Source organism: Hippocampus zosterae, chromosome 9, assembly GCF_025434085.1.
Source record: "Hippocampus zosterae strain Florida chromosome 9, ASM2543408v3, whole genome shotgun sequence".
NCBI classification, from domain to species: domain Eukaryota; kingdom Metazoa; phylum Chordata; class Actinopteri; order Syngnathiformes; family Syngnathidae; genus Hippocampus; species Hippocampus zosterae.
In genome coordinates, this window is record NC_067459.1 from 10,064,265 (window position 1) to 10,186,160 (window position 121,896).

At 42.8% G+C, this 121,896-nt stretch overlaps 14 protein-coding genes across 27 annotated transcripts in view; 8 read left to right on the plus strand and 6 right to left on the minus strand.

The window, feature by feature from the left end:
* Positions 1–5,760, plus strand: part of tardbpb (TAR DNA binding protein b) — a 7,661-nt gene extending 1,901 nt beyond the window's left edge. The window contains exons 3-5 of one of the 4 annotated variants that reach the window (XR_007964198.1): positions 1–286; positions 2,700–4,148; positions 4,843–5,760. The exon at positions 1–286 is cut by the window's left edge and continues 128 nt beyond it. Coding sequence is in view for 3 of the 4 variants with exons in the window: in XM_052077126.1 (XP_051933086.1) it covers positions 1–286; positions 2,700–3,191 (778 nt within the window). In the remaining variant the exon portion in view is untranslated. Of the gene's footprint in view, positions 287–2,699 lie in introns of all 4 variants that reach the window. The other 3 variants (XM_052077127.1, XM_052077128.1, XM_052077126.1) reach the window with 3 other exon arrangements.
* Positions 4,218–7,517, minus strand: cenps (centromere protein S). The gene is made up of 5 exons (XM_052077143.1): positions 7,366–7,517; positions 7,171–7,294; positions 5,982–6,015; positions 5,833–5,899; positions 4,218–5,732 (listed from the first exon to the last, which is right to left on the minus strand). Exons 1-5 carry the CDS (start codon positions 7,393–7,395, stop codon positions 5,604–5,606), a joined length of 384 nt encoding a protein of 127 aa, XP_051933103.1. The 5' UTR covers positions 7,396–7,517; the 3' UTR covers positions 4,218–5,603.
* Positions 7,518–7,596: 79 nt separating this feature from the next.
* On the minus strand, positions 7,597–10,776 carry rbp7b (retinol binding protein 7b, cellular). The gene is made up of 4 exons (XM_052077142.1): positions 10,637–10,776; positions 10,188–10,366; positions 8,314–8,415; positions 7,597–7,896 (listed from the first exon to the last, which is right to left on the minus strand). The coding sequence occupies exons 1-4, from the start codon at positions 10,707–10,709 to the stop codon at positions 7,843–7,845; spliced, it is 408 nt and encodes a 135-aa protein (XP_051933102.1). The 5' UTR covers positions 10,710–10,776; the 3' UTR covers positions 7,597–7,842.
* A 244-nt stretch (positions 10,777–11,020) lies between these two features.
* Positions 11,021–16,469, plus strand: LOC127608186 (uncharacterized). The gene is made up of 6 exons (XM_052077141.1): positions 11,021–11,874; positions 11,966–12,028; positions 12,098–12,177; positions 14,353–14,483; positions 14,687–14,753; positions 16,134–16,469. Exons 1-6 carry the CDS (start codon positions 11,801–11,803, stop codon positions 16,184–16,186), a joined length of 468 nt encoding a protein of 155 aa, XP_051933101.1. The 5' UTR covers positions 11,021–11,800; the 3' UTR covers positions 16,187–16,469.
* A 1,152-nt stretch (positions 16,470–17,621) lies between these two features.
* Positions 17,622–33,894, minus strand: h6pd (hexose-6-phosphate dehydrogenase (glucose 1-dehydrogenase)). 3 transcript variants are annotated; one of them, XM_052077106.1, is made up of 5 exons: positions 33,672–33,894; positions 20,713–21,370; positions 20,513–20,630; positions 19,685–19,954; positions 17,622–19,600 (listed from the first exon to the last, which is right to left on the minus strand). In XM_052077106.1, the coding sequence occupies exons 2-5, from the start codon at positions 21,343–21,345 to the stop codon at positions 18,261–18,263; spliced, it is 2,361 nt and encodes a 786-aa protein (XP_051933066.1). In that variant the 5' UTR covers positions 21,346–21,370; positions 33,672–33,894; the 3' UTR covers positions 17,622–18,260. The 3 variants fall into 3 exon arrangements, with proteins under 3 accessions (XP_051933066.1, XP_051933065.1, XP_051933067.1); XM_052077105.1 differs by lacking the exon at positions 33,672–33,894 and adding an exon at positions 30,860–30,943; XM_052077107.1 differs by lacking the exon at positions 33,672–33,894 and adding an exon at positions 27,661–28,357.
* An 8,903-nt stretch (positions 33,895–42,797) lies between these two features.
* On the plus strand, positions 42,798–63,656 carry epha2a (eph receptor A2 a). 2 transcript variants are annotated; one of them, XM_052075374.1, is made up of 17 exons: positions 42,798–43,018; positions 45,316–45,383; positions 48,302–48,938; positions 55,030–55,185; positions 55,273–55,605; positions 56,767–56,894; positions 57,004–57,181; positions 58,357–58,459; positions 58,742–58,791; positions 58,877–59,002; positions 59,085–59,270; positions 59,355–59,416; positions 59,818–60,027; positions 60,392–60,541; positions 60,692–60,885; positions 61,896–62,051; positions 62,941–63,656. In XM_052075374.1, exons 1-17 carry the CDS (start codon positions 42,805–42,807, stop codon positions 63,047–63,049), a joined length of 3,060 nt encoding a protein of 1,019 aa, XP_051931334.1. In that variant the 5' UTR covers positions 42,798–42,804; the 3' UTR covers positions 63,050–63,656. The 2 variants fall into 2 exon arrangements, with proteins under 2 accessions (XP_051931334.1, XP_051931335.1); XM_052075375.1 differs by having other exon boundaries at positions 58,360–58,459.
* A 3,523-nt stretch (positions 63,657–67,179) lies between these two features.
* cplane2 (ciliogenesis and planar polarity effector 2) lies at positions 67,180–69,229 on the plus strand. 2 transcript variants are annotated; one of them, XM_052077357.1, is made up of 5 exons: positions 67,180–67,660; positions 67,758–67,910; positions 68,529–68,653; positions 68,750–68,889; positions 68,987–69,229. In XM_052077357.1, exons 1-5 carry the CDS (start codon positions 67,549–67,551, stop codon positions 69,177–69,179), a joined length of 723 nt encoding a protein of 240 aa, XP_051933317.1. In that variant the 5' UTR covers positions 67,180–67,548; the 3' UTR covers positions 69,180–69,229. The 2 variants fall into 2 exon arrangements, with proteins under 2 accessions (XP_051933317.1, XP_051933318.1); XM_052077358.1 differs by having other exon boundaries at positions 69,019–69,229.
* A 576-nt stretch (positions 69,230–69,805) lies between these two features.
* si:ch73-15b2.5 (rho guanine nucleotide exchange factor 19) lies at positions 69,806–76,013 on the minus strand. The gene is made up of 12 exons (XM_052077356.1): positions 75,756–76,013; positions 74,679–74,840; positions 74,532–74,611; positions 73,692–73,981; positions 73,080–73,240; positions 72,812–72,964; positions 72,614–72,743; positions 72,306–72,380; positions 72,134–72,226; positions 70,944–71,092; positions 70,655–70,828; positions 69,806–69,990 (listed from the first exon to the last, which is right to left on the minus strand). The coding sequence occupies exons 1-12, from the start codon at positions 75,977–75,979 to the stop codon at positions 69,945–69,947; spliced, it is 1,737 nt and encodes a 578-aa protein (XP_051933316.1). The 5' UTR covers positions 75,980–76,013; the 3' UTR covers positions 69,806–69,944.
* Positions 76,014–76,142: 129 nt separating this feature from the next.
* ddi2 (DNA-damage inducible protein 2) lies at positions 76,143–86,994 on the minus strand. 3 transcript variants are annotated; one of them, XM_052077355.1, is made up of 11 exons: positions 86,855–86,971; positions 86,522–86,661; positions 85,049–85,178; positions 83,972–84,322; positions 83,094–83,220; positions 82,862–82,989; positions 81,591–81,719; positions 81,393–81,496; positions 81,113–81,305; positions 79,834–79,882; positions 78,796–78,892 (listed from the first exon to the last, which is right to left on the minus strand). In XM_052077355.1, exons 1-10 carry the CDS (start codon positions 86,898–86,900, stop codon positions 79,872–79,874), a joined length of 1,359 nt encoding a protein of 452 aa, XP_051933315.1. In that variant the 5' UTR covers positions 86,901–86,971; the 3' UTR covers positions 78,796–78,892; positions 79,834–79,871. The 3 variants fall into 3 exon arrangements, with proteins under 3 accessions (XP_051933314.1, XP_051933313.1, XP_051933315.1); XM_052077354.1 differs by lacking the exon at positions 79,834–79,882 and having other exon boundaries at positions 76,143–78,892; positions 86,522–86,695; positions 86,855–86,994; XM_052077353.1 differs by lacking the exon at positions 79,834–79,882 and having other exon boundaries at positions 76,143–78,892; positions 86,855–86,972.
* A 1,682-nt stretch (positions 86,995–88,676) lies between these two features.
* Positions 88,677–101,738, plus strand: si:ch73-361p23.3 (tumor necrosis factor receptor superfamily member 4). Of its 2 annotated transcripts, XM_052075819.1 has the most exons (8): positions 88,677–88,982; positions 89,074–89,193; positions 89,333–89,467; positions 90,753–90,819; positions 90,927–91,189; positions 91,258–91,362; positions 92,240–92,320; positions 101,590–101,738. In XM_052075819.1, exons 1-7 carry the CDS (start codon positions 88,901–88,903, stop codon positions 92,314–92,316), a joined length of 849 nt encoding a protein of 282 aa, XP_051931779.1. In that variant the 5' UTR covers positions 88,677–88,900; the 3' UTR covers positions 92,317–92,320; positions 101,590–101,738. The 2 variants fall into 2 exon arrangements, with proteins under 2 accessions (XP_051931779.1, XP_051931778.1); XM_052075818.1 differs by lacking the exon at positions 101,590–101,738 and having other exon boundaries at positions 88,682–88,982; positions 92,240–92,878.
* Positions 93,380–101,738, plus strand: tnfrsf18 (tumor necrosis factor receptor superfamily, member 18). Of its 4 annotated transcripts, none has more exons than XM_052075820.1 (7): positions 93,380–93,578; positions 93,682–93,816; positions 93,956–94,086; positions 98,562–98,650; positions 98,728–98,798; positions 99,420–99,548; positions 101,509–101,738. In XM_052075820.1, exons 1-7 carry the CDS (start codon positions 93,443–93,445, stop codon positions 101,583–101,585), a joined length of 768 nt encoding a protein of 255 aa, XP_051931780.1. In that variant the 5' UTR covers positions 93,380–93,442; the 3' UTR covers positions 101,586–101,738. The 4 variants fall into 4 exon arrangements, with proteins under 4 accessions (XP_051931780.1, XP_051931782.1, XP_051931781.1 ...); XM_052075822.1 differs by having other exon boundaries at positions 93,381–93,578; positions 99,447–99,548; XM_052075821.1 differs by having other exon boundaries at positions 93,383–93,578; positions 93,956–94,087; positions 98,569–98,650.
* A 381-nt stretch (positions 101,739–102,119) lies between these two features.
* arl8ba (ADP-ribosylation factor-like 8Ba) lies at positions 102,120–107,552 on the plus strand. The gene is made up of 7 exons (XM_052075875.1): positions 102,120–102,353; positions 104,346–104,426; positions 104,523–104,596; positions 106,331–106,424; positions 106,507–106,574; positions 106,732–106,802; positions 106,881–107,552. The coding sequence occupies exons 1-7, from the start codon at positions 102,231–102,233 to the stop codon at positions 106,928–106,930; spliced, it is 561 nt and encodes a 186-aa protein (XP_051931835.1). The 5' UTR covers positions 102,120–102,230; the 3' UTR covers positions 106,931–107,552.
* Positions 107,553–109,194: 1,642 nt separating this feature from the next.
* Positions 109,195–114,810, plus strand: edem1 (ER degradation enhancer, mannosidase alpha-like 1). The gene is made up of 12 exons (XM_052075841.1): positions 109,195–109,793; positions 110,512–110,584; positions 110,703–110,806; positions 111,573–111,744; positions 111,824–112,007; positions 112,607–112,781; positions 112,861–112,981; positions 113,065–113,235; positions 113,418–113,491; positions 113,561–113,657; positions 113,736–113,918; positions 114,079–114,810. The coding sequence occupies exons 1-12, from the start codon at positions 109,351–109,353 to the stop codon at positions 114,166–114,168; spliced, it is 1,887 nt and encodes a 628-aa protein (XP_051931801.1). The 5' UTR covers positions 109,195–109,350; the 3' UTR covers positions 114,169–114,810.
* A 934-nt stretch (positions 114,811–115,744) lies between these two features.
* On the minus strand, positions 115,745–121,056 carry gnat1 (guanine nucleotide binding protein (G protein), alpha transducing activity polypeptide 1). Its single transcript, XM_052075859.1, has 9 exons — positions 120,881–121,056; positions 119,778–119,820; positions 119,175–119,316; positions 118,929–119,086; positions 118,711–118,839; positions 117,961–118,090; positions 116,905–117,058; positions 116,476–116,681; positions 115,745–116,256 (listed from the first exon to the last, which is right to left on the minus strand). The coding sequence occupies exons 1-8, from the start codon at positions 120,984–120,986 to the stop codon at positions 116,491–116,493; spliced, it is 1,053 nt and encodes a 350-aa protein (XP_051931819.1). The 5' UTR covers positions 120,987–121,056; the 3' UTR covers positions 115,745–116,256; positions 116,476–116,490.
* Positions 121,057–121,896: the final 840 nt, after the last annotated feature.

Here is a 121,896-nt window from a genome sequence, read left to right on the forward strand (position 1 = left end):
CCCCAATTCCAAGGTGAATATGGTAATATCCTCGCAAGAACAACACTCCATGGCAACACATTTAATGGTGTTGAGCACCAGTTTTTCTAAGATGGTACTAATGTTGTCTTCACAGCAAGGCCCAGACGAGCCGCTAAGGAGCCGTAAAGTGTTCGTGGGACGTTGCACGGAAGACATGACCACCGACGAACTGAGGCAGTTCTTCATGCAGTATGGAGAAGTCACAGACGTCTTCATCCCCAAGCCGTTCCGTGCATTTGCCTTTGTCACGTTTGCCGATGATCAGGTATTGTTTGGACAAGACTCTCTTAAGCTGAAAACCTTTTACAGTGCACTCCGCTTAATAGAACACCATTGGGCCGAAGCGCTTCTGTTCTACTAAGCGGGGTTTCTATTAACCGGAGACACTTTATTAGGTACACCTTCAGACACGTCGACGACCAAGTTATGCACGCAGAAAAACCCCTGCTGACGAGTTAGAAGAGATATTTCGACTGTGGACGTCTATATCTTTAATCAAACAACAAAACAACAACTTTAATCAACTTCAGTCAAACATCTCAAATCACGAGAAAAATTTCGTTACTTTTGTCTGGAAACAGGAGTCCGTAATTTTGCGGTTGACTTCCCTCTCAATGCGCTGGATAAGAGGGAAGTCCTGGAAACCGCGGGCGTACCTTCTGAGAATCCGGCAATGCATCGTATCGTCTGAGTATGTCCTTCTTATCCGCAGGTGATAGCCCTCGTCTCTTGAATGAAGTTGAAGCCATTGTGACGTGCGTGTGTCTATGTGTGGAGTGACGCGTGCTACCTGTAACTGTATACGGCTAGAACTACCGCGTTTTCTCGCGATAGTGGTACAGTATCGCGATAGCTACACTTCGTCTCTCTCTCGTCTCTTGAATGAAGTTGAAGCCATTGTGACGTGCGTGTGTCTATGTGTGGAGTGACGCGTGCTACCTGTTACTGTATACGGCTAGAACTACCGCGTTTTCTCGCGATAGTGGTACAGTATCGCGATAGCTACACTTCGAAAACCACTAGTTTACAATGTTCATTGCTTACGGCCTGTTCTATTAAGCGGAGATCTGTTCTACTAAGCGGAGTATCTTTATAGGAAATTGCATTAGGCAAATCCGTTCCAGAGCCTTTTGCTCTATTAAGCGGATTACTCTATTAACCGGTGTTCTATTAAGCGGAGTGCACTGTAGTAGGTTGTGAGATTGTTCTTTTCGCCTGCCTAAAAAAATTTTTTTTCCTTCATAAAATTAGATGTAGAGGAATTTTTTAAAAAGTATTTAGAGGTGTCAATTTATCACGTTCATTGCAAAGAATTAATTACAGTCCTATTTAGCGAGTTATGTTTTTTTAAACGCATTAATCTAAATTTTAATCTCTAACTTTGCTGTTTCTGTCAGTGGGTTGCCTTTTTCTAATAGCCCTTTTACATGTTGGCTTCCTGCGTTCGAGTTGTTGAAGGTGGGGAAACAACTGTCAGTCACAGCCTGAAGCAGACATTGATTGGCTGTCATTATGTTTGTGCGTGTTCAGCATAAGATGATTGGCTTCCATTGGAGTTGGGTGGGGTAAGTTTGCAGCGGTTGAGGAGAGGTGAAAATGGAGGAGCATGTGAGAGTTCTCAGCACAATGAATGGACAATTTACTTTTCAAAAACGCCCTTACGCCACTATTGATAAAAGTAGAGTGTTTTGCCTAATTTGTAAGGAGTTTTCTGACCACCAAAGCATCTCAAGTTTAGCCTCCCAAATTAATGCAAAGCTCCCAGTCGCGAGTACATCCACAGCTAACGTTAGCACCGAGAGCGTTTGCAATATAGCAAGCTAAAGCAAGGCTCTTCACCAAATTAACTCGAGGAGAACACCCCGCGTACGAGTCAGCGTAGCTGCTGTATCCTCAGTAGCCTACCAGAAGTGGTTGATGTTTATTTCAGCACTTTATTTCTCATGATGAGGTGCTCTTTCTGAAGTGCTAACTTGCAGCACTGTGCTTTAAGAGTCTGTTTTATTTATTATCTGAAGCAAGTTCCATGTTCAGTAAATGTATTGCTCAGAAAAGTGTTCTTACTGTTTTTGATATGTTAACCAAAGCACTTTTTTTGGACCTGATGTTCCATTTTTATTTTGTAATCATTTGGAGATTTACAAAAACAAACTAAACGGGTGATATTCACCCTGGTGGTCGAAACTAAAAGTTGCAGGTAGGACTTGGGACTAGTCTCAACTACCGCCGCAAGTGAATGGCTAGATCTGCATCTGTTCAAGTCTGTTTACAAACAATGAAAGACTTTATAATGCCACTTTTTTGTCTTTTGATCTGCCTGAATAATGTAATGAATTTAAAATGAAAATGGGTGTTTTCTCAGCACTTTTTAGATGAGATTAAAATATAGATTAATTAGATCAATTAATTACAGAGCATAACAGCACTATTTAGTCAAAATATGACTCATGCCGTGATTCAATACAGGCGGGGAACCACTTTTACCATTCTTCTAGATCAGGCCTGTTTTCCATCTCTCACTGCCGTAACACATCTGATAAAACAGGCAGGACAGCGGCCCTCGAGGACCGACTTTGGACACCCCTGTTCTAGATCATTGCCAGTTCAGCAAAATCAAAATATCTTTGCGAGCTGCTCCAAATTGACAGCGGTGTTGTTTTTCTGCCCGACCCTCCTAGGTTGCTCAATCTCTATGCGGTGAAGACTTGATCATCAAAGGCGTGAGTGTCCACATCTCAAACGCAGAGCCCAAACATGGCAACAGGCAGTTTGACCGCACCGGGCGTTTCGGAAACGGCTTCGGTGCCCAGGCATTCGGGGGCAGCCGTAGCGGCATGGGGAGCGGCGGCAACAGTAACATGGCCAATTTCGGTTCCTTCAACCTGAACCCGGCAATGATGGCGGCAGCGCAGGCGGCCCTGCAGAGCAGTTGGGGGATGATGGGCATGCTGGCCAGCCAACAGCAGTCATCCTCGTCGGGCAGTGGCACCAGCGGCACCAGCTCCAGTCGAGACCAGAGTCAGTCGTTCAGCGCCGGCAACAGCAACTACGGCGCCGGCTCGGCCAGCCTGGGCTGGGGTGCGGGCGCAAACTCCACCAGTGGCGGTAGTGGGTTTAGCTCAGGGTTTGGGTCCAGCATGGAGTCAAAGTCGTCTGGGTGGGGTATGTAAAAAAAGCAAAGCGTGTATGTGTGGTAAGTATTGTGAGAAAGAGTCTTTTAACACATTTATTTTGGGTGTCTGCGTATCGGAACAACACTTTGGAAGATGTTTTGTACGTTGGGAGAAAAGAAAGCGAATTTTATTCAGAGCAGGGGTGTCCAAACTGCTGTCCGTTGGTTTTTATTTATTTTTTGTGGGCTATGGTGTACACTAACATTAAGAATTGACACAAATAGTTTTTTGTTGTTGTTTTTTTTATACGAGTTTCTTCACTGGCTGTCAAGGCGTCAGGGAAAAAAATCTGTTCTCATCTCTTGTTTTCCACCAATCACACGTCATTAATATGTGCCTCAGAATGTCAGCTGGTTGCTCCGCTTTCTGGTCTGTGTCAATACTGGGGCGGATTTATTCTCGTGGACTTCAGGGCCACCGACCACTCAAAAGTCCTGGACGCTTTTATTCATCACCCATTGGCTCTTCCACCCTTCAATTTTTCTGCACAGCAACCCCTTGGAAGTTAAGTTTGGACACCCCTAATGTATCGATCCGTGCCGAAAATGACCCCCCCCCACCCCACCCATCTCCTTGATATCAATTTTAACTGGATTCTCTCATGCATTTATTGTGTAATGTAATGATTTGAGTTGAAGAAAGAAATATGCATGTTTGTTGCCATTATCTTGCTACGTTCTAATTTTGAGGCAATATTGCATTGAGGAGAATCTGGTTGAAAAGTTTACCTGTTGTTTTTTTTTGACAGTGCAACTTTTATTTGCAGTCAAAAATGGACAAAAGCCTTCATTGAAATCTCTTCTGCAGTTGACCTCTCTTCCGTTTTCCTGCAAGGAAGCTCCAATATGGCAGCATTGTCGCAGGGGCGATAAGTGCTATCACTCTCCCTCTTCCCGCCCGTGTAAATGCTTTGCCATCAAACAACGGCTTCACTCCGCATGTTCTCATGAGACGGTGGGTGTGTTTTCACTTTTTAAGAAAAGAAATCCACTTATGATTGGAGAGCGATCTGCGCAAGTGACGTTTTTGGATGCGGGGGGAATCTGATGAGTGCGGATGGCTTGTGGCGAAGAATGGAGCGGTTGGTGAGTGAGCGGACTGAGGACTGCTTGTGCGGTGAACGAGCCCCCCAAAATGTGACTGATTTTTCTATGAATGTGTGAGTGGAAGCAGCGGATGCTACAAGCGCCTCCCATCCCCTTGAACGTGGACATCTTTATGATGAGTGTGTCAAAAGATTGTTTTTTTTTTCTTTTTAATCTCTGCAAGATTTTCCATTTACTCTTAATGTGTCGACATGACAATGTAGTGTGGAGTGTTGTGCTCTTTGTAATGCTTCTATAATCTGATTTGAATGCCGTATGGTGTGTGTGCTGTTCCTTGTTCCTGAACTGATCTGTACGTGTGCAGTTGATGTGGATGACTCGGACTGATGAAACCCTGGTAGGGACACACGTGTGATGTGAGAAGATGGAGCGGTGTCCTATTGGTCGCCCCTCATCCTCCCTTTTTATTATAGACTATTGATGTTTGTCAGGTGTTTGGATAAATATTTTAAATGAAGGGAACTGTCTAATAAAGTTCATCTGAATAGATTTAGTTGATGTGACTTGCAGGGGAAAGAAACTAATTCAATTCACACATCTAGGGACCTTGGGCTCCGCTGGTCGAGGTCTCCATTTGAACCCCGACTGAAGGACGAAGACGGAAGTTCCAACAATTTGAGTGTGTGGCCTTCTCAGACACGGGGTAGTACCTGTCTTTTTTGCTCACTTTTTAGAGATTTTGATGAAAAGCTGTGAGTGTTTGGATAAAATGGTCTTTGCTTCCATACTCTTTTGGTGATTGAATGACTGACTGCCTGTCAGATGTCACATCTGTGAAACAGTCGCAGTGTTACTGCACTTTTGTAGAAAGCTTACAAAGTCGAGTATGGCTACTTGACTCGAGCTGGTACCAATGCAAGGCAAATGGGTTTACACTGCCAAGTTCACGTGCCCAGTTCCAATTAAATGCCCATATGCGTTTGTTGTGCATTTCAGGTAACACATAATATGGCTTTGTTTAGACTGATTGAACATGCAGGCCAAATCTGATTTCTTCAAGTCGTGACAACCCTCCCTATTGCTTTCAATTTGGGTAACCCTCCACACTGGCCGCTCTCTGTAATACCACTTGTTTAATTTGACACTCCTTATGTCGCATTTTGTGTATGCTTTTGTTATCCGTATTTCTGTAGGCATGACAATGATCTCAAAATAGGGAATTTCATTCGGAAAGCCTCCATTTACACTGCCAATTCTGCCACCCGACAGCGAAAACAAACATTGGAATTGTCTCACTTGAACTATGCAGTGCACATCCCGCGTTACAACCTCAATATGACTGAAGTGAATATTTGACGTTTATTTATATTTGTGGCAAGAGTGAGGAGTAAGGAGGCGCCTGTGCCTTATTCTCTGCTTTGTTCTTCCTCTTCTTTTTCAAAGACTTCTGTTCCTTTTCCACTTCTTCGCTTTTCCTCTGTATGTGCAGTGACTGAAATAAAGGGGAATCAAACAAGAAATTCTCTGTTGGAGAATGTTTGTCTTTTGGGGTGTGGCACATTGTTCAAAATATTTTATCCCAAAAAACTCACCAATGCAGTACTGCGACGGGCCAAAAGTTTTACATCTTCTGCTGACACGGTGCATCTTTTTGCATGTCTGTAATCAGAGTTCAGCGGGTATCGAGGTGAACCAACAAAACCCCAGCTCACCAATTATATGTTGAAAAAAAAATGCTTACTTTGCAAACGCTTCCAAGTCTTTAGCAAATATATCTGTAAGAGAACCAACAAAAAGCCTTTTGAGTCAATGTCGCTTTAAATATAAAAGATAATGTGCTTTTGGTACACATGCGCAAACTATTGCGATCCAGTTAAGGTTTTGCATCTGCAAACTATACCCTCAGTATTGGACAATTGTTCAATGATTCTAATTTTTGAATTGATGATTTTCAAAGGCAACTCAAAATGTTAAACATCCATATCATAATTTGCCCATTGGGAAGACGGTCAGTTTTTGTACGTTTTTTAAAAACTATACACCGGAAGCTATGATCTGTGATTTAGATGATTTTTTTTAAAAACATTCTAGTCACAGAACCATCCCCCTTCTCATTTTGCAAATTAAACTAAGAGATGAATGTCAATGTGTTTTTCTTTAACTAAGGAGGGTGTGACTTTGATCCTTGTAGGGGAAATTTACCACCATACAGCAAAGCAGCAGATTGTTTAAAACAAACAAAACTGAAATTATGTATTATGGAATTAGTCTTATTTTTAATCGTAGAAAAGACAAGATACTAAATAAACACATGGAAAGGAGATTTAGAGACTGGAGGATGAAGCAGAAATTATTCAGGAATTAATCCAAACTGCTATAAATGTATCAATGTAAATTGTACTGTACAGTATTTAATAAGACATTATTATATATTTACAATAAATATTTCCCAATAAATCTATCGGAGGTAGATTGTCTTACTTAGTTTCAAACATTGTCTGATTTTAAAAATTGGACATGCCATCTGCAGATAAGGGTGTGGTGGGGTTGGGGGGGTGTTGAAGTGCATGTAAAATACGTCATTTCAGTATTAGAACATGAATTGCCTTACTGTCACGATATCAAAGAGAAACCAACAATTTGCTGGCCATCGTTTTCGTGTAGATGCTAAGTATGAAAAAAATGTTTAATCAAAGTAACTCATTTGTTCATTCTTGTTTTTAAAAAAAAACATCCAAACATGACTTGAGCAACAATGAAGCGTGTGTTCAGAAATCAAAAACTGAGCATGGTATACCAAATCTCAATAGGTAAAAGTACTTTCCAAGTAATTTCCCTTTCATTAAACATCTTTCTAGCAGTGCCGTTTGCATAAAAGTAACCATCGAGAAAGTGGACGAACGGAACGTCAGGAATTAGTCTGCACCCACCACATTGTCTGTAGGCAGACTCGGTTATGGCTGCGACCACTTGTCGGCTAAACGCTCGACGGTGCTCCTCACCCACTTTGTGACACATTTGACCAACCGTGTAATGTAAGGCCGCCTTTAGTCGCTGGAATGGACAGTGCGTTATTAACACTTAACTTACATTATCCATAGGTGTCACCGTGTACGTTTACCTACCAGACGTGTTTCGTCCTCGCTCTCTGACATTTTTGTGTTGAATCTACTAATCTGAAAATAAAATATAGCTTAATTTGGCGCCCGAACGACACAAAGACGAAATGGTCATAAAGCAGCAACCAAGTGAGAGGCCATGTTGCTTGTGTGTTTTGTTTTGGGTTTTTTTTTAGGGTGACAGTAGTAGAAAGGAACTTCGCGGCAGAAATTCAAGACAAACCAATCAACGACACAGAAAGTGACTTTTCTTTTAATATTTTCAACAGCACCACCACGTGGTAGGGGTTTGTACTACATAAAAACTAATCGAGACCTGATGAAAGTGGAAGAATTGTTCGGATTGGGCCAATTACTATATTGTGTTTCCACATCCAGGTTACATGTTTATAGGTTTTAAATTCCCCTCTGAAAATTTGCATTTAAAAAAAAAATCATAATACATAAGTTGACATGGATACGGTGATTCCAAGGGTAAAACACTCAGAGGGTCCTTTTGTAAACTTGCTTGCACAGTTGATCCTCACAGGTAAGTTCCTGAAAAAGATTAAAACCACATCATATGCCGTAAAAAGTCAACATTTTACAATAATTGTCAGATATTTAAAAAATTTTAAATGCCTGTTTTTTAGATTCGTCATCCTATAAAAAAATAACATTTTATTGAAAAAAGTGTTGCGTGCTTTCATAACATGAGAAAAAGTTGTCTATTTTCTTGACAAACGGTTGTTTTCAACATCAAATATTGTATGTGGGTTTTTTTTTAGCAATAATACAGGAATGAAGCAACAGTGCTGTGAAATAGTATTTGCCCTCTTCCAGATTTCTGTGTTCTTTGGATATATATCTATCTATATATTTATAGAGTACACTTGCATCGCAGGATAAGTGCACTACTAATGCGCTGCAGTGCACAGTAAAGCTTGACTGGATGTTGTTATTTTGAAATCATACCAAATGAAGTTCATTTCCCTGAATCCAGTGAGTCCAGCCCCTGTTCCTTTTCTCCCCTCGCTGAACACACACAAGCTTGTCATTTTCCCAGTTGACCACACTCTTAAAAAAAGAAAGGGAACACATTGGACATTGTGAAAAAAAAGCACCCACACATTCTAATGTATGTAATGTTAAACCCTCATGTCACATAAACTAGAGATGAAATACTGTTGTGTTGATAGACAGTTAAAATAACTTCTGACCTTTAATTTTTTTGTCGCATGGGGACTTCAAATGTTGCTGCCTATGAAATGAAAACTAATTTCTCATCAAATCAGAGAAAACCTTGAGGACAAGTTTTGATTTGAAGGACCAGTCGAAATGGCCAAAATGACCCTAAAGTGGCCGTTTTGTGAATCTGTGATAGACATGCCGACCTAATTCATCCATCCATCCATTTTCTCATCCGATTAATCCTCAGAAGGGTCACTGAGCGTGCTAGAGCCTATCAGGGCTATCGTCGGGCAGTATCCGGGGAATACCCTTAACCGGTTGCCAACCAATCGCAGGGCACACAGAGACGAACAACCATCCACACCCACACTCACACCTAAGTACAATTTAGAGTGTTCAATCAGCCTGCCATGCATGTTGTTGTAGTGTGGGAGGAAACTGTAGTACCCGGAGAAAACCCACGCAAACTCCACAAAGGGAATTGAAATGGAATTGAACCTCTGCACTGTGAGGTTGACGCGCTAATCACTGGCCCACCGGGCCGCCCCCAACCTAATTCCACCTTTGGAAATGAAACTTCAGGGGCTGAATTCCGGAGGGCCAGTCTTGTATTTTATAGTAAGTTACTGAATTTTTCTTCCTGGCTTCGCCCACACCCCCTAACAAAAACTCAAATTCTATTCCATTTCGTGTCACCTATCTGTGTAGGATACATCGTTCAAATGACCTAAGTATTGCCTAAATCAGGCATGTCCAAAGTCCGGCGGCCCGCGGTCGAATTTCATCTGGCCCTCGGCCCCTGTCATAAAATCATTGCCGTCTGGCCCGCAGGTTGGGCGCAATGGAACACGTGGTGCATTGACTGAGGTCTCGTAGACTGGTGAGTGATGTTTCATAGAGTACTGCTTCCCTCTAGTGGCTAAATGAGTAATAGCGTTCACTAAATGAGTAATAGCATTTAGACACTAGAGGGCATCAGTCACGAGTTAACAAGACATCACTCCGTGTTTATATTGACTGATATGTCATATTTCAAATGATCCTTGCAGTTGTGGATATGTGTATTGCTTGTTCATTTCCCTGTTGTTCGAGTCAAAGGTTTTGTGACTATTGAAAAGTCATGGTGATACATTTTATGTTTCAAATCAATCAATTTGCACTCAGGAGACTTCTGTTTAAGAAAAAGTCAAGTGAATAAGCAGTTGCATGTGATATACCTGTTTCAAATGAACCAAAAGAAATTCTTAAGATTGTTGAAATTAAAATAAAAATGGAAATGTGAAACAGACTGGCTTACTAAAATTTGCCCGAAGACAGCTGGGATAGGCTCCAGCACCCCCCGCGACCCTAGTGAGGATCAAGCGGTACGGAAGATGAATGAATGAATGAATATTGTTGTTCAATGTAAAGAATGTCAGCCAAGGTCGGCCCCCGAACATTGGCTGACAGGGGTGTCCAAAAAGTTTGGACACCCCTGGCCTAAATGAACCTAACATGACAGCTTCAAACCAAAATGGCGGATTTCCTGTCTCATTCAGGAAATGGGTTCTTGAGACCTTTTTTGTACGTTTACTCATGATAGACATGCCTATCAATTATGTGAAACTGTCCGCAGGGGCTGAATTTTCAAATAATCAACACTGTGTACTGTATTCTACCTTGCAAATGCGGTTATCCATTCCCTTGGTCACCTCTTTGTACTCCTTCCCAACCTGAAACACAATTTCATAGTTCCTGAAGGATGTGAGGGTCCTGATGATGAATTGATCGCCATCTTGCTTGATTACTTTCTGAGGCTTCAGCAAGGCCGCCACTTTGCGGGTTGCAAAATCGATCCCTGCGAGAAACCGGGGGGATGTGGTCCATGTGATATTGCGTGGCACAGTTTTCGCTCGGAATCAGACGAAACTATTTGACACCAGAAATGTTTGCGGCTCAATGTGATCGATTATATATTTTAAAAAGTAATTTAAAAGAACATATAGCATCACCATTACCCACTATTGACTCAATATTTACTGCAATCACACACTCAGTATTAGTAATTGCTAATAACAGAACGTACAACAGCAGCATAACAGGATACGCAGCAGTTGCAAAGGCTTACCGAGAGCGATCATGTATCCCTCAAAGTTGACATTGCTGATCATATCCCACGTGCCAGTGTAGTTGACCGCCATCTCAGACGTTCTTGTGGCTCCACAATCACAAGTAAGTGAATTTGTTTCACATCTCTGGGGTGGATATGTAATGTTTCATTGTGTGTCAATATAGGCCAGGGGTGATAGCACCAGAGGGATGAAGCGGGACCTTTTACACATATTAGCCAACACAGCTCATCCTGTTGTGGGGAATGTCCTTGCGGAAAAAGTGGTCTTTACAGTGCGCTGCTATGTGTGGCTAAGGGTCAGCCGGGAGCGAACTTAGAGGCTCTGTCTTTAAAATAAAATCCGCTGAGCAAAACATGAGCTGCAGATACCATCTTTGTGGGGTTTAGATCCTTCCCTCTGTTGGCACTTGGAGAGACGGGCTTCAGGGGCTGAAATATGGAGTGGAGTTAGAAGAGTTTCGTATTTTATGGGCAGTCGTCAACCTTCGCTTCTGTGTTTCACCCACACACTATTAAATGTTTTTTTTTTAAATGAATATTTTTGTGGACACTTTGATTTGCTCCTCTTTCATCTATTACTGCTTCAAACAACAAAATGAATGGAGGAAAAGTGGTTAAGATGGCACGGCTGTCTTGTTTTATGTGTTGTGTTATTTTGTCATTTTATGTCAAGTATTCTTTTGATGGCGGTGCGGGCACCCGCAGTGGCTCCTCTTGTTGTCTGTTTAGGGAGGGAGGAAATTTAATATGTGCTGTATGCACATTTAACAATAAAGTTGTACTTGATACTTGATATTCTTTATAATTTAGCATCACACATTCAAATTGTTTTTTGTGTGTGTGTGTGTGTGTGTGTGATTGAAATTTGGTAGCAATTGGACATAATCTGAAGGACAGATGATGTCTTTGGAGGACTCTTGGAAATAGTCAAAATGGGACAAAATGGACTCGTTCAAACCAAAATGGAAGACTTTCTGGGCCTTTTCAGCTGTGGGTTCTTGAGATTATTTTTTTTTGTGGCTCTACTCATGATAGACAAACCTACCAAATTGCATGTTGCTAAGTGACGCCAGCGTCGGAAGGGATTGTATTGCTGAGTGCAACACAATCCGCCCCGTGTTCACATTTTAGGCAACTGCTGTGAAGCTCGCGTCTGACGCAATGTTTTTCTACCTGCTGATTCTGATAGCATACCGCAGTAGCAGATGGATACCCAGGAATCAGAGGCTTAAGTTGTATGTGCGCGTTTGCGCTCACCCGCCAAAAAAAAAAAAAAAAACATCAACTTGTCTGTTTTTGAATGTTTTTTTTTCTTTTCTCCGACAGCCAAATTGTCAACGCTGTGTTCACGGCACTCGTGGTGTTCCCTCAGGTGTACGTCATAGCAAGGTAGCTCAACAACCGAAAGACCTTTGCCAATGATTTTGATATTCAGATGATTTTTGCTTGATGTAAAAGGCCTGCGTCGGCAAGGTACTGCAAGCAGCCCTTACTGAACAGCCTGGCTGCTTCCATCGGCCTGTCCCTGGTGGCCTCAGGTAAACCACATTGAACCCCTATAGTCCAACGAAAAGCATTGACAGCCATGCATAAGAATAATAATCAGAATAAGAAAACCTTTATTCGTCTCACAATGGAGAAATTCCCAATTTACAGCTGCAATGTTATGAAAGGAAGAAAGTAGAAGAACAAAAAGTATAGGAGCTGCTGTAAAGGTAGCCACTCTCGCGGCGGCATGTCACATTTGATTAACAGGCATCGTTCATGTTCAGGAGAGCTTACTCATTGTGTTATAAAGCTAGAATACAGTAAAACTTCTCGTTTGAGAGGGAACCGGGACGGGTTTTGCTGAAAAACACTGTGGGACGTTTGAGGTATGGCCGGAATGAAAAGCCGTTTCTTAATCGACATTCTTAGGTCCTTGTGATTTTGTTAAGTATTATCACTTGCGGCTCAAGTCCTGTTTCAGTTGAAATGACTTGTGAAGAACTGGCTGTAAAAATATCCCAAGACGCATTTTATGCTGCTATCCAAGTGTGTAATACAAGCAAATTTACAGTTGTACGCCCCCCGCCCCCTCCCATAAGTTTATGTTTTCGGAATAGATGTATTTTAAACAAGCGGTCACCTGAAAACAAAGAACGAAATAATAGAATCCATGGATGGTTCAGTCTTCTTTGCAATTCCTTGTTAAATGTCAAAGCAAAACTTTTGAAGCAATAAAGCTCACCACAAGCTGATGACTGGTGTAATGAAATCTAGTCATGTGAATTAACGATGATCAATTACGAAAATATGTCAGAACCAGCAGGGAAGTTCACACAGCCATTCTAACTAGTAAATCATTTTCTCAATTTCAAAAAAGGCGGCCAGGTATCTAGTGGTTAGCATGTCGGCTTCACAGTGCAGAGGTACCGGGTTCGATTCCAGCTCCGGCCTCCCTGTGTGGAGTTTGCATTTCTCCCCAGGCCTGCGTGGGTTTTCTACGGGTGCTCCGGTTTCCTCCCACATTCCAAAAACATGCATGGCAGGCTGATTGAACACTCAAAATCGTCCCTAGGTGTGAGTTTGAGCATAGATGGTTGTTCGTCTCTGTGTGCCCTGTGATTGGCTGGCAACCGATTCAGCGTGTCCCCCGCCTACTCCCCGGAGACAGCTGGGATAGGCTCCAGCACCCCCCCGCGACCCTAGTGAGGATCAAGCGGTTCGGAAGATGAATGAAATGAATGACTGAATTTCAAAAAAACGCAGGGTCCGGTCTTCCTAAGAATGTACTAGAGAAAAAAGAACGTGTGTCTCTTTGTAATCGGAATGGGTTTGTGTTGAGTACGATGTATTCCACTGGCACTATTGTTTCATGTTTGGAACTATGTTATGTGGAACGATACCATGTTTTGGGTTCATGTAAATAAAAAGGGGTGGAGCTTCACTGCAGTTCGCTTCTGACAGTGACGGTACGCTGAGGCACGTCGAGCGTTCAGGAAGGCAGGGGTAGCGACCACACTGAAAAAAAAAACGTCTCCAGTCTTGTGCCTCGAACTAAGTGTAGTCCCACCAGGGTTTAGCCAGTGTATTTATAAAGAGACCAGAATCTCTTTATAGTCACCAGAAATGATGCCTACACAAGACCGGCGAGAGACTTCCGCGCAAGAAGGATCAACACTTTGTTGTGAACTTCCTAACTAACCCTGACAAATTTCCGAAAATGATAAAAAGCGGGTTTAAAAAAAATTCGCTCCTCATTCATTTTGATAGGAGCACGAAATGCACTTTGGGATCTATTCCCAGCGAAGTCTTCACAAGTCTCCAACCACTGCATCCTTGGCCTTGTCCTTTAAGCTAGCAGGCGAGGACAACGTCCGTGTAGACAACGCGTACTTTCAATTGAAACAGGACTTGGGCTGTGATTAATGACGTTTCAGGAGATGACTAGGACGTAAGAATGGACAGAAACGCAAATCGAGTAACAGATTCGTAGTTTTCTTTGTAAACACATTCGTTCAGACCGGGTTGACAAAAACCATATCCTGCAATCTTGATATTGCGAAACTGCTCACGTTTCACCTTTTCTCGTCACATTCATGTCTGTCAGTAGCCATTTTGCTATCAGGTACAGTACACCTGACGGTTAAACCTCCTCCATTTTCTATAAAACGTTTCCTTATTTGTGAGGAAAGCAGGATACTTGAAAGTACTCCCAACTCTCTCCGCAGGTTTTTCTGTGGTCTTTACGCTCATAGATCTAGTACCTCAGGGCTTGTGGGCGTCCTATCACATGTTCGGACTTCTGTCGTTTGGACACGGGCTGTGCTGCGCCATCTTGACGCTCACTGCAACCGCATGCGTAAGAAACTTAACTCTAACTTCATCTGTGGAGCATTCATCCATTCATATTCTACACCGCTCGTGGGTAAAATGGAGTCTAACCCAGTTGAATTTGGACAAAAAGAAACAGGCATCACCCTGGATTGGTTGACAGACAATCGCAGGGTACAAACAGACCAAGAACCAGGAACTATCCTAACATTCCTCTTTGTAATTCTGCAGGCCAGAACCACACCTGAGCTGTACCACATGTCCCTTTTCATCACAGTGGCATCCATTTTGAGCACAGGTAAAAAGCACATGATGTCATTTGAATATAATTGAGTTGAAATTGAGCAGTTTTGCTCTTTTCACAGTCAGCAAAGGCCTAACTATCAGGTCTCTCTCAAAGATTATCTGGAGCGATTATCCTTTGAAGTGGGGTGCGTCAAGAGTGTTTCCTTTTCCTCTAGCGGTAGCCTATCTTGGAAAACACTCGCAACCTAAAACTTGTGAATGGCAAATCTCTTAACTATTTCCTAAGGTAAATGCTTCTGTATGGTCAACATCGATGTCAAACGAGACTCAAACTCGTCACTGTAGAGCCAAGATCGGTCCTAAAAAAATCGAGCCCGACCCGAACCAGCCCGAGGGTATATAAGCCCCACCCGGCCCGAGCTTAGCTTGATTTGTAGGCATGAGCCCGAAGCAAACCCGACATTTCATATTTTATTTGTGAGGAGGAGGGGTGATTTCTGAGAACAAAGCCTGTATACTTTGGAACGAAATCTAAGTTAAACAAGACTGTATAAGCATTTACATCTATTATATTTCCGTTTCTGAAGAGGTTACATGAAACGACAATTTTCTAGCATTGACTGATTTTTTTTTTAAGAGTGGACGGGGAAAATTGGGCAAGAAGCCCGACCCGAACCCGAACCAATGATTGACATTTTAAGGCCCGACGATCTAACCTCTACATCACTGTGACATCAAGTTGAACAATAGCCCACTAAGCAAGGTACACGCAAAGATCACCGGCTGCAAGTTTAGCTTATTCTTCTCTTATGATCAAAATCAGGCCTTTGTTGATTTGCATGTCTCGAAAAGATAATCAATCATTTTAGGGCAGAGGTGTCAAACTCATTTTTGTCACAGGCCGCATTGAAGTGAGCACTTTCCTTGGAGGGCCTTCATGACTGTGAAAGCATGTAAAGAAGTCAAGAATAATGGTTGATTCAATGATTGTTTAAGTTACTGAAATCAGGGGTTTGGTAACAAGAAAATGCTTACAATATTTCTCTTATTACATAGTAGTTGAAATTTTGGTCCAGATTTCATGGGTGAAGTTGACATGTTTGATTTGCTTTCGCGGGCCACATAAAATGATGTGTCGGGCCAGATCTGGCCCCCGGGCCTTGAGTTTGACACCCGTGTGTTAAGGGGTGATTTTTTTTTTTGTGTGGAAAATTGTTGGGGCAGAGAACCATCAATGTTAACCCTCTGTGAAGATATTTATGTGTGCGTGTAGCATCTAAGAGCAGTAAACACACACAGTATTATTATTTTTTGCCTTGTCACGTGTGGGGTCACTCACATTTCCGAAATTGGGTGAAGACGTTAAACATGTGCATGCATTTACCCTGCTTAAGGTTTTATGTTCTTTTATAACACACACTTGTTTTTTTAGGTGCACTGGCAGTCAAAGGCAGACTGTGGCTGACAAAAAGGCCGCAACAATGAGCAATAAAAGCAGCCCAGCTGTCTCACGTCGACATCGGATAGCACTCATATCAACGATTCATGCGGTTTCCATGCCGCCGGCGAGCCGGTAACTCAAAACCATGGGAATGAAAGAAGAGAAAGCGAGTTAATCCAGCTCACGTTTTAATGCTTAGCTTCATACAAAGCAGGTGTTTCCTTTTGCAGATCCTTGACGTTTTGGTTCCCGTTGTAACCTGTTGAAAATGTAACACATATGATCCAAAAAGATTTAGAGGTGATACAGGCCAGCAGCTGTTAAAAATATATATATACATCTCACCAAGAAGCAGAAATGTGCCGCTGGAAATTTCCATATGAACCCCCCCCCCCCAAAGCTCAGAGGAAGTCATTCAATGTATAACTGCACATGTAATGGGACACAACTTTACACTTTGGGGAAATCCAGCAAATGGATCACAGCAAGGCTCAGTAAGAGATTCTTTTGACTTATTGTAAAGAGCAACTACAGATACAGGTTCAAGAAAAAAAAAAACAGCACAGAAATGTTCAGGATCCCCCCCCCCCCCCCCCCCATGTTAAAATTTACTCTTGCTTTAGTAAATTTACTATTGCTTTAGTTGGAATCGGTTTCTGTCTTTACCTGAGAACTGAAATTACCACAGTGGATACAATAAATAATTAAATCAAGGCAAAGGACATTTACAAACGATGTATAAGCACAGCGTTGCAACTACGGAGTTGTGAAGGATTGTCATTTCACCTTTCGAGCTTCAGAGCAGTCACAAAAAGAGGCAGGCATATTTGCATCACAACCGAAAGGCCAGAGTAACAAGAATCAGTTGTGTCTGGATTTCCACTGTGTGGTTCAAGTCACACAATTCCGATTTGTTCCCTCAACTTTCACAATTAGGATATGCGTCACGGCAGGGGAATGAGAAAATAATAAACAGAATTGAATGTCTTCAGATTAGACTCAGGCCACTTCCAAATGTGGATAAAAATCACTTTGGGCATCCGTACAGGTGGTGGTTTCATGTGATCGGATACGTGTCACTTGGAATGTAAATGGAAACTGACTGTCAAAAATAAAAAGGAAATACAGTCATTCAATTGGAATTGGGCACTTGGGACTGAAATGTCAATCTCGCCAGAAAGAATATTTACCGGTAAATAAAGGGAGGTAACACAATCCCATCCAGTTCTCACAAAAGGAAACGGTTCTGAAAGGAGACTTTTTTCACCAGTGTACGCTTCTGCTGAGACTAAAAATCAAGTATGAATGTTGGACGTACTATACATCATATTCAGTGAATCCTCAACCATTTGCCATTTGTGAACTCACCTATGCTTGAATATTTCTGAAAAACAACTTTTTCTTTAAAGACCCAAAGGATGTCATCCAAATGTTAGTGCAGTCGTAACTCACAATTTAGGTGCATTTAAAAAAGAAAAAAATCAAATAATGTCAAAAGCAATTATTTTAAAGGGTATGAATGTTATGATTTGGAAATGGGATCATCGTTTGGGGCGGCCTAGTGGTCCAGTGGTTAGCGCAGTGCAGAGGTAATGGGTTCAATTCCAGCTGCGGCCTCCCTGTATGGAGTTTGCAAGTTCTCCCAGGGCCTGCGTGGGTTTTCTCCGGGTACTCCGATTTCCTCCCACATTCCAAAAACATGCATGTCAGGCTGATTGGTCACTCTAAATTGTCCCTAGGTGTGAGTGTGAGCGTGGATGGTTGTTTGTCTCTGTGTGCCCTGCGATTGGTTGGCAACTGATTCAGGGTGTCCCCCGCCTACTGCCCGAAGACGGCTGGGATAGGCTCCAGCACCCCCCGCAACCCTAGTGAGGATCAAGCGGTACGGAAGATGAATGAATGAATGAATAATTTGCCGGGGCTTTGACATCATCTTAGAGCCTGACGGAAAGAGCACAAAAAATGCAAATAGCTGAATTTGTGACTATGGAACAGCAAATGGGCAGGGGTTCACTGTAAACTACTAATATAAGCAAATGTAATAATTTTTCACAGTACCTCAATTGTAGGTAGGCATAAGGAACTTATTATCTTCACATGTCGGGTTTATTGTGATCCCTAACCTAAGAGTGTGTCATAGTCCATGTACCAGGCGAGCGTGCCATCAGTGGGTTTCACTCCAGTGACGGGCCATTTGTTTGGCTCGTCCTTGACACGGCTCAGCTGAGTGACAAGCTCGTGTTTTCCCTTGCCCATCACCAGCAGCGCCACCCTGTGGGCTCGATTGATAGCGCTGAGCGTGAGGCTCATGCGGCGGTGCGGCTTAATGGGACTCTCGGTGAGGACCACCAGGCCGTTGTCACTATGGGCCGCTTTGGCGCCAGGGAAGAGGGAGGCCGTGTGTCCGTCATGGCCGACGCCGAGGAGTACAAAGTGGAACCTGGAGCCATTGACTAATCTGCTGATGTCTTCCTGATACAGCAGCGCTGCGGCATCGTCCTCCACGCACAGACGTTGCTTAAACTGCACCGGCATCGGGTGAATGTTGTAGTAGGGGATACGCACGTGCTGCAAAACGTGCTGCTGGATGTTGTGGAAGTTGGACTCCGGATCAGTCAATGGCACGCAGCGCTCGTCCACCATCCAAATATGGGTGTCGCTCCAGGGGAAGGAGAAATGGTGCAGGGCCAGCCTGTGGAAGAGCGCAATGGGTGTAGACCCGCCGGAGAGGGCCAGGTGGAAAACGCCGCCTTGAAGCACAGCCGCCTCCGCCGCTTCCTGGATGTCGGCGGCCAGACGCTCCACCAGCTCCTCAGGCCAGGCAGATACCATGTGAGCACCGCGGTACTTCCCTTGCATGACTAAGAAACTTTTTGCAGACTCAACTCCTAACTGGTCCGCCCCGAGAAGTACCACATCCCTTTTGTAAGCAATCTCCTTCCCTTTCAAATGGATATCCAGCAGGTCGCCGTTGTCGGCTCCTCCCGGGTAGACACGGGGAAACGAGCCGGCTAAACTCTCAAGCAACGGGGTCCACAGGTCCCAAGAGGCAAGGAGATTTTCGGTACTGATAAAACTATTTTTGTGTCCAGCAAAAATGTGAGAAATTAATTCCGCATAAGCTTCCCGCTGCACTGTTGGAGTTTGGACATAGTAGTCTGACAGAGGCGACCCTAGGACGTTAACATTTGTATGATCCGTCACTTCCTTCCACTCGCCCTCCGTCAGAGATGGCTTAAAAAGATTCTTGGAAACGAGAATGGCTGGGTATCGAAGGCTACCGTGTCCAAAGTAGAAGATTATCTCTTTGGGCTTGCAATAAAAGTCGTGCTGAAGACAGAACACGTCGTTCTTGAAAAGAACCCGTGCGTATCCCACTCGTTCGTCCAACATCTTCCCCGAGATCAGAAGGATGGGCACCCCGTCATACTGAGCCGAGTCCATGTGCGCCAACACAGCTGGAACAAAAAGTCAATTGAGAAAGTCAGCCCCCCAAAAAAAGCCACTTCAGTATTTCTCATAAAAAAATCTGCCATTCTGACCTGCAAATGTTGGCGTGATGCTGATGTAGTCTTTGGTCTTGTTGAGCTCCTGCTGAACCCCGGCTTGGTATGCTTGGTACTGGCCGACCACTGCCCGATTCTTGCCCAGGGGCAACAAAGAACTGAAGAGCCGCAGCTTGTTTTGGAGAAGTTCCTCGCCGTCAGTCACATTGGTAGGAAGCCGCATGGTTAGGAGAGCCATGACCTCTGTCAAGTGGTTCTGGATTACATCTCGGATCACGCCGTACTGGTCGTAGAAGTGAATACGACCTAGGAGGAAATAATGACAAGGACACATGCAGAATACAGCGGAGCATCCAAAGCGTGTAGCGTTTGCATGTTCTCTCCGCATGTAGACCATGGGACGTTGTTCATATTTTTCAAATGTGGACTTGTGGAGCCCTTTGAGACCCTTTTGAGATTTATTCAGGGCTATATAAATAAACCTGACTTGACTACATTCCCCGTGTCCCGTAATTGACTGCCGACCAGTACGTGGTGCACCCCATTTCTCTTATCAAAAGTCAGCTGGGACAGGCACGACAGAAAATAGATGTGCCATGTTATTCACTGACGACCAGTCCAGGATGGACTAAGAGGTGTAAATTGGAAGGTACAGTCAGGCAAACAAATATCTGTACACACCAATGGGAACCGTGCTTTTTGGCTGGGAGTGGAAGAGCGAGTCCCCGGAGAAAAGCCACACAAACATGGGGAGACCATGCAAACTACAAAGAGATGTGGATATTCAAACCCTGAACTCTTGACCATGATGCAGAGGCTCTCACCACTACCGCCCCCGTTGATTATGGTGCCAAGTTGGATTACCTTGTACATCCAGAGTCTCTTTCAGTACAATCTCTATTCTCTCAATGTGGTGCTTGTTCCAGATGGGATCCAGGAACTTCTTGTTTTCTACTCTGAATGGAAGGATCTTTGAGACCACCTGATGCACAACAAAAGCAGGAAAGCAACCAATCAATCAAACGCAGAAGACTAGCAAATGACATTTACACGGTTGTCCTCACCTGCTTTCCCAAGTAATGGTCAATTCTGTACATTTCTTCATCACGCAAGGCCTCCCCGAGCTGAGCCGCAAGTGCCTGAGCGCTCCTCAGGTCGTGTCCGAAAGGTTTCTCCAGAACCACTCGGAACCAAGCCGCCCCGTCAACAGGCCTGCAGTTGGTGTTGATTTTATCCGCGATATCCGCGTACGCAAATGCCGGCACGGCGAGGTAGAAGAGTCGTCCGGCCTCGGTTAGCCCTTCCTCCTGAGCCTGCTGCTCAATTTGCTGGGCCAAATCCCGGTAATCATCATGGCTCTTGAGTTGCCGATACTGCGCTAGCCGCAAGAACTGCTCCTTGAGCAAAGCGCAGCGTTCATCAGAGACATCCTTGGGGCACGGCACCGCCTTCAGGATACCAAAGAATATCGGCATGGCCTTGTCCGCGGACAACAGTCCACCAGCATAGAAAGAGAAAGTGTTCCTGCTGACTTGATTCGAGTACAACTGGAAAAAGCCCTGCCAGAGGTACTTCTTTGCCAAGTCCCCTGTGCCCCCAACTACCACCACGGAAACATGGCCGCGACTTTGTTTCTCTTCGCCACGTCCTCTGTTGGCACACAGAGCGAGCAGAAGCAGAAATGTAGTTGCATACATGCTGCGGTGTTAAAGTGTCCAAACCCTGGATAGAAACAGAGACGTATCATCATTTAGACCCTGTCATAAGTTGTACAATTCTTGAGGTATTTTGCACAAATTACTAGCTGGAATACTGGTTTAAGATTAAAAAAAAAAAAAAAAAAAGAATACATTCTGTAAATCAGACGTGCTTGGTGACAAAAGAAACAATAGTTACCTGTTTGAAAACCCACAAAATCATCTGACACATTGACAGTAGGAATGTAAAGAGTTGTGAGTGCAACATCTGTTCGCCAGTGACACAACATCCCTCTCCTTTATTGTTAATCCTGCTATTTGTTTTTTAGCAAATGTCCGTTCTGTAATTTGCATAAACATGTTTTTAGTTGGGGAAAGGAAGTTGGCTATTTATTTCGGTCAATGAGAAAAACTGTCCTCTGACGCTAATTGGAAAGTTGTGGCTTCGTGGAAGTGTAACGTGTAAGCTTGGTGGTCGCTGACTGGAGTTTTGCAGACCACAGGAAACTTTAATACTTATTGGAAGATGCAGCGTTATGATTTTATGCAGCGTTTCCCGAGAAAATGAGTTGACCTTCATTGCTAAATTGGCTTCAGGATCTTTTGTGCTGTGCAACATAACAGTTGGTTCCCTGAGGCTTCATCGGATGATCAGCTGCTTTCCATCCGGGCTTCAAGTGAGCTGTCGACTCGGAGGACTTTCAAGTCCCGGGGATGTTTCTCTCCCGTCAAACAGTCCCCCGCACTGAAACTCCGACGAGGATACGCTTGTACATACTCACAACGAGGGGGAGAACCAGCTGGCGAGGTACCGGGCGACGGCGAATCGGCGAGGGAGAGCACCAGCTAGCGAGCCAGCGAACGACGGCGAACGGCGAGAGAGAGCACGAACCAACTCGCTCAACGGTGGAAGCCAAACGACCTATTGCTCGCCAAACGATCTGCTGCTAGCCAAACCACCCGCTGCTAGCCAACCCCCCCCACCCCACCCGCTGCTAGCTAAACCACCCGCTGCTATCCAGACCACCCACTGCTAGCTAAAACACCAGTCGACCTACACCATACTCTACACATGCCTCCTCTTGCCTCTCCGTCCGGCTGCAGCAGCTGCATCCGCCTTGCCGAAAAGATTGCTGAACTGGAGCAGAGAATCTCCACACTTCACCATATCCGAGATGCTGAGCTGCAGATAGACACAATCATCTTCGGTCCTGGACAACCAGCGTTGCCATCTTTCACCGACACAGCTGCTGCCGCCAAACCTACTTCTCCCACAGTTGACAAGACCACCACTCCTGATCCCGCACCTGAAGACTCCCTGCTACTCGTCGATCCAGATGACACCTGGGCACGACTGGGTGCCAAGCCCAGGTTCATGTCCAGCTCCACCCCCCTCGAACCTGTGTCAGAAAATCCTGTCCACCCTTTCTCCTCCATTGCTCACCGCCGTTCTATCCCTCAGTTCACTCCGGCCCCGCAGCGCACTGTCCCTGGTCTGCTCCCGCGCACTTCCCCCTCCACAGACTGAACCTGCGCCAGATCCACTCTCCCTTCACCCACCCCTGCCTGTCCATTTCGCCCACTTTTTCCTCCGACCACCCCGATTGTTGGTGACTCCATAACCCGAAACCTCAGATTCTTCAACGCAACAACACACTGCTTCCCCGGAGCCACTGTTCCCATCATCCTTGCAAAACTCCCCAGCCTGCTTCATCCACTCCCACCATCTGTCCATCGAATTATTGTACAAGTAGGCTGCGTTGATGCATCCCACCGGCAGTCAGAAATCACCAAAGGTCACTTCAACAATCTTCTTCAGTTCCTTAACTCGACCGGGAAATCAATTTTTATTAGCGGCCCACTCTCTCCGCACCGTGGCATGGGCATTTTCAGCCGCATTCTTAGCCTCCACACCTGGCTGCAAACTGCCTGCAGGACACATAATGTGGGCTTCATTGACAATTTTGATATATTTTGGCACCGTCCATCCCTTTTAAAGGCGGACGGTTTTCACCCCAACAAATTAAGATAAGATATCCTTTATTCGTCCCACACTGGGGAAATTTAAGCAACAGAATACTGGCAGCAAATGTCCAGCATGCTGTCCACCACTCCACAAGCTGACTAATCACAAATCACACACCTACACCTTCCCCCTCCTCCACTTTACCAACACCCGGCACTTCAGCTTGCCATAGTCCCCCTTACAGGCCCCAGTTGGCACTGTCTCATCCTGATCCTGTTGCCATCTACCCCATTCAATCCATCATCACAGCCAGACACCCTCACTACTATGATAACAAGAGAAAATATTTTAAAATATCAAATACCAACCTCCGCCCACTCCCCAATCCTCACTGTCACCCACAAACCACAAAATCCTCAAACTGGCTCTATTTAACGCCCGCTCACTCAACAACAAAGCACTCGTCTTACACAAATTCATAACTGACAATAACTTGGATTTCCTCTTTATCACCGAAACCTGGCACCAACACCTGGACTACTTCTCACTCAACCAAGCCGACCCACCTGGTTACACCTACATTGACAAGCCCCGCCTCACCGGCCGAGGTGGTGGGGTGGCATCAGTCCATAAAATAGAGTTTTAAATCAGAACTATATCCACCTCAACCACTGAGTCCTTTGAACACATCACCTTCAAATTCCCTGGTCCGTCCCCCAAAATTCAACCCATCATTTTTATCAGACTTCTCCGATTTTGTCACACAGTTTTCACCTATCTCACCTTTCACTCTGCTCCTTGGCGACTTTAACTTCCACATCGACAACACCAACTGCAAACATGCCTCTGAATTTCTTGACCTTTTGGACTGCCTTAACTTCACTCAACATGTCAACTTCCCCACCCACACCCACGGTCACACTCTGGACTTGGTCTATTCCACCGGTCTCACCATTGAAAAACTCTCTAGCACCAACCTCAACAGTTCCAATCACCTGGCTATCACTCTGGACCTCCACCTCCCTAACCCCATTCCCAAGGTAAAGCGCACCATATCATTCAGAAACCTCAAATCCGTTTCCCCAACTGACTTCTCTACCTCCGTCCTCAACCACTTGTCCATACTACCTCCTCCACTGTCCCATGACCCCACTGTTCTCACCAACTACTACAACAGCACTCTCTCCTCCTGTCTTAACCAACTCACCCCCATCAAAACCAAATCTGTCTCCGGCTGGTACACCCCAGAACTCCGCAAACTTAAAACCCGAAAACGCCAGCTAGAAAGACTCTATAAAAAATCTGGTTTAACTGTTCATCTCCTCGCCTACACTGATCACCTTCAGTTATACAAGACCACACTCAACTCCAGCCATTCCACCTACTACTCCAACTTTATCCACACCGACTCCAACAACCAAAAGGCTCTCTTCTCCACCGTCAACAAACTCCTCAAACCCAGCGACAATATTTCAACCTCTTTCACCGTTAACAAATGCAATTCATTCCTATCCCACTTTCAATCCAAAATCGACATCCTCTACAGTACACTCACCACCTCACCTGTCCCCCCTCTCCCTTCCTACCAGCATCCATCACTCCAACTACTTCACCTCTCTCTGAATTCACACCTGTCTCCATAGCCGTACTCACCAATATCATTTCAACAATGAGTTCCTCCACCTGCACACTGGATCCCATCCAATCTTCCTTCATCAAGCACTGCTTTCCCACCATCTCCCACCTCGTCATGAACATTGTCAACTCCTCCCTCAACTTTGCCTATGTCCCCTCCTCACTCAAACTGGCTGTCGTAACCCCCATCATCAAAAAACCCGGACTCAACCCTGACATCATGAGCAACTTTCGACCCATCTCCAACCTCCCCTTTCTGTCCAAAGTCGTCATCTCAAATTAAAACCTACCTAAACAACAACCAACTTTTTGAACAATTTCAATCTGGATTCCGCACACAATACAGCACTGAAACAGCCCTCCTTAAAATCACCAATGACCTCCTCTTCGCCTCTGACTCCGGCCTACTCTCCATCCTCATCCTTCTTGACCTTACAGCTGCCTTTGACACCATCAACCATTCCATCCTACTCTCTCGCCTACAATCCCTAAACATCACCGACAAAGTCCTTACCTGGCTACACTCATATCTCACAGACAGGAAACAATTCATACACATAAACAACTGCTCTTCCTACACTGCCCCACTGTACCAAGGTGTCCCCCAGGGTTCTGTGCTTGGTCCTCTTCTCTTCATTCTCTACCTTTTACCCCTCGGCCAAATCATGCGTCATCATGGTCTCCAGTTCCACTGCTACGCTGATGATGTCCAATTGTACAAATCCACCAAATCATTTACCCCAACAACCCACTCCACCCTGTCTAACTGTCTTTCAGATGTCAAATCCTGGTTGCAAACAAACTTTCTCACTCTTAACTGTATTAAATCTCAACTGCTTATAATCGGTCCTCGGTCCCTCACCCAAACAACCACCAACTTTACCCTCACTATAGATAACTTCACCCTGTCCCCCTCCTCTCACTGTCGCAACCTCTGTGTCCTTTTTGATAATAACCTCTCTTTCGATCAACACATCACCCAAACCACCAAAACTGCTTTCTTCCACCCCAAAAACATTTCTCGTCTCCGCCCATCACTTTCTTTCAACACTGCTCAAACCCTCATCCACGCCTTCATCACCTCCCGCCTTGACTACTGCAATAGTATTCTCTATGGTACAACCTCCAAACTCCTCAATAAACTACAGTACATCCAGAATGCCACCGCCCACCTACTCACTCACACCCGCACTCGTGATCACATCACCCCCGTCCTTAAAAACCTCCACTGGCTCCCCGTTCCCCAGCGTATTCAATTTAAACTGCTCCTACTCACCTATAAAGCCCTTCACAATCAGGCCCCCTGCAATCATTCCGACCTTCTTTACCAATACACTCCTTCCCGCAATCACCACTCCTCAAACACAAACCTCCTCGCCATCCCCGTGACCAAGCTCAAAACCTGGGGGAAACGAGCCTTCTCTGTCGCCGCCCCCACCCTCTGGAACGCTCTACCACAACACATCCGCAACTGTACTGAACTCCAATCCTTCAAATCATCCCTTAAAACTCACCTGTTCCGCAATGCTTTTCATACCTTTTAATCTCTTTTACACATTTTTCTTTTGTTCATCTAAATATGCTTTTTTATCCTGTGTTTTAAGCTCTTGTAAAGTGTCTTTGAGTGTGATGAGAAGCGCTTTCAAATAACATGTATTATTATTATTATTATTATTATTATTAAACTTTCAGGAGTCGCTTCCAACTATTTGCAATTGCACCCCGTCAACAGCACAGAAGAACATCACAACTGCAGTTACAAATAACCCAACTAAAGTAGTGCAATCGAGCAGTTTTCATGAGATCCGAAATCAGACATCATAAAACAGGAATCCAATAATCAATGAAAAGGCTGTTTAGATTTAATTTATTTTTTTTAAATGCTTCGCTGATGTTGATAGGGCGGCTTGGTAGTTGAGTGGTGAGCACGTTGACTACACAGTGCAGAGATACTGGGTTCAATTCCAGCTCCGGCCTTCCTGTGTGGAGTTGGCATGTGCTTGCGTGGGTTTTCTCCGGGTCCTCCAGTTTCCTCTCACATTCCAAAAACATGCATGGCAGGCTGATTGAACACTCAAAATCGTCCCTAGGTGTGAGTGTGAGCGCGAATGGTTATTCGTTTCTGTGTGCCCTGCAATTGGCTGGCAACCGGTTCAGGATGTGCCCCACCTGCTGCCCAAAGACGACTGAGATAGGCTCCAGCACCCGCCGCGACCCTAGTCAGGATCAAGTGGTTCGGAAAATGAATGAATGAGTGATGTTGATAGTGGCAGCATGGTGGGGCTTTGTGGTCATGCGTGCCTCACATATCTAAAATTTGGGGTCCCAAGCTTTCCTGTGCGGAGTCTGTTTGTTTTCCCCATTTTCGCTTGTTTGTATGTGCCCCCCCCCCCCCACACACACACACAAACACACGAGTCTTGGCTTCTTTCTTTCTCAGAGGACATTTTCCTGGTCTTAGCCCTGCTCTAACATGCAAAGTGTCTTGAGATAATGGGTGATGTGATTTGGCGACATAAATAAGATTGACTCCATAGCACACTGTATATACAAAGTGACTTGCGCAAAGCACATTGAAAAGTATCTGAAAACATCAAGGGGGCTACACTTACACATGCCCCGTATCGACTAGACGCTGAAAAAATACATTCGATGTCACTAATCAACGTAAATCTAAATTCAATAAGGATATTAAGAAATGAAATCAAACCTACCCAAAATTCCGACGCGGTGGTAAAATGAAGACTGAAATGCTCCGCTGCAATTTGGGAAAGTCAAATCAAGAGCTACCAATTCCTGTGTTGCGTTGTCATGAGTGTAGTGATACTGGGACACCAGCCAGTGGGATTTGTACTGGTGGGAACTTTGTACTTTGCTCAGGGGCACTGAGCTTCTCTTGGTACAATAGTACCGCTGTCCATAATAGGCGAGAAAAGTTCAATGACCCTGCTGATTTCCGAGAAGATGAAGATGAAGATAAATACGATTATATGTTTAACGATTAAATTAACAGCATTTGTTGTGCATCACATTTGGAAATAGCGAGAATTAAAGCTGAATGGGCCCTCAATCACTTTTTTTCACAGTGAATCCAAAAAATAATCATCAAATGTTAATGTCATGCTCCATCCATGGTGTACCTAAAAAGTCTTTGTCAATTTAGCATCACCCATTTGTCAAGGACACCTTCCAAACTGGGGCTCATTTGCGCAAATTCCATGGTAGGACTTTGTGCCTTTGAGCCTTGGAAGTCGTCTAAAATGGCCGACTTCCTGTTAAATTTTAGGTATGGTTCCTTCAGATTTTTTTAGGCGTCACATTATGGTAAATTTCATGTAGAATAGTGAAACTGATTCCATAAATATATATATATTTTTTGTAGCTTTCCAGGATGAGCTTCAAAGGGACTTTTGAAGGGTCTGCTTTGGCAACCCTATAATGCACACAGTACATTTTACCAGTATACACGCACCCGACTATTAGAAGTGAAAGAACTAATCAGCAAGCTAATGCATTACTTCTCAACAAGCAAAGTTACACCGTTGTCAGCACAGACGGCAAGCTGGAGCTTGCATTTTATTGGACATATTACACAGGGCATTGTGGGAGTCTGGATGCCTCATATGCAGTTTACAGTGATAAAAACAAATGGCAAAAGGCCAGCTCAACAGCTTCTTATTTGAAGCTCTGATTCACCAGTGATATTGAAAGGGCTGCTTTACAAATATTTAACGATAATGACATAACTGGCAAACTGTTCTGCTCATGCAGAAATTGCAACCCAAATTTGCATGCTTCGCCACCTCAAGGACAGAACTCAGATAGCGGTCGCTTGCAGTGCCTTTCAAACACTGTGTCGCTTGTACTCATGGATTTACAAATGAGTTGATTTGCACACATTAATCAGCAAACTGATATACTTTCATTGAAAGACACTGCGCTCATTCAGGGCCTCACAAGAGCTTCTACGAAGGCATGTGATGCCGCAATGGCGAGGCCAGCCATTCCGACGCTGTATTGTCTAGCACTGGCATTTGTTATTTGAACGCAGATTTTGGCATGAGTCTTTACATTAATACGATGGCACAAAAATACTGTTACCCCCCCCCCCCCCCCATAATGCTATATTGCAGTGGTCCCCAAACTTTTTCCTGTGAGGGGCACATAACTTTTCGCTTCTCTGATGGGGGGCCGGGGTCAGTCTGTAACAGCAAAAGTGTGACTGCAAGAGTACCTGGACGTAAAAATGTATTGTTTCCCAGAAACCCACACAAAATCAAATAACTTTTTTTGATACACTTGCGGTATTAAAGACATCTTTCTTCTCAGGACACACCACATCCGCGACAGCATTCATGCATTTCTTGACAAGCTCTCTTTACCGCTGCTTGCTATCAGTTGAGCAAACCGAAAGCTAGCCCGAACAGATGGCTGGTTCAGCTGAGCTTGGCGTACAAATGTATTTTTCTGAGCTAACGTTCCTCTTTTTAGCGTTGACATTTTGCTCTCATTTGCCCATGCAAAAAAATCGTACTTGTTGTTGTGACGGGATTCATAGTGTCTCCGCAGATTGTATTCTTTAAATACCGCCACCGACAGATGAGACAGACAATCTTTTCTTTGCATTGAAAATAAATTGTTTCTCCATTTTGGGTTAAATTCCCTGTATTCTGAATAATTTTTTTTCTCTTTCTTCACCTTTTCGCCATGATTACATTCTTTTTGAGAGGGACGTGTTTAGGATTTTTTTTCTGGGGTTGCCAGATAACGGCACAGACCGAAGAAGGATGGAACAAATGTCACGTTATATGTGTTTATGAAATTGTTATTAGCCAATCGTTAATCATGAAAATAGTTCATAACTAAGGAATATTTGATTGCAAAAGCCACATTTTATGATAAAATACAAATATACATAAATGAAAAATAAATCAAAAGACTCTCTGGTATTGTTCAGGGGGGCCAGACCAAATGCAAAGGCGGGCCGCATCCGGGCCACGGGCCGTAGTTTGGTGACCACTGCTATATTGCTTTTTTTTTTTAGCAATTAAGTTTGATACGTTTTTACAATATCATAAAACTAGTCAGTATCTGATGTGACCACCATCTGTCTCAGACAGTGCAATAAGTCTCCTTGGCATATTTAGTTTTGATCAGGTTGATGGTGGCCTGTGGAATGTTGGCCTAGTTGCTCTCCAAAGTCTGTGCTAAATTGCTGGATATTGGCAGGAGCTGGAACATGTCCTTGACAGTAATCCAGAGCATCCCAAATATGCTCAATGGGTGGCATGTCTGGTGGGTACGCTGACCATGCAACAACCAGGATGTGTTCAGCTTCCGGGAATTATTTCCAGACTTTTGCAACATGGGGCCGTGTATTATCATGCTGCAACATGAATGGCACAACAATGGGCCTCTGGCTCCCGCCTCACCTTTCAACATAATGTCAGTTTCAAACAAGCCAGACTTACCTAGATCACGCTATATCTCATGAAGTTTACCTAATACTAACAAAATGTGCAACACGCACATGCATTTTCCTGATAACCAGGTTCTTTTTATTTTGCAACAAAAGTTCTGCTCTTAACCTTATGCTCCATTATTTTTCCTTTAAACTATATTGGCGCGTTTGTACATGACTTGAATGAATGTCACCACACGCAAACAACTGTACGACAAGACTAAAACGAAATTTATGAATGCCGTGATTTATTTGCATATTTTTCCATTAAGTGGCGGAAAAACGTTGATTCCACCTGCTAACTGTCAAACTCCATTTCCGCGTTGACGTAATAGCTTTCGCGTTTGCGTGACGTGTTTTGACGACGAGTTGGGGAGGTTAGACCAAGTGGCTTAGCGGCGAATATACACATAGGTGACTAATATGAGAGTTTAAAAAATACTTATACGTACCAGTGTGCCATTTCGTGTCAACGTTTGTGAACCTGAGCGGTACACTTCCTGCTCTGGTCACGTGACACCATAACTCTGACGCGAACAGGCGCGCCCCCCCCGCCCCCCGCAAAAAAAAGAAACGATTTTTTTTTCAAAGCCTGATCAATTTATTCCCATCTTCCGTTGTAAGAGTACAAACCCAAGATGACATAAAATTGTGGGTACAAAATGCTAAATTGTCGTCTTGAATTGGGTATAAAATGCACACAATAAAAGATGTATAATTCCTGGACAGGCTTCAGAAACTCGAGTGTACTTTCTGGCAAATGCGCGTTCCACTTGATCACCAGGACGTCCAAGTTGTAAATAGAACACAAACTCGCATTTTTTTTGCGCACGTTATAATTTTTCGTGGACACAAATTAATATATTGTGACATAGTATAGTCATTTTTGTCCCCAATTAGTGCGCACTTTATGTTTTGACTTCCAAGGTTAATTCCTTCCTGATCATGCTCGTATCTCATATCTTTCCTCATTGAAATTACATTACAGTAATCGTTTCCAGTGCACCAAAAAACACAAAAAAAAATCGAATTAGAAAATTATCACTCTAAACTATTGTACTTTATTTTTAAAAAATCTGTATTACATATGAATGCTCCAGCACGCCCCGCGACCCTTGTGAGGATAAGCGGGTCATGAAAATGGATAAATGGATATTACATAACAATGTAAATAAATAATAGTAATCTGGGTTGCACACCACGGCCACCAGGCAGCAGCAAACTCTATACAGACATATCCGGGCATACTGGATCATAACTGACTTTGGACAAGCGGCATGATACACCCTGAATTGGCCGCCAGCTAATGTCAGGGCACATAGAGACAAACAATCATTCATACTCAAATTTAACCCACCATGCATTTTTGGGGAACATGGGTGGAAATCGGAGGGTGTGGATACCCACAGAGGATAAAGAATAAATGCCTGTGAGTATCATTGTGGTTGACTGGGAGGCACGTCCACCTCACACGACAAAGGCCCAGGGTTCGAACATGGGCTCCGGCTTTCCTGTGTGGAGTGTGCATGATCTCCTCAAGGCTGCGTGGGTTTTCTCCGGGTACTCAGATTTTCCCCCACATTCCAAAAAAAGAAAAACACATCCATGGTAGGTCACTCAATACTCTATATTGTCCTAGGCGTGATTGCGAGTGTGAGTGGTTGATGTTTGTCCATGTGTGCCCTGTGATTGGCTAGCATCCAGTTCAGGGTGTACCCTGAACTGGATGCCTACTGTGTACTATGAATGAAATGTCAGCACTGAAAAATGAATCTGGAATTAGAAAAATGTCACTGACTAATTTTGCTGTGGCGTAAGAAAGTGCCTCCGCACATTGTTCAGCTGTGTGCGACTCATTGCCCTCCCACGTGATGGCCCGCCACAAACAAAACAGGTGTCCCTTTTGGCTGAATAATGATCCAATTGTTGTGGACCACACTGTTAACCCGGGTCCTCCCTTTAACTGCTGACCAGTTGTCAATGGATCCTTCCCTTTAGCCAACAGATTCCATTCCCAAGCATGTCTGTCTAGCAGCTTTACATCTCATTACTTACTATTATTACTGTTTTAACTTCTGCACCTAGTTGTTTTACATTCTCAGAAGAAATGTTTTATATTATCTAGCAGGACAGCTGGCGCTTTTTGTTATTTCATACAATTTACATTGTATTATTAACACATTTTTAGGGTGTACCAAAAATGCTACAGAAAAAATACTTCTGCACACCCATGAGGATAAGCGGTTCGTAACATGATACATTGCAAAAAACAAGGAAAGATTTGTAATATAAAATATAAAAATGTTTAAAAAATCTAAACACATATCAAAAATATATAAATAAGAAAGTTATTTAAAAATAATTTCTATAATTTCTAAATATACATTTTTAATACAAAATATTAATCTTAAATTATATCTCACTAGACGATAAAATATATTGTCTAGATTTTTGTTCAATTATTAAGCCAAACAATTTGAAGGCAAATTTATAGAAATACCAAAAATATAAAAACATACAAACAGAAATATGTTTGGTCTTTTTCTAAAAATTGAACAAAATCCCCTGACAGAGCAAAAAATGTAATAAATATACTCGGTAATTGAAAAAATCCACAGAAATATTAAAAAATAAAATCTTAATAAATCAAGCAAATCTTCCAACCATGGAATGCTCATTTTTTCCACTACAAAGTTATCCATCCACCCATCCGTCCATCCATCTATTATCTACTGCTTATCCATGATTTGTTCGCAGGGGCAGTAAGTCAGATTTCTTGAAATATATGTCACTTTTTGTAAAAAATAAAAGTTACATTATCATTTACTACTTTATCCTGCAACCTCTCCCAGCTGTCTTTGGGCAGTAGGCAGGGGACACCCTGAACCGGTTGCCAACCCATTGCAGAGCTCACACAGATAAACAACCATGCACACTCACACTCACACCCAGGGACAATTTAGAGTGTTCCATTAAGCTGACATGCATGGTTTTGGAATGTGGGAGGAAACCGGAGTACCTGGACAAAACCCACGCAGGCACAGGGAGAACATGCAAGTTCCACACAGGGAGGTCGGAGCCGGAATCGAACCCTGCACCTCTGAACTGTGAGTTTGACACGCTATCCACTGGATCACCAGCCCTCCTACTTCATTATACAATAATTATTAAGTTATGTTGTTGAATTACTCTCAAACAATAATTGTATTTCATTTGTACCTCCCACCACCTTTGTCAACCCTGTTTTTACGTTACCGTACTTACAATTTGTTAATTCCAAATTGACGAAGGACGATCATAAATTGTGATCAAAGCCTCCTAAAAAAGAGAAAGAAAAAAAGCATCCACTTTGTCTCCCAGTTGCTCTTGACCAAATTGAAAATTCAATTTGGACTGTTTGTTGTAGTTCAGCTCCGAAATGTCACGGCAAAGCGTCTGTACACGATCTGACAAACAGCTGTTATGCCAATGCATTGGCCTCCCAGGTTGGCTGGCCACTTTGAAAAGTAAATAGTGAACAGGATGCTGCATCCAGTTTGTGCGTGTGTGTGTGTGTGTGTGTGTGTGTGAATACATATACGTGTACATGTGTGTAAGAATTGGCTGTTGAAACAAGGAAAAGCCCATAGAGCAGAGTTGTCAAACTCAGGTCCCGGAGGGCTCAAATGAACAGGTTCAATGTCAGGCTTGCGCAGAGCTTGCTGATGATCTGATCATTTGAATCAGGTATGTTGCAACAGGGAGACTTGGAAAACATGTAGGACAGCGGCCCTCCATAGCCATAGAGAGCGTGCTATCCCACCTGACCAATCTGGAGGGCCACAAAATAATTTTTTAAAACCCTGAAATCTATTTTTAAAATATCTCAAATGATGTATAATCTAATTGTCAAAGTATTAATGGAAACATCTGTATTTGTCAAATAAATTAAATAAATAGAAACATATTTTTTAAAATGTAAAATCTTTCCCCAAATTAAAAAAATCTAAAAGAAAACGTTGCAAAAGATAATTGAAAAACAATCAAAGGATCTATAAACTAAAAAAATAAACCTCTGCACTGTGAGGTTGACACGCTAACTACTGGACCACCGGTCTGCCGCCTACCGTATTGTTCCTTGTAAAAGAGCGCTGACTCTGGTAGATTAGATGGAGAGTGTTTGTGAATAGAAGTTTTCAGATTTTTCCACATCTTCTCAATTGGATTCGGGTCTTGATTTTGACTTGGCCATTGTAACACCTGGACATGTTTAGTTTTTAACCAATGCATTGTCGATTTTGCTTTTCGGTTTTAGGACCATTGTCTTGCTGGAAGGTAAAGCTCAGCAGTTTGGCAGTGGGGATGGTGTCTTCAGGGTGGTGTGTTGTATTACTTTTACACCAAAGATAATGTTTTGCATTTTGCCCAAAAAGTCCCGTTTTCTCATCTGATGAGAGCAACGTTGTACACATGTTTGGTGTGTTTTCCAGGTGGATTGGACATTTTTATAGTTTCCTTTGAGAAATGGCGTTCGACTTGCCGCTATTCCATAGAGGCCAGATTTGTGCAGTGTTCAACTAATAGTTGTTCCATGGGCAGATTTCCACAAATTAGCTGTTCAATTCAATTCAAATTCAATTCATCCGGAGTGATCATGGGCCTCTAGGCTGCATCTCTGATCAGTGTTCTCCTTATTTGGGCTGAAAGTATAGAACAATGGCAGGTAGGTTTGCCAAGGTCTGATACTTTCTCCATTTCAACTGAAAGCTTGTGAAATGTTTTTATATCCTTATCTTGCTCTCAACAATGTTCCCGAACCTGCCTGGTGTGTTCATTGGTCTTCATGATGTTGTTTGCGCTCTAATATTCTTTTAGCAGCCCTCTGAGATCATCACAGAGCAGGTACATTCATATTAAGACTAGATGGAGTCTATTAAAACTCAGTCAGTCCCAGCCAATTCTGGACCAAGTCTGAAAAGATGTTTAAAAACGTCTTTGGGAATGAACGAGTTAAGGCAGGTGGACATTAATCAATACATGCCTCAAGACATCTTGTAAAACTAAAATATAAATTACACAAAAGGAAGCATTGAAATACAAACAAATGTGACTTTGTGTGTGTGTGTGTGTGTGTGTGTGTGTGTGTGTGTGTGTGTGTGTGTGTGTGTGTGTGTGCTACTAAAGCAAGCATAAGGCCATGCCGACCGTGCTAGCCCAGCTGTCCTCTGACTTCAGGCTTAAGAGACCCACAGGGCGCAAGCCGGAGGACCACTGGTTGGTTGGTATGTGTGGCTGTGGGCTTTACCCTGCGCGTGCGTGCGTGCGTGTGTGTTATTGCCCCACACCCCCTAAGGCATTTTACTCAGCCCTGGCTTCCTTCCTCCCCTTTGTTAACGCTTGCGAGGCAGATTTAGCGGTAGTCAAGCTGAGCACACAAGCAAATGCATATGAATGTGTGCTGTCATCTTTATTAGGCCCCTCAGCCAACATCCATTACAGCTCCTCGCAAGAGATTTCACTTTTAGTTAGTTCCTCTCACCCACCCACCCCCATTTCTACTTGCCAGACGAGGGAGATTATAGGGAACCCAGCATGGAAGGAATCTGAATACACAACCTCTTACTTATTTGAATACAGACCGTAAAGCAGCGCAATTAACAGAGATTACGACTCAAACCATTCCTGCCTTTGTTCCATGATGTAACGCTGTTGAGAATGCTCAAAAGCCAAAGAAAAAGCAAGACACTGGGCACTTAATCCTTTGATTCTGACTAAACTGCGCTTTGATGTAACATGAGTTGATGTGAATTTAGAGGCGTATGTTTTCAATTGGTGCGTTGCAAATGATTGGCGACCAGTTCAGGGTGCAGTCTGCCTTGCGCTCAAAGTCAGATTTCAATTACAACTTTTCTGGGATAGGGTCCTCCAGCTTACACAACACCCAAATGATGACAAGAACGAGAAACTGCGTGGATGGATGGTTTATTTATTTTATTTATATAATGGACCGTAATATTTACTGAATAAAAATATCAACACGAGACTTGTTTTTAAGTTCTAAGACTTTTTCTATCTACACAAAAAGTCTATTTCTATCAAATATTCTTCAAAATGGGCAGTTTTACTGTTTTGGATGAGTCCAAAAAACAGTCCATTTTCCTAACGCAGTGCACCTTCGGACTTTTATTGTGGGCAGCTGTAAGATAATGCAAATACGAAACATGCTATCTAATCAACAGTTTGATATACCACATCTGTGAGGTGATTGATTATCTTGAGATGAAAATGGAAATGAAAAATAGACCTTTTGTGTCCTTAGTCAAAAGCCTTCAATCTTTGAAATGACCGCATGAAAAATGGAGCGTAGACAGGTGTTTATGTTTGCGTTGAGTGCCATTCTAGTTTTTAGTCATTTACTTTACGAAGAATAGATAACCCTGTCCTTCTTGCGGTTCGATTTTTAAAAGAGCAACCTAAAGCATTCATTATCGTGCAGCTGCTCTACATCAGCGTCATGCTCGGCGTGATGAGCGACGAGGCCAGAAGCCACTAATAGCCTTAACCCAGCTATGTCTGAGTAATGCCTGTGTTCTGCCGCCGCATTCTCACATTTCCCTTCTTCCGAAGAGAGACACTTGTCGGAGCATGCTCTCGCTTTTGTCCCGCAACGCAACGGCGCACACGGAGTGGGCCTGACACGGGCAATGGACACACTGGATTCCATTTGTCTTCGGGAGGGGTGTGTGGATTTTTTTTTTTTAACAGAAGACCACACAGAAAGTGAGGAAAATGTGGCACACTTACACGTACTGCAACCACAATGAGAATCTGTGACTTGTTTGAAGATGAATAGCGTTTGAGTGTTTTTTAGAATGCGCCGCTCGACAAGTATATGCATGTGTTCAACCTGACATGATGTCATTGTTTCGGTAATGTTTTGCACAGTTTCACCAAGCATATAAAAACAAACGTGATATCCGTTCATCTGCTTTATGTAACACTTGTCATTAGAAAAAGCCCAGCTGACTATTTATTGAGAGACGCAGGTTACACCTTGTTTGGGCATGTGGATGGGGATGTGTCGGGGAACATAAGGAAGAATTAGCCATTCACTGTGGATATACTGTACATCTGCCTTTTATCCAAGACGGATGCCCCTTCATAAACTATCATCAGCGGGAAGTGGATGGAATATTTATTTATTTATTTTTTTTGCTTGACATTCATCTGGGGAATTGCTCGGCAAAAGAAAGGGAGAGGATTCGGAGGATGCCCCCCTGCCTCCCCCCACCCCAGGTGGATGCCCTGGGTCCCTGATCGCATCCCACCCCCTCCTTTGCATACCACTGTGTGGATGGTTGTTCATTTGTTCGTAAGTTAAGATGCAAGGGAGGGCGGTTTTATTCATCTATTCAAGCACATTTCAGATGGACAAAGGCAATTTAATGTGCTTCACACAACAGAATGCACAACGCTAAAAAGTATTTAAAAGCAGCAGCTAAAACCATTCAAAGGCAAGGTCAAGAGAACAATAGAACATGATCAAAATTATTAAACACGCAAATGCACGCATGCACGCACGCACGCATTCTATGATGAGCAACAGCCATAACGGGCCCTAACACGAACGAAACAGAAAAATGGAGTAGATGCAAGAAATTGAGAGTTTATCAAAACTGCCTAGCTTAAACCATAAATCTCACTATCATACCTCACGCGGACTGTTTTAAAATGCTTCTACTGGCGCTCCATATTCCCATTCTTTGCCAGTACTGGTGAATTGCAGATGAAACAAACTGAATGAGAACAAAAAATATATACAGTATAGCTCTGATTGCAAGCTGCAATTTCAGACTGCTCACCACTAAAAACTTCCCGTGATGGAGGTCACGCGCCACCGTATGTTGAAGATGACCTGCTTTTTAAATGTTTTTTTTTAATACTTTTTTTTGTGAAAGTGAAACTAACAGCATACTTAGGGTACAGTTTACACTAAACACACAAAAATATACAATACTAATGACACACACACCCAAACACACAAATCTTTTTTCCTTCATTTCCCGTTACACCCACCACGGGGGCTACCTGTCAATCACGATCGACTGTTTGGGCACCCCTGGTTTAGAACCTGGATTTAAAGGTACAGTATGTATATTTGGGACTGACTTTGCCTGTATTAACAACTTATTCCTTTTGAATGCAGCATAACAGCTAAATGCTGCCTCACTGTGTTTGCTTTGAAAGCTGGGCTCTACTATTTGACCCAAGTTTTTAAACTTCATAGCCCAACCGGGTTTATATTCAATCAGAATTTCTTTAATGCATTCAGGACTCATACAATTATGTGATTTAGAGACTAGTAGCAGATTGTTAAACTCTATTCTACAGCTGATTGGGAGCCAGTGTCGAGACTTTAGGACTCGAGTAACATGTTGACAATTGATGGAAACACGTTGCGCTTCCTGTACAGTAACTGGTAGTATGCATCCAAAAAAAAAAAAAAAAAATGATTGTATAGAATGTACGCATGGAGAGACAAAGAAAACTTAAAATGCACGAACAAAGACATGAATCCATAAGTCTTAGCAAGAGTTCTGGAGGCTGCGAGTGGCTTGGGGGACTAACTGTGAAATGAATTTTGTCGTTAGCGGCACACGAAAACTCTCATGTTGCTTTGAATAGCGGCGCACCTCTGTGTTTGCCGTTACCGCGAGAAGGCGTCAGAGGCGGCGGGGTGAGGGGTGCTGAATGGTGTGACGTTGTCACTTGAGTCACTGCTCGGTGACCCACAAAACACAGATCCAGCCCTCTCCACCCCTACCATGCCCCCGCTGGGAGGTACTTTTTTTGTGCTGTCATCGTCTCTCAGAAGCTAGTGATGAGGGGGTGGGAAATGTGGGGTGTTTGGAGTGCTCCTCGGCCTCATGCTCTGTCAGCGCAATCAAAAGAAACTCTCATTGTGTGTCGAGCGTTTGCATACTTGTGCGTTAGAGGGGGTGTTAACCTTTGGCACCCCTGACTAGTTGCGGACAACAGAAAGGACTTGTCGTGAGGAGTGGGGGTGATGCACACGTTAACATGCTCTGAAGTAACGCCTCACGTATCGAAAAGCACTACAAGGACGAGAGAAAGCATTATACTTGGGGTGCTCGAAATTGGAGTGGCCGTTCACGCCGGAATACAAAGTGCACCAGCTAATTTGAAAGTATGGCTCAGGATTGCTGAAATTGTCACACATGTTCTTGGGGGGTTGGGGGGGTGGTTTGAAGGTGGGGGAGGCATCCTTGTAACAAGTTGGAGTAGGGCAAGGCAATATGGCCTTGAAATAAAATCCTCTCAAATGAGTAATGTGTTTTTTTTAATAAATAAAAACACCAAGAACACCAAGGCGTGAGATAACTTCATGACACTGGCCTCATATGAGGAGCAACTTTGTAGTTTAGAGGAGGAATTATTCTGCTCGTTAATTGCAGACTTGAAGCAAGGGTTCTATCCATCCGTCCATTTTCTGAACTGTTTAACCTCAAAAGCATCACAGACGTCCTATATCCCATCCTAGCCGTCTTCAGGCAGTAGGTGGGGTGCACGTTAAACTGGTTGCTAGCCAATCACAGGGCACACATAGGTGAACAACCATTTGCGCTCACAATCAAGAACGTAACTTTTTTTTCTTTAAAAAAAACAACAACAAAAAAAACATAAAACCTTTTTTCTCGATAGTCTCCAACTTTTTCTTTAAAATTATACAATTTCTCTTTAAACAGTACAATTTGAATCAGGAAATTTTTATATTACTCTTTATCTCCAACACTTATGCCTAAAACGTTTTCTTCTTATCCCAGCTGCAAATAGGAAGAGACTGCGAGAGAAGTGAGACCCATCCTGGACTGATCGCTGGCCAGTCACGCTTACCCAAACCACAAAAATGCAAACCGAATGCCTTGAATAGCATAAGACACTTGTAGGCTCTCCCACTCCTGTTGGTTGGACCCTTATTGTGTTTAACTACAATTTACGCTCGTACGCCATTGAAGTGATTGAAAAGGTCAAGAAGAAGCAATTCATCACTTAACTTGGTCATGTATTTTTCTCAAGCAACATATTTTACTTGTGCTGTTGTTTGATTAATGTGCATGTGACAATATCCACATTGTCCGTTGATTTTTTTTTTTTTTTTTTAAAGTGGGGCCTCTTTGTCAGGCTGGCCGTCTGTGCAGAGGGCCTCTTGTTCCCGAGTGCACACCGCTCCAAGAGAGGACTTGACTCCTAAAATTCCTCCCATCAAAGTTGCTAGGCGACGGCGTTGTCCCCTTCGTCTTTGCAGACACATATTCATATACCCGTAGGCTCTTTTATGAAGAGTGTCTCATTAGTAGTCATATATTCATACCGGGGCCACCTCCCCCCACTTGACCCCCCCTTTGCCAGTCGTGGGAAAGATAAGACCGATGAGGAGGGGACGGGGATGGGGGGGTGGTTCTTTATGCTATTACTTGCTCAAAATATTGTCTAATTTGAACACTTGCGACCAAAGCGTAGATGCTTTTGAACAGTCTACTGATTGAAACGTTACAAGAAAGTTTATCTCAATATAGAACATCAGGAGTTCATTGAAATTCAAGTCAGCCCACCCAAAATGTGACATCACTCGAAGGCACAGTGTCATCTGTAGTTATTTATCAATACTTTAATTGCATCCATTTGGAGTCGTGATGTGAGCATTTATTGAAAACTCTGTAGCCTTTTGTGTGACGTTCACAATTGGATATGTGCTTATACATATAAATGTTTTTTTTTCATTAAAAGTGGGCCATGTGTATTTTGTGGACTGTATTGTGAAATGTGTGTGGAAGTACTGGCAGTATTGATGGATAGTGTGATGACACAACCCACTCTTCCTGCTCTAATACATTGATTTTAGTCACCATTATCTAGCACAGGCATGGGGCATAATTTTCCTATCACAGGGCCAGTTCAGCCCTCCAAAGCCCATTTCAATTTCAAGTGGACTGTTGTTTTGTATTTATCATGAACATTTGGGAATGACGTGTTTTAGGGATGTTTATCAGAGTTCTTCCACGGTCTTATTTGCATACGACTTTAATCTCATAATTGTATGCCTTTGACAAGCTACTTTAGGAAGCTACTGTTTATTGCTTCATATCTGCCTTTAAATTTATTTAACTCTTCTCTGTGTAAATGCTTTTAAGTATTATTTTAATTATGTTAAGCACACTGATTTACTTTGTGTATGGTATGCTGTATAAATAATGCTGCATCGCCTTGTCCTCACCTTTAATCTCGAATATTTGTGAGTTGTATGTCGGATTTTAAACGGGGAATTATCTAACTTCTATCTAGAAAATATGCGACTGTATTCTTCTCACCAGAAAAAAATATTCAAATACATGAGAGTTTTATATCAAGAAACACAACTTTGTTCTTGCAAAATATTACAACTTTAATCTTGAGAGTACACAACTTTTGAAGTTGAAATGTTCGAAAACAAACATTTTAACACTGTCTTAACATGTTAAAAATATACACATTTTTCCTAAAAATATTGCGGTTAATCACTAAAATATTACATTTTTACCCTGGAAATTAAACATCTTTATTCATGTATGCTACTTTTAATTTTTATCAAGAAAATATACAACTTTTCTTTACAATAACAAATTTAATCTTGAAAATAATTTCTGAAAAATCTTTCATTTAAATCTATACTTTCCCCTCAAAATTGATTACTTTATTCTTTTCAAATTACAACTTTAACTGAAAAATACACACCGTCTATCAAGTGAAAAATAAACCATATCTTGAAAATATTCTTTAATTGTGAATATATTAATCTTTCTCAAATATAATACTGAATATTGAAAATATGTGACTTTTTATTTAAAAAAATAAATAATTTTCCATATACTGTATTATAATTTTAATTTCCAACTTTACTATCGAAAAAAGTACCATTTGTTTCTCACGAGATTACGACTTAACCAAAGAAAGGCTACATACTTTATTCATCCACAAGGGAAACACAGCTTTGTTTTAAATCTTGATAAATAACTAGAAAATACACAACGATATACCCTTAATATTATGACTGTACTCTAGAAAATATACAACTTTTTTCTTGAAACTAAACAACTCTCTCAAAAATATCCCACTTTTTTCGTGTAAAATGATGTCTTCAATCTCACGGTGCCATGTTTTCTCTCTTTTTTACTGTATGACTCGAATGTTCCTTAGTTGAATTCCGTGATGTATTATGTGAATAATAAAGAGGCGAAGATGAGTGACAGTCGGTAATGAATGGCCACCAGGCTTCCTCGCGAGCCTGGAATAGCCCCGCCCTTCAATGCCCATATTGGGAAAACTTCCGCATTCCATGGGACGCATGGAGGCGGTATGAATGACGTCCCCTGATGCCACCTGTTTCTCAATGGGCTGTCTTGGCTTGGTGGCTTGTGCTCCAGTCAGTCGGTCGTTCGGAGGCTCGTCGGAGGTGGAGTGGGAAAGAGTCGAAAGCATCCACTTTATTTCGGGAAGCATGGAGCACCGGCGCCTTCACTTATTTATGTTTTTATTCGTCAACGCCATGTTTGTCAGCCTCCAGTCGAGAGAAGGTGAGTGACGTTTGCCTGCAAAAATAAAAATATAGCTTGATTTTTAGCCTGACACGTGAGTCAGGACTTCAGAATATCAGCGTCCGGTGTGACGTTTTCTCGTTTTAATCAACTATCGTACTAACTTCTCAAGAAAAAAAAAACTGTCTTTGTCTCTACTTTCCTTTGAACAAAGAAGTAACTCTCTCCGACTCATTTTCAACGTTATGTACAGCGAAACAATTCTTGATGAAGACAAATTGGGACTAAAATCCAGACGTTTTAACATGGGAATAGTTTGTGCGTGGCGTCAGTGAGCCTTGGGGCGTGGGAGCACCTGTGCACCATGCCCCGACATGTTTCACTCCTTCTGTAGTTTCACTTCAAACTGCCCACTGTATGCGGTGTACCCACGCCTTTCTCAGACACGATTAGAGAAGTTTCTTCACGCTTAATGGTGTGTTGAATCACACCGACATGCTTGATTAGACTGTCAATGGGGCTGGCATGTGTGCCCCCTGAACTCCCCGTAAAAGCTGACGGTTCCCTGAACGGAGCGTGTGCGTTGGACTTGGTTATACTTCCAGTGGCACAAACAATGAATATAAACAACAAAGAGAGAAAAAAATACAAGCGACAATATCTTTACATTTACCAGTCTCATAGCTGAAGCACGTAACCGCATGCTTAAAAAAAATCTTGCTTTTTGGAGACCAATTATGTGGCCCAAATGACTAATTGATATTATTATTATTATTATTATTTTAAATATTGCTTAGTCTTAAATCTGGGTAATTGCATTCTTAAACCCAAGATAGTTTTAAACAGAGGACCCCTATATACAAGACGGAGTTCAACCCCCCACCCCCATCCCCAGACACCTTCTGTAGCGTGTTGCATGAAAGCCAGAAAACTGTCTTGGGTCAATGGTAAGCAACTGTGAAAGACAACGGTGTCCTCAAAGTGGCAATAGGAAAACTAAATGAAACTTTTTTAGAAAACTCTTTATTTAATTTTTTTAGATGAAAGTTGTCATATTACTAGAATGAGGTTGTTGTTTTCACCTCGCCTCACCCAAAACCCCTCCTGTATATTTCAAGTCCAATTGTCAGACTACTGGAATAAAGCCCTACAAGTCATTTACTTTTGAATCAAAGATTTACCAGCGACTAAACTGATACATTTGAGTATATTTTAAGGCTGCAACTAACGATTATTTTTAAAATCAATTAATCTGTTGATTATTATGTCAATGAATCAAATAAAACAGATGTGTTTATTCAAAAACAGGACACTGTTTCAAAATGGCAGTGGAGAAAATGCACAAACCCAAAATATTACTATTCAGTTAATGGTTTAGTAACATGTCTGTAATGAAAAGTGGTTAGGACTGCACGACTGACCGTGTTTTGTGTTATGTGTTGTGTTTATTATTTTACTTTGTTAACTGTTTTGTTAAGTGCTTTGTTACAGCTGCCGCTGTTGTGAAAGCGCTATACAAATCAGCATGTATTGTATTGTATTGTAATGTGTCGTAAAATATGCAAAAATGTTTCTTTGTTTTTCAAAGTAAAAGCAAATTTGAACATGATTTAAAACAAAGATATATCCGCTCTCATAGATGACTACGGAAATATGTAGCGTATAGATTTAGGCTTATTGTTGATTCTGATAATTTGGAACATTTTAAATGTAAAAAGGTACCTATGCGATTCGATGTTCAAAAACAATGAGCAATTAATTTGGAAATCAATTTGGAACCACCATGAAAACCGGAGAACTGTGAAAAACGGGCAATTATAAGAGCCATCTCACAAACATATTTATCCTAGCCACTACAGGGCTTAACAATGGATAACTAAACTTTGCCAGCACTCTCATACAGTCATAAATACAGTGAATATGAATATGAAAAACACTTATAGTCCATAATTGTAAAACAATCCGTTATTGAGCATGGCTTCTTGTGCTGCATAACCACATATTATTATGACACACGCCATTTGCAACCTTAAAATGACAGGTTCCGTCAGAAACGGAGGATCCCCAGTCATAATTATATTTCCTCTTTTTTTTATCTCATCTTTAATAGCCCGTTATTCATTTCTCATAAAGTGATGAAGTGCGTTAGTACTGCCAGCATGCGAGCGCTCGAAAGGATTCCGAAATCTCATGACTCGTCACTTCTTCTTAAAACTTCTTAAAACTCTTTAATTTCAATGCCACAAATGCAAGTTGGTCCTCCGCAGTAGTATTTTTCATGTCGGTGTGGATGGATTAATAAGCTGTTTATAACTCATTTCTGCGTGTGTCTACAGAAGTATTGCTGGACATGAGGTCTTCAGGAGGAGAGCTGGGCTGGCTGACGCTGCCATATGAGAACGGGGTGAGTATTTATACCCCAAGCAGCATTTTAAAAACCTCTGGGTCAAAGACTTTCTCTTCTCTGATGTATTTACAGCTTAAAGACGGTTTAATAGGGCCTCTCGGCCTGTGCTGTACGTGTCATTGACCATTGTTGGCATCTGGGTGATGTTTCTGATGTTGGTACGCTGTAAATATACAAGAATTTGATTCAATTCTTCTTTTTTTTTTTTCAAGTGACACGCAATCAGTATGACGGTATTTACACTGACGGAACACAAAAAAACAACCTGCATGGACAATTCCGTCATCCAAACTACACATCAATTAACACCGGGCAGTGACATCAGGAAGCAAACGACACTGCATGGATAATTCAAATTTCACATTTGACATAGCGTTTACTTGTCCTGTGCTGATTTTTTTCCCCCTATTGATTTAAATGAGGGGACAGTAACTCCACTGTCCATTTAGCTCACTGTGTTTAAATGCCATGGCCACATCTACTGTGGAATATTTCGACCATATTTCTCAACGCTTTATCTGGACTTTAGATTTACAGCGGATTTTTGTTAATGTGTGTATTTGTGCTTTGTGTTTGGGCAGACGTGCAAGTATGTATACGTGAGGCCAATGATCGATGCATCGTGATGATGTCAAACTGGCTTTGCCATGGTAGATCCAATCTGTGTGCTTACTGCATATGCATTACAAGCTATCCAACACATGGTGGCTTTTGATTCACATTTGGTCTTGTTCCGGTCTGAATGATATCCAATATGCGATGACGCACATTCCGTTTGTGCCACCCGAGAGCAAAACACCGGAATTGTGTCACATGAACCGATCCAGCTAATGTGTCCCGCCGAGACGTATAACAGCAGCTTTGCGTCATTGTTAGTTATACCAGGCCCGGAAACATCCGCCTATCTATAGTCGAGTGGTTTTCAGACTGGGGGGTGTCAGTCCGAAAAGATTTCAACATGTGTTTTATGGTCCCGGGATTCCCTTGCCTGTCGGAAGTTTGTTTTTTATCTCTGTGTACTTTGTACCTATCACCTTCGCTCATAATGTTGTGAAGTGGTTTCATATTCGGTCTTGAACAGTGGATGTAAAAAGTCTACACACCCCTGGTCAAATGCCAGTTTTTTCCCGTTCACTATAAACAAATCTGAGTTACAGATAAATCGTTTCTGTGTTGTGTCCTGGAATTTCTACCACTCGTTCGAGAAAAAAAATCTTTGAGTGTGTAAGTGCATACTCCATTTAAATTCATCTCTTCTTTTATGACTTATAGTTTTATCTGTTGTTTTATTGTTTTGTTCTTGTTGGTAAAGTGTCCTTGAGTGTTTTAAACGGCGCTTATAAATAAAATGTATTCATATTATTTTATTTAAAAAAAAAACCATCTGAGATTATGAAGGTTGCAGAGTGTGTACACTCTTTTGTAACTGGCATGTTGCCGTCTTCAAACCCAACCAAGCTTGCCACCATTTGAAGCGATTCTTATTAAACCCAAATAAATGTCATAGGCTCTATTGGGCTTTTCGCCGGCATTTTCATCACTTTCTAGCAGAGCTGTTCATAATTCCTTCCAACTTGTCTCAGGTAGCCGATGAAGACAAAAAGCCCCAAAGCATGATGCTGCTCCCACCATGCTTCACTCTACTCACAGTATAATGTCATTTTTGTGGAACATATCTTTGGCATTATATTTAGTTTCATTGGAGCTTATCAAAATCTTCTGGAACATGTGGGAGAATACCGATTCAAAGTTGTGTGTCAGGACCCTGTCTATGAGTAACAGTCCCTTGTTTGATCCACTTTTAAATTTACCCTTATTTAACTGCCAATTACAGATCAAGTGACACCCCATGAAGAACAGTACTACTGCCAGGAATGCAAGTGCTGAAAAATGACTTTGACTCTCGCGACTCGTCACCGCTTCTCCGTCTCTCCAAACTCTTTAATTGCAATGCGGCAGTGACTATAAAGCGCAATTAACTGCCCCAAATGTTAGTTGGTATTCCACAGTAGTATTTGTTGGATTTGTGTGTGCGTCACGGTCTCAAACACACACAGGCCCCCTCATGTGTTACTGGAAAGCCACACACGTCGACACATGTCTGGGCCAATAATGCTAACGTATGGAAAAGAAGCTCAAACTCACCAACTGTGCTTTATTTGCTTCTTAGTACACCAAAAAAGTAGGGTCACATCTCCAGTGATGGGAAGTAACAAAGTACTGTACACATACTTGGCTGCAGTAGAGCACTGAGTGGATTTACAAGTCGCCACAGCCTTGTTCAAATGCCAGGAGGTTTGTGAGGTCAAAAAAAACAAGACCAAGAGGAATTGTTTCAAAACCTTTTCCACCATTAGTTTGATCTCTGACCTTTGGGAAAAATGGGCAAACGTTTGAAACTTGGTTTCATTGAAAAGTAACATGTTGTAGGTCCCTAATGGTGGGAAAATGAGGTTTTGAAATGATTTACCTTGGTTTCATTTTTTTTTTTTATGTCGCAAAAACCTGTCAATTAGATGGGTGTGTGGAGACTTTTTATGTCCGACGTATATTTACACGCCACTCCTTTTGTCATTCTGAACAAAGACAAACCGGTAAAGGTGTATTTGATCCTTTTTTTTTTGTTTTTTTATCGTGGGCTAATTTGGCATTTTTGGGTGCGTTAGAACACATTGTTTTGTCAACAAATTAGGTGCAGATATTTAAAATGAATGTTTCTTTTTGTATTCAATCTTTTGCTTTTGTGCTTAATTATTGTTCAGATTTTTACTCTTTTACTTCAGGTGTTTGATTCAGTATGTCTACTTTTGCTTTTTTCTTTCATGCAAGTATCTGTTCATTCGTTTGAGTATTTTGCCCCCGCAACTCGATGAAACACAGCCTCAAAGTTCATGGTTTTTTTTTCTGGTCCACAGTGGGAGATCGTCCAAACGGTGGTGAACGGCTCGCTCTTCTACACCTACAGTGTGTGCAACATTGACGCCGTGGACCAAGACAACTGGTTGCGCACAACATTCATCCAGCGGCGTCCGGGCGCCACACGGGTTTCCGTGGAAATCCGCTTTACCGTGCGTGACTGCAACAGCTTTGGCGGCGCCTCCGTTTCCTGCAAGGAGACCTTTAACTTCTTCATTTACGAGACGGACGCCGATGTGGGCACCAACTTCCGCAAGGGCCAGTTCCGCAAGGTGGCCACCATCGCTCCGGATGAAGTGACGCGAGACCAAATTCTCCTAATCAACACCGAGACAAAGACGGTGGGCCCGCTGTCCCGGAAGGGCTTCTACCTGGCCTTCCAGGACATGGGCGCCTGCATGGGGATCCTCTCGGTGCGCGTGTACTACAAGACGTGCCCGTCCACCGTGCAGAGCCTGGCGGCCTTCCCGGAAACGGTGGCCGACGGTCTGCGGGCGGTGGAGGGCGCCTGCGTGGAGAACGCCATGAGTCAGTCCACCCCACGCATCTACTGCACCGCAGAGGGCGAGTGGGTGGTTCCCGGGGTCCCGTGCGAGTGTTACGCCGGCTACGAACCCGTCGGGGACTTGTGCCAAGGTAGGGAGGCCGATGGCGTGCCACATATTCATGACGTATGAGACTCAAAGTAGAATCAAAAGGCATCACAGATGCCGCCGCTTTGGCAGCGGCTGTAAAGAAATGTTCATTAACTCGTCTGGTTTGTTTTGGGAAGTCTTACACTCATAGCCTCCAAATGCCTTCCAGGAAGTCATGCTCGGGCAAATTAGCCATAGAAAAGGGTGGATGCCTAAACCCCTTTGTTCTTTATTTAGATTGGAGGCAGTTATGGATTATAATAATTTCTCATTTCCGGATTGTCACATTCCTTTGGCCATCTTGCCGTCAGATCTCGTAAAAAGTCAAGCCAAGTCTTGATGTGGTCGAGGGAGACGTATGCTGCATCGCGCCACAAAAGAGGTCTACTTTTAGCACGTTGTACTTATACGGGAAAAGAACAACAATGCTCCAAGTCCTCTGTGGGGATGAAAGAGCTGCTTGAAGCTGGGAAAAGAAGCAGAACGCCTCTCAAAAGTGGATTTTTTTTTTTGCACCTGCGTTATGTGGAGGAAAAATAGGAAGTCATCGTCTTAATCGCCCCTTGGTGATTGTTTTGAAAAAATGCATTTGCGCTTGTACCAATGTATTCTTCATGTTAATTATAGCCTCATGTCATCTTTTGTTTTCGTACAAAGATGAGAATGTAGAACTTGGCTCTGTGTTAGAGTGCTTGTTGCCCAACCCAGCGGTAGGCTGTTGAATCTCCAGCCATTGCGAGCATGTCCAAGTGTTCTTGAGCAAGATACTGAACCCTCAGTTTCTCCTAATGCTGCACCATCGGTAGGTGAATGAGGTAACGCTGTGAAGCGCTTTGAGTACCCGAAGTAGAAAAGCGCAACACAAGTGGCAGCCCCTTGACCCTTTACAAGGATTTTAAGATACTAAGTTTACACAGATTCGATTTGTAAACTTACAAGGTTGGAAGTTGATGTGAACCAGACGTACTATGTGTGCCAAAATGTTGGGCAATGTCATCCCCAGAGGGAAGAGCAGCAATTTAATGGTAAAAAAACAAAAACAAACAGAGGTGTGAGACTAAAAAGACATAGTTGTGGCGTGCCTACTGTATACACTGTGAAAACGGTCTTTCTTTGGCATGCTGGGGTGTGGTGTGTGTGTGTGTGTGTGCACATGTGTGGAGGAAGTGTGGGGAGGACAGGAAGGAGGGAGGAAGGGCACGGGGTGGTGCGGGGATTTCTGAAAGGAATTCTTTCACCCTGGCGTCACCTGCTACACTGATTGACTAAAGGAAGGCCCGTGTGAATTTGTCTTGGGCTCCTACCTGAATCGTCTTCTGTCCCCCTTCCGCCAGTATTTTGTTTCTGCCCGTCGCCCGGGCAACCGTAACCGCAGATTACAGGGATGGGGCCCCGGCACGCCTCTCTTAGTCAGGGCTGCGGTTTATGACTCCTGCTGTTTTCCAGTCACCTTGACTGGCAGTGTCTCCATTCCTTCCATGTGAACAAATCATTCATAGCGGTGACGGGTCGGCGCTTCAAAGCAGGGACGCTTCCACTCGCTCTCAGGGCAGGATGAGGGTGGAGGAAGTCCAAGGCAGAGGAATGTTTCTCGCCTCGACTGCTGACAGACTCTGAGCTCCGGAAACAGACGTTGTGCATGAATAGTTAGAGAGGAAGACAGGAAATATTTATGAGGCATCAGAATGATTTCATAGCCGGGAGTTAGACCTGATATTGTACATTAGGAACAAGGTTGTTGGATTTGGAACCAACCCTGGCTTCCTCCCACATTCTCAAAACATTCAATTTAAGTTCATGGAATGGAAGACTCAAAAATTTCGATTGGCGTGAATGTGAGTCTGAATTGTTGGTTGTCCTGGAATTGACGAGCGACGGGCCATGCGTGTTCCCTGCTTCTCTCACCCAAACATGAGTTTTGACCAGGTAATAAGGGCGAGGTCGATGGAAGATGGATCCGTGGTTGCTTCCAATTAAAAGAAGTAATGTTGCTAAATCCTGATTAAAAAAGGGGCACTTATCTAACAATGACAATATTATACAATCCTCTGAGATGAAGCAACCTTTGTGTGGAATTCTTGAATCACCCATTTTAAAAACGGTGTGATGTGATTAGGAGGCAGTCAAATCAACCATGAACCATTCCACTTGATAATACTCTGCAAGGAATTTACCAACACATTCCCTATACTGTATTATAAATTGTGCTGGTCTGTATATGAATAACTGGACAAGAAGTCCTTTTTCAAACATGAAATGAAATTGATTGAAACGCGTTTATTCATCATAAGGTATGAAAATTAGAGTCCCATTTTTATGAAAATCCGTTAAAAACTTCTTTTTCCCCTCAATTCTGATGGGGACAGAAGCAACGCTGCCGGCGTTTTGTTCCATGCTAATGCGGCGACTTCATTCCGGGCTTTAGGTGTCAGAGAAAGTGATATTCTGGAAGACTTACGGTCCCGCATGTGTCTCGCAATGAAGAGCGCATCTGTTGTGGGAGAAGGAAGCGGGCTGAGGAGGAATGCCGACTGACACAAATAAGCAGGTTGTCTCCCAGCCGACCAACAGTTGGCACATGAAGGTTGGTTTCCGTGGCTGCTTAGTTAGGTGTGGAGTGTAATTTAGTCAAGAGGATTAGTGGAGCAACAGGACAGCTGTTAGGTGGCCCTGCTTTACCTCCCCTCGGGTCCTTTCATCCGGCAGTTAACACACGCAACCAGCCGACTAATCCGTGTTCCCGCTCATTAGAACAATGGCAGCAAAAGCCCAGATTCAATTAACCGATGCACCGGTGCGGAAAACGCAAGTCCTTTTCATGTGTGCGCCATCATCCAAAGGGAGTGTGGGGCAATTAGAGGCACAAGTTCCATCAACAAGTGACCATACGATTGAATTCACTCAATCGGCGTGAGTAGATTGTCCAAACGCAACTTTGTGTGTGTGCATTCGCAGCGTTGCACACATGTCGCCATTTTACAAGCTGCAATGACCAATGCTTCGTATTTATGGCACTACTCCATCCAGTCCTGCCAGACAATAGATGAATAGAGCCGAGAGTTTCTTTGCGCCGTGACAGAAGTCCTAGCACTCGGGCTCTAGATTAAAATGGGCTGGTCTCCTTTTCTCATGCGAAGAGACCCCCCCCCCCCCACACCCCTCCTGCTGAGTGACTCCCCAGAGAGAACTTCTGTTTGGTGCTCCAGTCCGCATCCCTTCCTCCCCTTTTAAGGCCTTCTATTCATCCTCCTGCTCAACTCAACCTGCTGCTTATCCTTCACCATGGTGATACTTGAGCCGCGCCTTTTTGCAATCCAGCTCTGATTGCCGCAGTGTATGCTTTGGAATGGTAAACAACGATAGCGTAATGTCAAGTTGTTGCAATGGTGCAGATGAATATTTTTGGGGACAATTACAGGGCCGGTGTCGATCGCAAAGCCCAAGGGCATGCAATGCACCGCGTCTTTTTTGTGGCCTGATGTAGTCAAGTTTTTTTCTATAACCTTCATCACAAAAGAGTATCAAAGGGTTCTACAAGCCCACAGTTCACAAAAAGCAGTGACATCCCACGGTCAAAATCGCCCAAGAGGGCATGGAAAAACTCAAGAAAACCCAATTGAGGAAGGGGGGGGGGGCCTTAGAGGAAGGGATCACAAATTGAAGGGCTCCCCCCTTTCAGGATGGCCAAACTCCAGTGGATGTGCAATGTCAATCACATGGTATCATGCTCTCCAACGATACGCCATGAGAGGCCATTTAATGAAATGAAGTGCTGCAGGTCGATGCTTGAATCCTCCGCAATGACATTCTAACTTGTCTCCACTTGGAGGCGGGGTGGGAGAAGCTGCATGTAACTGGCCCAAAATTCAGATGTCGGGTGTGAGGCAGGGCTAAATGGATTTGTTCTTTTCATTTTCATCAGTCTGGACAAGAATTGCAATTTTCTTTCCTTTAGAACAAATATCAAAACTACTTTTTTAAACCAAATCCCTTCTTAACACACTGTACAGTACATTGAATTGAACCGTGTTCATATTGAGCGTACTCGCCCATGACTTCTGATTTTAAACTCAGTTTATTGTTATAAGTAGAATCATATGAAGGAAATGCTGGGGCAGTCGTGTGTACAAAGTAATTTAAGGAGGTGATGAAACATTTACAGGATATGTTTTAAGAGTCACAATTTCCCCCCTGGGGGAAACTTCACTACAATGTGGCCTGTGATGAAAATGAGTCGGGCACAGGTTGATGACCAAGTACTGTTTTAATGGCAGTAACGTAATCCCAATTTGTAGTGTACAGTCTTCTGGGCTTGGAAACGTACCTCTATCTATAGAGTGTTTTCGTTCTAAATAAAGACCTAGGACATATCGCGCAAGTCCAAAAAGATCCGAACACTCGTTGTATGAAGGAGGGATTTCCTTGCCCGTTGAAAGGTTGCTTTCATCTGAAAGTACTTTGTCCATATCGTATACAGTAGTTATGTCGTGTCGTCAACAATCAACAGTCAAGTTGGGAATGAAGAAACGCAACCTCATCTTCAGTCCAGGCTCCTCTCATGAAAGACGAATTGCTGCCGGGTGCAACAAGCAGATAGACGGCCAGTAAATACAAAGTGTGCAGGTGCTGTTGTTGTGTTTCCATGAAAACTGGAAAGCGGCTCCGACACCGTTTCCTCTTCTTCTTTCCTCTACATCCCTCCTCATTTAACTCTTCACCCTTGCCTGTCATAATTTGCAACGAATGGAAGGGAAGAGGAAAGAGAGGAAACATCATTCTTAGGCCGTCCGTGCAGTCCTCATGACGACCACTTTTGTTCCATCCGCGCTTTCATTAACCTCCCGTGCCCTGGAAAAGCCGCTCGCTTATCGCTTTTGCTAAGATGTTCATCACGGCATGCCACCGGTGTCAGATGTGCCATTTCCTTTGGCAAAAACACTTCGATTAGAGGGGAAGGTGATGTCTGGGATAGTTATGTTTGAATGCACGAGGACATCACCCGAATTTGTACATACTGTAAATCAAATGGCTCTGTAATGTATCGCTAACCGACACGAATGCAGTAGTAAAGTCATAATTGCAGTAATGATGACAACAAAGGTCTTGTTACAAAGGAACTATGTTGACAGAGGTTTTTTTTTTTTCATTACGGGCTATGTCCCTATTCAGGGCGTAGTCATCAAATGAAAGAAAAAAAAACCCTGTTCATTACGGCGGTAACTGAGTGTGTCTTCTTGTGACGAGTTATAATATACTTGCACCGCTGAACAAACTAGTCCGTTGTGTGGAACCTCGAAAGTTGTATGTCGTAAACCGAGCGAGGATCCGCCAGAGGGTCTGAATGGAGAGTTCACAGTTAGGAAAGCAGATCGCATAACTTGATGGATTGAATGCTCGGGTGCCATCAGGGCTAAGTCGTCAGCGCGTGACCTGAGACGAGGCCTTCAGGTGGAGAAGGCAAGTGGGGGCACATTGCGGAGGGAAATACCTTTTCATTCATCGCCATACAAAAGCTCAGTGATTATAGGTTACGCGCAACAAAAGCTTCCTGTTCAGCAGAAAGGCCCAACATAATGAGCACACTGCCTCATTGTTTTCCTTTTGTTCCGTCATTCCTTCTGGTTTTTCCCCTCCCTTAAATGCACGTCATTGTCAACTGAAGTGTGTAGAGGCGTACGTACGGATGACTAAAACCTGAAATGATTTTTTTCGATGTGTGTACATACTCCTTTTACGGTGTGTGGTCTACTTGATCAACAAGGCGCAGCACACACAGCTGATTTCCGTGCAGGCGGCGTGGGTGCCACTCAGTGCCAGAATGGTTGTCCAGCGTTATGCGTGCCCCGTGGTTGGCTGGCAACCGGCCCAAGGTGTAGTCTGTCTTTCACCCCAAGTCGGCTGGGATACACTCCAGCTCTGTGACTGAATAGAATGAGCACCGTATAGAAACTGGATGGACTGAAATGCTTAGTGGATAAAGGATAGGACATCATGTGCAATTTTAAAAGGGAAGCCAATGTTGGAAAATGAAAAGGCATCCAGGACCTTTTGTGTGCATCTCACCGAAAATCCTTTTTTGTGTTTTGACACAGAATGCAAGCCGGGCTACTTCAAGCCATCCGTGAGCACCGAGCTGTGTCGGATGTGTCCCGTCAACACCAAGCCCTCTGCGGCCGGCGCCACCAGCTGCGAGTGCGAGGACGGTTTCTTCCGCTCACCGTCGGACCCGCCCACGTCGCCTTGTTCCGGTAAGACTTCCTTCCGCTGACTGATACTGTAACACAGTTGAGCATACTCGGGATGTTTGTGTTAACTTCTCGGATTTCCCCTAATAGCGCCACCCAGCGCTCCGCGTGACCTGATTGCCACCACGCTGTCTACTGACGGCCGGCTGCAGCTGTCCTGGAGTTCACCGCTAGTGACGGGGGGCCGCGCCGACCTCACCTACAGCGTGCTGTGCGAGCAGTGTGACAGGGCCTCGTGCTCTCCCTGCAGCGAGAAGGTCCGCTTCGAGCCCGGCCCCGCCGACCTGCAGGACACAGAGGTCATAGTCTGCGACCTGGACTCGCATCTCAACTACACGTTTACGGTGGAAGCGCACAGCGGGGTGTCCCGGTATGGCGCCGCGAGGCCAGCCACCAGCATCACCACCGCTCTGGACTATACTGGTGAGCTAAGGTTTATTTTAAGCTCGATTCCTGTTTCCGCTCTTAGATTTATCTTGATCTCATTATTGTTGAGGTTGAACAATAGCAACATTTTTGTGTCCAGATTGTGAATAAGTTTGACCCTTTCAAAGTGTGGTTGCGTTCAGCATTGCTGATGGTGCCGTAATACTCAGAAAGAGTTCATTTTAAAACCCTGGAGAACCCACGGGGTCAAATTTGGCCCCTAGAAATTCTGCTACTCAAATGCTACCCTGAAATCCCAAAGCGTCATATAAAGCATTGAATATTTGAAAAAAAACAAACAAACATATATTTTGGTGTTCAGTCCAATCATTTAATGTATAATTCATCATTTTCCAAAGAAGAGAAAGGTTCTTGGGTTCTCCGGGGTTAAAAATAAACTAACCAGACAGGCCGCACGACGGGGGGAGTCCTCGGTTTACGATGGAATGCTGTTCATGCGACAACAATGCATCGTAGTCTCTCGCTAACCAATTCTAATGCCGTTGTTCAGTCACTCTTGCGGTAAATATTTGTCCGAAAACCATGATACCCACTCAAAAGCAATGGATGACATATGTCAGTGACCTATTCTGCTGCACACCTGACTCGTCTCGTGAATAATGTTCCATTTGTGCTATTTCGCCTCCTGACATTTAGTCTGAAACTTTTCAGCCAATCGGAGGTGTTCCGGGAATAGCAGACAAAAATCATACGTTTTTTTTGAGGGACAGGGGGGGGGGGGGGGTTCTCGAGGTTTCTAATCAACTATACGTTTAGAACATGGGATATGCGTGTTTGAATAATTCTAGACACGGAATTGGAAAAATGAAAGAGCAAATATTGTTTGAACACAACTTCTTACACTGTTTTGCCACTGCCGTGCGTCCTTTCCGATTAAGAAGTAAAACAATAAAAGAAACGTGTCCAGGGTAGGAATAATTTTGGGCCGATTTTAATGTACAAATGCTTTCGCCTTCAACATGTCACTCGCCCTCAAACCTTAAGACAGTGTCTTTAACAGAACAGTTGGCTTTCCCCACAAGGGAAATTCAGGCCACCCACTGAATCCCAAAAAGTCTCATTCCAAGAAGGCCCACGACTGCGATGCGTCACTCACTGTTGTTTTTGTTCCGTTCCTCTCGCCGACCATTCGGCCAGATCCCCCAAAGGTGACGTTGATTCATCTGGATGATCACAGCCCCACCAGCCTGACCCTGTCCTGGGCTCTGTCTCGCCGACCTCCGGCGCACATCAGTCATCGCTATGAGCTCATGTACCGCAGAAAAGTAAGACAGAGTGTTTTTTTACGAGATTCAATCATTGGGGCTCCTCGACGTTTTCCCGAGAAACCGATCCTGATCCTAATGCACCTTTCGACCTTTTGTTCTTTTGAAGGACGGTGACGGGGAGCGTGACGTAACCACCTACACGGTCCTGATCCTGGACAAGAACTCCGTACACGTTAATGACCTCACGCCAGACACGGCGTACCTGTTCCGGGTGCAGGCGCTCAGTTCTGAAGGGAACCCTGGAAGCTACAGCGCGGAGTACGAGTTCCATACTTCCCCACTAGGTAACACACGGCTCTCACGCCTCAAATCAAGTCTCTGTCATTCGAAATAGCTCTCGGATATGTTTGGTTAGTCCCTCTGTGCTTGCGTCGGTTTTTCTCCAGCTAGTCCGGTTTCCTCACACGTTCCAAAAACACACATTCAGTGAAGACTCTAAATCTGGGGTCATCACCTCCAGTCCTCGAGGGCCCTTATCCCGCACGTTTTAGATATTTCCCGCCTCCAACACACCTGGTTCAAATGATCAGCTCATCAGCCAGCTCTGCAGAAGCCTGATAACGATCCTGATCATTTGAGTCAGGTGTGTTGGAGGCGGGAGGATTGAAAACAGCAGAGCCCAACCAGTCGATCGCGATCGCCCGGTAGCCTGCAGATTGGCCCGAAGTCGATCGCGAGTTGTGTATGGGGAAATGGGGAGGGGGGGATTTGTATGTCTGTGTGCTTGTTATTAATATTAGATATTTTTGTGTTAGTGTAGCACCCTTGCACCCTACGCATTGGTTTCACTTTCATGAATAAAATAAAAACACTGGTCACCTTTAACCTACGGTGACACGTGATCTGCATCACCGGAAGTTGTTCGAGGTCAGAAGTCTGCGATTGTAACTTACAATCAGAGCTGTTGCAATATGATTTTCTTTTTTTTTTTTGCTGGGTTGTTTTTTACTATTACTCTCATTCAAAGTTTGTTTCATCTGCAATTTGCAGATGGAACCGGCAAAGAATGGGAATCTGGAGCGCCAGGAGAAGCATTTTAAAACACGTGCGCTACAGTAGTGATAGTTCATGCAGTTAAAGTGCGTCCCATCGCTCCGCGGCCAGTCTCTACGAAGGAAGGCAGTGATTTGCTTTTCACCAAGTCTTGCATCTAGTTTATTTTTTTGGTGCGCGCACATGAGCGTGCGTACGTGTATGCGTGCACGTGCGGTAATGCGTCAATCGGGGGAGACTGGCTGCTTGAAAAGTCGATCTTCGGTCAAAAAATGATTGGGCACCCTGATCTAAAACATGCAGGAGGGTGGGACCGGAGTGGCTGACCCCTGCTTTGAATTATCCATCGCTGTGAATGTTTGCTTGTATCCAGTAAACAGTGTGTGCCCTGCGAATTGGTTGGCAACCGGTCAAGATGGGTTTACTTTGTTTTATAGAATTTCTTTTATTTTTCTTTTTTCAACAGCAGAATCTCAGATCCAAAGCCCCTCCACCATGGTGATGGGAGCGGTCGCTGGAGTCGCAGTTGTTCTGCTCGTGGTTGTGGCTGTCCTGCTGCTACGTAAAAGGTTGGTTTAGAATGCATTTAAAGAGTGTGGGAGCATAATTTCAGGCTCGAACGATGGCATGACTCTTTTTTTTTTTTGAAGGGTTGGGGTGTTGGGCATTGTTGGAGTATCGGTTTTTATGGGGGGTTTTTTTTGGCGTAAAGCCTGTGAAAAATGGGGATTACTGGTATGAAGGTTTAGAAGGATCTTCTGCAACCAAACGGCAGTCGATAAGATTCCTGTCTGTATTATGTGCCCAACCTCTGTAATTATTCTTTTTTTTTTTTTCTTCCTCCCACTCAGGAGACTGCGAGCTCATCGTCGGGGAGGCCCCGAGGATCCCTACTTTTCAGGTAGACGCTCAATTCGAACATCTATTTGTAATTTTAAAAGACAGTTACAAGGTCTAAAACTCTGGATCACTTCTTTTACCCTCAGATCAGCTGAAGCCTATTAAGACTTACGTGGATCCACACATGTACGAGGACCCCAACATCGCCATCCAGAAGTTTGTCACGGAAATCGACCCGAATGCCATTAGCAAGCAAAAAGTCATTGGCGTGGGTGAGTGTGAAGATCGCCCACCTCCCATTCCATAGCCGCTCCAAGTTCAAATTGTGACCGCGTGTTTTAACCCGTCAACCAGGAGAGTTCGGCGAAGTGTTCCGAGGTGCCATGAAGTCCCCCACTCGAGGGGAGGTGGCCGTGGCCATCAAGACCCTCAAGCCGGGCTACTCTGAGAAGCAGAGGCAAGACTTCCTGAGCGAGGCCAGCATCATGGGCCAGTTCTCGCACCCTAACATCATCCGCTTGGAGGGCGTCGTCACCAAATGTGAGCCTAAAACAGCGGAATTTAAAACATAAAATAAAATAAAAGACCATGTAATCAATTTCTCACTTTTTTTTTCTCTTGCAGTCAAGCACGCCATGATAGTAACGGAGTACATGGAGAACGGAGCCCTCGACATCTATCTCAAGGTACCAACGAGATGTCAAATGGATTTGACCATACTATTGTCGGTCCTCAGTTTATGACGACCCCGACATCTCGAGATAACAACAATAAATTAGCTTGCAGCGCAGTTTAAAAAATAATGTCATTGCTCGGTTACCGCCAAACGTACTTTTTGATTGTTTTATATCCACGGCCTACAAGTGTTATTCAGTCAAGATTTATGACAATTACGACCGCGATAGGTCACTGAAAAACGACGGCACGTTCTGACTGACTTACAAACTCGGGTTACATCGATGATCAAAATTCCGTCATAAATTGAGGATCGATCCACTGGAATGACATTCACTTCGTCTCATTAGATTGCACGGGGGTCTCGAATGTGTCAAGATTCTTTTTCACTCACTTGTTTGCCGTCACACAGGACCGCGACGGTGAGATTCCCACCTACCAGCTTGCGGGAATGCTGCGCGGAATTGCCGCCGGTATGAAGTACCTCTCAAACATGAACTACGTGCACCGGGACCTGGCAGCCAGGAACGTCCTCGTCAACAGCGACTTGGAGTGCAAGGTGTCCGACTTCGGCCTGTCGCGTGTCCTGGAGGACGATGCAGAAGGGACGTACACAACCAGAGTAAGTCTAATCAACTCTTGGTTGTTGTCTTTTTAGGCTCCCCAGCACAACATCCCAGAAGCTTACTCAGTAGCTCCCCCTGGAAGGTTAAAACAAACAAACAAAAAGCTCCAAAACTTTATCTCATTGACATTATATTGGTGGTGGGGGAGGCATCTCAAGGAGCAGCCATTTTGTCTCATTCTGCCATTTTCTGTCAACTGAAAATGACATCACAGTGCCAAAGGGTTCGGTTCATGACCATCGCAGCTCAGCAGTTTTGTGGGTTTGGTCATGCGATGTTCGCAAGCCTCCTATCGGAAAGAATATTTGACTGGATTGTCCTCTCCCTCCGTATGACTCAATGTTGTTTGTGTCTTGACAGGGAGGTAAAATCCCCATCCGCTGGACAGCCCCCGAAGCCATCGCCTACAGGAAGTTCACTTCAGCCAGCGACGTGTGGAGCTTTGGCATCGTCATGTGGGAAGTGATGGCATTTGGCGAGCGGCCCTACTGGGACATGAGCAACCATGAGGTAATGCCGGGGCTCTGTAACGACCCCTTCGCTGGGGTGAATGATTGTTTAATTTAACCGGGGGGGGGGGGGGGGGGCTCAACTGCTCCTGTTAAACCAGCACACGCGCAGCCAATTTGTGAATGCTAAACTGCGGCTCTTTTTGGGCAGGTCATGAAAGCCATCAACGAGGCCTTCAGGCTGCCCGCTCCCATGGACTGTCCCTCGGCCATTTACCAGCTCATGCTCCAGTGTTGGCTGCACGACCGCTCCAAAAGACCCTGCTTCACCGACATTGTTAACATGCTGGACAAGCTGCTCCAGAGTCCGGAGTCTTTGAGCACCATCGCAGACTTTGATCCACGGTATGTAGAGGGGAAAAGAAAAAAAACGGCAGCAGACTGACGTTTGTGGTACACTACACTGCGTTGGGGGAAAGCGGTCTTCTTTTCTCCGTGTGTTCGTTGAATTTCGGACGAGGAGAATGTTAGTAATCCAAATATAGGCTGGAACCAATGAACAGTTCCTTCGAAGCTTTTAATAACAGAATATTCCTGTCACCCGCGAATTACAGACATTGGCTGCGCGTCACGAGTGCGAAGCAGGAAGAGATTGACATCATTTTTATACCATCACAAGGGCAGTGCTGAGACACAAAGTGTGATATCATAACTTGCGTTTCTCCTAAACCGATTCTCAGCTTGGCACATTCCAAAGTTTGTGCGTCTTCACCAGGGAGTATTTCAATTTAGGTGATGATTGTTACAAGGACACAAAGCTACACTGCGGACGTGGGAAAGTTATACAGCATGACTAAATATGAGCATATTACAGACTTCAACTGCTACAAATGTTATACTGTACACTACAGTGTTTTATTATTCACAGTGTTACTTGTTGTTATACTTTTGGGGCCACAATATGCGAGAAAACTCACAGAATTTTACAAATGAGGGTATACTGGTGAAAATAGATGTACAGGGTCAGGCAAAATGACATTTGTAGGTTAAATAAAAGGCAAATAAAGTAAAGAAACAAAAAAGTTTTTTTAGTACATATAATGCCATTCTGTTTGATGATGTTTTAAAAATGAAATCAGTCAAATGGGTCAAACGTTTGCCACATTTTCTGGAGTTCTGGCGGTGCGAGGTCGGCCGGTTGATTTTCGTTTCAATGCAGATCAAGTAGCTCTGAAGTTGGTAGCCATAACGAGATCGTGTTTCGAGCAGGTACTGGATCATGTCTACTAAGAAAAACAATGGCGTTGTATGTACTTTTTGAGAAAAAAAAATATTTATTTGTTATTAGTGAATCAAATGAAATGGTGAAGATGCACGGCGAGTGACCCAAGTGCATATTGACTGTCCTCTTCCAGCGTGTCCATCCGCTTGCCAAGCACCAGCGGTTGCGACGGCACCATGTTCCGGTCGGTTCCCGAGTGGTTGGAGTCCATCAAAATGAGCCAGTACAACGAGAGCTTTGCCCGGGCAGGGGTCTCCACAATGGAAGATGTGCTCGCCCTGAGGCATGAGTAAGTACAAACGTGACACAGGTGCACCTGGCATTTGGTATCAGGCCATTTCTTCGCCAAGACAATCCACCGTGCTCACAAGACTTGCCAGGACCACTCCTGCTCACGTTAGCCTTGCATTGGTGGTTATTAAATTGGCTCCGCTAGCTGTAGCATTTGAAATAATTATGGTGTATCATTTTAAAAAGTGCTTGTGGACCGACAGCCAGTGAAACAGACATAAATTACCTTTTTTCCCCCCAAGAGAGTTAATACAGGAATAAAGTCCGATCCCACCCCTCCCAAGAAAAAAAGAGGGTGTAATCAAATTGTATATTTACTCAAGAATAAAAGTGTCCTTTCCAGAATATCTGCATTTAGTAATATTTCACTTTCTTCCCTTGTTCAAGTTTCATCTTAATATGCTGCAGTTTCTCGAATGAAAGGCATAATATTGTGAGAGTAAAATTGCATTATTGAAATTCATTTGTTAAAATAAGACTTTCATCCCCGGTTAGATTAACTTATAACTTTCTCATAGGATTTACTTTTTATCCCAACATGATTACTTTGTGTTTCTTGGAAAAAAAGACTTTATTCCCATAACATTCCAACTTTTTTCCTTCAAAAATGACTAGCACAACATTAAAACTTTTTAACTCACCACAATGTCTTTTTGGTGAAGTTTTCAACTTTAAAAAAAAAATCAATTTCATTCTAAAAAATAGGCCAGACTTGAATTCATATGGCATTTGTGGTAAACATGGTATAGTTTTGTTTGACGGATGTCAGGAATATAAGGAGCTCCTTGGACCCCCCACCAGCACCACCCCTTTACATCCTCTGCACTGCCTAGTTTTGAAACCACACTCTGTACAGTTTATAACAGTCTCCTTACCCTCCTCCCTAGGGACATTAGGAACATTGGAGTCCGCTTGCCAGGCCACATGAAGAGGATAGCCTACAGCATCCTGGGACTGAAAGACGAATGCAGCTCCCTCAGCGTGTTCGCAGTGTGACTGAAGCAACACCGCATTTCCACGTGCACTAGAAGCGACCAGGCCACATTAAACCTTGTGGACGACGAGGACTGAAAGTGCAGGGGTCGACCCCCTCGCTGGAAAAAAAGTGTGGCAAGACTGAATTGGACCCTGGGGGCCACCCTAACAGGAATAAGACTCGAAAAACAATACTTCTTGATAGCCATGTTGAACATAAGCTTGTTGCGAGCAAACTCAAAGAAATCGGAAGAGAAACAAGAGCGCTTAGGACTTGTGTCGATCTGGATAAGGCTCTTTGTGATTAAGGGCATCTTTTCTTTTTTTTAATACGTTTTCAGGATCAAAACATATATTTTTGTATGTTCTGTAATCAAACTATTTGCAAAGATTGTTCCGCTCAGGGTAAGGGATCACACGTTATTGGACTTTGTGTAGTTTGTGCTCCATCTTACGTCTTACTGAAATCATCTTATTTGTTTACATGTCTTAATACAGCTGTAAATGTTTATTTAATATTTATTTTATTTTCTATTTATGGCATTGTTAGACCAGGAAGAATTGTATTGTTGAGCATGTAATGTCGGGCAATTGATTTTGGAGTGTAAATAAAATCAAGAGTTACCTTCATGGTTCTGATTTGTTTCATTTGTGGTTCTATGATGATGGAAATGTTGCTAAATATTAAAACAGTGACAGCATTCTAACAAATTCTCATCTGCCACAACATTAGGGAAACTTGCGTATGTAAGGCCAATAATGTCATAATGTGACGGCCATTATTATTCCGTACTGCCGCAAAGAATCAGAGAAATTAAATATTCAAACCCTATCATGTTACAGTGGCTTAAATTTATTTTTGAAGTGGTGGGGGGGGAGGTTGTACAGTTGATTTTAGCAGTCAGTCAAGAGACTAGACTGCCAATGAATGGCATGTGCACAATACTGCTAATTCAACGCTGTCCAATAGCTTCCCTACCACACCCATTTTCAGAAATAGACAAACAATTATTTACTTGTTTAATTCTACACTCCGGAGAAACAGTTAATTGCCTCCAATTAACTCCTTGACTGAAGTGACTTGTCTGAAGAACTTTCACCTAAATCCGCATGCAATACTTAATCCACCTAGGAAATCTCCTAAATGTCCTCATTTTTGAGAACGGAGGTCAAGCGAGGTGATCCAGAGAAAAAAATGTGTGGGCGGCACATTTTTCAGTGAGGAATTATCGAGATTTGAGTGGGGATTTCACCATGTCAGAGCCCCTAATCTTATTAAAAATTGGAAACCCACTCGAAATAGGTTTGACCCATGATCCCTCAGATGACATGATATAAATAACCAACATGAATCTGCAATGGATATTACAGTGAATTAAGGAAGACTTAAAAAAATATATAATCCAATTAATCGGTTATTAGAATTTTGTTTTGCCAAATATCAGAATAGACCTAAAAAAATAAAATAAAATACAATACTGGAGTTTTGGAACAAACTGAGAAACAGAATGCCTTTGCCAGGGCCAAGTAGAATGTCACAGCTACACACAAGAGTATTCCGTCAGCGTGGCTACATTTCCTTTGGTGTTCACCCCCGTCAAGCAGGTCTCATTGTCCCTGTTTACATTCTCATGCTTTCAAGGAACTGCTAAAGTATATGTGATTTTTTTTTTAAGGTCAGAATTAATTTTTGTAAACGTGAGAGACAAAAAGATTTGTGATCGTAAATATTGAACAGTTTCTACGTTGATGATTGTCAGCCGCCAAATGCAAAAAGTGGGTGCACATGTCATTTATATACGTTCTGCCATCTAATGGAACATGGTGTATTTGTTCTGTCTGTCTCTGTAAATTTCTGGCATCTAAAGACAAAAGAAGACCTTTAGAATTCTCACAGCACACTCATGTGTCTTATGATCGCTAATCTTTTAGGAACATCTGAAGCTCTCATTTGACCCGATTATCTCAATGTGTGTACATGTAGATTGTTTTACAAAATATTTACCGGCATCAAAATGTACCACAAACGTATTACAAAACTCAAACTCTCATATACAGAAAATCTGGCCAAATTTGAGCAATTTTCCTACCTTGCAATCAAAATTGAGAAAAAACCTGATTATCGAATGTCCCTGAAAGATTATCTTGAGTGATTATATTGTAGCGTTGGGTCATTTTCCCACTTGATCAGCTCGGACAAGCATGAAGAAAAATCACTCGTAACACACATCATAATCGGTCAGCATAATTGTTTGGAGACGTGGTAAATCTATTCTTGCAAACTTTTTATTGACTGGCAACAAACAGTGAACAGGTTTAACATTTGCGATGGTCAGCCTCGACCATCCTTGATTTTGGAGGTAAAATCACTGTTGAACTGGGATCATATTTTTGGAGTTTTAGGGCTCAATAAGCACCAGAAAGGAAATGTACCATAATCCCCTCGCACAGTTTCTGAGTCATGGGAGACCAGGTTGATAGGAATGCAACACCCCCAGATAAAGTACCGTACATTCTTTCGGGAATTAAACATGTGACTACCTAGTGTGGAATTTTCAGTATTACTGCCTCAGGAAAACATTAAAGTTCACAAGTTTATAGGTCAGACCTGCAAAGGCTTGCGCAGATACCTTATACCTAGTATAATATTATAGCGTGTGATGCTGTGCCCGCAACACCTGCTTTTTTTCCTTTTTTTTTCTCCTGACCGAGCCAAACAAATAGAAAATATGTGTCACGGTCCTCATATTTTATGAGCTGTAAAAGCAATGCTGCCAATGCATTTTTTTGTACTTTGGGTGTGGTAGGATATAGGAATATTCCAGTTCAAGTTCAAATTCATATCAAGTTCAAAGAATATCTTAAAGGCAGAAAAAGTATAAATGTTGCTGGAAAGATGGGTGTTCACAATACGGGTTGTTTGCACATATAAAATCAATACAACAATAATAAACATAGTAATCCCCTTGGGCGGCCCGGTGTACAATGATTAGCGTATTGACCTCACAGTGCAGAGGTACCGGGTTCGATTCCGGCTCCAGCCTTCCTGTGTGGAGTTTGCATGCTCTCCACGTGCCTGCATGGGTTTTCTCCAGGTACTCCGGTTTCCTCCCACATTTCAAACAACATGCATGACAAGCTGACTGAACACTAAATTGTCCCTGGGTGTGAGTGTGAGTGCGGATGGTTGTTCGTCTCTGTGTGTCCTGCGATTTGGCTGGCAACCCGTTCAGGGTGTCCCCTGCCTACTGCCCGAAGACATCTGATAGGCTCCAGCATGCCCCGTGACCCGTGTGAGGGTAAAGCAGTTCAGAAAATGGATGGATGGATAGACAATCCCCTTTTGTAGTACAACTTGTATTCTATTGAACTCTACAAGATGTGAGCTCTATAAATGTTTTAGACTGAAAAGGGACTTGGTGACATCTAGCGGCGTTATGAAGCAAGGACAGTCTGGTCTCAGCAATTTTACGTCTCGAAATGCTATTTTGTCAAATACGTTCATAAATTAAAGCAAAGGTATGACAATGAACACAAGACCACCGAGTTAAATTCTTCGTCTCGATGATTACAATGTTGCTGCCCGTTGACTAGAGTAGTTAACAAAACGTCAGTGAAGTATCCGATGAGCAAAAAACGATTTATGAGGGGATTTAAAGGCAGCGCTCGCTTCAGTTTCCATCACGTTTATCTGAACCATTTGGATTTTTATGCAACCGTGATCATACAAAGTGGGTTAGATGGAATTTAAGGCGTAACAGTTGACTAAATAAAATGGAGTCAAAACAACTAATTTGCTTGTTAGTTTGAACAAAACTGGATTTTCCACAACGAAAATAAAGTAAAACGCAAAGACAGATTTCAATACATAGCGAACTTAACCTGTCAATACATGTATTTAAAACACAATTAGATTTTTAAGTGATTATTTTACGATGACGTGAATGCAAACAGTAATTGATAGTAAAGTAGTAGTATTGTTGACACGACACGTGAAAATCATATTTACGAAATGTCGATCAAGTGTGTTTTTAGTACAATTTACTTTTATTGGGGAATGCACCCAACGCTGGCTTTCACGAGGCGGAAGTGACGTGAGTATGTAAACAGTTGGTGTTAGCCAGGCGATACCTTTTGCTCACATGTTGCGTCAGGATTCCATCCGTTTTACTACAGTGTGGGGGTATGCGTTGATTTCAAACCAAAGTTAACTTGGTAGTTGGATAATTGACTAATTCTGGTTCACGGAGTACATTTCGTTTCACATAGTTGTGAAAGCGAAGCTAGGAGATTCTTTTTCTTCGGAGTCGCCAAGTCATGTTTTGAGAAGGCGCAAGAATGACACCATGAACAGGCAACAATGTTATGTTGGGGAAGACAAGAATGTAACGAGATGAAGTGCCTTCTAAACGCACGCTTTGGTGGACAAAAACTTGGAACACCTTCGGAGGGAACCAACGACACGGCGCCTCTTTAATGCGCCATAAGCTCTCCGACACTAGCTGCGAGCGTTAAACAAAATGATTCAAGCTCCCAAACCCGGCTCTATCATCGTCGCCGATTGGCACCGATGCAAAGACAGCAAAGAATACTTCAGCAAGATACTACACAAGAAGAACCGCAAGATTTTCGGTACCCCTGCCCCCCCCCCCAAAAAAAAAATTGTTACCAAACTAGTGATATTTGGTCAGCGGATGAATTGAGTTTTTATCAAAATTTGTGTGGACAGGACTATTGGAGTCTCCGGTGATGCCTCCACATGTCCCCGTGGACACGGTCCACTACAAGATCTTCCTCTCTGGCAAGAGTGGTGTTGGTAAAAGTGCCCTTGCAGCACACCTGGCAGGCCTGAAAGTACCCGGCACGCACTACGAAACTACAGGTAGCAGCACCCTGCACCCTTAACGTGTACAGTCAGGTCCACAAATATTTGGACATTCACACAATTTTTGCCAATCCATCAAAGTACAACAAAGCAATGGATTTCACATTTAAACAATCAAGATGTGCTTGAAGTGCAGACTCTGAACATGGGTTATTTACACCCAAATCAGGTGAACGGTGGAGGAATTGCAACCCATTTTATGCACTTTTTAAATGACAAAAAGTAATGGGACAAGCTAATGCTCATAGATCAGATCACTTTTTCAATACTTTGTTGCAAACCTTTTGCAACAAAGTATTGCCTAAAGCCTCAAACCCATGAACATCACCACACACGAGGTTTTGCCTCCAGTGATGGACTGCAGGGCCTCAGCTGCATTTCAAATCCAATGTGGGGTGGTACAGAGCTGTATTGCAGCAAATTGTCTCAATGTCCATCTATTTATGGATCTGACTGTATGTTACGTTCATTGAAGACTCAAAATATTTGATAGATTTGATATTTGATGAATATTGACTGGCGACTAGTCCAGGGTGGGCCCGTGCTTCTCTTGCCTCAGACTGGAACCACCACTACTTAAAACAGTCATGTTTGTCAATTTGTTTTGCATCCAAGGCATTGAGACAACAGTAGTTTACTGGCCAGCAAAGCTGAAAGAAAGCGGCAGAGTGCTCTTCTTTCGGTTCCAGTTGTGGGACTGCGGCGAAAATGCGTTGCGACGATTTGACCATCTGCTCCCGGTATGCAGTACTTATAATGTATACCTGTTGCTCTTACACTATTGTAAAGAAGATGAACCTCCCCACCCGCCTTTAAACATTCTCTTCTTTTTCCAGTCTTGTAAGGAGAAAGTGGATGCCGTTCTCTTCCTCTTCTCCTTCACTGACAGAACCTCTTTCGATGATCTCGCCAATCAAATTGCAAAATGGAATGAGTCATCTGGGAGCCCAGTTGTGACTTTGGTGGTCGGGACAAAGTATCCTTGAGAGTTGACTTTCATGGAACCCTAGCATGAATGTGATTATTTCTTGCACAAGGTCAAAAATCTGAGTTTTCCTTGATGTTTTGCTCTGATTTGACCTTTTCATGCACTGTGATGTCTCAGAGAAGGATGTGAGGGGCTTCCAGGAGACGTGGCAGTTACCAGTGTTCCGTATGGGCTGCAGTGAGGACGACGACAGACTGGATCTTACCGCGCCCCTCTTCAACAGCCTGGCAGAAAGTTTGTGGCATCAGGACTGCATCATAGCTGGACATCAAGTCTAAGCTGAGGCATCGAGAAAAAAAAAACATTAAAAATGTGCAGCACTTTGGAAGAGTAGAACTGTTATTTTCTTCATACTACCCCACTACCATCGCCAGCAAACAATTACTGTTAGGAAACAAACAAAAGCGTGTATCTTATACTACCCCCGATGTCATTTTGTCTTCATTAAGAACAATATTACGGTGTGCTCATTTAAAGTTTCTGGCGTGGTCACGAAATTAATTAAAACTCAAGGCACTGTCGATGTTCATTTTCACATATTTTTGCAGATACAATTGTACCTTAATGACAGTCACTTCACTTTCATGAAATGAATAAAAATTCCAAAATTCTTTGAAGAAACAGTCTTGGGAGTTCCAGCATACCCGTGAAGAGCAAAACCAGCCAGTAAATATTTTATCTGCCCCCTTCTGAAAATGTGCAACACAACAGTGGGCTAATTTACATAAAGACCCTCACATACACCACTTTCACAAACTGAATTTCTTCACGCATTGATATGAGAAAGTACAATTTTTATTAGCGGTCAATCTGAATGAACAGTTCAATACATTAAAATCAGAAATCATTTAAAAACAAAAAAAAGATGTGCCACTGTTGCCACAATGTGATCTTTCACCTTTGCTATAGATGTGCTTAGAGAAAAAGGTAAGTGAATTATTCAAGTGAATTTCAGTTGTGATTGTGCTCAAGGGCCTTAAACTTTGTGTTAGATTTCCACCAAAGTGCACAAAGGATGTGAAAAGGGAAAAATAAAACCCAAATCAGTCACTGCTCTTTAGCACCCTCATCCACTGCTCCTTGTCTGACCTGTGGCCAAAAGCAAACTTAATATGGACAGCTCCAAACAAGACAAGTACAGTCATCCCTGCACTATTTGCAAATTCCAACACCAGCAGACCACCCCTTGCAACTTACCTGTCCCAAGCTGTGAATTTGAGGGCTGATATAAAATGCTGAGAATGGTCAATTTTTCCACTGTTCCAATTTCAGATGATCCAGTATAATTTGGCACTCAAGTTTATTTTGAACAAAAACTACCAAATCTGAGTTGTCACTTTTGTTGTGCACTTTTTGGTCATTTATTACAAATGAATCCTAAAATCGGAGCGAGTTGTTCGCGTTTGCTGAGAGAATGTTGAAGTGAGTTGAGGAGCTTTAGACAAAAAGGTGGTGCTTTGCTGCAAATGTTTAAGTTATTTGAGGAGCTTCCTTTCAACCAAAGTGGTGCCTTGCCACTAATTATAAACCTATTGATTGGTTGGGGGGAATCAATCCTTCACAAACTTTCACACATCACAGCATGCCTCATAAACCTTATGCCAGGGATTAAAATGCTTTGGGATCACAACTATATTTACAAATTAAAATTATTAGTAGCCAATTCTAAGGATTGTTTTAATGAGCTCAGTCCCTTCCCAGGGGGATTACTGTACTCGCGAAACACTTCCACCCTTCAACCTTTCTTTTGTACCTGCTGTGTGCAACTAGTATCATGGCGGTTGCATGTCCAGTGTGACTTCGAGAGAGATGCAGCAGGAAGGATTCGGGCGGTAGACCATGAGCTCCAAGAGCTTCCGTCTTCAGAGATGCAACGCGCACGTATGTGGGGAACTTTGCATAGTCCTCCACCAGGAAGCGCTGCTCCCTGACATGAAAACCGAGATTTAGTCTTTGATCACAGTGGAAAATTACCAAGTACATCTCGCTTTACTTCTACAAGTACGGTACATTTGGCTTGATGCCACACGATAAGCAAGTACTTTTTTGAGGAGAGGATCAACAAGTCGTTGAAGAGGTGAAGGTAGATATTGGTGAGGGGCATTCTGGGGTTCGGGCCGGTCTCCACAGTCAGCAGGCTCAAGGGACCCTGGTGCACCAAAAAACGTCCGCTTATGACGAGAGGAATCGCCTGAAAGGTGGAAATGATATTTCTTTAGAATTATCCATCGTCTTGATATTAGCCATTGTTTGGGTCTCATTTTTTCTGGGGGAACCATGTTTTCTGGCTGCGCTAAGCTTTGACACTTCTGTATGTCTTTTTAGTTTTGCGAATTCATTGTACAGTACAACACAACCAATATCGGACAACGAAAAAACAGTCCAAGGATTATTATCCAGCCATTTTGATTCAAGCTTTGCAAATTGCCATAACCTTTTAGCAAGCAAAGTACTAAAAATAATAAAATTGCCTATCTCGGGTTTATTATTGCCCGCTCTGTCGAAAGGGCTCTCATGCATGAAAATGACCAATTCTTGAATGGAACAAAATTGCTCAACAGCAAACCAACAACTCAAGTACCCATTTTGAATTATCCTCCGGACACCAAACAGAAAAACGTTTCCCCTCAAAATTAAAAAATTGAGGTACGTTGTTTGTTATTCCAAGACCCCCCCCCCCTGCAAAAAAATAAAAAATCCTCCGGCCTATTCACAGTGTCTAAACGATGACTGCCATCTTTGGGCAAGTTGTAATATTACAACTTAAAACATTTCCCTGGGCATAAGGAAGGACCAGGTTGGGCTGTCAATAGAAAACAAAAACTGATGGCCATGGGTTGGGGCTGGGGGGGAAAAAAAAAATCAAAATACCCTATAGTTAGGATAGTCAGTTTGAGCACCCCCCCCCAAAAAAAATTTCCATCAAAAAATTTTTTTTTTCAATTGGGGAGAGGAGGGGGCATTGAAATAAATCCAATTCTGCAAAAAAGTTAAATTGTGAGTGCTGAGCCACGAGTATTCTGGGGTCCACTGTAATAGAGGAAACATGTTTCCACTCACCCCGCCGACAATAGTTTTGTCAGAACTGTTCCATGAAAATCTACATTGCAAACACAACCAATTATTTTGTTTCAAAATGTATTGTGGTGGCATGTATAAAAAAGTACCATACTTCTGAAACAAAGTGGGTTCTGTTGTTTCATCAGTCTGACAAAGAAAAATGAAGGGTAACCTTCAGTTTGCCAAAATCCAGCAGCATCTCAAGGGAGACCAGTTCCTCGATGACTTTCATTTTTTTGACGCCCTCGTTGCACTCAATCACGATCTGGCTCGAACAAAAATAAAGGATGTAATGAGCTGTGAATTTATTTTCATTTAATTGCATGGAATTAAAGAAACAGTACCCCGTGTATGGCCTCCTTGGCTTTGTGAAGATAGGACACGTCATCTGAATCCACTTCAGTCAGTTTTAGGATATTCTAAGAAAAAAATAGACATCTAGATTTATTAGGTACACGATCTTATTTTAAAAATGGTTTCAAAGTACTGCACACCATCATCAGTTTACAATTGGAGCACACATGATGCAAAAGCTCTCTTGGAATCATGTTGATTGAACTAAATTGCATTTTCACATAGTTCAATGTTTTGCAATGTAAAGGCTGTCTTGAATAAAGATTTTACAAGTGAACACATGTCAAAAGCAAATTACCTCCAGAATGAGCTTAATACGAGTGATTCTTTGGAAAGGAAGGACAAGGAAGGACTTAAGACGCTGTCTCTGGCACACCGGCTCGCCCTCGAGCTGCTCGAGACATGACACAAAGTCACGGTTCTGCTGCCTTGAGATGGAAGAAGAGCGATGAGGGCGAGTGCACATGGAACCGGCGGCAAAACACGGCACACTCACAACAGCTGATTGATAAGTGCCTCCTGGTACATCATGTTGGTAATGTAGGGCACGTAGTGGGTGCGGAAGGCGGGACAGTGGTCAAGTACAATGTCCCCAAGCTGGGATAAAAACACACTCTTGCCCAGGCGGCTCTCCAGGTCCATGAGAAACCTCAAATAAGAATATATTTTCAAAGAGGCAGCACAGATAGGCTCCATCTTACCCGTAAGGACAAACGGTCTTTAAACATACCGTATAAGAAGGTGTAAAGTGGCATCGCTCTTACTTTTCACTTGCCGCTTTAATGTGACGGACGTTGGAGAACAAAGTATGGTGCTCCATCTGGGACAAGGTGTGCTTGAGGGCCTTGGAAGAGTAGAAGTGATCCACAGCAACGCCCAGGCTCCTCAAGTAAGATGCCTCGGAGCTGATCAACTCAAACATTGACTGCATGAGTTGATCAGAAAGTTGAGTTGATCAGAAAGGGAAAAAAGTATTGGAAATTTAGTGATAAGCAACCAAATATACAAAAAAAAATGTTCAGTTGCTTCACTGACTCCCATTTATATCTGATTAAAATACCGTAAATAAAAAATAGCAAGTGAGAGAGAGTCGTTTTGAGTGAAAATGCCCTCGGACTGTTACTTTAATATCAATTCATTCATTTTCTATGGCGCTTATCCTCATTAGTGTCTGGAGCCTATGCCAGTTGACATTTGGAGAGGCACATGTAGACAAACAAATCAATCCACGAGGAAGTAGAGGACGAACAAATACTACAAATTTAGAATCTCTGCTCCGACCCTGGACCGCACAACTGTGGCCGATGTGCAGACCATCCCCCACAAATCCCATCAGAAACCACTTAACCAAATTATATCTGTGAACAACGCCGCACCTCCTGAAGTCGAATCTGTCGGGCCGTCAGACTGCCGAGCAAGCCGGTAGCCTGTACCTCGTCCAGGTCTTGCCACAGTGTGCACGGCGCCACGCGAATCACGCGACGATCCGGAGAAGCGGGTGAGGTTGACCCACGTGAGCTCTGTGGAGGGGACTCTTGGTGACTGAGACGGGACTGCAGACACTGCAGGTACTGGGGGGCAATCAGTTCAGACAGAGAGGTCTTTGTGTTGAGCCTCTGGAGGTCATCTCTGACCGCCTGTACACAATAGTCCTGGTAGAGGGGGCCTACACATTCAAAAATGTAAGTCATTTGAAAGAATATTACCAATATTCTTCAATGAAACATTTAATTAAAAAAATAAGTGGTACCACTATTAGTTTACAAAAATTCAATCACTACACCAGTAAAACGTAACATCCATTTTCTATATCCAGCCACCTATTTTCAAACGGCTTCATCCTCACACGGATCGCGGGCGCGCTGGAGCCTATTCCAGCAGGCGGTGTACACCCAGAATCGGTTGTCAGCCAATATGCAGGGGTCACATTGAATAACAACCGTTCGCGCTCACACTCACACCCAAGGACAATTTAGAGTGTTCCCTTAACCTGCAACATACAGTATGTTTTTGGAATGTGGGAGGAACCCGGAGAAAACTCACGCAGACACGGGGAAACATGCAAAGTCCACACAGGAAGGACGAAGCCGGAATCTAACCCTGCACTTCTGCACTGTGAAGTGGGCGTGCTAATCATTCGCTCACCGTGTAGCTCAACAATTGAGTAAAGGCTTCTTGCTACTATGTGAGGCTGTACAATACGGAACTACACTTACATTCGTGAATGTACTTTGAGTGGAAGGACACAAAGGCCTGTCGCTGCTGCTGCTGCTCCTCGTCGTCCTCCTGCACAGGCCTGGAGGCGCAATTAGTTTAAATGCCATCCCATATAGGTCTACTACAGTCTTTTCACAACACCTTACTCTTCTTCTGTGGTATCCTGATCTTCTGGATGAAAAGAAGGAGACTTGTTTTCTTCATGTCCAGGAGTCCAAAATAACTTTGGCATGGAATGCATTTTCCCAAAATTCCACATTCCCATCGCAACCGACTTCATGGCTGTTGATATGTCTAATAAAGGAGGACTAAAAGACAGTTGATTAGGATTAAAAGCTTTTTCCTCCCACAACAGTATATATGAAATTGTTCATGTACATAGCTGGCAAATGCATCATATTCCTGTGCTTTATTTCCTAGCCTGGGAGGCAACACTTCATCACCAAATTACTTTGTGTACTTGTCAATTCGTGTAGCGTTTGGCTTTAGCCACATGGGCTTCAACAGTAAGAGCTCACTGCCTTGGGGCGCCTGTCGCTAAAACCCAAACTGTGGCAGTTATTCATTTTTTTGGGGGGGGGGGGGGGGGGGTAGAATCTTTCTGGATTTGGAATGACACCTCTGCATGTGGCACATACAGTAGACGCGTTGCCACAAATATCCCGCACAACCCCTGTCGACAACTTAGCTGGATATTTGAGCAAGTACTGCTTATCGTTAACACTGCACCTCTGCTCATCTTTAAGCTTTAACATGGTGCTTCTCTGTAGGCTTGACTTCTTTATTACGAACACATCTATATTCTAAAAATACCCTGTCATTTGGATGCAACTTTACACCCCACCCATAATAGTAAATCCAGCTTTCCTTGCCATGATCGGGTGGGAGGGAAAACAAAACAAAACAGCATTTCGGAATTTACAAGTGCACAAAAATGGTAAAAATAAAATAAAATATTCAAATATACCACTCGAGGGCAATTTACACCATGTAGTGGTTTTGTTTTTACAGTATTTGCTTAAAAAAACAAAAGCTTAAGAGTTGAGCTGCGACTAATCAGCATCAATTTGTGACAGCAGGGCTCATATGTGAAAGACAAAAAAAAATGTCCGCAGAGACGAAACTTTCTCAAGGAGTTTTCATTTAATGCTGTCAAAACGCAAATTTGATCAGGGTTTGCAAGTTTGCAACCCCCCACTCCCAAACACCACTTAAGGTCTTACCTGTGATTCTGACTCGATTCCATCGGGCCACTTAAAGATTCTTCCGGGTTCAAGACCAGCACATCAGGCTCCTCCGTTGTCGTGGTCATAGTAAGAAACCGGGACTTAAGGTTATTCTCTTCTCCTGCCCAAGTGCCTTCAAAGTAAGCAAGCAGTTGAGCGAAGACGTCTTCACCTATTCCGCAGCTGCTGCTGGCTTGGTCGGTGCTGTCCAGGTCAGCCATTTTGCCTTCAGAGCGACCACTGTCCCTCTGATTAAATGGCATGTCAATCAAAAATCGCACAGCACGTGCGATGAGTTTTTAAAGTTATCCAATCGACCTACATTTGAGATTGTACTTGTTTCATGCCTTTTAACTTTTAAAAAGACTACACAAACACAGAGTATACAAATACTAATCTCGGTTTTATTTGTAATTCAAAATCGCATACAAGATAAAAGAAAATAAACCAAAACATTGTATGCCAGATGACTCTGATGACGCCATGTGATACAAGTTGACTCGTAAATTTTATTCCATGTTCTCAGACAGAACAGAAAAAAGAATGCACATAAAAATATGTGCACCCGTCTTAATATGACACACAAAATAAATGGACAACATACATTTTTTAAAAAGCCATAAAATTCGATATTTATGTCCAATGTTATTTGTGCACTAATTTTTGGTAGATTTGTAAACTTGTTTAATCTGCTGTATTGTGGCAACATTTTGAGAGAATTTACAGATGCTCTTACAACGGTAACACTTGGTACACAAACATTTAAGAAAATAAGAAAAGGCAATTTTGATGCCAAAAAATAAATAAACCAATCAATAAATTGTAGTAATCACCTTAAGCAAGATAAACACTGTCTTAATTTGAGTATTGTCCAATCAAGATCAGACTGCTTATTATATGTCTGAAAGATAATATGGGGTGTTAAGTGATTTTTCCTGCTCATTCTTCACAAAAATGGTCAGGGCTGACAATAAGAGTGATGTACACACTAAACAATAATCACGCCGAAGTGGAGCATTGTCTATCCCCTTGCGATCAAATTCTACAAAGATCTGATTTTCTGATGGCTCGAAAAGATTATCCGATCATCCAGTGGGCATGGTGGCATTAGGAGTGATTTTTCGTCCCCAATTAACTCGTAAAACAAACCTCCCAATAAGCAGGAAAAATGTATTTACAGTATTTTCTCTGCCTTGCAATCAAAGTCAGCAGTGGCTCGATGATGAGATGGCTTTGAAATATCTTATGGTGTGGGATGTTTTGAATTATTCCTTCCCAGCATGCTTGGAAAACTCTCAGTAACCGACAATCATAAGTGTTAAAACCTGTTCAATATTTTACGATCGCGGATCCTTGTGTGGTGTCAACACTGGTATATCTAGCCTGAGTCATGGACTCTGAGATCGTGACGAATGATGGTCAATCTTGAGAGTCACTTTCTTCTTCTAATCTTTATTGTTTGTATTCTCCGGCAGTTTGGATGTCTGACGGCACCATGCTGCCACTCACTGGGCGGCCTTGAGACTAAGACAGACAGAGTGAAAGAGACTCACGATTGTCTGTGGTGTGCCATGTTGGGCATCTAGAGCCGTAATCACACAATTGTCAATTTTTTTCCCCCCGTCATGTTGGGTCTCTTACAATTTAAAAAAAAAAAAAAGTTTGTACCCTGCTTCAGGATAACAAAGGGTAGGCCGTACCTTTTTTGGGTTCAACAATAAATGATATAGGGGTCATGGTTGGATGACGAAAGAAAACAAAATCAATTTATAATAGAAAAAGCCCCTTAAAATCATTGAGGTGGATGCTCGCCGGAGATGTCGGCATGCAAATACCCACCACAAATATCCGCTATGTCAAGAAAAACGATAATCAGTACAGTGCGACAGCATATCCCTGTTAAGACATGTTCCCTTCCAAGAGGGGCACGAGACATGTGGATCAAAAACCAAGAGCATAAAAGGAGACAAGACTTTGGTGGGGGGCAGGCTCTCAGTCTTAGGTGGGCACAGTGATTCTGCGGGCCAGGAGCACAAGCAGAGCCAGCTCCACGACCCCGTGCGCCTGCTCTAGAGCCTCTGTAGCATCGCGAGCAGAAAAACCTGCAGCCTGGATTCTCTGAATGTGTTCGGCTGGGAATTGTTCTGTAAAGGTTACGGGCAGGAGGGAGGCGGATGTGCCAGAAACAAGACTGTCCGGGGTGTTTGTGTCAGAGACTCGTCCATGCACATCCCCGTTCCCGTGCTCCCCTTCTGGGGGTTCCCTGAAGCCCCCGTCACACTTTGGAGAACTTGCTGACTCAGGATTATAAATGCTGGGGCCTCTGGCTTCCGCTGGAGGCTTCGGAGGATTTGCCGACTCTGGATTATAAATGCTGGGGTCTCTGGCTTCATCAGGGGACTCTGGAGGACTCACTGACTTGGGATGATAAATGTTGGAGTCTCTGGCTTTGGATGAAGACTCCAGAGCTCCCTCCGAAAAGTCTGCCCCTTCTCTCTCTGGGGGGCCCTCGCAAGCAACAGCTGGTTTGGCTTTGGCATTGCTTGGTTCTGGTCTAATTCGTGTTGGAACCTCCTCTTCGGAATGCGTTGAGGGGTGGGGGGCGCCACACTTGTTGGACAGCAGTAGTTCATGGAGCTCCAAGAGAGCAGCGGCCAGAGACGGAATGCCGTCGGAGCCCTCAGGCTGATCCCTGCATGAGGAGTCCATTTCGACAGAGTCCAGCTGGCAAGGATTCATCATTTCGGACCCAGCTGCCTCATGCTCCATGGGCTGACTGTGTTCTACTTCTGAATAGGGGAGGTTGGAAATGTTCTCCGCCTCAGATGGTTCCGTAGTTTCCTTCTCACCAGCCTCTGGACCCTGGAGGTCTTCACCTGGCTGACCGGGTGCCAGGGCTTCTCCTACAGAGACAGTACGATCTTCCAGAGGGGGATGCTTGATTTGATCCTGCTCTATAGGCAGATGAGGCTCCTGGAGGCCCAGTTGGTCTGGCCCAGAGGCCTGCTCCACAGGGACCTGGGTGGACTCTGAGCAAACCGAGTCAGGGTTCTGGGGATGGGCGCTTGAGGACATTTGGTCTGAGGCTGTGGGTAGTGACAATGTCGGTGGCTGCGGTGAGGTAGTCTGTCCGTCTGCAGTGGGGTTTTTTTGAGGGGGGTGGAGGGTTACAGATGACACAACCAAACGTGAGATGGTGGAGCCTCGTTGAAAGCTATCAAGAAGTCACAACACTTCTCTTTCCGTTGTTTACATTACATCCTTATTCCAATTGATTTTTCCCCCCCATTCAAAATACTACACACAACCCCCACTAAATACAACATGTTTTTGGAGATTTACTTTGGAAATGTATTAATTGTGGGGACTTACTGGATAAAGAGAGAGAGAGAGAGAGAGAGAGAGAGAGAGAGAGAGAGATATTGTTGGTTGGTTGGTTGATGGTTTGTTGTGTGGACAACTGACGAATAGTGGAAAAAGTAAAGCACTGTGGACACTTTCCAGGTGCACTGTACAGGCGTTAACACAAACAGTGGAAACTCAACCGATAATGTCCACTAAAGTCAAGTAAGTTCAAAGTGATGTCATGCACCATGGCACCTCTTGGTGCTGCGTTTGTTTGTTTTTGGGTGCGGGTCTTTTTTCTTTGGGTTATCTTCAACCACCATGAAGGTGTCGCTTGCAAGTGCATCAATGAATCAGGAGTGTTAAGAGAAGAACAAAAGGCAGCATGGCGTAGACGGGCGTCCCCATATTTTGTCCATGATCAAACGTGATAGGCTCCAGTTCAACCTTGAGCCAAATGAGGACAAGTGCTGGAGAACGTTTGGATGGGTCGAAAAGTTTCCGAAATCCAAATGAATTGGGTTTGATCTCAGAGAGTCCACTGTTTGTTTGCACATTCACTTAAGTTAGTTTCCTGGGCTTCTCTTGAATAAAAATGCAAAAATACACATAAAAAAATAGCAGCTCATGTGGCAAAAATCAAATCATAACCAAGGTGGTAAAGTAATATAGAAAGATGCAATGGACTGCAGCACTGGCAATGGCTATGGCTTCTGAGTTTTTGCAGTACCTGATTGTTTGGCCCCTCTCCAGCTGTCTCCATTTGCATCAGTGCTGTCCTGCTCAGGGGTTAAGGCGCACACCACACACATCATGCAGAGGGACGGAGAAAGTTAGCAGTGGCACACAAAACGTGCAGCAACCTAATCACACTTTTTTTTCTCTCGCATGTGTGTGTCTTTTTGCTGTTGCTGTACTACAAGGACCCTCTTGAGATGAGATCCTTTAAGCAATAAACAAGCCACAAACTACAAAACTGGTGTTAATAATAAACATATCATCTACTTCTGGTTTAATTGAATGACGTCGGCATAGCAGGCATTTTAGTACCCGGTAATTAGTTCAAGCATGTACCCAATATGTCAACATGGCTAATTAGCTCTCTGCTCATTATTTTCTCCTGAATAATTACGAAAATGGTTTGTTTTCCTCAAATTTGAATATGACTGATATCTAACTACCTTCGTAAACCCACCAACCCATGTATCTATCTATCTATCTATCTAGGCTGAGCGATAAGGCCTACAAGTAAAACTCAAGTTTTTCTTAAAAAAAAAAAAGTTAACATTACCGGTACTGATTTTAATTATTTTCCCCCTTAAAGTAATAGTAACTGTCCGTGTTTTATGTTATATGTTGTGTTTATTATTTTACTTTATGTTAACTGTTTGGTTAAGAGCTTTGTTGCAGCCGCAGCTGTTGTGAAAGCGCTATATAAATTAGGATGTATATATTGTATTGTAATAGCAGATGACAAAGATCTAATTCAAAGCAATTTTTTCTTTAGTTTTTTTCCTGCTTCTGGGATTTCCTTTAATTGGCCTGAGACTAAAGCTTTTAGGTGTTTTTTCCTTCTACTCAGCATTAACTTCAACTCAAATAATTTTTCTTTACAGATAATGTAAATAAATGTAGTAAATGTAAGCAATGTAATATTGGCACTTCTTTACACTGACTGTAAATATCAGTACATGTAAACAAATTCTTTGATAAAAAGTGTAAACTTGAGCTGTAATAATTTAACTTTTGTTTTTTTAAATCAAGTTTTAACATCATAAATGAGATATCAAACTCAGTTGCTTGGCATGTCCATGCCTGTTCTCATAAACCAAGGGCTCTTGTATCTCAGGTGATGATGGCATGACATGATCATGTGACGGCATGAATAAAGTTTATGCGGCCCATGCAATTGCCATTCTAACAGAGGGTGTAGGGTGTTGTGGGGGGGAGGGGGGGCTCAAAGAAAAATGAAACAAAAACAAGCCAATGGTAGCAGAGACCAAGCATACCGCTTTCATGTATGGACCGCTGAAGCGCTTCCGCGAGCTCCCGATCTGCTATCTCTTCGGGGCGGTTTTCCTCACGTCCTTCAGGCCCATAGGCCAGCCGGGCGCATTCAGGCAACTCGGCCTCGGACAAGAAGCGAGTCTCGGTGCCCGTTGTGCCGATGAGAAGCACGCTTTTCTTCAGGTCGATTGAGCACTACGAGACAATAAAGCCAAGTTAGCTTAGGGTTAAATTTTGCATCCTAAAATCGGGGATCGAGAGGCGAAGACAGGTGGTTCGTACCTGGTGTCTCTTGAGCATGTCCAGACCAAGCAGCATGTCCATCGGCTGGTCCTCCAAAATGGAGAAAGAACAGGGAAGAAAGTCCCCTTCAATCTGGACCTGAGCTGCATGGACACAAGCGACACATCATGCATGTCAGCATGTGACGGAGTATTGTACAGTCTTTCTCATCGAAGGACTGCACCCAAAAACACCCACCCAAATGAACCCTGCCAATGATCTTTTGCGTGCCAACGCCCTTTGCGATGCCTGCCCAGCGGCGATCTACTAATCGCATGATGTTGCAGCGGTCCGCACAGGCTTGGCTCATGATGGTCATTTGGGCACCTGAGAGCAAAACGAAAGACCTCTTGTTAAAAATATAAAGATACATAAGATGAATTCTGATTGTACACTACAGGGTAGGGCTCAATGATTTCAGGAAAAAAATGGAATGGCGATTTTTCGGACAGATACTGTGTTGCAGTCAACAATTTTCTTCAAATTACTCAACTCAACTGTATTTATAGAGCAATTTCAAACAGCCATCGCTGCACACAAAGTGCTGTGCATGGAGCAACTGATATATACAACAGTAAAGCAACAAATCAGTAACAAAGACGGTAGAAAGCACCGAACAGCAAAACCAAAACCAAATCTGAGTCATGGTGAGTCAAATGCCAACGAATACAAGTGAGTTTTGAGGCGCGTTTTAAAGATGGGCAGCGAGGTGGCTTGCCGAATGTTCAGTGGGAGGTCATTCCAGAGAGAGAGACCGGCAACGGAAAAGGCTCCATCCCCTCTGAGCTAAATGCAAGGACACCTGAGAGGCTGTTAGTGCATGGCAGTCCTTTTTCAAGGTTTTAAACTGGTTCAATGAAGCAAGACCTACTTGCTTGTCATCACGCGTGCATGGAAATAAAGTTTTGTAAAGACGTTTTAAGTTTAGTTTTAACAGTGTATGTGAAATTTTTTTTAACCAAAAATGTTTTACATTTATATTAATGTACATGTTCTTTGCACATAAACGTAAGATTATATGTAAATATTTTTTCTACATTTCTGTCAGAGACTTAACTGCTTCAAACGGAAATGGAGGGTTTCGTGATGTGGCCTGGAATTCATATCATGGTATTATTTGGAATTTCTTTACAGTAATGTTGACTGTAAAAGTGTCAAAAAATATATATATTTCTGGATGGTTAATTCTAATGTGAAAGTTTTCATGTCAACATGTCTTTTTATGTCATTAAATCAATCCGACAACTAAAGAACATAGTCCCTTACCAAAGCTAAAATTATTAAAGAAAAGATTTAGAATCATTTTGAGATGATTATTGTTTAGATCTAAAACTCGGTCCAATAGGTTACTTTGTGGTGCAAATAATTTGCTTGTAAATGACTGAGCGATTCAGGAAAGCTCGTTTTTATACCCACTCATGGCAAAAAATGCATGAAATCTTTTAGAACTTTGACCAAACAAGAATTACCTGAGTCCACAAAAGCTTTCACAGGGTGCCCGTTGACTTTGCAGTTAATGTAGAGCATAACAACCTGCCCGAAGCTTTCTGGGGCCTCCTCCATTGCAATGGTCATATTTTCTTCAACATTGTGCTGCCTGGAACGTGTTGAGCGAAAATAAAAACAGACTATAACCTGCTTCTGCGCATTCGTATTTGTTTTCTTGACATTGACAATGGGAAAATAAAAACACGAGTAAACCTGATATCCTCCTCGATCTTTGCCTGCGCTTCCAAATCGAAAGGATCGGCAGTCAGCAGTCGGATTCGCTCTTGCTCCCGCTTGGCTCGATCCTGCTGTTGCTCCAGCAGCACTTTGGTGAAACGCTCTGAAAACAGAACATTTACACCAACATCAGCTGATGCCATACACAGTAGAACACAGCAGGCAGTGATGCAGTAAGGCAGTGGCCGATGTTACAGCCTGACAGGTTGAGAACCGTGAGCAAAAATATCACAGTATCACGGTTTTAAAATGACAGCTCTTAATGTCCTCTTTTGAAATATTAAGGAAAAGAAAAACACATTTTTCCCCATTGACCACAATCAATTTGATTTTTAAACAATAATACAATATAAAGAAATGTTTCCTCTAGTAAGCTAAACCAAAACAATAACTATGAACATTCTTTTTCTCTTAATTCTTCTGAGTTAGCCACAACGTCCCATGACTGGTGAATGTGGTGGTGGTATGTTGTGGTATGTTTAGTTTAGAACAGACCTGTGAGGCTACTCACACTGGATACACCGTGTTCCAAGTCAGAGCGCCGAGAGTGCGGTCTGGCACCCCTTTTTGGAGCACTCTGAATAACCAAACTGCACATTTGAGCAACGCTCTGAGTTTCTGAACGACTGGACGTTCAGAAACGCATTGCACGTTCTATCATATTTAACACAGAGTCATAAATGTGATAACGGCCCGGAAAGTAGTAATAGGTATTTTTTTACAAGCTTGAAATATGATAATGTGTACACCATTTGCTTTTGAGCAGCTAAGAGATGTTTTCATTATGTGGCTTTGTCCCTAATTACTGAAAACAGTTAGGGCTCACTGTATGTCATATCAGCAGTTTTATCTACCAAGATCTCCGCTCAGCAAAGCCTCAGCAAGTGGTGGGTTTCGCTCTTTCAGGAGCGAGAGTTCATGTGGATTGGACAGGAGCATCTGCTGGAGTAAGGCGGGGTCGTCAAGCCCCTGAGAAGAGGAGCCGCGAAAGGCCGGGAGGTTAAGGTTGGAGGGCTGCGCACTGCGCTGTGGCTGTTGCTGAGGTGGTGGTAGTTGCTGCTGCTGCGGCGGCTGGTGTTGCTGCTGCTGCTCCGGCTGCTGCGGCGGTGCGGCCTGTTGTTGCCGCGGCCTGATGATACTATGAGAAGCGTTTGAAGTCGAGGCGCCAGGGACTGTGATGGAACGAAAGTCGATATGGGGCAGACCTACAAGGTGAAGAGGAGGAAAGTTAGTAGGTTAAAAAGATTTGACAACAACAAAGGCTTGATTACCAAAAAGATAAGAATAAAAACATATGGGGTCCTCGGTTCCTCGGTTTTTATTCCTGCCACAGCGGCATTACCCAAATTTGTACGCACATAATTGGGAATGCCCCATAGTCTGCTAAACTACACTAATGCAAAGTACATTTTTTGGCTAGGATGTGAGTTAAACCATTCCACACGGCACCTTGCTCAGTAAGAAAGGGTCGCACAGCAGCACGGACTAACGACGGCAGTCTGGTTGCCAGTCTGCTCATATTTGGAAGCATTGACATAGCAGCACCGGGAAGTAAAAACAGAGACTTTTACCTGTGGTTTAGGTGGGAGGTTGACCAGACCTTGACACGATGAGCAAAAGCAAGGCTTATTTTAAGCCGAAGGATATGACACATAAAAATAATGGCTTGGCGGAAACTTGTAAAGGGTGATCTGTGCATGAGCAAAAATCCCACAAAGACGACATTGAGGTATATTTCAGGCTAAGCAAGGAGCAGTGTCTTCTTAGACACGTCAGTCTAAAAGCTTGGGACACTGAGACACCACATTTATGAAGCAATCCTCATGTCGATACACGTAAAATTGTCATCCAAAATAGCACTAAATCACTCCACCAGCTCCTCTCCTAGTGTAAATTAACATATTCTCATAAATTACATGACATGTGCTCACCTGAGAAGGCAGTCTGAGTGGGTGGTGGCCTTCTGTCGGCTTGTCTGAGGACCACCACGTCTCCATCCGTCACACCGTAGGTCCCCAAGGCACGAGTTGGGTCTTTTAGGGGCTGCTCTACATAGGAGATCTTAAAAAAGAAGAATAAAAAGATTGTAAACACACAGCAACCAACCACAACAGTACGGCCACCTTTAACATCTATTAAGTTGTATGGAAAACGTTTATTATTGTGGTTGTGCAGGGACTAATAGTGTGGAACTGCACTGCACCATACACAGACTCGCTCCTAGAGCTAAAAGAGGCAACCGCAATATTAGAAGCAGCTCTTGGTATGATGCAATCCAATTCTACATGGCTCCAGTCTAAACCATTGTGCAACCACAATAAATCAACTGAGATGGCACAACTTGAGACAACCGGGCGTCATCAGTTTTCGACGGAACCGACATATGTTTCAAATCATTTCAAGTGCAACTGTATATAGGGCTTGCAATAGTAGGAGAACACAGTTCAATGTTTACAGATTATTGCAAGGAAATGTATCCTTTTATAATTTTTTTAAATAAATTAAACACACATACACACACTCACGGTTTCAGATACAGTAATGGATGGGGGGATGTTACGAAGTGCCCCCCCCCCCCAAAAAAAGAAATCATGTTTGAAAATGCCTTACTTTGATTATACAAAGATAAGCAGTCTGCTTTCATGAAACGGTCCCGAAACCAGAGAATATTCACTGTAGGGAGGCTGAAATCCCAGGATTTTGATAATGGCTGTGAATGATTCATTGAATTATCAAAATAGTTGACAATTAATCAATTGTGACTCCTATTGGGCAATATCTGAATTTGCATAATCAAATTTAATAGTTTGTCTATTTGGTGACCATGCTCTGGTTTACGGGAGTAACAGTTTTTCACCAGTTACTAAGCACAGGAATATGGTAGTTTTGTATCTCTCCACGAATACTTTCTATTAAAGCACTACTATATGGAGCACTAATTTTTACTTTAACTTGGGGAATATTTTATTTCAAAGTAACAGAACGTTTTCGCCCCAAACGTTTCCTTCATATCCCTTTATTTTAATGGCAAACATTAAACCTCGGACCCACAAATAGGCCACCTGTTTATAACGCCGTATCGTGATGGTGTTGTTAAACCGTTAGCCTTCACCAGCAGATCTGCGCTTGTCTGACGTGAATCCCACGAAACATCGTTTCAACAACGTGATCCCCCCCCCCACCCCCACACACACACATATGTGAATGACACCCAATTGAGTACGTATTGTTACTAACGCTTCATAACAAATGGCCTATGGTTGGGGAATTTCAACGCTGCCTGCTTCCCAAAACGTAAGCAAAAGTATGATTCATGCTAGCAGAGCCGGTAGGGCTAACTAGCCAAATGCTATGCTAGCTCGGCGTCTGGAGCTAAACAGATCTTCGCCGCCGGGTGTCCTTACCTGAATTTCCCCCGCCGGGATTCCCGACTCGAGTTCACAAAGTGCCACAAAGTCTCTCAGTTCCAGCTCCGGGGACACATCGAGGGCGAATGTGGTTTCTGGGCGATCCCTCAGCGCGCAGAAAACGGTGACCAGCATCGCTTAATTTTGGAAGCAGAATCGGTTGGAAAACCGCTGCAACATAAAGGCACTCACTGCATTTCCTTTACTCACACATGCGAACGCCCCATGCTGATACTGGATTTGGGTCACTATCATGCAAATTTCACGCCGCGAGGCCGTCAAATGAAACGCGTGGAACTAAAATAAAAGTAATGAGTGTTGTCCACTTACTCAAAGGGGTGTGATGTGACAGCAAATCATTCAAAAACTCCAACATCAAGAAATGTTCTAATATTCGACCAGCGATGCCGTACCTCGCCCAGCTGGTTTTTACGACATGTCGTATGACGAGGTCTGAAGTCGTAACCATTTCCAAGCTCCATTCCGACCTATGACAGAACTATATTATCATGTCATAAGATGAAGACATTAAATTTTCATGACGTGTAGGAAATATGTTCAAGAAATAACATGCACATTATTATTTTTCACATATTTGATCTCAGAAAGAATTTAAACGTATTTTGTTATTATTATTCATTATTGACGCACAGAAGTTTGACTAACTCGAAATATTACACGCTTGAAGAAATGAAGCAGACTGATGCGCATCAATTTTAATCTTACAATGGAATGCCAAATACCAACAAACAACTAAGAGTGAATTTGACAAGAGCACCTCAGTATACAATAAAAAGAATATGACAATATAAAATATTTAGTGGTATATATTACATATATTTAATAAACCGCTCAGATAAACTGATAACACCTTTTGATGACTTATGGCGACAAATAAAATGACTTTAGAAGGGAAAACTGAATTATGGCCTGGATGAGACCGCATGTATCTTTACATGATCAGCATCATTTAGGCGCCTGATTAGTTCATGAAAAAGTATTTGATTTTCATTCATAGAAATATATTTACACCATCCCATGATATCATTAGCTAATTGATATCATTAGCTAATTGATTTATTGTTAATACAATCAAGGATAGGGGTAAAGGTTTTAAGTCATTTATGGTTATTGTCATGGTTTTGCTCTGTCTGTGTTTTTTTTTCTTTGTTTGTTTGTTTTAAGCACCAGCTGGAGTGGAGCACGTGCCTCTTGAACAGGTGCGACCTGCCATGTATTTAAGGACTGCCAAACTGCCTAGTCTCTTGTCGGATTATTGACCTTGCTCTCTGTTTATGCTCAAGTGAAATGTTCTCGACCTTTTGCCTACGTTCATAGTCACTCTTGTTTTGCTAGATTCTTGTTTAGTAAATATTTTGATATGTGCGTATGTGTGTATGTGTGTGTGTGTTAAAGTATGTATTTGTATGTACATGCACTGTATATATATGAACACACCAATAAACATGCAGCAGCAGACTATTGAGGAAGGTCATTAAAAAATAACACGTTTATTTATTAGGAAAAAAAGTTGTTGTTTTTTTTCTTTTTTTTTAAGTCATGCAATCTGCTTTTGTGCTAAAACCAGGTAGTGACGGCAGTTCATATTGCATTTATCCATAATTTCTTGTCAGTGTTCTCAGATCTAGCCTGAAGCACGTTTGTGGTGGCAACCTTGCAAAGATTAATCAAGAGTGTGTGGTGGTTTCCATCGGGCCACATGCAAAGTACCGTGTCATCTTCTTACCGGCAGAAATGGTATCATAATTTCCGTTCCTTTGCTACAGATAGATGAAGATAAAAAACAGACAAAGGTTAAAACATAATTAAATTTCTCAAATGAATCTATATGTTTTTTCCTATCTGAGTTGATGCCTTTACAGATGTGAAATATTAATTACTATTTATTTTTTCAAGGTTCATTTATTGTATTGCTATCATTTATTATTTGTAAAATATACAGTATGTGATAAAATAATCAAACAAACAAACAAGTTGGTATTAATTATTTTAATTTAGTTAAACTGAATAAATTACTTCAGCCATAGTTTGAAATATATGGACTATATTAGTTGAATTACAATACTGGAGAATAAAATTGTCATTTTTGTGTCTATCTTTTTCATTCAAAAACGAATGGCATGCATTGTATTAAATCATATATAAGTTAAAAATATATATTTTTTATATTAATCAGGTTTAATTCTCAGAACTTAATTTCTGTTTATCTCTCAGAACCCACATAACGCAATGCGTCGGTGTCATACAGGAAGTGATATTCATGAAGTGAGAGACATGTGGCTCGCATAAGTAATTCATAACGGTGATTCCCTCTCACGGAGCTTATTTCTTTGTGATATCAAGCAAATACAAAACATGGTTCTTCTCAGAGTGCTCCTCCTGAGTCTGACTTTTAACAAATTCCTTGCTGATTCGGATTCATTCTCTTGTCCAGAAGGTAAATTTATATTTTCGTCAAGCTTTCTCATGTTACTTTTTGTTACCCATACGAGACATGATGACTTGTTTTCTTCTAATCCAAACTGAAGGCCAACTGATTAAAATGCATGGTGTAGGTCAAAAATACTGTGCGGCATGTCCTGAAGGATACCACCAGCCTGCAAAGAATTATTCCAAACAGTGCAAAGCGTGCACAAAGTGTAATGAAGGTATGTCACATTGTGAGTGCTTTCTTGACATGGACTCTCATTGAAATATGCATCCATCCATTTTCTAATCCTCTTCAATGAAATATGTGGTTTTCAAATTTCCACCTGAACTGAAGCGAAATAATGTTTTTTGTCTCAGAGTCGGGAAGTGAGGTGACAGAGAAATGCACAAAGAAGACGGATACGAAATGTCAGTGCCGTAAAGGATTTGTTCCGGTGGAATCTGATTCTGCTACTTGTGAATGTGGCATTGGATTCGGGCTACACTATGGAGGTAAAGGCGGAAGCAAAGCATGACCAAATGCAACCTTACAGTAGTATTAATGTTAACTGATCTAACAAAAAATAAAAATAAAATAACACCAAATAAAAAGATCACTAAAATGTAGAAATAATTATGACTTTATCTCAAATTTACTCACAATTTTAGTTGGTCAGTGAGCCTGTTTTGTGGAATGTAAAGCATTTGTTCTATTACATCTGGCAACAATTACACTTACAGCTGCCTTGACTGTAACTGTACCATCTGCAATCAAGTGGAAAAGCATTTAATTGTTCTGCCTGTCACCATACCTCGCTAGCGTGGATAGATATCGAAAGATCAGATAATTTCCTGAGGGACACCTTGGGCCCTATTTTTGTGCCCAGCGCAAGTCTAGTTCACGGCGTGGTCTCACTGTAAGGATGGCCGGAATTTTCTTTCTTTCGGTACAGCATATTTGCAGACGACCGGAGTTAGAAAAGTTTGCGCCATTGTGGGCGTGAACACAGGCGACTTGCTTCCCAGCCAATAGAAGTGGTTCCTCTTATTCCCTTTAAATTCAGAACAGTAACGCTTGGCCGGAGTCCATGCAGGAGATTTAACGTTTGCAAAGAATGCTGATAAGGAACTTCAAGAAGATTTCCACTTGCAAATGATGTTAAGTTGGTTAGGTTGATCACAGATCACCGCTATGAAGTGGACAATTGGAGACTGCCTTGCATCCCAGTCGTTCCCCTCTGTCTGTGACCCTGCCCAAGAGCTGTGCCCCGACTAGCGGGGTGAGTTAAAAAATACCCATCCATCTTCTAGTCGAGCAGCTGTGGAAAGTGTGCTCCCTTAAGCACACACTAAATGGCATCAGTTAGTTTAGGAATTAGTATGGCTTCACTGTCATTCCTCATCATCCCTTTATGAGAATGATACTCGTTAGAAGTGTATCTTATTTACCGCCCCTAAGGATGGATGATTACTTACTTACAAGTGACTCCGCAACTTGTATAGCCGCATCAGTAGCCAGCCAAAGCTCGTTCCTAAATATCTGCATTGAGCATTGAGCTAACTGAGCCTCAACCTGGTGTGTTGTTCCACGTGAACGCAAGTCCGTCCAGCCGAGGGAACCATCTTGCTGGTTGATTCTTACTTTTGCTTATCAATGTTTTTTGATGATCTGCAAAATGCAAATTTTGTCTCACAGCCTGTGATGAGGAACTGCTTATTTCAAGCTTTGCCCTGTAAGAGGTTCCAGACCCCAAATGTTTGAGAACCCCTGGCGTATTGTGTCTTTTTTTTCTTCCAGAATGCTCAAAATGTGAGGATGGCTTCTTCAACAGACATCCCAACAGCCCTTGCATTAAATGGAAGGAGTAAGCCGCAGTATTCTTTTGAAAAAATAAAATAAAATAAAACACAACACCAACATCAAAAGCATGATAATAAATTACCTCTCTTCACCTCTCTTCATCCATATAAGGTGTAAATCCGGCGTGAATACCAGCGGAAGCAGCACCTCTGACGTCATTTGCAACGCCGAGCCAATGCGCCACTCACACAACTCCCCCACATCAAACCACACCGTTTCTGTCATCACACCCCAGCATGAGTGGGACCAAAGCCATGACAGCACTCAGCATGAGACAACCACCACCATCACCACCACCACGGCAGTGTATGATGTGCCATCACGGTACCAAGTGCAGCCGATCCCTCCTTCAAATTCCACCAGCCAACATATTGGTATGCTCCTTTTGGATTTAAGACACTTTAGTGACATTTCTTGTCTTGATTGTACATTTCTTCTTCAGGTATTGCCTTTGTCATCCTTGGAATAGTTGCATTGCTTGTTCTCAGTGCTGCTGCCTGTAAAGTAGGAATTACTACTTGTGTGAGGATTCGGATGGCAGTGCAAAGTATGTCATTTATTTTCTTGGACAATACAATGTGCATTATGTGAAAGAAGTCAAATTACAATGCATTGTCAAGCTGGGGTTATTTTGACTGTTAATGGCACTACTTGTAAGCGGTGTTGACCCAGTGACCTTGAAAAATACTGAAAATACAATTACAAAAAATACACAAGTTTTCCACCAAACAAGAATACTTTTCTGGAGTCAATAAAATAATTATAGAATGAAAAAAACCCCACATAATCTATTGCAGTTTTATCTCACAATTTTGAACCGCTTTCTTATAGAAAAACAGCAGATAAATGCAGCCTATAATCAGCAACACTGTATTGGAACCGTGTGGGGGAGTCCACAATGGCTTCATACAGGCATAAATCCCTCCAAAAATAACATAAAATAAAACAAACTCCCACATTCCAAAAACATGCGTGGCAGGCTCATTGAACACTCTAAATTGTCCCTAGGTGTGAGTGTGAGTGTGAGTGTGAGTGGTTGTTCGTTTCTGTTTGCCCTGCGATTGGCTGGCAACCGATTCAGGGTGTCCCCTGCCTACTGCCCGGAGACAGCTGGGATAGGCTCCAGCACCCCCCGCGACCCTAGTGAGGATCAAGCGGCTCGGAAGAAGATGAAGAAGAAGAAGATAAAACAAAATGTTTTCAAAATATTTTTTTAAAAAGCAATAAAAAGCAAACACCTACGTTGCAGAAATTCACCTATTGCAGGGGCAGGGGTAGGAGGCTTGAAAAGCATAGTGTCACACACACACACGCACACGCACACGCACACGCACACACACACACACGCATATGTACACACGCACGCACACACAGACATATTCATGCTCAGAAAACTATTTCCTTATTCTGATTATTTCTATCAGGCGATTCGCTGTACCGCAGGCCCGTTGAAGAAATCGGCGATGGCACTCGCTCCCACCTGAATCCGAAGGAGCCTTAATCACCTGTACAGTATGACAGCACAAGTTCATATGACCTTCTTTTTTGATATTATGGTGAGAATCCCCTGAGATGTTTCCATGTTGTGTCCAACCTCACTCAACTGCTCCTATGTTTATTCAAGTTGCTGCAGTTTCTTCTGTTTTTCTCAAAATTTTTGTTGAATTTTTTTTTCAATAGATAACACTGTCATCAATGTATTTTCAGTAACATGTGGGCTCGGGGAATTGTCTGAGTGACATCAAATGTGTTTTTTCGGCTTTGCAAAATGTTAACGCTCATGCATGTTTTTTCACTATTCCCTCGCACAGTAAATGTGAGGAGTTTATGACGAGCCTGCCTAAACCCTTATCTGTTCTCTGAATGAAAGACTTGAACCACAAAGATGTGCAAAAAGTAAGCATGTGCTGGGTTCCTGTGTGGCTGAAGTTGTTGGGCTTCAAAGAAATACTTAGCAGTTTGTGGGCTGCAGCTGTGTCGGCTTAGAATGTCGTTTCTTTCAAGTACAGAAACTTTGCTGAAACAAAACTATGTGCCTAATAAACACTAAACACACACTCAAACTGTTTTATTGCTCTAGTGTGGTGTACTATGCTGTACAATACTATACTGTACTATATTATGCTATACTGGAACATACAAACCATACTTCTGTGCGCTGTACTATACTATACTATACTATACTATACTATACTATACTATACTATACTATACTATACTATACTATACTATACTATACTAATGCCTGTTAAGGCATACCTGTATTTTTGTCACATACCTGTAATTATATTTTGCATGTTTTATTGTCAAATACAGTATATTATTTTCAAAAGACTCTGCTTGCTGATAGGCTATAACAGGGTCAAAAAGCTCATTTACATCCATATAGGCACTTTCCCCATATTTAATTGCATTTGAAATTGAACAGACTGTCCTACTGCAAGGTGTTTCTTCACAGAAGTACTGATCGTGGTTTGGAGTTTAGGCTTTTTGTTGATTTAAAAAAAAAAAAGATTTCCTTTTCTACTCTGACAACTTGGTCTTAATCTCTTGCCTGAAAGCGGCCAGCTAAGACCCCTCCCACATCCACCATAAAAACTTGACGCATTAGTGGAGCGCTGTCCATAATGGTCTCTCTTCACTGTTCCTTAGCAGCTCTTTATGCTTTGTGCATTTGGATTGTTAAATACGCCGCTGGGACAATCTGTTCTGATTCACGGACAACTTTAATAAATGGTAGATGCTGCAAACTGTGCCCTCCAGGTAAGACGTTCTGTAAAAAGAACTTGAAACATTTTCTTCACAGGTGAATTGATGCCTTCAAAATGAACACAAAAGACTGATTTAATTCATTTCTAATTCAAAGGGCAATATCTGGAGGGCTTCTGCACAGAAACAACAGAAACCGTCTGTCGCCAATGTCCTGACAACTTCTTCTCTCAACAGTATAATGCCTTTAACAAATGTATGCCATGCCAGTCGTGCCAAGGTGCCCACAGAGGTAAGAATTTATACAGAAAATGATGCCAGCCACGTAGAAGATGATAACAAAGAAGAATAGAATGATTTGTAAAGAAAACAACAGGACATGGGGACAAGACATGTGACAGGAAGTGGTTGCATTTATTGTCTCTGGACAGAATATGAAGAGAAATGTTCTTCAACCACAAACGCCAAGTGTTTGTGTCACCCTGGTTTCCTGTGTTCCGATGACGCGTGCTCACAGTGTGTGGAAAATATGTGTGATGATGGCGAGAAGGCGGTGAAGACAGGTAAGACCGATGATTTGTGAAATGAAAAAGCCCATTTTGAAATGATATATACATCTATATATGAACTCACATTTATTTGGGGAATCCATTCTGGACACCCCTGCAGTACGTGAAAGAATGCAATGTAAAGACTCGACTTTTCTATGACATCACAGTGAGGTTCTCCAAAATAAGTGTGAACGTGTGCTTACTGCAAGCTATTTATTCATCACTCCCAATTGATGTTTGGTGTATAACTGGCAAATGAAACAAAAGACAAATCAAGTCAAATTTATTTATCTAGCCCTTCATCACAAAAGGTCTCGAAAGTCTTCACATGCCCACAGTTGACAAATATTAACAATATCCCGAACACAGGAGTCACCAACCATTTTGAGAGTGAGAGCTACTTCATGTGTACTGATTGTGTGAAGGGCTAGCAAATTGATACACGTCTGAAATAACATCCGTACAAATTACATTTAATAAGATTAGAATGTGTTATTTTTAATACTTGATGATTTATTTACATTTTCAGGCTCTGATCATCTTAAAGATATCTCACAATACTGCCAGTGTTTGCATTTTTAAATCATAATTTCTACTAGCAAATCACACTCCTAGCACTGGCGGTCCTATTGGTGTGGTCCTCACGGGCTACCACGTTGGTGACCCCTGCCCTAACACAATACTGTGCCATACAATGTCAGTTAGAATGAAATGTCCATTTCACAAGATCAAAACATTTCATATTTAAGCACAAAAAATGTTGAATGAAAATCTGATAGTTTAATGCTAACATATAATGCAAAATTATGAGAACTTCCTCGCGTAAATTAGCATTGATGTGACGTTCAAGCAACTGCTACTTTAATATGTTCTGAAGCAGCATCTAAAACCGAAATGTTGAACCAAATCATACAGTACAACATTACTCGCAGACCTTTTTTTTTCCCTCAGGGCCATGGAAACAAGTACCGTTAGTGCAATTTGGCAGAGGACCTCTTTATCCTCCTCCTCTTGTTTCTTAATTACTCTGCATCTCCATTCAGTCGAGCGGAATGCTACTCAGCATCCATCCATCCATCCATCATCTACCGCTTATCCGGGGCCGGGTCGCGGGGGCAACAGCTTTAGCAGGGAAGCCCAGACTTCCCTCTCCCTAGCTACTTCTTCCAGCTCTCCCCGGGGGATCCCGAGACGTTCCCAGGCCAGCTGGGTGACATAGTCTCTCCAGCGTGTCCTGGGTCTTCCTCAGGGTCTCCTCCCGGTGGGACATGCCCGGAACACCTCACCAGGGAGGCGCTCAGGAGGCATCCGAATCAGATGCCCAAGCCACCTCATCTGGCTCCTCTCGATGTGGAGGAGAAGCGGCTCGACTCTGAGCCCCTCCCGGATGACCAAGCTTCTCACCTTATCTCTAAGGGAGAGCCCGGACACCCTGCGGAGAAAACTCATTTCGGCCGCTTGTATCCGGGATCGCGTTCTTTCGGTCACGACCCATAGCTCGTGACCATAGATGAGGGTTGGGACGTAGATCGACCGGTAAATTGAGAGCTTCGGCCTTTGGCTCAGCTCCTTCTTCACCACGACAGACCGATACAACGTCCGCATCACAGCAGACGCTCCACCGATCCGCCTGTCGATCTCCCGCTCCCTCCTGCCCCCACTCGTGAACAAGACCCCAAGAACTCCTCCACTTGGGGCAAGATCTCCTCCCCGACCCGGAGGGGGCACTCCACCCTTTTCCGACTGAGGACCATGGTTTCAGATTTGGAGGTGCTGATTTTCATCCCAACCGCTTCACACTCGGCTGCGAAACGCTCCAGTGAGAGTTGGAGGGCCCCGTTTGAAGGAGCCAACAGCACCACATCATCTGCAAAAAGCAGGGATGCAATACTGAGGCCCCCAAAACGGACCCCCTCAACGCTTCGGCTGCGCCTAGAAATTCTGTCCATAAAAGTTATGAACAGAATCGACGACAAAGGGCAGCCTTGGCGGAGTCCTACCCCCACTGGAAACGATTCCGACTTACTGCCGGCAATGCGAACCAAACTCTGACATCGGTGGTATAGTGACCGAACAGCCCGTATCAGGGGGTTCGGTACCCCATACCCACGAAGCACCCCCCACAGAACTCCCCGAGGGACACGGTCAAACGCCTTCTCCAAGTCCACAAAACACATGTAGACTGGTTGGGCGAATTCCCACATACCCTCAAGGACCCTGCTAAGGGCGAAGAGCTGGTCCACTGTTCCACGGCCGGGACGAAAACCACACTGCTCCTCCTCAATCTGAGGCTCGACTTCCTGACGGACCCTCCTCTCCAGTACTCCTGAATAGACCTTACCAGGGAGGCTGAGGAGTGTGATCCCTCTGGAGTTGGAACACACCCTCCGGTCCCCCTTTTTAAAAAGAGGGACTACCACCCCGGTCTGCCAATCCAGAGGCACTCTCCCTGTTGACCACGCGATGTTGCAGAGGCGTGTCAACCAGGACAGCCCCACAACATCCAGAGCCTTGAGGAACTCCGGGCGGATCTCATCCACCCCTGGGGCCTTGCCACCGAGGAGCTTTTTAACCACATCGGTGACTTCAACCACAGAGATAGGAGAGCCCAGGTTCTGCTTCCTCCAAGGAAGGCGTGTTGGTGGAGTTGAGGAGGTCTTCGAAGTACTCTGCCCACCGGTTCACAACGTCCCGAGTCGAAGCCAGCAGCGCCCCATTCCCACTGTACACAGTGTTAGTGGCGCACTGCTTCCCCCTCCTGAGACGTCGGATGGTGGACCAGAATTTCCTCGAAGCCGTCCGGAAGTCGGCTTCCATGGCCTCACCGAACTCTTCCCACGCTCGGGTTTTTGCCTCGGCGACCACCGAAGCCGCGGTCCGCTTGGCCAGTCGATACCCGTCAGCTGCCTCTGGGGTCCCACAGGCCATAAAGATTGGCCACCTCAACAATAGAGGCACGGAACATGGTCCACTCGGGCTCAATGTCCCCCGCCTCCCCCGGAACATGGGAAAAGCTCTGTCGGAGGTGGGAGTTGAAACTCCTTCTGACAGGGGATTCCGCCAGACGTTCCCAACAAACCCTCACTATTCGTTTGGGTCTGCCAGGACGGACCGGCATCTTCCCCCACCATCGGAGCCTACTCACCACCAGGTGGTGATCAGTTGACAGCTCCGCCCCTCTCTTCACCCGAGTGTCCAGAACATGCGGCCGCAAATCCGATGATACAACTACAAAGTCGATCATCGAACTGCGGCCTAGGGTGTCCTGGTGCCAAGTGCACATATGGACACCCTTATGTTTGAACAAGGTGTTCGTTATGGACAATCCGTGACGAGCACAGAAGTCCAATAACAAAACACAACTCGGGTTCTGATCGGGGGGGCCGTTCCTCCCAATCACGCCCCTCCAGGTATCACTGTCATTGCCCACGTAAGCATTGAAGTCCCCCAGCAGAACAAGGGAGTCCCCAGCAGGAGTACTCTCCAGCACATCCTCCAAGGACTCCAAAAAGGGTGGGTATGCTGAGCTGCTGTTTGGTGCATATGCACAAACAACAGTCAGGACCCATCCACCCACCCGAAGGCGGAGGGAGGCAAACCTCTCGTCTACCGGTGTAAACCCCAATGTACAGGCACTGAGCCGGGGGGCAATGAGTATGCCCACACCTGCTCTGCGCCTCTCATCGTGAGCAACTCCAGAGTGGAAGAGAGTCCAACCCCTCTCGAGAGAACTGGTACCAGAACCCAGGCTGTGTGTGGAGGCAAGTCCGACTATATCCAGTCGGAAATTCTCTGCCTCACACACCAGCTCGGGCTCCTTCCCTGCCAGAGAGGTGACATTCCATGTCCCAAGAGCTAGCTTCTGCAACCGAGGATCGGACCGCCAGGGTCCCCGCCTTTGGCTGCCGCCCAGCTCACATTGCACCCGACCCCTTTGGCCCCTCACATGGGTGGTGAGCCCATGGGAAGGGGGACCCACGTTGCCTCTTCGGGCTGTGCCCGGCCGGGCCCCATGGGTGTAGGCCCGGCCACCAGGCGCTTGCCAACGAGCCCCAACTCCAGGCCTGGCTCCAGAGGGGGGCCCCGGTGACCCGCGTCCGGGCAAGGGAAACCTAGATCCATTTATTGTTTTCATCACTGGGGTCTTTGAGCCGTGCTTTGTCTGGCCCCTCACCTAGAACCTGTTTGCCATGGGTGACCCTGCCAGGGGCATAAAGCCCCAGACAACTTAGCTTCTAGGATCATTGGGACACACAAACCCCTCCACCACGGTAAGGTGACGACTCACGGAGGGGCTACTCAGCATGTAGCAGCATAATATAGTGCCACACTGAAGCCACCGAACTTTGAATTTGGACTTGCTTTTATATTTCAGTATCAAAACCAGAAAAACTGCAACCGCGATGGTACAGAAAGAATAAAAAATGAGCTCTAATAAAGTGGGGGTTCACTGAACAGCAATCGAATGCGCAAATCTTTGTGATCTGCTGTAGGGCCGAAGCCGTACAAGTGCCAGCCATGCCGTGATGATGAATATTTGGACGTGAAAATGAATATCTGCAGGCCACGGCGAAAGTAAGAAAAATGATTAGCTAAAAAAACACACCGTCCATGACCGAATGACAGTAAGAAGTATGTTTCTTGTTCAACAGTTGCAGCAAGGAAGGACTTGTGGTGCAGTTTCCGGGAAACAAAACCCATAATGCAGTTTGCCGGAGACAAGGTATGTGAATGCAAAATCAGTCATGGTCTTGGACAACTTTGGCGTGCGTCATTTGTATGCCAGATTTATGACTCTTAGTTTCTTTTTTCTCAAAGACAAGTCAATACTAACACTACGGACACAAAAGTACTTCACCAAAGGATGGAAAATGTTTCTGAACTTCAGACTATAAATTACCGAGTACTTGTAGCCACTTGTTTTCACGTTTTTTTCTCCCCAGCATGGTGAAACTAGCCAGTTTTGAGGGGGCAGTCCTGTCTCATACAAATTAGCAAGCACTCACCTCTGCCCACCTCAACAGCGAGGTCATTGCAGAGTGTGGCTTTTGTACACACAGTATGATGACCAGAGGCAGGGCTAGGACATTATGACAAGATGGGCAGCAACTGCGTCTCAGGTTCAGAATTAAACAGAAAAACACGTCCGCATCAAGATGAAATAAAAGCGTTATTTGTATTTTCGCTGGTGGAGGCAGCACTTCATGACTGCATCACACTCGTCATCAGTGTGTTGACATTCTGTTCAACTTGGTATTGACTTCGTCTCATTTCATGATAACAACTCTCACATCTAATACAGTGTTGATGTTTGCAATAATGGGTGTCAAAAATGCATTTTCAGCTGAAGTACGACTTGATTCTTCACCAGAAAGAGATGTTTATATGATCCTTGGCATCGGATGTGGTGTGCTGGTTCTAATTCTTCTTGTGACCCTGTCTCACATAAGTGTTACAAAGAAATGTAGAGCAGGTAAGTTTATGGTAATTTGATATGTTAAAATGCTCGACCATCCAACCCAACATATGGTTTGTTAGTTCATTTAGAAGCTTGGATTTGGTTCCCACATTAAGTAGGGTACACACACACTGATAATTAACAATGTAACAGTTTTCCACCAAATTTTTTTTTCATCTCATCTGATTTTTTTGACATTGTACTTTGTAAAAGGATTTTAACTTCTTTCCTGATCTTCCTCATTTAACATTTCAAACAATTTTTACAACCTCAACAGTTTTGTCCAATTTTGAGCATCAGTACCAATTTTTATTGTTGAGATTGATTTTTTAACACTTATGCCACTTTTCAACATTTTACTTTTGAATATCTTTACTGTTTTTTACCAGCTTTTTGGATTTTTAAGAAAAATGGCCAATTATTAATTTCTTATCTGATTTTGACATTTTAAACGGTTTTTAACATCTTTACCATTTTCTTTCATGATTTGAATTTTACAGAATGTTTTTTAAAGCAGAATGTACAAAATGTACAATCATACATAAAGCTATATTAGGCCACAACGCACAAGCAATCAAGTTAATTAAAAAGGCAGCACATAAAACAAAGAACTTATCAAGCTAAACAAAAAGCAGAAAAAGAAAACAAATTCATAATCACAATGATAATAATAAGTCAGTCCAATGAAACATCACCCTTTGATAGGATCCACTTGGTTTAGTACTTGGTCTAAACACAACTTCACTCAAACTGGCAATATGTTCCATTTCAAGTGAAATGTCCAAAAGCTTCTAGTTCCTTCAATGCCGCTAATTTTCAAAGAAGCTGGTGCCACATTGTGGTATGAGGAGTCAAGGGAGATTTCCAACAGGACAAGATGAGGTTACACCACACAGGCAGAGCAGTCTGTAGCCATACTGCAGTGGGAGAGTAGACACATCACCTCAAATAAAAAAACACTTAGAAAAAGGTGCATTCTACTTTATTATCAGTTTCTCAAACTGATTTTTTTGTGTGCCTGTTGATTTAGTCAAAGGTGAGTTTTATCTCCATTACATTATTATTGGTTACCGGTACTTTACTTTTTTTAGGTGTGTGCAAACCATACATGCATTCAAACTGTCGTTGGTTTTGGTGAGGCGCTCAATGCCTCCTGTTTCCCATTTTTGCAGCCTAATATGAATAGATTGTTATTGTACAACCTGAGGGCGGCCCGGTAGTCCAGTGGTTAGTAGGTCGACTTCACAGTGCAGAGGTTCAATTCAAGCTCTGGCCTTCCTGTGTGGAGTTTGCAAGTTCTCCCCGTGCTTGCGTGGGTTTTCTACGGGTCCTCCGGTTTCCTCCCACATTCCAAAAACATGCATGGCAGGCTGATTGAACACTCCAAATTGTCCCTAGTTGTGAGTTTGAGCGCAAATGGTTGTTCGTTTCTGTGTGCCCTGCGATTGGCTGGCAACCGGTTCAAGGTGTCCCCCGCCTACTGCCCGAAGACAGCTGGGATAGGCTCCAGCACCCCCCGCGACCCTAGTGAGGATAAAGCGGTTCGGGAGATGAATGAATATATAACCTGAAAAATGATACATGCCTTACATTTTTTTGGGTGTGTCATAAAATAATGCATTAAGTCTTTGGAACTTAACTGTAATCAAACCACCGGCACTCTGTAAGCTATACTAACACGTTAGATTACTCATTCCCAAAATTTCTGCCAAAACTGAGTAACGCGCTACTTATTAACAAGTTACCTGCATCACCGGTTGCAAGACAGCCTAATAATTTGTGTCCCAAAGTCCACAAAACTGTTTTCTTAGCAACTTGGAAGAGAAGGGCTCAGTGTCAATGTGAAAAAAGGAGAGGGACAGCAAAAACACACTTTATATTATTAACCCCAGCAATGTTACAGGTGCTTCTAAGACAAACAAAAGTTACATTCATGCTCAGAAAACGATTTCCTTATTCTCGATTTTTCTATCAGGTGATTCGCTGTACCGCAGGCCCGTTGAAGAAATCGGTGATGGCACTCACTGCAACCTGAATTCAAAGGAGCCTTAATCACCTGTACAGTATCACGGCACATGTTCACGTTACATTCTTTTTTGATATTATAGTGAGAATGACATGAGATGTCTGCTTGTTGTGTCCAACCTCACTGAACTGTTACTGGATGCATATTAAAGTTGCTGGAGTTTCTTCTACTAGTCTCAATTTTTTTGGGTGGGCCTTATGGATGGATGGAAAAGGAAGTTAAAGTTACTGTTTAATACATAAACGGCTTTCTTTGATAAAAATGCAACTTTTTCTGAAAATGCACATGTTTATTCACTTTATGTGACGTTAAACGTCACATAGTGTAGTAACGGGTGAATTATTTTATTTTTATTATTATTATTATTATTATTGTTATTATTATTATTATTATTATTATTATTGTTATTGTTATTGTTATTGTTATTATTATAATATATTTTTTAGCTGTGGTAAATTGTTTGAAAGTCGGCTGCAGTGAGCCTGGCCATGTTGCTTCCTTCCTCCGCCTGCAGCGGCGCTGGCTCACCCCCTGACTGTGCCCCAGACGGATGATCACATGACGGTCTGGCTGCCTCCCATTTCCCCGCCCTTCTTCCACTCCTGAGCTGGAAAAGCCCAACCAAACATCTAACAGGGAGGGAAGAGGAGAAGCACTACGGACTTCCCAAGATGCTTGCGTTAATAAACCGGCTTCTAGACTGGTTCAAGTCCCTCTTTTGGAAGGAGGAGATGGAGCTGACCCTGGTGGGCCTCCAGTATTCGGGAAAAACGACGTTCGTCAACGTAATCGCCGTAAGTCTCCACCTGCGAGCTACGGCTAACTAGCCTAATGCTAATAGCATTAACGCTAATAATGGGAGAACGATGACTCGGAAGAAATCGTCGTTGTAATCTTCGACTCCGCTGGTTAAAGATCACATTATATTACCCCGTTGCGGTACTACCATAATTAAAATTTAAATTATATGCAAATAAAAACGTCTCATTGCTTGCTAGGAGTTGAGTGAGTTAGGCTGGCTAGCAGCATAAAGCTGTTCGGCTTTGAGATGACTATGGTGCTATAAAAAATATAAAACGACACATTTTCGTGAAAAAAACTGTTCTACACTTCAAAGTGTGTACATTAAAATGAGTACAAATATTTAATAAAAACAGTCCATTTTCTAGATTAAAATAATTACATTACGAGATTAGTTATGTTTTCAACTAACAATTTGCATATTTTTGAGTCATTGTCGATATTTTATGAGAAAACCAATTCCCAAGGAAGTCATCTCTAATTTTATATTTTCAAGATTGTTGTCTAACGAGAATAGTTGTCTTCTTAAAAAATATGTATATATTTTCAAAGCCATAATGTTATGAAATGTTAAGTTTAATATTTTCGTTGTTTGGTAAAGACAAATCAGATTAATATTAATTTAATGTGGAATTTTACTGGAATAAAGTTCGTTTTTCACATGTTCAAGCTTGAAGTCGTAATTTATGAGAAAAAGTACTCTAAATTCAAGATTAGTTGTATTTTTTGAATGTCTAGTATATTTTTTGCTAGTCCCATATTGTTTCCACATTTTTTTGAAAACCTGCTTCATTTTTTTAGATTGTCGTCATATTACAAGAAGAATTATTTATATTTTTGAGTGGACCTGTATTTTCAAATTTAAGAAAAAAAGTCGCATCTTTTCAAGATTAAAATAGTCATATCTTTGACAAACTGTTTAATTTTGAGAGTGAAAGTATGGTTTCATCTCCTGTAATTTCAAGAGTAAAGTCAGCATTATACAAGAATAAAGTAAAGCTATATTTTCTGGAAAAAAATTATTTTGATGAAACGCTGGAATATATTTGTGAAAAAAATGTACTTTCATGAAAATAGTCAATTATTTTCAATGCACACATCATAATTTAAAATAAAAAAGTCAGCATTTTATCCTTTTTGAAGAAAAAAGTCAGATTTTAAGAGAATACTTAAAGCAATAATTTTTTGGGAGAAAAGTAATATTTATCAAGAAAAAAATATATTTTTAAGACTGGACAGTTTTACAAGAAAGCACTGTAATGTTTTTGCAAAAATAATTGTACACTTAAAATGTAGTATGTTAACAAGACCAATAGTTGTAAGTGGCAGGAGAGAAACAATGAATTGTACATTTTACATGATGTACGCACAATTTATTGTTGCTGAAGCCGACATGCAACCACTTCCCACTGTTGCAATTTCTGCGATAGCTCAATCATTTTCACAGTCAGGGCCTGTTTTATTGTATACTAGTGTTAATTTAATGTATTATACTCATTATGATACTGCAAGGGGAAACCCAATTTACTCTGTTTTTTAAAAAAAAAGATGAGAACCTTTTCGTCCAAGTCATGTGAAATACCTTAACCCTAAAATGGTTGGTTAGATTGGGGTACTGTTCCACCCTGCAAGTGCTTGTGGGACTTCCTCCAGTCACAAGACCGCTGCATTCATTTCCACATGTGTCAGGTGACCGCGTGTGGTGGTCATGTGCTGTTTGTGTGTGGTTGTAATATGTCTGTTTGAACACTAGAGGTCTTGCTCACGCAGAGCAAAAGAACCGAATGAGCCATTTCTCTGTTCACAACACAAGAGTGATACACTTAAAACTGTAGCAGTAACAAATTAGATTAATTTATAAAAGTACTTCCAACACCTAATATAATTTGTTTTCAGTGTAATAGCACAAGTCCCATCAAACATAGATGGATGATCACTTAATTAATTTGAGAATTTGTTTCCAATTTATCCATGTCTCCTTTCAGTCAGGCCATTTCAGCGAAGACATGATTCCCACAGTTGGCTTCAATATGAGGAAGGTCACCAAAGGAAATGTCACCATCAAGGTCTGTGTTTACAGCTTCCTGCTTTTTGCAAACATTATTATTGTGTTGTTTACCAAGAGGAAGTCGTATAGAATGGCAAACACATTTTCTCTGCAGATTTGGGACATCGGAGGGCAGCCGCGATTTCGGAGCATGTGGGAGCGCTACTGTCGGGGCGTCAACGCTATTGTGTAAGTGTAGCAATGTACTTAGGGAGGTCACCCTGTGATTCAGACAGCACCACATTATGGGGGACTTCTGTTCAGGATTCTGTTTTGTTTTAGTCGTCAAGGAGACCGATAAATTGTATTTTTAGTAAAAATTCAACTGTTGCTGCCAAAATTCAAAATAACACCAAAAAAATCCACTTTTAAGTCCTGGTTGAAATGCCATTAAGCATGTTTGTTTTAACTTTTCAAATTTGCAACATGTAGAAGTGTTGTCTTTGAACATCTTGACCAGGGGTGCCCAAACTTTTTGGATCGAAGATCTGCTTTTCGATCAACTAACCTCCCGGGATCTACCCTTACCGCCGCGCGCATGCGCACACCCGCGCGCGCACGCACGCCCACGCCATGATTAGAAACAGCCTGTTAACTTTCGTAGCTCACACGTACCATTTTAAAGTGCTTCCCTGGGCCCTCCTAGATTCCTATTTTTTGCTCGTGCCCTCTGTGAATTGAACACGAAGCAAACTCTGAATGAGAATCATGACGTTAAAAGAGCGCAACAGCTCTGATCACAAGCTGCAATTGCAAACTGCTGAGCGCTAACAACTTCCGGTGATGTAGTCACGCACCACTGTAAATTTAAGGTTTACCTGCTTTATTTAATTTTTTGAATATTTTTTGTGAAAATGAGACTGATAAGATTATTAGTGTGCAGCGTATATTAACACAAAACATATATTACTGAGATGTACAAAGACACAAAAATGGTTGTTTGTTTTTTTTCTTCTCGACACTCCTCGGATCTACTTGGGACCTGTCTTAGATCTACCGGTAGATCAGGATCTACCTAATGGGCACCCCTGATCTAGACAATAGACGGATTTGTTTTAAAACTCCCACAAAGTGCAGGGAACTCCCAGGGTGATCGGTATGGCTTAATTTAAAACCCGAACAAGTGAATAGTGAATAGCTTCCAAAAATTTCCTCCTGGGAATAAAGTTATGCCCAATTTCAATCATACCAAAATGTTATCATTTCACTTATTTGTTTTGTTTCATACAAAAGTGCAAGGAGTTGAGTGTCTGTAGCATCTCTAAAAAACTTAATTGAAAAAAATAAAAAAGTAATGGTTGTGTGCAGGTTTGCTTTGAAGAATGAACCCACAGCCTTTCATAATTGTGCTGCTGTAAATTGTGAATTTCTCCATTGTGAGACAAATAAAGGGTTTTTTTTCTTATCTTATAACCTTCATTCAGGTTCGGAGAGGGCTACTGTACTACGTGAGCCCTGCCACTCCGACTATGAGTTAGTAAATTGCTGGTGTCAGGTGGAATACTCGTACCCCCAAAAGGAGACCAGGTCTCCCTTTGGAGACCCCAGTGACTTTGTGCAGGAACTTTGTAACTGTCATATCCGTGTAAAAATAAGGAATATTAAGACAATAATAAAACACTCATTTGTATCTGTAATAATGACAAAAGTGTGATGCAACAATGAAATTAGTAAAAAAAAGCCTCATCGGATTGCTCCAGTTGAACATTGATGGCTTTTTTAAAATGGTGTTCATAATTCACTCCATGAACGGAATCATCATTTTGGATGATCTGGGCAGACATATTTTACTATCTATGGTGTTATGTAATTTTTCTGTTTGAATGTAAGGGACCTAAACTTGTCAAGTCAGGTGCTCTGAAACCAGGTGAGGGTTTCAGAAGCTGAAACGAACCGTCCCTTTCCAATGGTATTCATTTCCAGATACATGGTGGATGCAGCAGATCGAGATAAAGTGGAGGCGTCAAGGAACGAGCTTCATAATCTATTAGACAAACCTCAGTTGCAAGGAATCCCCGTGAGTATTCCTTTTTACACCGGCCCCTCATACTAGACTCTGACGACCTGTTCCACTCAGCTTTGCTCATCTGTCTCGATAGGTTTTGGTGCTGGGGAACAAAAGAGACTTACCCACAGCTTTGGATGAAAAACAGCTTATTGAGAAAATGTAAGTCCACACTTCAGGTCACAACTGTAATTTATAAAAGAGCTCTGCTCCAATTTGGCAAAAATTACAAGAATAAAAATCTGGTCTTGTACATTTGTTTTTAAGCAGTATACATGTTTTCGTGTTTTTGTCCCAATGAGTCCTTTTCCTTTTGCAGGAATCTGGCAGCCATTCAAGATAGGGAAATATGCTGCTACTCTGTGTCTTGCAAAGAAAAAGACAACATTGGTGAGTTGAGGGAAAAGAAAGTCCCATCTTTCAAAATAATGCAATCATTTAGAATGTTTGTTTTCTGTTCACATTCAGACATCACACTTCAGTGGCTCATTCAGCACTCAAAGTCCCGGAGGAGCTGAAAACAATGAGAGGGGAGATGTCGATGCCAGCTGTTTGCCATGTAACCGTCATGCCACGTCGGCTTTGTCCTTAACTCACCAGATGCACTCTTCTGCTTTTTTCCTCTTTTTCCATTTGTACCACCACCATCACCCACAAACTTTGGGAATGCACTACCCCAAAACGTAATCCTGGTACCAAATGAATGACATGTAATTGGCATTATTTGTCCTGTAAATTTGTACGATGTGACTTATGACAATGTATTGGTTTAAATGGTAAAGCAGCCTTTTTTTTTTTTTTGCTAATCCCTCCTTGTATATTATTTGTGATAATTATGCAGTCAGGCAGGTCTGTACAAATAGTATCCAGCTTGTATGATTTTTAACAGCAATTGCGCGTATGAATATGTGATTCTATTTAAAGTCTGAATGATCAAAAACAACGTCTGCTGCAGGGTTGTTTTGTATACTGTAGTCTGCGTTGTAAGTAAGCCGCCGAGCAATCATTTTTGCGCCATGAGTGTGGTGAAATTTAAAGTGCCTTGCGCAACATGGCATGCGAAGTGTGCCAAGGGGGATTAAAGACACAGATCACTTCAGTGTATTAATTAAAGGCCTGCTTTTTAATATATGAACTAAACTCTTGTTTTATTTTATTGTTAGAGTGTGGTATGGCTAATTTGAGGGTAGGAGAAGTTTGGCCCTTGGCCATGCTTTGTTTCTTTAATTTGGCTCACTGAGCGTACACATTACCAAGAGCCGTGTCATATTTCTTGCTTCAATTTAGAACCCCTGTAAGTTGTCCACAAAAAGATATTTTTTGTTTATCAAATATACTCTATGGTCACTATATTTATTTTGAAGGATAAAAGTAGAAAAAAATAGTAATTTTATAAGTGGCTCGTTTATTCTATATAAATGATTGAAACTGTTTGGCATCTGATCAAAAATGGCTGCTTTGGAAATGGACTGTCATGGTCATGCATCTTAATATACATCAAAATGCATATTACCCGGAGAACAAATATTTCAGTAAGTACTTTCCCATATGATATATTTTTTATAGATGGTACAACTAAAAATAATCCGAGTCACAATTACAATGACAAATTAATTTTTTTGGGGGGGGAAACAAAAGTTGGGCGGCTCGGTAGTGCAGTGTTTAACACGTCGGCTTCACAGTGCAGAGGTACCCTGTTCGATTCCAGCTCCGGCCTCCCTGTGTGGAGCTTGCATGTTCTCACTGGGCCTGCGTGTGTTTTCTCCGGGTACTCCGGTTTCCTCCCACATTCCAAAAACATGCGTGGCAGGCTGATTGAACACTCTAAATTGTCCCTAGGTGTGAGTGTGAGCGTGGATGGTTGTTCGTTTCTGTGTGCCCTGCGATTGGCTGGCAACCGATTAAGGGTGTCCCCCGCCTACTGCCCGAAGACAGCTGGGATAGGCTCCAGCACCCCCCGCCTAGTGAGGATCAAGCGGCTGGGAAGATGAATGAATTAATGAATGAACAAAAGTTGTACAGTAGTGTTATGAGAATAAAGTGGTCTCCCCACTAACAAGTTATGTTTACATGAACAGAGATGTGTATTGTTGAGAACTGTTATACGCAAAAGTCGCAATTTTATATATAAATCAAAATTTGATGGAAGAAACTCACATTTTAACCTGTGAGTGAATTAAAAAAATATATTTTATTCCCAATAATATGCCGTCTATTCTAAAAAAGACACTATTATGCCCAAAAGAACGGGACTGCTCTATATTGCAAGTCTTTTTTGGGGGGGGGGGGGGGGGCTTTATTACCTATCTATCTATCTATCTATCTATCTATCTATCTATCTATCTATCTATCTATCTATCTATCTATCTATCTATCTATCTATCTATCTATCTATCTATCTATCTATCTATCTATCTATCTATCTATCTATCTATCTATCTATCTATCTATCTATCTATCTATCCATCTATAAGGTAGGACATCTATCTAAAAGGTAGGACATCGGTCGCCGTTTCCCATATGTCGGTCAGCTTCTTAATTTATTGCCAATTCTTAGGATGACCCCAAAGCTAAGGCAAGTAGACCCCAGAGTTCCCGGATGTAGAAGAAATGCAGCGTGTTTCACGTCTGTCACGCACTGAGGTGTTTCCTATTGGCTCGCATGTTATAGACGCGTCAGCAGTGTCGCGAACCAGCACACGCTTGTGATTGACAGGTTTTTGGGACAATCAGTTATCGAAAGTGGGTATCGTCACACCATGAATTCCAATCACTGGCCAGGATCTTGGGAGGGGCTGGTTTGTTGACAGGAAGCGTGTGCATCAGGACACTTCCACAAACTGCTGTGACACAAGTAAAGTCCAAGATATCGCTTTCGTTTCGTCCAAGCAGGTGTGCGCACATAAAGTATGCGTTTTTATAGCGAGTCGCAGCAAACATGCAATGGCGGTCAATAGTAGTCGGTCTGGTCCTGTTGAGACTGTCTGTCAGCTTATGGCTCGCCTTCGGACTCGGAGCTTACGTTAGCTTGGTCACCAGCCAGACCGACGGCGGCGCCGAGGAGCCCTCGACCGGAGAGAGGAAAGGGAACGACTCGTGGTCCAAACGGATAAGCGGCTACAAACATGAGGAGACCACCGGGACCTGTGCCGTGGTGGCGGGCGAGTCTCCGAAGAGGCCCTACATGAGCTTCTTCGACGGCAACAAGGATGATTACGTCCGCAGATACAGCTCCTTCCCGCGAACCCTGAAAATCACCATGAAGGAGAAGGCCAGAGAAATGTTCTACTTCGGGTATGACAACTACATGAAATATGCCTTCCCCAAAGACGAACTCAACCCAATTGACTGCGAGGGCAGGGGTCCTGACGTCCACAACCCGTAAGTTTTCATGACATGTCCACAGGTCATTTTGGTAGACAACGCCTAACATCTAATAGGTGACGATAAAACTCAGGAATAATAAAGACCCCTCCACATTTGCCTGAACGTTGTAGATAATTATGACAACGGTGGAATTACAAAATCACGATCAATGTATTAATTTCTTGCACCGTAAGGTATCAAAACGCGTTTACTAAGTACAAGTAGCCAACCAAGTAAATTATAACCAAGTAGCTCGGTTATAAATTACCCCCCCTCCCCCCACGCACGCACACTCAAGGGTCCAAATTTTCCACTGTATCACATTCAACACCAATTCACACCTTTTAATTTCTTCTTAGTTTTGAGAACCAAATTGCAACCGGTATTTTTACATAATATGGACCAGTAAATGATTATATATATATATGATAAATTGATTTCGAGACCCCTGCTGTACATGCTTGGGGGAAAAAGGAGGTAGAACAGGGGTTTTGAACGAATATCTACTTTTCAAGCAACCAACCTCAAGCCATTGACCAATTACCGGATTAGTGACTTTCTCGCATGTTCTTAAAATCATGCATGGTCACCCTCTTCTCTTGCCAAAAGTAACTTAGGATCGCTCCAGCTCACCCACGAAGCAAATGACTACACGTTGGTTCATAAAATTGATGAATGGATGTACATTATTTGTCAGTGATTGTTTAATGACTATTTTTGCCTTGAATTACAGCTCTAACATCAACATCAATGACGTTCTGGGAAACTACTCGCTAACGCTCATTGATGCCTTAGACACCCTACTGGTATGATGTTCATGTGTTCTTTTACTCTATAAGTCCAGGCAGAAGTGTCTGGACTGTTTTCTTGGGAATTTGATGGATGCCTTCTAGCGCAAGATCTCATTCGGAGTTCATTCCTCAGGTGCTTGGAAATGTCACAGAGTTCCAGCGGGCCGTCCAGCTGGTTATCGACACCGTATCTTTTGACAAGGATTCAACGGTGCAGGTTTTTGAGGCCAACATCAGGTACCCGCTGAAAAACTCCAAGGACAATATTACACATTTTGTTTCATGAATACCTCCGGTTTTCATTGATACACAGCAGATACATTTTGCTGCAATATGAATTGATCCAGCTGAGCAATCTGCAACACAATGTAGTTTTTGGTCAATGTATCCTTTCTACGAATGAGCTATTATTTTGCCAACATGATCGTGAACCATTTTTCATTGGACTATATTATGGTAAATGTACTTGTTAATTATTTACACTAGGCTGCACACGATTACTTGAAGAACTTGAAAAATTTAATGACAAAAATAATTAAAACAAAATATTTGCCTCAAAATTCGCAGTAATCATTTTTCCTCATGGACTGCAAGCTCACAAACAACTCCCTCTGGAAATAGGTTGGGGCAGTGGTGGAGAGCCGAGAGGCAAGACTACCGGTACATAAAAGACAGAGAATGTCCATACTTTGCTATCATTTAATACTTCAAAATGAAAATGCCAAAGTAAAAAGGGTCTACTGTAAATCAGAACTAAATACAACACATCCTTAATCAGCAAGACAGGTTATCTAGTTATGAGCTGATTTAATTGCTCCTATCACCCCTAGTTTGAACATATTGTAATGCCCCTGCAAGAATTTAGGCGTGGACACAGCCACCGGTACACTTTCAGTTCTTTTATTGAACAAATGATAACAAAATAATGATGGAATTGTCGGGGGTGGGGGGGAAGCATAATAATACCTCCTTGAATGATTATTATTGGTCTTGTTTGCTGAAGGATTTTAGGCAGTCTCATCTCGGCTCACATTCTGCTCACGGATTCCAAGCATCCATTTGGAAGGGTGAAGTTTGAGGACTATGACAACCAGCTGCTGCGTTTGGCACACGACCTGGCCGTGCGTCTGTTGCCCGCCTTTGAGAACACCAGCACAGGCATCCCTTACCCCAGGGTGAGGGATAACACATCTCAGGTTGTCACATTCAGTTGCCCTTATTTCTCATTATTTTTCCTTTTTTTTCGGCATGCAGGTGAATCTAAAATCCGGAGTCCCTTCCGGCAGTATTAACGAGACGTGTACTGCAGGAGCTGGATCGCTGCTTGTAGAGTTTGGAATTCTGAGCCGGTTGACAGGAGATTTCACATTTGAAGCAATGGCTCGACAAGCTGTCAGAGCCCTCTGGAAGCTGAGGAACAACAAAACTGGTCTGCTAGGTAGAAGACAGTAATAATCATCATTTTTTTTAGGGGGCATTTCACCGAACCCAACTGGGTGCCAGTGGTGCCTTTTTTTAGGGAGTAGATTGGAATGGAAAACAATTTATCGTCATTTTTGCAGGAATGAAAAAAATTAATTCAGAGATGAAAGACCTCCGGATTTTCAATTTTGAATGAAAATTTCTCCGGAGAATTGAAGAAAAATTGCCTAAAGTTAATCCGGATATTAGTTGACAACATTGAACGAACACGCGTTCAAGTTCGTTGTTTTGCTTTCACGAGCATAGCCATGTTGAGGCACTAACACTAGTAACAGTAAAGACATTTTCGTCTCTTTGTAAACACACTTGCTAAAACCCAGTGGAACGAATAAAATACAAGGCAAGACCATTGCTGTCGTTAAAAGTATATTTGGACAAAAAGGGAAACACCCAGATTGTTAGAAAAACGTGTCCTTCCGACTTCGAGTGTCGTCTCGGCTAGCTTAGCTTAGCTGTTGTCGTATGTGACGTCGGTTGCGCCGGCGCTGATTGTGATGTGAGATTTTCGAGTCACACAAATTGACATGTCACATTCTTATTCGTTTTTCTGATCAGGCAACATTGTCAACATCCAAACGGGCCACTGGGTGGGGAAGCAGAGCGGTCTGGGCGCGGGTATGGACTCCTTTTATGAGTATCTGCTCAAGTCTTACATCCTGTTCGGTGAGGAGGAGGACTACACCATGTTTCAAGCTGCTTATGCGAGCATCCAGAACCACTTGAGGCGAGGGTGAGGGACCATCAGTTTACAACACAGTTGTAACCCTCTGGTTATCTATATTGCAAGCTTGTTCTTTACATTCCAATAGGCGAGAATCATGCAACGAAGGAGAAGGTGACCCGCCCATGTACGTCAACGTCAACATGATGAGCGGCAAGATCATGAACACGTGGATTGACTCCCTGCAGGCCTTCTTTCCCGGGCTGCAGGTCAGCGTGTGTACACACAAAAACACTGAAATTTGTGATACAAGTCTAAAGAAAACTATTTTGGCTCAATTGTCTTTTTTTAGGTGCTAAATGGTGATGTGGAAAACGCCATTTGCCTCCATGCCTTCTATTATGCCATCTGGAAGCGATTTGGGGCTTTGCCAGAGAGGTACAACTGGCAGCGGCAAGCTCCCGATGTCCTTTTTTACCCGCTCAGACCTGAGCTGGTGGAGTCCACCTATTTGCTCTACCAGGTGACCCGCCATCTGACATACGATGTTCAGAAATAATTACTATATAATACAGGGTTCCCACGCGCCATTATAAAGCATTAAGAGTCATGAAATGGATTTTGTGAAAAATAAGGCCTTAAAAAACAAGTTCAAGGATATATATATGTATATTCATTGTCATTAGTACTGATTTGCCTTTGCAGGCGACCAAAAATCCTTTCTACTTACACGTTGGAATGGACATTCTGCAGAGCCTTGAAAAAAATACCAAAGTCAGGTGTGTGCCTTGCAGTTATGCCCCACTCTTTAATTGTCACGAGATTGATGTGATCTGTGTGATTTGCAGATGCGGCTATGCCACCCTCCATCACGTTGTTCACAAATCCAAAGAGGATCGCATGGAGAGTTTCTTCCTCAGCGAGACCTGCAAATACCTTTATCTGGTACGAGCTGTCGCTCACAATTCCATCAATTTAAAACCCTATTGAATTATTTTCTTTGTTCTTGTTTTTTAATTGCAGCTGTTTGATGAGGACAACCCACTACACAAATCGAGTAACAAATACATCTTCACCACCGAGGGTCACTTGATGCCCGTCGACAAGCGTTTCCGGGAGAAAGGATCGAGCGGCAAGTGTCTGCGTGAAGTCGACGAGCCGTTGCAGACGAGGACAACTGAGCAACCCTCTCAGAACACCAGTAACGTAAGGATCGGCATCTTGGTTGTTGTTTTTATTTTATTTTTTGTGTGGTCACAATCTGTACGATGACAATTAGCTCATAACACATTGCATAGAATGCAAAATCAATTTGGATCGGAACCCTAATTAGCCCTAATTATCTCTTGGTCCTCTTCCCGCGTAGTGCATCCGCATTCCCGAGGCACGACGCTATACGCTGCCCTTGAAGAGCGTCTACATGAGGCAGATCGATCAAATGGTAGGGCTGCTCTGAGTCCTATTTGCCCAGGTGCACTAAAAATAACACGAGAATGGAGAGCTTTCCACAGGAACATGATTTCATTTTTTTTTCCTAGTTTCATTCTGTCAGTCACTTATGGAGTGTTTCGAGAGAGTGTGTGTGTGTGTGTGTGTGTGTGTGTGCGCACACCTCTTCTAACACATGAAGCATTCAGTGCCTGTTTGGACTTTACCACAAGTGCTGTATCCCCATTTTAAATTGTGCGCGCTTCTGTTGTCGAGTCTTGCTTTTTCTTTTCTTGGGTACAATAATGTACAGAATCAAATGCAAGCATATGCATTTTGACCACTGTTTTAGAAGTGCCTTCAGTCATTTTTTTGTGTGTTATTCCGCAAGAAACAACCCACAAATGTTTACAACTAATTCAAGCCATTGATTTTTATGTGGACATTTTCTAACATGCTTTTTTTCCTGATTTCCGAGGACTATTGTAATTGCTTCATACCTGCTATAATTGTCTCAGGGTGTAAAGAAGAACAAATTGATGAACAATCTCAGAAAATGATGTCTTAGTTATTGCCTCTAAGGCCATGAGGTATTATTATTATTTTTCATTTTAAGTGGCACATTTTCATGTGTTTATTTGCCAAGTAAACTTGCTGCACAGGAACCAGAGCACAGTTGAGTGTGTATGTTATTTTGGGGGTCTGCAGTTGGATTATTTGAAGGCAGATGCAAGACAAACCTGAAATGTAGACGTTTGCTTCAAAACCTAATTTGAAACCCTTAGCTGGACTTGAACCCCTAACTTAAAAGCCTACTCTTAGACACAAATACTAAATTGAAACTTGAACCCAGGCTAGCCACCCTTATCTGTCTGAAACGTGAAACTCTTAATTTGAAACCCTGAACCTGAAACCCAATTTGGAATCCCAGCATTTCAATTGAGTGGTCAAAATCAAATCGATTTATCAACAACTGTCAAAATTATCAACTAAATCAACAACCATTTTAACAATGGAGTAATCATTAAGAACTATTGTTAACTTAAAATGACTTTTATAGCTTAAAATACTCTTGATTTCATCCTCTCAGCAGTAATACGGTCCCCTCCAAAAGCAGTGGAATGGCAAGATAAATTCCTTTTGTCTTTGTTGTACACTGAAGACATCTGGGTTTCAGATCAAAAGATGAATTATGGACAAAAGTTCACATTTACAGATTTTATTTCATCGTATTTACATCCGGATGTATTCAACAACTCAGGACTGAGCAAGCTAATGCCAAATAAATATGTATCCAAATCATTGATGGAGTAATTGAATGGATAAGCCACTTCAAATCATTCACTAGCCACAGCTCTATTTCAATCCCATTATTTTGCAACTCTACCCTTGGCTTCAAACCCTACTTTAAAAACCCCAACATATGTTTGAAAGCCAGCCTTAAAGCCTCGTTTGAAACTCTAATCACTCTTTCTCCCGAAGCCCTGATTTAAAGGAAAGAAAAATATTCACGGTTTCCTTGAGATATTTAGGAGGCCCCAAGCAATTACCCGGACTCGCCTATCGGCTCATCCAACGCACAAAAAAAAAGCATCCCCGGCTCAGAAGGTTTAACAACAGTTCTAACTTTGCTGTCTTTATTTCTTCTCTCATTAAAATGAATACATGAATTAACAAACGATGATGGTCACATAGCGTTCTCTACAGAAGCTTTAATATCGGGGTCGGGCTTTACACAGTAATGTCTGTATGGGACAGTTTAGCATTCGTTCGGGTTGCAGATGATCGCTTTTAAATTTAAAATGAGTACATCTAATAAAAAAAAAGAAAAACAACTACACCATAGTTATACAAAGACATTATTAGTCTAACAGAGGTTGAAGTGCATATGTGCATCTCAGCAAGAAACGTTTATTTGCATGTCTGCTACATATTGCATAGCCTCCCATGGCAAATTAGCTCCTCTAAAAAAAAAAAAAAAACAATGGGAGCAAATTATGATGGTTAATAGTTTCTGTTCAGTCCACAGAAGTGAAAGTTAAGACTTCTTACATCTGTATTGATGGGACGCTTTGTTGTCCCCAGAAGATGATGCACACTGTATTAGTACACAATTCTGGAGTGAAAAAAAAAATCTGAGGTTAGAGGTGGAGAAAATATGATGTAAAATCTGTTGCGATTTCAGGGTTGAAAACCTAATTGGAATCCCTAAACCTGACTTGAAACTCTAACTTGAAACTTTTTCATTCAAACTCTTGTTTGAAACCTAAGCTTGAAAAATACAGTACTTTTAAACCCTACCTAAATACCATTTTGGAACCTTAATCGGACTCACGTGTGTGAAGATTCTTCAGAAGAGGCCGCAGTCTTTCAGGTTTTCTTTTATGATGATGTCGGTGACGGCGTCAAACACAAACTTGACGTTCTCCGTGTCAGTGGCACAGGTCATGTGTGAGTAGATCTCCTTCACGTCTCGGCGCATATTCAGGTCCAGGAACTGCACTTTGATGTAGTTACCGGCATCCTCATAGGTGTTGGGACCTTCAGGGGGCGACATAGAGGCACACTATAAGTGACGGTTGTCACAAGTACATGTACTTGTGTTAAAAAAAAAAAAAGTAGAAATACTAATTCAACTTTTGTATTTAAGTAAAGGTGAAACGCGACAGACTCTGAAGTGTTCTTGAAGGCAAAAGTTCAATTATATCACAGATGAAAACTCTACTTCAATACAGTAAGTATTTTTACTTGACTAAGGCCTTACCATCATAGTCGGGGAAGCACATGCTTAGGTGAGCCTTCTTGATCTTCTCGACGAACACGTCCTTCTTGTTCAAGAAGAGGACGATGGAGGTGGTGGCGAAATAGCGATGGTTGCAAATGCTGTTGAACAGGTGCAGGCTCTCGTGCATTCGGTTCTGTGGCGAAAATAGATTGCTAGGGCGGAAGGAAGCCTGTGCGGTGCAGAGGGCTATTCTACTTAATTCTTTTATGCTTGAATTAAAAAAAAAAAAAATCAGTTTTAGCATTTGTTTCTATATCGATCCAATTAGGCTCACAGGTGAGCTGTACCCTCCCCAAGCTGACTTTTGACAAGAGAAGTGGGAGCCACCCTCGACTTTACTCACAAGGATAATGCATCCATCGATCTCATTTCAACAGCATAGTGTTTGTCCTTATTCGACCTATGGGCAAAGGGACCCTAACTCCAAACCTTTGCGCCTCATAGCGTATGCCCTAAATCCCACTTGAAAACCTCATTAGAGTCATGGGTCAATGGAGCCTAGCCCAGTTCACTTTTGGAGCACCAAGTGAAGTCCATCCTGGATTCCTCGTCAGCCAAATCCCAGGGCACATATAGACCAACAACTATTCACACTCGCAATCTAACCTAGGGATGAAAAAAAGTCCAACAAAGTTCATCTAATTGTTCGCATATATGTATCTTGCAGGGTACACAGATACTGATAATCAGACCGGACTTGAGTATTTTCCGTCTTTCTGATCAACATCACTCAAGGCCGTTGTATTGGCTCTCCAATCAGGGCTGCTAATCGTAACTGTTAAGTTTGTTCAATATTTGTAATGGCAGGCTTATCCTGATGGCAGATTTACCCCAAACATCAGGGATAAGATTGGAGACTTGTGGTTATTAATTTCATGTGTGTGAGGTACTGTTTATCTTGCTATCTCTTGCAGATTTTTTTTTTCTCGTCATGAGTGGGGTCCCCCTCCATTTAAATACCGGTAGTTGGTTAGGATCTTAAAGGTTGGTACGTGTATCTACTGCTTTGAAGGTCAAGCTGTCCAAGCGTCTCACCACTTCGTCGTCCTCTACCAGCACCATGTCGTAGGCACTCAAAGCAGCGATAAAGATGATGCAGGTGACCCCTTCGAAGCAGTGGATCCACTTCTTCCTCTCCGACCTCTGACCGCCAACGTCGAACATCCTGCAGAAGAGGCCCAGAAACCGAGATCGAAAAATAGTACTTCTGACCATGGATTTTTACAGTATTCTGTACCACTATCATATATCAGTGTGTTCGCCATATTGGATGTGGCAGATCTGTCCCAGTACCGAGAGAAGGTAGAGGTCTCTAGAGAAGGTTGTAGTCTTGATTTAAAGTTCCCAGCGAAGGTTCTATTCTCGCAAAGGTTCTAGTCTAGAGGAATTTAGTCTTAAGAGGAATGGAGATAAAGACTGGTTGCTTTGTTTTGTCTTGATTATAGGCAATGTTTCATTTTTATGTATTTTGTAAAATACCTTGTTAGAGCTGCAGCTGTTCTACGTATATTAATACAAATGTGTTGAAAGGGGTTTTGTTTCGAGTTCTATTTTTAAGAGATGGAAATCGTCACGAGTGAAGGTTTCAGTCCCAAGGGAAGTTTCTCATGTGGAGAGCAGCTTTGAGGAGCAAGACATTTTTTTGTCCCTCGAAAATATTCTAGTCCAGAGAGAAGTCTCGGTAGAAGCTTATTGTTAAAAGACACTTGAGGAGGGGGGGGGGGGGGTTATTTACTGTTTATGATGTCTGTGTTTTCGACACTCCTGAGCATTCCTTCCTCACACCTGAAATTGAGATCTTTGAAGGAGAACTGAGTCTCGATGATGCCGGTAGTTTTCACCCTGGATCGCAGCACATCCTGCTCAGTGGGCACATAACCCGGTTGGATCAGACGCTCCAAGTCATTCAGGTAGCTAAGAGAGAGAAAGATAGGAGCTGATTGTCTTGTTTTTTTTTTTTTTTTTACTACTTTCAGTTCAGTTTTGGAACAAGGCATACTTACTATCCGGCCGAGTCGTTGAGTTGGTATTCGGAAGCCCGGTCGAAGCTTGCCTGGATGCCCGAGTCCTTCCACAGGCGCAGGATAATGTCAGACAGCTCCTTCGGCATGGTGCCCTCCTCGATGGTATCCGCCAGATGCATCAGTTTCCTGGCGTCATCCTGAAAAAAACAACAACATAGCAATAGAAAACATGGTCAACACGACGAAACGCACTCACGGTGTGGTTACGGCTCGTTTTTCTACCACCTGCTGATCTGGGTGGCCATAGTTGATGCTGAACGTGGTCATGGCTTTCACGATTGCCATGATAGACTGCAGGGTGTTGCTGTAGATGATGGTGATGAACTCCAGGCACTCTTCGAGAGAGTAGCCATCTTGGTGGATAATTCTGCAGATAAAAACAAGGGACGGCTTGGACTCCGTCTTACCATTCAATTCATTAGGCAGACCTTTACAATTAGCCCAAATCTGTTGGAAATGTGCAAAAACGATTCCTCCAAACGAAAATAGTCGACCACCGATGCAATTTTTCCATGCGTCCTTTTATGATGGACATGTCCAACCAATTTTATGTTGATCAGTGACACTGTGAAACTTTCACTAGGTGAGTTTTTTGGTGTTGAGGTTTGCGGTCATGTTTGGGACATCCTATTTTTACTCAGTGGTGTCCCCCACCTCAAACGTTTGACAGATGTTTTGATGTTGAAGAACTAAAAGACGAGAAAAAAAAAATCCCGCAGCGATAAGGAACAAATTGCAACCAATCATTGCTGGGATCTCATGACCAGGTGCACCGAAATCAAACGTCCGCTTACTATTTCTACCATGTGAAAAAGTGAAAATTCTTACTTCATCTGTTTGACAATTGTGCTTTTCCCTGATTCGCCAGCACCTACGCAAGACAAACATAATTCTTGTCAAAAAGAACAGTAGGCGAAACACTTCTGTGCAAGTGTATAATGATGAGCTCATGGCATTCATATGGAGGATGCCGATGGTTCTTAATGCTTCTTATAGAACATCTAATCTGCTCCAAAGCTGATGTCAGGGCAAAGCGCTAGCTCGTGCCCCTGACCTACATTGCCGCTGACTGTAATACAATCAAAGTACTCCATCTCTTATATGGAATTATCTGTATTTTTGTTTCAAAATTATTTTGATCAAACAAAATACATTTGACAACGTCAACAGAGGGATGAAAAGCAAAAGTGTCTGGAGATCAACACCCACACATATTTATTTCAACTGAGTGACTTTTTTTCCCCTTCCTTTGAGCTCGTAACATAATTTGTGTTTTTATATGTATATATAATGAATATTTTAATTATTTTTTTAATGTATTTATTATTAATAGTAATACTGTTGTCAGAAATCCAAAATGCAAATATCATAAAATTGTTGACTTTGTTTTTTGATCAAAAGCATGAATTGGAACAAGTTCAAGGTTAAGGGCCGAAATGTTGACTGTATTCTTTTATCACTTTCTATTGTTTTTTTTCATATCCTCCATTTGAAACTTTAGGATTATTTTGACTTTGTTTCCAGAGAAATGAGAGAAATTTATAAAATGGTGTTTTTTATTTTTTTTTTAGCATTTGTTTTATGATATCTTTTATCAGTTTTACAATTTAACATGCAACATTTCATTTGTTATGAGCAGTTTACTTTTTATACATTTAGTACAATAGGAACATATCAATATCATTGATTCCACTAATTCAATGTTTGTCATCATCATGAGCTGTCTGTCGGTTGGCTGAGAAAATTCATGTGGTTTAGCTGTGCTCCAGTGAGGCATCCATCCATCCATCCATCCATCCATCCATCCATCGTGCCGTTTGGAAATCGCTCATTCATTCCTGATGAAATGCGTGTCATATACTGTAACTGGTCCCAGTTCCACTCCTTGCTTGGCCTTGACTATGTCCGAGCCGAGCGCTAGTCAATTTTACCGAGCAGCAGCAACTTGACGGTCCTGGCGTCTTTGTCGGCGTCTTCTTTCAGCTTCTTCTCCAGCTCCCTCGAGCGTTTCTCTTCGGCACTCGCTCCCGCCCCCATGACGCTGGTCCTGGCTCGGGCCCCTCTGCCAAAGCCAAAAGCCTTCAGGAGAACAACCCGAGAAGGGGATCGGCCCTTTGGTCTGACTCGACGCCGGTCAACAACTTGGGGAATATTTTCCTTCCCGATTTAGGAGAGGATTGCGGGCGTCCTCTCGACCCACCTGACGCGGAAGCTGACCAATGGAGAGCAAGGACAGGAGTGGTTGAGGGTTAGGGTTGGGAGGTGCGGAGGTGCGGGTCCGTAGGTGAACCAGACGAGAGCCTTGAGGGGGGACTTTGCTGCGCTCAGCGGAAGATCAGCTCAAGTGCTTATCGGCAATCAGGCTGCACACAGTCGCTCACATGAGTCCATACGTGGCCGGCATAATGGGGTGGCGGTTAGCGTTGCTGCTTCACTGATCGGAAGTTCTGGGTTTGAATCCTTCAAGCCTAACCCTGGCTTCCAACCATACATTGAGGGCCTAATCTCTGCTTCAAACTCCAATTTGGAAACCCCAGCCCTGCAATAAAAACACATTTAAAACCCGATATTTTGTCTTGAAACCCTGATTGTAAACCTGATCCCAATCTGCCGTCCCAATTTTAAACACTGATTCTGTCTTCAAACCTGTTTTACAACCATTCTTTGTTTGATACCTGAAGCCAGCTTTCAAACACTACTCTGAAATTGCTTGATACTCCACTTTGGAAACCCATCCATTCATTGAAACCCCAACCCTGGCTTCTATCCCAAATTGTAAAACCTGAGCTTAATGTAGTCATGTGGAACCTGAGCTTGAACCCCTTTGAGCTTTGAAACCCAACGCTCGAAACCAAAATTGGAAGCCGTTACCTTTGATTTAAGCCCATCTTTAAAATTTGAGCCCCGGCTTCAACTCTTAATATTAAAATGCTGACCACCTAGAAAA

Bases quoted from the DNA above. Each gene is read 5' to 3' on its own strand.
- gnat1 (XM_052075859.1), bottom strand. From the start codon at position 120,986: ATGGGGGCGGGAGCGAGTGCCGAAGAGAAACGCTCGAGGGAGCTGGAG. The intron at 117,059-117,960 runs GTGAGACGCTTG...TTTTCGCCACAG, and splicing joins TGGTAGAGGACGACGAAGTG to AACCGAATGCACGAGAGCCT. The intron at 116,682-116,904 runs GTAAGGCCTTAG...CGCCCCCTGAAG, and splicing joins GTGCTTCCCCGACTATGATG to GTCCCAACACCTATGAGGAT.
- rbp7b (XM_052077142.1), bottom strand. From the start codon at position 10,709: ATGGCGGTCAACTACACTGGCACGTGGGATATGATCAGCAATGTCAAC. The intron at 10,367-10,636 runs GTAAGCCTTTGC...GGTTTCTCGCAG, and splicing joins GGGATACATGATCGCTCTCG to GGATCGATTTTGCAACCCGC. The intron at 8,416-10,187 runs GTAGAATACAGT...TCTTTTTTTAAG, and splicing joins TGGATAACCGCATTTGCAAG to AGTGTGGTCAACTGGGAAAA.
- tnfrsf18 (XM_052075820.1), top strand. From the start codon at position 93,443: ATGGTCTCTCTTCACTGTTCCTTAGCAGCTCTTTATGCTTTGTGCATT. The intron at 93,579-93,681 runs GTAAGACGTTCT...TCTAATTCAAAG, and splicing joins CTGCAAACTGTGCCCTCCAG to GGCAATATCTGGAGGGCTTC. The intron at 99,549-101,508 runs GTAAGTTTATGG...TTTTTCTATCAG, and splicing joins TACAAAGAAATGTAGAGCAG to GTGATTCGCTGTACCGCAGG.
- si:ch73-361p23.3 (XM_052075819.1), top strand. From the start codon at position 88,901: ATGGTTCTTCTCAGAGTGCTCCTCCTGAGTCTGACTTTTAACAAATTC. The intron at 88,983-89,073 runs GTAAATTTATAT...TCCAAACTGAAG, and splicing joins TTCATTCTCTTGTCCAGAAG to GCCAACTGATTAAAATGCAT. The intron at 89,468-90,752 runs GTAAAGGCGGAA...TTTTTCTTCCAG, and splicing joins ATTCGGGCTACACTATGGAG to AATGCTCAAAATGTGAGGAT.
- cplane2 (XM_052077357.1), top strand. From the start codon at position 67,549: ATGATTCAAGCTCCCAAACCCGGCTCTATCATCGTCGCCGATTGGCAC. The intron at 67,911-68,528 runs GTAGCAGCACCC...TTTGCATCCAAG, and splicing joins CACGCACTACGAAACTACAG to GCATTGAGACAACAGTAGTT. The intron at 68,890-68,986 runs GTATCCTTGAGA...TGTTTTGCTCTG, and splicing joins ACTTTGGTGGTCGGGACAAA to ATTTGACCTTTTCATGCACT.
- arl8ba (XM_052075875.1), top strand. From the start codon at position 102,231: ATGCTTGCGTTAATAAACCGGCTTCTAGACTGGTTCAAGTCCCTCTTT. The intron at 104,427-104,522 runs GTCTGTGTTTAC...TTTTCTCTGCAG, and splicing joins AAGGAAATGTCACCATCAAG to ATTTGGGACATCGGAGGGCA. The intron at 106,803-106,880 runs GTGAGTTGAGGG...GTTCACATTCAG, and splicing joins CAAAGAAAAAGACAACATTG to ACATCACACTTCAGTGGCTC.
- LOC127608186 (XM_052077141.1), top strand. From the start codon at position 11,801: ATGTTTTTCTACCTGCTGATTCTGATAGCATACCGCAGTAGCAGATGG. The intron at 12,029-12,097 runs GTAGCTCAACAA...TTGATGTAAAAG, and splicing joins CAGGTGTACGTCATAGCAAG to GCCTGCGTCGGCAAGGTACT. The intron at 14,484-14,686 runs GTAAGAAACTTA...GTAATTCTGCAG, and splicing joins CGCTCACTGCAACCGCATGC to GCCAGAACCACACCTGAGCT.
- si:ch73-15b2.5 (XM_052077356.1), bottom strand. From the start codon at position 75,979: ATGGCTGACCTGGACAGCACCGACCAAGCCAGCAGCAGCTGCGGAATA. The intron at 73,982-74,531 runs GTAAGTGTAGTT...TTGAATGTGTAG, and splicing joins CTCAAAGTACATTCACGAAT to GCCCCCTCTACCAGGACTAT. The intron at 71,093-72,133 runs GTTACCCTTCAT...TCCACCTTTCAG, and splicing joins TGGATTTTGGCAAACTGAAG to GCGATTCCTCTCGTCATAAG.
- epha2a (XM_052075374.1), top strand. From the start codon at position 42,805: ATGACGTCCCCTGATGCCACCTGTTTCTCAATGGGCTGTCTTGGCTTG. The intron at 56,895-57,003 runs GTAAGACAGAGT...GTTCTTTTGAAG, and splicing joins AGCTCATGTACCGCAGAAAA to GACGGTGACGGGGAGCGTGA. The intron at 59,271-59,354 runs GTGAGCCTAAAA...TTTCTCTTGCAG, and splicing joins GGAGGGCGTCGTCACCAAAT to TCAAGCACGCCATGATAGTA.
- ddi2 (XM_052077353.1), bottom strand. From the start codon at position 86,900: ATGTTGGAGTTTTTGAATGATTTGCTGTCACATCACACCCCTTTGA. The intron at 81,497-81,590 runs GTGGGTGTTTTT...GTGTCCATGCAG, and splicing joins CATTGGCAGGGTTCATTTGG to CTCAGGTCCAGATTGAAGGG. The intron at 81,306-81,392 runs GTACGAACCACC...ATTGTCTCGTAG, and splicing joins ACATGCTCAAGAGACACCAG to TGCTCAATCGACCTGAAGAA.
- h6pd (XM_052077106.1), bottom strand. From the start codon at position 21,345: ATGTATGCAACTACATTTCTGCTTCTGCTCGCTCTGTGTGCCAACAGA. The intron at 20,631-20,712 runs GTGAGGACAACC...GTTGTGCATCAG, and splicing joins ACCATTACTTGGGAAAGCAG to GTGGTCTCAAAGATCCTTCC. The intron at 19,955-20,512 runs GTAATCCAACTT...ATTTCCTCCTAG, and splicing joins AGAGACTCTGGATGTACAAG to GTCGTATTCACTTCTACGAC.
- edem1 (XM_052075841.1), top strand. From the start codon at position 109,351: ATGCAATGGCGGTCAATAGTAGTCGGTCTGGTCCTGTTGAGACTGTCT. The intron at 109,794-110,511 runs GTAAGTTTTCAT...CTTGAATTACAG, and splicing joins GGTCCTGACGTCCACAACCC to CTCTAACATCAACATCAATG. The intron at 112,982-113,064 runs GTCAGCGTGTGT...GTCTTTTTTTAG, and splicing joins CCTTCTTTCCCGGGCTGCAG to GTGCTAAATGGTGATGTGGA.
- cenps (XM_052077143.1), bottom strand. From the start codon at position 7,395: ATGTCAGAGAGCGAGGACGAAACACGTCTG. The intron at 6,016-7,170 runs GTGGGTGCAGAC...GTTCTCTTACAG, and splicing joins GTCTGCCTACAGACAATGTG to ATATATTTGCTAAAGACTTG. The intron at 5,733-5,832 runs GTGAGTTTTTTG...CCTTTATTTCAG, and splicing joins CCCGTCGCAGTACTGCATTG to TCACTGCACATACAGAGGAA.